This window comes from Chelonia mydas, chromosome 24 (genome assembly GCF_015237465.2).
Source record: "Chelonia mydas isolate rCheMyd1 chromosome 24, rCheMyd1.pri.v2, whole genome shotgun sequence".
NCBI lineage: Eukaryota > Metazoa > Chordata > Testudines > Cheloniidae > Chelonia > Chelonia mydas.
In genome coordinates, this window is record NC_051264.2 from 16868274 (window position 1) to 17000282 (window position 132009).

At 48.2% G+C, this 132009-nt stretch overlaps 13 protein-coding genes across 15 annotated transcripts in view; 1 reads left to right on the top strand and 12 right to left on the bottom strand.

The window, feature by feature from the left end:
• Window positions 1-2041: 2041 nt before the first annotated feature.
• Window positions 2042-6968, bottom strand: LOC119564195 (chemokine-like receptor 1). The gene is made up of 2 exons (XM_037883341.2): window positions 6857-6968; window positions 2042-6408 (listed from the first exon to the last, which is right to left on the bottom strand). The coding sequence occupies exon 2, from the start codon at window positions 6334-6336 to the stop codon at window positions 5476-5478; it is 861 nt and encodes a 286-aa protein (XP_037739269.1). The 5' UTR covers window positions 6337-6408; window positions 6857-6968; the 3' UTR covers window positions 2042-5475.
• Window positions 6969-10174: 3206 nt separating this feature from the next.
• Window positions 10175-11366, bottom strand: LOC119564196 (C3a anaphylatoxin chemotactic receptor-like). The gene has a single exon (XM_037883344.2). The coding sequence runs from the start codon at window positions 11320-11322 to the stop codon at window positions 10474-10476; it is 849 nt and encodes a 282-aa protein (XP_037739272.1). The 5' UTR covers window positions 11323-11366; the 3' UTR covers window positions 10175-10473.
• Window positions 11367-16749: 5383 nt separating this feature from the next.
• On the bottom strand, window positions 16750-21770 carry LOC102934457 (C3a anaphylatoxin chemotactic receptor). The gene is made up of 2 exons (XM_037883342.2): window positions 21564-21770; window positions 16750-21115 (listed from the first exon to the last, which is right to left on the bottom strand). The coding sequence occupies exon 2, from the start codon at window positions 21041-21043 to the stop codon at window positions 20177-20179; it is 867 nt and encodes a 288-aa protein (XP_037739270.1). The 5' UTR covers window positions 21044-21115; window positions 21564-21770; the 3' UTR covers window positions 16750-20176.
• A 4313-nt stretch (window positions 21771-26083) lies between these two features.
• On the bottom strand, window positions 26084-27713 carry LOC102934681 (chemokine-like receptor 1). Its single transcript, XM_037883343.2, has 2 exons — window positions 27595-27713; window positions 26084-27146 (listed from the first exon to the last, which is right to left on the bottom strand). Exon 2 carries the CDS (start codon window positions 27072-27074, stop codon window positions 26214-26216), a length of 861 nt encoding a protein of 286 aa, XP_037739271.1. The 5' UTR covers window positions 27075-27146; window positions 27595-27713; the 3' UTR covers window positions 26084-26213.
• A 3922-nt stretch (window positions 27714-31635) lies between these two features.
• Window positions 31636-36742, bottom strand: LOC119564173 (C3a anaphylatoxin chemotactic receptor-like). Its single transcript, XM_037883145.2, has 2 exons — window positions 36641-36742; window positions 31636-36192 (listed from the first exon to the last, which is right to left on the bottom strand). Exon 2 carries the CDS (start codon window positions 36118-36120, stop codon window positions 35254-35256), a length of 867 nt encoding a protein of 288 aa, XP_037739073.1. The 5' UTR covers window positions 36121-36192; window positions 36641-36742; the 3' UTR covers window positions 31636-35253.
• Window positions 36743-41374: 4632 nt separating this feature from the next.
• On the bottom strand, window positions 41375-45649 carry LOC102935129 (chemokine-like receptor 1). Its single transcript, XM_037883094.2, has 2 exons — window positions 45548-45649; window positions 41375-45099 (listed from the first exon to the last, which is right to left on the bottom strand). Exon 2 carries the CDS (start codon window positions 45025-45027, stop codon window positions 44167-44169), a length of 861 nt encoding a protein of 286 aa, XP_037739022.1. The 5' UTR covers window positions 45028-45099; window positions 45548-45649; the 3' UTR covers window positions 41375-44166.
• An 8308-nt stretch (window positions 45650-53957) lies between these two features.
• On the bottom strand, window positions 53958-55265 carry LOC102934233 (C3a anaphylatoxin chemotactic receptor). Its single transcript, XM_007053952.3, has one exon. It carries the CDS (start codon window positions 55209-55211, stop codon window positions 54345-54347), a length of 867 nt encoding a protein of 288 aa, XP_007054014.2. The 5' UTR covers window positions 55212-55265; the 3' UTR covers window positions 53958-54344.
• An 11852-nt stretch (window positions 55266-67117) lies between these two features.
• On the bottom strand, window positions 67118-68067 carry LOC102934000 (C3a anaphylatoxin chemotactic receptor). Its single transcript, XM_007053951.3, has one exon. The coding sequence runs from the start codon at window positions 68003-68005 to the stop codon at window positions 67118-67120; it is 888 nt and encodes a 295-aa protein (XP_007054013.3). The 5' UTR covers window positions 68006-68067.
• A 7505-nt stretch (window positions 68068-75572) lies between these two features.
• LOC102933768 (N-formyl peptide receptor 3) lies at window positions 75573-76985 on the bottom strand. The gene is given in 1 exon segment (XM_007053950.4): window positions 75573-76985. A coding segment is annotated over 1 exon segment (867 nt). The 5' UTR covers window positions 76440-76985.
• A 5168-nt stretch (window positions 76986-82153) lies between these two features.
• On the bottom strand, window positions 82154-83071 carry LOC102933536 (chemokine-like receptor 1). Its single transcript, XM_007053949.2, has one exon. It carries the CDS (start codon window positions 83069-83071, stop codon window positions 82154-82156), a length of 918 nt encoding a protein of 305 aa, XP_007054011.2.
• A 15725-nt stretch (window positions 83072-98796) lies between these two features.
• On the bottom strand, window positions 98797-101451 carry LOC102940236 (chemokine-like receptor 1). The gene is made up of 2 exons (XM_007062319.3): window positions 101370-101451; window positions 98797-99968 (listed from the first exon to the last, which is right to left on the bottom strand). Exon 2 carries the CDS (start codon window positions 99965-99967, stop codon window positions 98864-98866), a length of 1104 nt encoding a protein of 367 aa, XP_007062381.2. The 5' UTR covers window position 99968; window positions 101370-101451; the 3' UTR covers window positions 98797-98863.
• A 3910-nt stretch (window positions 101452-105361) lies between these two features.
• LOC122463798 (chemokine-like receptor 1) lies at window positions 105362-117334 on the top strand. Its single transcript, XM_043535604.1, has 2 exons — window positions 105362-105464; window positions 116430-117334. Exons 1-2 carry the CDS (start codon window positions 105362-105364, stop codon window positions 117332-117334), a joined length of 1008 nt encoding a protein of 335 aa, XP_043391539.1.
• A 5205-nt stretch (window positions 117335-122539) lies between these two features.
• LOC102946144 (chemokine-like receptor 1) overlaps window positions 122540-132009 on the bottom strand; it is an 11786-nt gene continuing 2316 nt past the window's right edge. The window contains exons 1-3 of one of the 3 annotated variants that reach the window (XM_037883418.2): window positions 130465-130590; window positions 126769-126996; window positions 122540-124328 (exon numbers count right to left, since the gene is read on the bottom strand). In XM_037883418.2, the coding sequence (XP_037739346.1) occupies window positions 123196-124287 (1092 nt within the window). In that variant the 5' untranslated portion in view covers window positions 124288-124328; window positions 126769-126996; window positions 130465-130590 and the 3' untranslated portion in view covers window positions 122540-123195. Of the gene's footprint in view, window positions 124329-126768; window positions 126997-130464; window positions 130591-132009 lie in introns of those variants that run through there. The other 2 variants (XM_037883417.2, XM_043535198.1) reach the window with 2 other exon arrangements.

The window sequence follows — 132009 nt, forward strand, 5'->3', positions numbered from 1 at the left end:
TCCATCTGTCAGTACTCGTGTGCTATCTGATTTTGTAAACAAGTAAACAGGGAGGAATTCAGGGGCTGCTGTGGGGAGTGGGGTGGGGTCAGGGTTGCTGGTACAATTTGCATATTGAGGGTGCTGAGAGCCACTGAATCAAACTGTAAACCCAGTATATGATGGAAACCACTTCAAGCCAGGAGGTACGGCACCAATAGAGGGACCGGGAGGGATCTGGGGAGGCTGCTATGGGGTGCAGGTCAGGCTATGGAGGGGCTGGTGTGGGAGGTGGGGAGGGGGCATGGAGGAACCTGGGGCGGGGAGGGCACAGACAGATCTGGGGGGACCATTTTGGATTTCACCTTAACAGTGAAGCTGGAAGCTTTATTCTCACTTTCTTACCTATGTCCTGGGGGTATCAGACATGGCATCTCATAAATGATTCCCTCAGCACACTCACACCACCTGCTGCTCCCCCCACCCCCCACTGACTCTGTCTGGGGGCAGGAAGCTGTCCTCTTGAGGGGGCTGGTTCAGCAGGGGTGGGAGATGAGAGGTGGGGGTGCTGAGAGCCACTGAATCAAACTTTAAACCCTGTACATGATGGGAACCACTTCAATCCAGGGGCTACAGCATCGATGGGTGGGGCGGGGAGGGATCTGGGGAGGCTCCTGTGGGGAGTGGGGTGGTTGCAGGGAGGTACCTGGGGTAGGAGGTGGGGGGACAGAGACAGATATGGCGGGGGGGGGGGGGAATTGTTGATATCACCCTAGCATTGAAGCTGGAAGGTTTAATCTCACTGTTTTATCTGTCCTGGGGGAATCAGACACGGCATCTCAGAATTGATTCCTCCAACACACACACACCATCTGCAGCTTCCCCTCCCCACGGACTCTGTCTGGGGGCAGAAAGCTGTCCTCTTGGGGAGGGAGAGAAGGGGGGGGTCTCATCAGGGGTGGGGGATGCTCACTAATCTGAGTCTGCAAAGCCTCTGAGGCAGCCAGCTCTGTGCAAGCCTCAAGCACCTCGGCTCAGCTCTGGGGCGTCTCCTGATGAAGGGTCTGAGATCCCGTCTGCAGAGACGGTCGCCCACATCTGGGGCAACCACAGCCCCAGAGCAGGAGCTGAGCTGCAGCTGCATCATTGCGGAAATTCAGCCCGTTCACACCTGGACACACACTAGTCTGCAAAGCCTCCGAGGTGGCCAGCTTGGTGCAAACCTCAAACAGCCCGGCTCAGCTCTGGGGTCTCTCATGAAGTAGGGCCGGAGATCCCATCTGCAGAGACGGTCGCCAGCATCCGGGGCAACCACAGCCGGGGCAGCAACAGCCCAAGAGCAGGAGCTGAGCTGCGGCCGCATCATTGGAAAAATTCAGCCAGCTCACACCTGGATATGCTGGGTTGGGAGTGATTTGTGGGTGGGCCGCCATTCACCTCTGGTCCTCCTCGAACATCCTGGAGAGAGCTTTGCTGGTGGTGGGTGGATCGTAAATCTCTCACTTCGTTGGCTGCGAGCCACACAACATTTTGTCTGTTCCACGACTGGCTGATGGATTTGTTGGACGCTGGAGAGCAGGCAGCGACATAGCGAAGGGCGAAAGCTGCATGAATTTTGGCCAGGAATAACAGGATTCATTGAGACACTGGTATAAAAAACCACTGTGACGAGGTTCCCAGCATGCAAGCTATACTGTGGGACCACTGCGCCCTCTGTCCCACCAACCTGTGGTATCCCTCTCACACTGTGATGCTGTGTCAAGTTAAAACCTCTGGCAGGCCCTGCACTTCCACGGCCATCCCCAAGCAGGGACACACCCAGCTGAGTTCCACGAATGACCTCCCAGCCACTCATGAACCATCAACAGGGAGGCTCCAGTCAATTCCTCCTGGCTCCCTGGCCTTGCAGCCCAGAAATGTACCATCCTGCATTGGTCAGAAGCCTGGCCACTGTAAGTTCATTGCCCAGTCTGTGCCTCCTTCAATGTGGAGAGTACAAACACCAGCCCCTCTGTCAACCGAGCTAAGATTTCCCAAGCACTTCAACCACACACACAGTTTTAGGTAGAATATAAAACAGGTTTATTAACTACAGACAGATTTAAAGTGATTATACGCCGCAATTATAAAGATCACAGTTGGTCACCCAAGAAGTAAAAGGAAATTCGCCATCTGAGTTCTACAAACTAAACAGGATTTGAATCAAGCCGTGTCTCACCCTGGCAGACGGTACAAGCAGGTGACACATCCTCAGTGAACAGGCTGGGCTTGTCTTCCAGCCAGATACCAAAGTTCAAAGTCTTTGTCCTCCAGACGTGTTTCCAGGTGTTGAGTTGTGGGGGGAATGAGACCAAATGGTGAATTCACTTCCCCTCTTCTGTTGTTTCTTCCACCTTGATGGAAATACATTTTGGGATGACTTGGGTCAAACAGTTTGCATTGTCTATGTCCTCTCTCTGAGAAATCTCCATTTTATACGGTTCCTGAGACAGTGGATTCTTTCATGGGTGCTGACGAGCCAGTAACGCTGTCTGGCTCCTCCACGGTCATACCTGAAAGGCTGGTTCTGGGTGTTCCCAACAACACAACTTATTTCAGTAACACACCCATTGCAAAACTTCATAACTCCCCATACAATGACAGCACATACAATTTAACGGTATATGAATAATCAACACACCAAGACTTTTTAATGATACCTCACAGGGCTGACTTTGTTCATATCGATATGACCGTGGTGAGTATGGGGGCTCCAGGGTGCTGTTTTGAGGTACAGAGTGCCACAGCCACCCACATTTTATTTAAAGTCCCCAGTATTTTGAACACCTCCTCACTCCATTGGCTTCAGTAATAGAGCTAGATATTTCTGGTTTGCTGAAACTTTTGGTGGAGTTTTGTAGCATCGCCGACTCTTACAATTTCATTGCGACGTTCGCCATGTTTGTTGTTTTCCTGCAAGCCCCAGATCCCGGAACCAGATGATTAGGTGGGAATTTCAGCTTTCGCTTCTTATTTTTTTTAGGTAAATTTCCAGCTTTTGTTTTTGCAGAGAAAAGTCTGACATGCCCTCCCCCCCGCCAAAAAAAAAACAAACATACAGCAAAAAAGAGGATCCCAAATGTCTTTCTTTCCAGACCAATCTCATTATGTGTTAGGGGGTGGCTCATGGGGTTTGAAGGCTCGGGTTTGACAATGAAGACACAGGGCTAGATTTTTAAAAGTGGCTAAGGGAGTTAGCTGCCAAATTCCCATTGAAGTTAGGAGTTAAGCACCTAACTCACACAGATGCTTTTGAAAATCTCACCAGTAGAAGCCTAAGTTGATTCAATTACATCATGTAATGGCAGACAGCTAAAAAGTGACATTTTAGTTCTTATATAAAAATGCTAGAAGTTTAAATAATAAGATGGGTGAACTTGAGTGCCACGTATTAAATGAGGACATCGACAAAACAGGCATTGCAGAAACTTGGTGGAATGAGGATAATCAATGGTGTAATGGTGTAATTGAGGATAATCAATGAGTAATACCAGGGTACAAAATATATTGGAAGGACAGAACAGGACGTGCTGGTGGGGGAGCGGCACTATATGTGAAAGAACGCGTAGAGTCGAAGTAAAAATCTGAAATGAACCAAACTCTATCATAGAACCTCAATGGAGAATAATTCCATGCCCAAATAATAAGAATACAGAGTAGGTATATATTACTGAATATAAGGGTGAATATAACTAAACCGCTTGGTAATAGTGACAATAATATAATGGACTTTAACATCCCTGTGGCAGGGGAAACATCACAACAGCCCACCACGGTAGCATTTAATTTCAGAAAAGAAAACTACGCAAAGATGAAGAAGTTAGTAAAAAAGAAATGAAAAGGTCCAGTGCCAAAAGTGAAATCCCTGTAAGCTGCATGGAAACTTTTAAAAGACACCATTATAGAGGCTCAACTTAAACGTATCCCCCAAATTAATAAACATAGTAAGAGAACCAAAGTAGTGCCACCGTGGGTAAACAGCAAACTAGAGAAGCTTTGAGAGGCAAAAAGGCATCCTTTAAAAAGTGGAAGTTAAATCCTATTGAGTAAAATAGAAAGGAGCATGAACTCTGGGAAATGAAGTGTAAAACTATAATTAGGAAGACCAAAAAAGAATTTGAAGAATAGCTAGCAAAGATGCAAAAAGTAATCTGAAATTTTTTTAAGGTCATCAGAAGCAAGAAGTTCCCTCACCAAAGACTCTTAAGCAAAGTAAGCTGTTGTGAGATTAGAGGGAAAGTCCTCTCCTGGATCAATAACTGGTTAAATGATAGGAAACAAGGGTAGGAACCAATGGACAGTTTTCAGAATGGAGAGAGGTAAATAGCGGTGTCCCCCAGGAGTCTATACTGGGACCAGTACTCTTCAATTATTCATAAATGGTCTGGAAAAAGGGGTAAACAGTGAGGCTGCATCATTTTCAGATGATACAGAACTACTCAAGATAGTTAAGTCCAAAGCTGACTGCGAAGAGCTACAAAGGGTTCTCAAACAACTGGGTAACTGGGCAACAAAATGGCAGGTGAAATTCAGTGTTGATAAATGCAAAGTAATGCACATTGGAAACCATAATCCCTACTATACATAGAATCATAGAATATCAGGGTTGGAAGGGACCTCAGGAGGTCATCTAGTCCAACCCCCTGCTCAAAGCAGGACCGATCCCCAATTAAATCATATACAATGATGGGGTCTAAATAGCTGTTACCACTCAAGAAAGAGATCTTGGAGTCATTGTGGAGAGTTCTCTGAAAACATCCACTCAATCTGCAGCTGCCGTCAAAAAAGCTAACAGAATGTTGGGAATCATTAAGAAAGGGACAGATAAGATTGAAAACATCATATTGCCTCTATATAAATCCATTGAAAAAAAGATATATTGGAATTGGAAAAGGTTCAGACAGCTTCCATAGGAGGAGAGATTAAGAAGACTGGGACTTTTCAGTTTAGAAAAGAGACAACTACGGGGCGATATGTTAGAGCTCTATAAAGTCCTGACTGGTGTGGAGAAAGTAAATAATGAAGTGTTATTTACTCCTTCCCATAACACAAGAGCTAGGGGTCACCAAATGAAATTAATAGCCAGAGGGTTTTAAAGAAATAAAAGAAAGTATATAAACTAATAAAATGATGTATTTCTTCACACAACGCACAGCCAGACTGCGAAACTCTTTGTCAGGGTTATATTGTGTTATATTCTCATTGACTCTCAGCGAGGTTCACCCCTTCACCTTCTCTTTGTTAAGCTAAATAGACTGCGCTAAATAGACTGCGCTCCTTGGGTCTTTCGCTGTAAGGCAGGTTTTCTAATCCAGTCATCATTCTCGTGGCTCTTCTAAGAATAAGGCCAAAAAATTCACTTGCTAAAAAAAAGAATTTGGGGATCAAGAGGAAGTTACATGTCCCAGCGAACAGAATTCTTTCTCCATGCAAATATCGACAATTCCATCCATTTCCCTATTCAGCCAGCTCTGGCCCCGAGTTGTCGGTCGTTTGGGAGTTGCGTCCACATTGCCGGTACCTCAGAAACTCTTCCTCCATGTTGAGGTAGAAGATGGGGTTCAGGCAACTGTTGAAATATGTCAGGATACAAGCAAAAGCACTTCCTATGTTCAGAATAGGCGGAAAGTACATAGCTGAGATCTGCAGGAAGAAGAAGACGTGATATGGCAGCCAGCAGAGGAAAAAGGCCGGGATCAAGCCAAGAAGGATCTTGAGTGGCTTGGTGGATTGGATCAGCCTGTTCCTTCTCATCTTGGCAGCTAGAACGATGTAGAATGTTGGGATCAAGATCAAGGCTAATGGGATCAGAAACCCAACCAGGAACTGGATCGTAACGGCGGCCTTCACCCTCCCTTCATCTAGATGGAAATTCATGCTGGTTCTGGCAGGTGAGAGGAGGAGTTTCAATAGATAACCGTACCGCAGGCTGAACCCAAGAGACAGGGCCCCCAGGCCCAAAACCATAAGGAAAGCCACGGGGGCCGTGCGGTGGTTCCAGGCCCACTTAGGGCGTGCCACGAGGATGCAGCGGTCGACACTAAGGGCTGTGAGGAGGAAGGCGCTGGAGAACATGTGGAAGGAGGAGACGGTGTTGCTCAGATTCTGGACCCAGTCGAAGTTGAGGATGGGAATGAATCGGAGAGGCAGGAAGACGATAAAGATTAAATCGGTCATGGCCCGGTTCCAGAACCACACGGTACTGGCCGTCCTCTCCACCCGGCAGCCAGCGATGAAGAGGACGTAGCCGTTCAACGGCACCCCAGCAAGGAAGACCACGGCACACAGCACCAGGACGAGATCTCGGAGAAACATCATTCTTGGAAGAGGTGGAGTCACAATATCCCCTCCTCCTCCTCAGGGATCAGATGGGACAGCGCAGACGTTGTACTGAGTAAAGGAAGGAAGAGCAATGAGAAAAGGGCTCATGGTCAGAGAGACTCAGCTGCAGAGTTTATAATTTCCTTAGAGTTTATAAACTCCCCAGATCCTGAGCTGAACTAAGATAGGATCAAATCCTTGTAGGCCAATGGCACCAATGGTCTGAAGATCTTTGGAGCATAGAGCCAGAGGCTTAGAAGGGAACTGCAAGGGTCATAACTTCTAACCCCCTGACAAGATACAGGACTTGCGTCTATTCTCTCCCCGAATGTTTTTTGTTTTGCACCTGACCTCTGACAACAAGCCCCGTAAATAATTTCAACTGGTTCTAACTGGAGCAGATGAGGGGATGGGATGCGGGCTGCTGGAAGGGGGGAGTTCCAGGGGGCAGCGGTGTCGGGGGTGGAACAGAAGGAGATCCAGCGAGGAAGCTGGAGGGTTTACCTCATTTCCTTACCCGTGTCTTGGGGGGATGCAACGTCTCAGAGTCGACCCCAGTCTAAGGTCCACAACGCGATGCCTGCAGCTCTTCCAGACTGGCTCAGCCCGGAGGAGGAAGCTGTTCATGTGGGGGTGTATCTGGGGTGGGGAGAACAATGAGTGGTGATCACAGGATGTGGCTGGGTCCGAATACTTCTGCAAAATCTGAAAGGCCTCTGGCACGCACAGCTACATGCAGATATCATGCGAACCATAAGGTCCTGTTAGAATATTCATATTCAGGCCTGCCTGTAAAGAAAACTTAGTTTGAGGGCATCCTGTCTGGCAAGAAACAACTTCTCAGTGGTTGTCGTTATGAAACTCTCATTTCTGCATGTTTTATCTTTATGGCCCCCACTTTTCTATTCTTAATCTGTCTGGTTCTCTAATTGTTTAAGTCTGCTGTATAATTAATTTTACTCGGTGTAAATTAAACAGGCTGGGCTTGTCTTCCAGCCGGATACCAAAGTTCAAAGTCTTTGTCCTCCAGACGTGTTTCCAGGTGTTGAGTTGTGGGGAGAGTGAGACCAAATGGTGACATCACTTCCCCTCTTCTGTTGTTTCTTCCACCCTGATGGAAATACATTTTGGGATGACTTGGGTCAAAGAGTCTCCATTGTCTATGTCCTCTCTCTGAGAAATCTCCATTTTATACGGTTCCTGAGATAGTGGATTCTTTCATGGGTGCTGACGAGCCAGTAACGCTGTCTGGCTCCTTCATGGTCATACCTGAAAGGCTGGTTCTGGGTGTTCCCAACAACACGACTTATTTCAGTAACACACCCATTGCAAAACTTCATAACTCCCCATACAATGACAGCACATACAATTTAACTGTATGTGAATAATCAACACACCAAGACTTTTTAATGATACCTCACAGGGCTGACTTTGTTCATATTGATATGACCGTGGTGAATATGGGGGCTCCAGGGTGCTGTTTTGAGGTACAGAGTGCCACAGCCACCCACATTTTATTTAAAGTCCCCAGTATTTTGAACACCTCCTCACTCCATTGGTTTCAGTAATAGAGCTAGATATTTCTGGTTTGCTGAAACTTTTGGTGGAGTTTTGTAGCATCGCCGACTCTTACAATTTCATTGCGACATTCGCCATTATTGTTGTTTTCCTGCAAGCCCCAGATCCCAGAACCAGATGATTAGGTGGGAATTTCAGCTTTCGCTTCTTCTTTTTTTTTTTTAGGTAAATTTCCAGCTTTCGTTTTTGCAGAGAAAAGTTTGACATGCCCTCCCCTCCCGGCAAAAAAAAAAAAAAATACAGCAAAAAAGAGAAACCCAAATGTCTTTCTTTCCAAACCAATCTCATTACGTGTTGGCTTATGGGGTTTGCAGGCTCGGGTTTGACAATGAAGACACAGGGCTAGATTTTTAAAAGTGGCTAAGGGAGTTAGCTGCCAAATTCCCATTGAAGTTAGGAGTTAAGCACCTAACTCACACAGATGCTTTTGAAAATCTCACCAGTAGAAGCCTAAGTTGATTCAATTACATCATGTAATGGCAGACAGCTAAAAAGTGACATTTTAGTTCTTATATAAAAATGCTAGAAGTTTAAATAATAAGATGGGTGAACTTGAGTGCCACGTATTAAATGAGGACATCGACAAAACAGGCATTGCAGAAACTTGGTGGAATGAGGATAATCAATGGTGTAATGGTGTAATTGAGGATAATCAATGAGTAATACCAGGGTACAAAATATATTGGAAGGAGAGAACAGGACGTGCTGGTGGGGGAGCGGCACTATATGTGAAAGAAAGCGTAGAGTCGAAGTAAAAATCTGAAATGAACCAAACTCTATCATAGAACCTCAATGGAGAATAATTCCATGCCCAAATAATAAGAATACAGAGTAGGTATATATTACTGAATATAAGGGTGAATATAACTAAACCGCTTGGTAATAGTGACAATAATATAATGGACTTTAACATCCCTGTGGCAGGGGAAACATCACAACAGCCCACCACGGTAGCATTTAATTTCAGAAAAGAAAACTACGCAAAGATGAAGAAGTTAGTAAAAAAGAAATGAAAAGGTCCAGTGCCAAAAGTGAAATCCCTGTAAGCTGCATGGAAACTTTTAAAAGACACCATTATAGAGGCTCAACTTAAACGTATCCCCCAAATTAATAAACATAGTAAGAGAACCAAAGTAGTGCCACCGTGGGTAAACAGCAAACTAGAGAAGCTTTGAGAGGCAAAAAGGCATCCTTTAAAAAGTGGAAGTTAAATCCTATTGAGTAAAATAGAAAGGAACATGAACTCTGGGAAATGAAGTGTAAAACTATAATTAGGAAGACCAAAAAAGAATTTGAAGAATAGCTAGCCAAAGATGCAAAAAGTAATCTGAATTTTTTTAAGGTCATCAGAAGCAAGAAGTTCCCTCACCAAAGACTCTTGAGCAAAGTAAGCTGTTGTGAGATTAGAGGGAAAGTCCTCTCCTGGATCAATAACTGCTTAAATGATAGGAAACAAGGGTAGGAATCAATGGTCAGTTTTCAGAATGGAGAGAGATAAATAGCAGTGTCCCCCGGGTGTCTGTACTGGGACCAGTACTCTTCAAATATTCATAAATGATCTGGAAAAAGGGGTAATCAGTGAGGTTGCATCATTTTCAGATGATACAGAACTGCTCAAGATATTTAAGTCCAAAGCTGACTGCGAAGAGCTACAAAGGTTCTCACACAACTGGGAAACTGGGCAACAAAATGGCAGGTGAAATTCCGTGTTGATAAATGCAAAGTAATGCATATTGGAAAGCATAATCCCAACTACACATATACAATGATGAGGGCTAAATTAGCTGTTACCACTCAGGAAAGAGATCTTGGAGTCATTGTGGAGAGTTCTCTGAAAACATCCACTCAATGTGCAGCGGCCGTCAAAAAAGCGAACAGAATGTTGGGAATCATTAAGAAAGGGATGGATAAGATTGAAAACATCATATTGCCTCTATATAAATCCATCTAAAAAAGAGATATTGGAATTGGAAAAGGTTCAGAAAAGGGCAACAAAAATGATTAGGGGTATGAGACGGCTTCCATTGGAGGAGAGATTAAGAAGACTGGGACTTTTCAGCTTAGAAAAGAGACAACTACGGGGCGATATGTTAGAGCTCTATAAAGTCCTGACTGGTGTGGAGAAAGTAAATAATGAAGTGTTATTTACTCCTTCCCATAACACAAGAGCTAGGGGTCACCAAATAAATTAATAGCCAGCAGGTTTTATAGAAATAAAAGGAAGTATATAAACTAATAAAAGGAAGTATTTCTTCACACAACGCACAGCCAGCCTGGGAAACTCTTTGTCAGGGTTATATTATGTTATATTCTCATTGACTCTCAGTGAGGTTCACCCCTTCACCTTCTCTTTGTTAAGCTAAATAGACTGCGCTCCTTGGGTCTCTCACTGTAAGGCAGGTTTTCTAATCCAGTTATCATTCTTGTGGCTCTTCTAAGAATAAGGCCAAAAAATTCGCTTGCTAAAAGAAAGAATTTTGGGATCAAGAGGAAGTTACATGTCCCAGCGAACAGAATTCTTTCTCCATGCAAATATCGACAATTCCATCCATTTCCCTATTCAGCCAGCTCCGTCCCCGAGTTGTAGGTCGTCTGGGAGTTGTGTCCACATTGCCAGTACCTCAGAACCTCTTCCTCCATGGTTAAGTAGAGGACGGGGTTGAAGCAGCTGCTGAAATATGTCAGGACACAAGCAAAAGCACTTTCTGTGTCCAGAATAGGCAGAGGGTGCTTAGCTAAGATCAGCAGAAAGGAGAAGACGTGATACGGCAGCCAGGAGAGGAAAAAGGTCGCGATCAAACCAAGAAGGATCTTGAGTGGCTTGGTGGATTGGATCAGCCTGTTCCTTCTCATCTTGGCAGCTAGAACGATGTAGAATGTTGGGATCAAGATCAAGGCTAATGGGATCAGAAACCCAACCAGGAACTGGATCGTAACGGCGGCCTTCACCCTCCCTTCATCTGGATGGAAATTCATGCTGGTTCTGGAACGTAAGAAGAGGAATTCCCATAGATAACCGTACCGCAGAGCCCGCATGCCCAAAACCATAAGGAAAGCCAGTTGGGGTGTGCGGTGGTTCCAGGCCCACTCAGGACGTGCCACGAGGATGCAGCGATCGACACTAAGGGCTGTGAGGAGGAAGGTGCTGGAGAACATGTGGAAGGAGGAGACGGTGTTGCTCAGACTCTTGGCCCAGTCTAAGTCCAGGATGAAAATGGAAATGAATCTGAGAGGCAGGAAGACAATAAAGATGAAATCGGTCATGGCCCGGTTCCAGAACCACACGGCACTGGCCGTCCTCTCCACACGGCAGCCAGCGATGAAGAGGACGTAGCCGTTCAATGGCACCCCAGCAAGGAAGGCCATGGCACACAGCACCAGGAAGAGAACTAAGAAGAACAGCATTCTTGGAAGAGGTGCAGTCACAATATCCCCTCCTCCTCCTCAGGGATCAGATGGGACAGCGCAGACGTTGTACTGAGTAAAGGAAGGAAGAGCAATGAGAAAAGCTCTCACGGACAGAGAGACTAAGCTGCAGAGTTTATAATTTCCTTAGAGTTTATAAACTCCCCAGATCCTGAGCTGAACTAAGATAGGCTCAAATCCTTGTAGGCCAATGGCACCAATGGTTTGAAGATCTTGGGCGCATAAAGCCAGAGGGTTAGAAGGGGACCGCAAGGGTCATATCTTCTAACCCCCTGACAAGATACAGGACTTGTGTCTATTCTCTCCCCGAATGTTTTTTGTTTTGCCCCGACCTCTGACAACAGTCCCCGTAAATAATTTCAACTGGTTCTAACCGGAGCAGATGAGGTGACGGGATGCGGGCTGCCGGAAGCGGGGAGATCCAGCGGGCAGCGGTGTGGAGGGTAGGACAGGAGATCCAGTGAGGAAGCTGGAGGGTTTACCTCATTTCCTTACCCGTGTCTTGGGGTGATGTAACGTCTCAGAGTCGACCCCCGTCCAAGGTCCCCAACGCGATGCCTGCAGCTCTCCCAGACTGGCTCAGCCCGGAGGAGGAAGGTGTTCATGTGGGCGTGTATCTGGGGTGGGGAGAACAATGAGTGGCGATCACAGGATGTGGCTGGGTCCGAATACTTCTGCAAAATCTGGAAGGCCTCTGGCACGCACAGCTACATGCAGATGTCATGCGAACCATAAGGTCCTGTTAGAATATTAATATTCAGGCCTGTCTGCAAAGGCCTATACTTTAAGAACTTAGGTGTATTTTTACCACTTAGCTAGTTACAGAGGTATAAAAACAAACAATCAAAATTACAGTATATGGGCCTTGTCTCTCTAGAATAATTCATTAATGATCTGGAGGATGGCGTGGTTTGCACCCTCAGCAAGTTTACAGATTACACTAAATTGGGAGGAGTGGTAGATACGCTGGAGGGTAGGGACAGGATACGGAGGGAGCTAGACAAATTAGAGGATTGGGCCAAAAGAAATCCGATGAGGTTTAACAAGGACAAAGTGCAGAGTCCTCTACTTAGGACGGAAGAATCCCATGCACCTCTATAGACTAGGGACCGACTGGCTCGGCAGCAGTTCTGCAGAAAAGGACCTAGGGGTTACAGTGGACGAGAAGCTGGATATGAGTCAGCAGTGTGCCCTTGTTGGCAAGAAGGCTAACGGCATTTTGGGATGTCTAAGTAGGGACATTGCCAGCAGATCGAGGGATGTGATCATACCCCTCTATTCGACATTGGTGAGGCCTCATCTGGAATACTGTGTCCAGTTTTGGGCCCCACACTACAAGAAGGATGTGGATAAATTGGAGAGAGTCCAGCGAAGGGCAACAAAAATAATTAGGGGGCTGGAGCACATGATTTATGAGGAGAGGCTGAGGGAACTGAGATTGTTTAGTCTGCAGAAGAGAAGAATGGGGGGGGATTTGATAGCTGCTTTCAACTACCTAAAGAGGAGTTCCAAAGAGGATGGATCTAGACTGTTCTCAGTGGTACCAGATGACTAAACAAGGATTAATGGTCTCAAGTTGCAGTGAGGGAGGTTTAGGTTGGATATTAGGAAAAACTTTTTAACTAGGAGGCTGGTGAAGCACTGAAATGCGGTACCTAGGGAGGTGGTGAAATCTTCCTTAAAGGTTTTTAAGGTCAGGCTTGACAAAGCCCTGGCTGGGATGATTTAGTTGGGGTTGGTCCTGCTTTGAGCAGGGGGTTGGACTAGATACCTCCTGAGGTCCCTTCCAACCCTGATATTCTATGATTCTGTGACAGTCTGTGACCTTGTTCTTAGGCTAAGGCCTTTAGCTAAGCAGCAGGGGCAGCCATAAGCTGGGAAGCAAATGGTCACGTCCTCAAATCCCAAACCAGTCACATTGAATTAAGGGTGTATTGGGCTGTTAGGAAGACAATCCTGTCCTGATAGTGCCCATCACCACCACATAAAGATGGTTAAAGAAAACTTAGTTTGATAGCATCCTGTCTGGCAAGAAATAACTTATCAGTGGCTGTTGTTATGAAACCCTCATTTCTGCATGTTTTACCTTTATGGCCCCCACTTTTCTATTCTTAATCTTTCTAGTTCTCTAATTGTTTCTGTCTGCTGTATAATTAATTTTGCTCGGTGTAAATTAATTAGGATAGTGGAATATAATTGGTTCGAGAGGATTTTACAATACGTTAGGATTGGTTAGTTAAATTTCAGTAAAATAATTGGTTAAGGTCTAGCTGTGAATATTACTATATAAACTGAGGTCAAACAGGAAGTGGGGGGAAGGGAAATTGGAATCATGCTTGCTGGACATTAACCCCAATAAACATCCCCTTGCCTGCACTATGGACTTCTGGTCTTTTGTGGCTTGCTGTCTGTGTGACAAGAACCAGGGAAGTGGGAGGGTGGAGGGAACGCCCTCTAACAGCTCCCCTCCACCCCCCACTGGGCCCTAGCAAGGTGTCTGCATTCAGCTGTCCACATCCGTGGGCTGGCGGGCGGGGCCCCCATCGGAGAGCAGGGGCTGAGGCAGCCACGCTCAGCTGACTCCACCGTGCAAGGTCCCAGGAGCAGAGACGCCAGCTGGGAATCTGCACTCGAGCCCCTCCTGGCTGGGGAAAGCAAACAGAGCCCCGCTGGGAGTGGGAGGCGTGAGATTCTCAGCCCTGCCTTTGCTACAGGGAACCCACCCCTCAGCCCCAGGCCACGTTACAGGCCAGCCATCGCTAAGGAAACCCTCGCTCTGTGCTAGAGACCACACAAACCACAGCCCGGCCTGCAACCTGCCTTCCTCTCTTGTCATTTGCCTGGAGGCCTCAGGCGTGGGGACACTTTTCAGCTCAACGTGAGCTCCCGGACCCAACAGGGCTCCAGCCATGCTGGGATGCCTCAACAGGGGAATCTTGATTAGGAGCAGGAAGGCGATTTTCTCTCTGGATCTGGCCCTGGTGCAACCACAGCTGGGATGCTGTGTCCGGTTCTGGCGCCCTCCCTTCAAGAAGGATGCTGAGCAGCTGGAGGGGGTCAGAGAAGAGCCACGAGAAGGATTAACGGACTGGCCCCCGGGCTTGGCACAGAGAGACTCCAGGAGCTCAGTCAGTTCAGTTGATCAGAGGACACGTCTACACGGGGAAGGCTGCACCGATGCAGCTGCGGCGCTGTCGCGGCTCGGTTAAGAGGCTGTCTGTGCTGACTCGAGAGCTTCTCCCATCGGCGTCGTTAGTCCACCCCCCCGAGAGGCGGGAGCGGTGCTGACGGGAGAAGCGTTGTCTACACCGGGCGTTAGGTCGGTGTAACAGCGTCACCCGGGGCGGTGGGGGGGGAGATTTCCACATCCCCGAGCGACGTAGTTGCACCATTATATGTTGCCTAGTGTAGACCCAGCGAAAGGGAAGGGGACGGGGTGACGCGATTACCAGTTTCTGACCCACACCTGACTTGCACGTGTGCTGCCATCTGCTGGCCTGGTGCTTTTACTGCCATCGTCAGCCCTGAGCCTTTGGATACCAGTCTGTAGCAGTGGGTCCCAACCAGGGGTACGTGTGCCACCGGGAGTACGCAGGGGTCTTCCGTGGGGTACATCAGCTCACCTAGATATTTGCCCAGTTTTACAACAGGCTACATAAAAAGCACTAGCGAAGTCAGTAGAAACTAAAATTTCAAACAATGACTTATTTATACTGCTCTACATACTGTCCACTGAAATGTAAGTACATTTATTATTCCAATTTATTTATTTTATAACTATATGCTAAAAAGGAGAAAGTAAACTATTTATCAGTACTCGTGTCCTGTGACACTGGTATTTTTATGTCTGATTTTGTACAGAAGTAGTTTTTAAATGAGGAGAAACTTGGGGGTACACAAGACAAATGAGAATCCTGAAAGGGGTACAGTAGTCTGGAAAGATTGAGAGCCACTGGTCTATTGGGTCTTTTCCCACTGAGATGTGGCCACCTCTGGTTTGGGACATGGGGGATGTTTATACAAGTGACAGGGAAGAATTTGGGATGGGGGTCTTTTGTAGGGAGCGGGGTGGGGGTCAGGGTTCCTGGAACAATCTGTATAGTGGGGGTGCTGAGAGTCACTGAATCAAACTTTAAACCCTCTATATGATGGGAACCACTTTAATCCAGGGGCTGCAGCACCGATGGGTGGGGTGGGGAGGGATATGGGGAGGCTCCTGTGGGGAGTGGGGTGGTCGCAGGGAGGTACCTGGTGTAGGAGGTGGGGAGACAGAGACAGATATGGGGGGGGCATTGTGGATATCACCCTAGCATTGAAGCTGGAAGGTTTAATCTCACTGTTTTATCTGTCCTGGGGGAATCAGACACGGCATCTCAGAATTGATTCCCCCAACACACACACACCATCTGCAGCTTCCCCTCCCCACGGGCTCTGTCTGGGGGCAGGAAGCTGTCCTCTCGGGGAGGAGGAGAAGGGGGGTCTCATCGGGGGTGGGGGATGCTCACTAATCTGAGTCTGCAAAGCCTCTGAGGCAGCCAGCTCCGTGCAAGCCTCAAACACCTCGGCTCAGCTCTGGGGTCTCAAGTGACGAAGGGTCTGAGATCCCGTCTGCAGAGATGGTCGCCCTCATCCGAGGCAACCACAGCCCCAGAGCAGGAGCTGAGCTGCAGCCGCATCACTGCGGAAATTCAGGGGGATGCTCACTAATCTGTGAAAAATTCAGCCCATTCACACCTGGATATGCTGGCTTGGGAGTGATTTGTGGGTGGGCCGCCATTCACCTCTGGTCCTCCTCGAACATCCTGGAGAGAGCTTTGCTGGTGGTGGGTGGATCGTGAATCTCTCACTTCGTTGGCTGAGAGCCACACAACATTTTGTCTGTTCCACGACTGGCTGATGGATTTGTTGGATGCTGGAGAGCAGGCAGCGACATAGCGAAGGGCGAAAGCTGCATGAATTTTGGCCAGGAATAACAGGATTCATTGAGACACTGGTATAAAAAACCACTGTGACGAGGTTCCCAGTGTGCAAGCTATACTGTGGGACCACTGAGCCCTCTGTCCCACCAACCTGCAGTATCCCTCTCACACTGTGATGCTGTGTCAAGTTAAAACCTCTGGCAGGCCCTGCACTTCCACAGCCATCCCCAAGCAGGGACACACCCAGCTGAGTTCCATGAATGACCTTCCAGCCACTCATGAACCATCAACAGGGAGGCTCCAGTCAATTCCTCCTGGCTCCCTGGCCTTGCAGCCCAGAAATGTACCATCCTGCATGGGTCAGAAGCCTGGCCACTGTAAGTTCATTGCCCAGTCTGTGCCTCCTTCAATGTGGAGAGCACAAACATCAGCCTCTGTCAACCGAGCTAAGATTTCCTAAGCACTTCAACCACACACACAGTTTTAGGCAGAATATAAAACAGGTTTATTAACTACAGACAGATTTAAAGTGATTATACGCCGTGATTATAAAGATCACAGTTGGTCACCCAAGAAGTAAAAGGAAATTCGCCATCTGAGTTCTACAAACTTAACAGGATTTGAATCAAGCCATGTCTCACCCTGGCAGACGGTACAAGCAGGTGACACATCCTCAGTGAACAGGCTGGGCTTGTCTTCCAGCCGGATACCAAAGTTCAAAGTCTTTGTCATCCAGACGTGTTTCCAGGTGTTGAGTTGTGGGGGGGAATGAGACCAAATGGTGACATCACTTCCCCTCTTCTGTTGTTTCTTCCACCCTGATGGAATTACATTTTGGGATGACTTGGGTCAAAGAGTCTCCATTGTCTATGTCCTCTCTCTGAGAAATCTCCATTTTATACGGTTCCTGAGACAGTGGATTCTTTCATGGGTGCTGACGAGCCAGTAACGCTGTCTGGCTCCTCCACGGTCATACCTGAAAGGCTGGTTCTGGGTGTTCCCAACAACACAACTTATTTCAGTAACACACCCATTGCAAAACTTCATAACTCCCCATACAATGACAGCACATACAATTTAACGGTATATGAATAATCAACACACCAAGACTTTTTAATGATACCTCACAAGGCTGACTTTGTTCATATTGATATGACCATGGTGAATATGGGGGCTCCAGGGTGCTGTTTTGAGGTACAGAGTGCCACAGCCACCCACATTTTATTTAAAGTCCCCAGTATTTTGAACACCTCCTCACTCCATTGGTTTCAGTAATAGAGCTAGATATTTCTGGTTTGCTGAAACTTTTGGTGGAGTTTTGTAGCATCACCGACTCTTACAATTTCATTGCGACATTCGCCATGTTTGTCGTTTTCCTGCAAGCCCCAGATCCCGGAACCAGATGATTAGGTGGGAATTTCAGCTTTCGCTTCTTATTATTTTTTAGGTAAATTTCCAGCTTTCATTTTTCCAGAGAAAAGTCTGACATGCCCTCCCCCCCAGCAAAAAAAAACATACAGCAAAAAAGAGGAACCCAAATGTCTTTCTTTCCAAACCAATCTCATTATGTGTTAGGGGGTGGCTCATGGGGTTTGAAGGCTCGGGTTTGACAATGAAGACACAGGGCTAGATTTTTAAAAGTGGCTAAGGGAGTTAGCTGCCAAATTCCCATTGAAGTTAGGAGTTAAGCACCTAACTCACATAGGTGCTTTTGAAAATCTCACCAGTAGAAGCCTAAGTTGATTCAATTACATCATGTAATGGCAGACAGCTAAAAAGTGACATTTTAGTTCTTATATAAAAATGCTAGAAGTTTAAATAATAAGATGGGTGAACTTGAGTGCCACGTATTAAGTGAGGACATCGACATAAAAGGCATCGCAGAAACTTGGTGGAATGAGGATAATCAATGGTGTAATGGTGTAATTGAGGATAATCAATGAGTATAACCAGGGTACAAAATATATTGGAAGGACAGAACAGGATGTGCTGGTGGGGGAGCGGCACTATATGTGAAAGAAAGCGTAGAGTCGAAGTAAAAATCTGAAATGAACCAAACTCTATCATAGAACCTCAATGGAGAATAATTCCATGCCCAAATAATAAGAATACAGAATAGGTATATATTACTGAATATAAGGGTGAATATAACTGAACCGCTTGGTAACAGTGAGAATAATATAATGGACTTCAACACCCCCGTGGCAGGGGAAACATCACAACAGCCCACCACGGTAGCATTTAATTTCAGAAAAGAAAACTACACAAAGATGAGGAAGTTAGTAAAAAAGAAATAAAAAGGTCCAGTGCCAAAAGTGAAATCCCTGTAAGCTGCATGGAAACTTTTAAAAGACACCATTATAGAGGCTCAACTTAAACGTATCCCCCAAATTAATAAACATAGTAAGAGAACCAAAGTAGTGCCACCGTGGGTAAACAGCAAACTAGAGAAGCTTTGAGAGGCAAAAAGGCATCCTTTAAAAAGTGGAAGTTAAATCCTATTGAGTAAAATAGAAAGGAACATGAACTCTGGGAAATGAAGTGTAAAACTATAATTAGGAAGACCAAAAAAGAATTTGAAGAATAGCTAGCCAAAGATGCAAAAAGTAATCTGAATTTTTTTAAGGTCATCAGAAGCAAGAAGTTCCCTCACCAAAGACTCTTGAGCAAAGTAAGCTGTTGTGAGATTAGAGGGAAAGTCCTCTCCTGGATCAATAACTGGTTAAATGATAGGAAACAAGGGTAGGAATCAATGGTCAGTTTTCAGAATGGAGAGAGGTAAATAGCGTGTCCCCCAGGGGTCTGTACTGGGACCAGTACTCTTCAAATATTCATAAATGATCTGGAAAAAGGGGTAAACAGTGAGGTTGCATCATTTTCAGATGATAGAAAACTACTCAAGATAGTTAAGTCCAAAGCTGACTGCGAAGAGCTACAAAGGGTTCTCACACAACTGGATAACTGGGCAACAAAATGGCAGGTGAAATTCCTTGTTGATAAATGCAAAGTAATGCACATTGGAAACCATAATCCCTACTATACATAGAATCATAGAATATCAGGGTTGGAAGGGACCTCAGGAGGTCATCTAGTCCAACCCCCTGCTCAAAGCAGGACCGATCCCCAATTAAATCATATACAATGATGGGGTCTAAATAGCTGTTACCACTCAAGAAAGAGATCTTGGAGTCATTGTGGAGAGTTCTCTGAAAACATCCACTCAATCTGCAGCTGCCGTCAAAAAAGCTAACAGAATGTTGGGAATCATTAAGAAAGGGACAGATAAGATTGAAAACATCATATTGCCTCTATATAAATCCATTGAAAAAAAGATATATTGGAATTGGAAAAGGTTCAGACAGCTTCCATAGGAGGAGAGATTAAGAAGACTGGGACTTTTCAGTTTAGAAAAGAGACAACTACGGGGCGATATGTTAGAGCTCTATAAAGTCCTGACTGGTGTGGAGAAAGTAAATAATGAAGTGTTATTTACTCCTTCCCATAACACAAGAGCTAGGGGTCACCAAATGAAATTAATAGCCAGAGGGTTTTAAAGAAATAAAAGAAAGTATATAAACTAATAAAATGATGTATTTCTTCACACAACGCACAGCCAGACTGCGAAACTCTTTGTCAGGGTTATATTGTGTTATATTCTCATTGACTCTCAGCGAGGTTCACCCCTTCACCTTCTCTTTGTTAAGCTAAATAGACTGCGCTAAATAGACTGCGCTCCTTGGGTCTTTCGCTGTAAGGCAGGTTTTCTAATCCAGTCATCATTCTCGTGGCTCTTCTATGAATAAGGCCAAAAAATTCACTTGCTAAAAAAAGAATTTTGGGATCAAGAGGAAGTTACATGTCCCAGTGTAAAGAATTCTTTCTCCATGCAAATATCGACAATTCCATCCATTTCCCTATTCAGCCAGCTCCGGCCCCAAGTTGTCGGTCGTTTGGGAGTTGCGTCCACATTGCCGGTACCTCAGAAACCCTTCCTCCATGGTTAAGTAGATGACGGGGTTCAGGCAACTGTTGACATATGTCAGGACACAAGCAAAAGCACTTCCCATGTCCAGAATAAGCAGACGGTGCTTAGCTAAGATCAGCAGAAAGGAGAAGACGTGATACGGCAGCCAGCAGAGGAAAAAGGCCGGGATCAAGCCAAAAAGGATCTTGAGTGGCTTGGTGGACTGGATCAGCCTGTTCCTTCTCATCTTGGCAGCTAGAACGATGTAGAATGTTGGGATCAAGATCAAGGCTAATGGGATCAGAAACCCAACCAGGAACTGGATGGTAACGGCGGCCTTCACCCTCCCTTCATCTGGATGGAAATTCATGCTGGTTCTGGAACGTGAGAAGAGGAATTCCAATAGATAACCGTACCGCAGGCTGAACCCAAGAGACAGAGCCCCCAGGCCCAAAACCATAATGAAAGCCAGTTGGGGTGTGCGGTGGTTCCAGGCCCACTCAGGACGTGCCACGAGGATGCAGCGATCGACACTAAGGGCTGTGAGGAGGAAGGCGCTGGAGAACATGTGGAAGGAGGAGACGGTGTTGCTCAGACTCTTGGCCCAGTCTAAGTCCAGGATGAAAATGGAAATGTATCTAAAAGGTAGGAAGACGATAAAGATGAAATCGGTCATGGCCCGGTTCCAGAACCACACGGCACTGGCCATCCTCTCCACACGGCAGCCAGTGATGAAGAGGACGTAGCCATTCGACAGCACCCCGGCAAGGAAGGCCATGGCACACATCACCACAAAGAGAACTAAGAAGAACAGCATTCTTGGAAGAGGTGCAGTCACAATATCCCCTCTTCCTTCTCAGGGATCAGATGGGACAGCGCAGACGTTGTACTGAGTAAAGGAAGGAAGAGAAATGAGAAAAGGGCTATAAGGACAGAGAGACTCAGCTGCAGAGTTTATAATTTCCTTAGAGTTTATAAACTCCCCAGATTCTGAGCTGAACTAAGATAGGCTCAAATCCTTGTAGGCCAAGGGCACCAATGGTCTGAAGATCTTTGGAGCATGGAGCCAGAGGGTTAGAAGGGGACTGCAAGGTTCATAACTTCTAACCCCCTGACAAGATACAGGACTTGCATCTATTCTCTCCCCGAATGTTTTTTGTTTTTCACCTGACCTCTGACAACAGTCCCCGTAAATAATTTCAACTGGTTCTAACCGGAGCAGATGAGGGGACGGGATGCGGACTGCTGGAAGGGGGGAGTTCCAGGGGTAGCGGTGTCGGGGGTGGAACAAAAGGAGATCCAGTGAGGAAGCCGGAGGGTTTACCTCATTTTCTTACCCGTGTCTTGGGGGGATGCAACGTCTCAGAGTCGACCACCGTCCAAGGTCCCCAACGCGATGCCTGCAGCTCTCCCAGACTGGCTCAGCCCGGAGGAGGAAGCTGTTCATGTGGGGGTGTATCTCGGGTGGGGGGAACAACGAGTGGTGATCACAGGATGTGGCTGGGTCCGAATACTTCTGCAAAATCTGAAAGGCCTCTGGAACCCACAGCTACATGAAGATGTTATGCGAACCATAAAGTCCTGTTCGAATATTCATATTCAGGCCTGCCTGTAAAGGGTAGTGGAATACAATTGGTTCAAGATGATTTTACAGTATGTTAGGATTGGTTAGTTAAATTTCAGTAAAATAATTGGTTAAGGTCTAGCTGTGAATATTACTATATAAACTGGGGTCAAACAGGAAGTGTGGGGAAGGGAAATTGGAATCATGCTTGCTGGACATTAACCCCAATAAACATCCCCTTGTCTGCACTATGGACTTCTGGTCTTTTGTGGCTTTCTGTCTGTGTGACAAGAACCAGGGAAGTGGGAGGGAGGAGGGAACGCCCTCTAACAGCTCCCCTCCACCCCGCACTGGGCCCTAGCAAGGTGTCTGCATTTGGCTGTCCACATCCGTGGGCTGGCGGGCGGGGCCCCCATCGGAGAGCAGGGGCTGAGGCTGCCACGTCCAGCTGACTCCACAGTGCAAGGTCCCAGGAGCAGAGACGCCAGCTGGGACTCTGCACTCGAGCCCCTCCTGGCTGGGGAAAGTGAACAGAGCCCCGCTGGGAGTGGGAGGCGTGAGATTCTCAGCCCTGCCTTTGCTGCAGGAAACCCACCCCTCAGCCCCAGGCCACGTTACAGGCCAGCCAACGCTACGGAAACCCTCGCTCTGTGCTAGAGACCACACAAACCACAGCCCGGCCTGCAACCTGCCTTCCTCTCTTGTCATTTGCCTGGAGGCCTCAGGCGTGGGGACACTTTTCAGCTCAACGTGAGCTCCCGGACCCAACAGGGCTCCAGCCATGCTGGGATGCCTCAACTGGGGAGTCTCGATTAGCAGCAGGAAGGTGATTTTCCCTCTGGCTCTGGCCCTGGTGCAACCACAGCTGGGATGCTGTGTCCGGTTCTGGCGCCCTCCCTTCAAGAAGGATGTTGAGCAGCTGGAGAGGGTCAGAGAAGAGCCACGAGAAGGATTAATGGACTGGCCCCCGGGCTTGGCAGAGAGAGACTCCAGGAGCTCAGTCAGTTCAGCTGATCAGAGGACACGTCTACACGGGGAAGGCTGCACCGATGCAGCTGCGGCGCTGTCGCGGCTCGGTGAAGACGCTGTCTGTGCTGACTCGAGAGCTTCTCCCATCGGCGTCGTTAATCCACCCCCCCCCGAGAGGCGGGAGCGGTGCTGACGGGAGAAGCGTTGTCTACACCGGGCGTTAGGTCGGTGTAACAGCGTCACCCGGGGCGGTGGGGGGGGGGGGTTTCCACATCCCCGAGCGATGTAGTTGCACCATTATATGTTGCCTAGTGTAGACCCAGCGAAAGGGAAGGGGACGGGGTGACGCGATTACCAGTTTCTGACCAGCACCTGACTTGCACGTGTGCTGCCACCTGCTGGCCTGGTGCTTTTACTGCCATCGTCAGCCCTGAGCCTTTGGATACCAGTCTGTAGCAGTGGGTCCCAACCAGGGGTACGTGTACCACCGGGAGTACGCAGGGGTCTTCCGTGGGGTACATCAGCTCACCTAGATATTTGCCCAGTTTTACAACAGGCTACATAAAAAGCACTAGCGAAGTCAGTAGAAACTAAAATTTCAAACAATGACTTATTTATACTGCTCTACATACTGTCCACTGAAATGTAAGTACATTTATGTTCCAATTTATTTATTTTATAACTATATGCTAAAAAGGAGAAAGTAAACTATTTATCAGTCCTCGTGTCCTGTGACACTGGTATTTTCATGTCTGATTTTGTACAGAAGTAGTTTTTAAGTGAGGAGAAACCTGGGAGTACACAAGACAAATGAGAATCCTGAAAGGGGTACAGTAGTCTGGAGAGATTGGAAGCCACTGGTCTATTGGGTCTTTTCCCACTGAGATGTGGCCACCTCTGGGTTGGGGCATGGGGGATGTTTATACAAGTGACAGGGAAGAATTTGGGATGCGGATCTTCTGTGGGGAGTGGGTGGGGGGGTCAGAGTTCCTGGAAAAATTTGTATAGTGGGGGTGCTGAGAGTCATTGAATCAAACTTTAAACCCTGTATATGATGGGAACCACTTCAATTCAGGGGCTGCAGCATAAAATCAAAGCTAGAAGTTTAAATAATAAGATGGATGAAAATGAGTGCCACGTATTAAATGAGGACATCGATATAACAGGCATCACAGAAACTTGGTGGAATGAGGATAATCGATGAGTAATACCAGGGTACAAAATATATTGGAAGGACAGAGCAGGACGTGCTGGTGGGGGAGCGGCACTATATGTGAAAGAAAGCATAAAATCAAATGAAGTAAAAATCTGAAATGAACCAAACTGTATCGCAGAATCTCAATACAGAATAATTCCATGCCCAAATAATAAGAATACAGAGTAGGGATATATTACTGACCACCTGACCAGAATGGTGATAGCGACTGTGAAATATTCTGGAAGATTAGAGAGGCTATTAAAATAAAAATAACTCAGTAATAATGGGGGATTTCAACTACCTCCATATTGGCTGGACACATGTCACTTCAGAACACGATGCAGAGACACAGTTTCTTGACACCTTAAATGACTGCTTCTTGGAGCAGCTAGTCCTGGAACCAACAAGAGGGGAGCCAATTCTTGATTTAGTCCTAAGTGGAGCACAGGTTCAGGTCCAAGGGTGAATATAACTGAACAGCTTGGGAATAGTGACAATAATATAACGGACTTTAACATCCCTGTGGCAGGGGAAACATCACAACAGCCCACCACGGTAGAATTTAATTTCAGAAAAGAAAACTACACAAAGATGAGGAAGTTAGTAAAAAAGAAATGAAAAGGTACAGCACCAAAAGTGAAATCCCTGCAAGCTGCAAAGAAACTTTTAAAAGACACCATTATAAAGGCTCAACTTAAATGTATCCCCCAAATTAATAAACATAGTAAGAGAACCAAAGAAGTGCCACCTTGGGTAAACAGCAAACTAGAGAAGCTCTGAGAGGCAAAAAGGCATCCTTTAAAAAGTGGAAGTTAAATCCTATTGAGTAAAATAGAAAGGAGCATGAACTCTGGGAAATGAAGTGTAAAACTATAAATAGGAAGACCAAAAAAGAATTTGAAGAATAGCTAGCCAAAGAGGCAAAAAGTAATCTGAATTTTTTTTAAGTTTATCAGAAGCAAGAAGTTCCCTCACCAAAGACTCTTAAGCAAAGTAAGCTGTTGTGAGATTAGAGGGAAAGTCCTCTCCTGGATCAATAACTGGTTAAATGATAGGAAACAAGGGTAGGAATCAATGGACAGTTTTCAGAATGGAGAGAGGTAAATAGCAGTGTCCCCCAGGGGTCTGTACTGGGACCAGTACTCTTCAATTATTCATAAATGATCTGGAAAAAGGGGTAAACAGTGAGGTTGCATCATTTTCAGATGATACAAAACTACTCAAGATAGTTAAGTCCAAAGCTGACTGCGAAGAGCTACAAAGCGTTCTCACACAACTGGGTAATTGGGCAACAAAATGGCAGGTGAAATTCCATGTTGATAAATGCAAAGTAATGCACATTGGAAACCATAATCCCTACTATACATAGAGTCATAGAATATCAGGGTTGGAAGGGACCTCAGGAGGTCATCTAGTCCAACCCCCTGCTCAAAGCAGGACCGATCCCCAGTTAAATCATATACAATGATGGGGTCTAAATAGCTGTTACCACTCAAGAAAGAGATCTTGGAGTCATTGTGGACAGTTCTCTGAAAACATCCACTCAATGTGCAGCATCCGTCAAAAAAGCAACCAGAATGTTGGGAATCTTTAAGAAAGGGACAGATAAGATTGAAAACATCATATTGCCTCTATATAAATCCATCTAAAAAAACAGATATTGGAATTGGAAAAGGTTCAGAAAAGGACAACAAAAATGATTAGGGGTATGGGACGGCTTCCATAGGAGGAGAGATTAAGAAGACTAGGACTTTTCATCTTAGAAAAGAGACAACTACGGGGCGATATGTTAGAGCTCTATAAAATCCTGACTGGTGTGGAGAAAGTAAATAAGGAAGTGTTATTTACTCCTTCCCATAACACAAGAGCTAGGGGTCACCAAATGAAATTAATAGCTAGCGGGTTTTATAGAAATAAAAGGAAGTATATAAACTAATAAAAGGAAATATTTGTTCACACAATGCACAGCCAGCCTGGGAAACTCTTTGTCAGGGTTATATTATATTATATTCTCATTGACTCTCAGCGAGGTTCACCCCTTCACCATCTCTTTGTTAAGCTAAATAGACTGCGCTCCTTCGGTCTTTCGCTGTAAGGCAGGTTTTCTAATCCAGTCATCATTCTCGTGGCTCTTCTATGAATAAGGCCAAAAAATTCACGTGCTAAAAAAAAGAATTTTGGGATCAAGAGGAAGTTACATGTCCCAGTGTAAAGAATTCTTTCTCCATGCAAATATCGACAATTCCATCCATTTCCCTATTCAGCCAGCTCCGGCCCCGAGTTGTCGGTCGTTTGGGAGTTGCGTCCACATTGCCGGTACCTCAGAAACTCTTCCTCCATGTTGAGGTAGAAGATGGGGTTCAGGCAACTGTTGAAATATGTCAGGATACAAGCAAAAGCACTTCCTATGTTCAGAATAGGCGGAAAGTACATAGCTGAGATCTGCAGGAAGAAGAAGACGTGATATGGCAGCCAGCAGAGGAAAAAGGCCGGGATCAAGCCAAGAAGGATCTTGAGTGGCTTGGTGGATTGGACCAGCCTGTTCCTTCTCATCTTGGCAGCTAGAACGATGTAGAATGTTGGGATCAAGATCAAGGCTAATGGGATCAGAAACCCAACCAGGAACTGGATCGTAACGGCGGCCTTCACCCTCCCTTCATCTGGATGGAAATTCATGCTGGTTCTGGAATGTGAGAAGAGGAATTCCAATAGATCACCGTACCGCAAGCTGAACCCAAGAGACAGGGCCCACATGCCCAAAACCATAATGAAAGCCAGTTGGGGTGTGCGGTGGTTCCAGGCCCACTTAGGGCGTGCCACGAGGATGCAGCGATCGACACTAAGGGCTGTGAGGAGGAAGGCGCTGGAGAACATGTGGAAGGAGGAGACGGTGTTGCTCAGATTCTGGACCCAGTCTAAGTTGAGGATGGGAATGAATCGGAGAGGCAGGAAGACGATAAAGATGAAATCGGTCATGGCCCGGTTCCAGAACCACACGGTACTGGCCGTCCTCTCCACCCGGCAGCCAGCGATGAAGAGGACGTAGCCGTTCAACGGTACCCCAGCAAGTAAGGCCACGGCACAGAGCACCAGGGCGAGATCTCGGAGAAACACCATTCTTGGAAGAGGTGCAGTCACAATATCCCCTCCTCCTCCTCAGGGATCAGATGGGACAGCGCAGACGTTGTACTGAGTAAAGGAAGGAAGAGCAATGAGAAAAGCTCTCACGGACAGAGAGACTCAGCTGCAGAGTTTATAATTTCCTTAGAGTTTATAAACTCCCCAGATCCTGAGCTGAACTAAGATAGGATCAAATCCTTGTAGGCCAATGGCACCAATGGTCTGAAGATCTTTGGAGCATAGAGCCAGAGGCTTAGAAGGGGACTGCAAGGGTCATATCTTCTAACCCCCTGACAAGATACAAGACTTGTGTCTATTCTCTCCCCGAATGTTTTTTGTTTTTCACCTGACCTCTGACAACAGTCCCCGTAAATAATTTCAACTGGTTCTAACTGGAGCAGATGAGGGGATGGGATGCGGGCTGCTGGAAGGGGGGAGTTCCAGGGGGCAGCGGTGTCAGGGGTGGAACAGAAGGAGATCCAGCGAGGAAGCTGGAGGGTTTACCTCATTTCCTTACCCGTGTCTTGGGGGGATGCAACGTCTCAGAGTCGACCCCCGTCCAAGGTCCCCAACGCGATGCCTGCAGCTCTCCCAGACTGGCTCAGCCCGAAGGAGGAAGCTGTTCATGTGGGGGTGTATCTGGGGTGGGGAGAACAATGAGTGGTGATCACAGGATGTGGCTGGGTCCGAATACTTCTACAAAATCTGAAAGGCCTCTGGCACGCACAGCTACATGCAGATATCATGCGAACCATAAGGTCCTGTTCGAATATTCATATCAGGCCTGCCTGTAAAGAAAACTTAGTTTGACGGCATCCTCTCTGGCAAGAAATAACTTCTCAGTGGTTGTCGTTAGGAAACCCTCATTTCTGCATGTTTTATCTTTATGGCCCCCACTTTTCTATTCTTAATCTGTCTGGTTCTCTTATTGTTTAAGTCTGCTGTGTAATTAATTTTGCTGGGTGTAAATTAATTAGGGTAGTGGAATATAATTGGTTTGAGATGATTTTACAATATGTTAGGATCGGTTAGTTAAACTTCAGTAAAATAATTGGTTAAGGTCTAGCTGTGAATATTACTATATAAACTGGGGTCAAACAGGAAGTGGGGGGAAGGGAAATTGGAATCATGCTTGCTGGACATTAACCCCAATAAACATCCCATTGTCTGCACTATGGACTTCTGGTCTTTTGCGGCTTGCTGTCTGTGTGACAAGAACCAGGGAAGTGGGAGGGTGGAGGGAACGCCCTCTAACAGCTCCCCTCGACCCCCCACTGGGCCCTAGCAAGGTGTCTGCATTCGGCTGTCCACATCCGTGGGCTGGCGGGCGGGGCCCCCATCGGAGAGCAGGGGCTGAGGCAGCCACGCTCAGCTGACTCCACCGTGCAAGGTCCCAGGAGCAGAGACGCCAGCTGGGAATCTGCACTCGAGCCCCTCCTGGCTGGGGAAAGCAAACAGAGCCCCGCTGGGAGTGGGAGGCGTGAGATTCTCAGCCCTGCCTTTGCTACAGGGAACCCACCCCTCAGCCCCAGGCCACGTTACAGGCCAGCCAACGCTACGGAAACCCTCGCTCTGTGCTAGAGACCACACAAACCACAGCCTGGCCTACAACCTGCCTTCCTCTCTTGTCATTTGCCTGGAGGCCTCAGGCGTGGGGACACTTTTCAGCTCAACGTGAGCTCCCAGAGCCAACAGGGCTCCAGCCATGCTGGGATGCCTCAACAGGGGAATCTTGATTAGGAGCAGGAAGGTGATTTTCCCTCTGGATCTGGCCCTGGTGCAACCACAGCTGGGATGCTGGCGCCCACCCTTCAAGAAGGATGTTGAGCAGCTGGAGGGGGTCAGAGAAGAGCCACGAGAAGGATTAATGGACTGGCCCCCGGGCTTGGCACAGAGAGACTCCAGGAGCTCAGTCAGTTCAGCTGATCAGAGGACACGTCTACACGGGGAAGGCTGCACCGATGCAGCTGCGGCGCTGTCGCGGCTCGGTGAAGACGCTGTCTGTGCTGACTCGAGAGCTTCTCCCATCGGCGTCGTTAATCCACCCCCCCAGAGGCGGGAGCGGTGCTGACGGGAGAAGCGTTGTCTACACCGGGCGTTAGGTCGGTGTAACAGCGTCACCCGGGGCGGTGGGGGGGGAGATTTCCACATCCCCGAGCGACGTAGTTGCACCATTATATGTTGCCTAGTGTAGACCCAGCGAAAGGGAAGGGGACGCGGTGACTCGATTACCAGTTTCTGACCAGCACCTGACTTGCACGTGTGCTGCCATCTGCTGGCCTGGTGCTTTTACTGCCATCGTCAGCCCTGAGCCTTTGGATACCAGTCTGTAGCAGTGGGTCCCAACCAGGGGTACGTGTGCCACCGGGAGTACGCAGGGGTCTTCCGTGGGGTACATCAGCTCACCTAGATATTTGCCTAGTTTTACAACAGGCTACATAAAAAGCACTAGCGAAGTCAGTAGAAACTAAAATTTCAAACAATGACTTGTTTATACTGCTCTACATACTGTCCACTGAAATGTAAGTACATTTATTATTCCAATTTATTTATTTTATAACTATATGCTAAAAAGGAGAAAGTAAACTATTTATCAGTACTCGTGTCCTGTGACACTGGTATTTTTATGTCTGATTTTGTACAGAAGTAGTTTTTAAATGAGGAGAAACTTGGGGGTACACAAGACAAATGAGAATCCTGAAAGGGGTACAGTAGTCTGGAAAGATTGAGAGCCACTGGTCTATTGGGTCTTTTCCCACTGAGATGTGGCCACCTCTGGTTTGGGACATGGGGGATGTTTATACAAGTGACAGGGAAGAATTTGGGATGGGGGTCTTTTGTAGGGAGCGGGGTGGGGGTCAGGGTTCCTGGAACAATCTGTATAGTGGGGGTGCTGAGAGTCACTGAATCAAACTTTAAACCCTGTATATGATGGGAACCACTTTAATCCAGGGGCTGCAGCACCGATGGGTGGGGTGGGGAGGGATATGGGGAGGCTCCTGTGGGGAGTGGGGTGGTCGCAGGGAGGTACCTGGTGTAGGAGGTGGGGAGACAGAGACAGATATGGGGGGGGCATTGTGGATATCACCCTAGCATTGAAGCTGGAAGGTTTAATCTCACTGTTTTATCTGTCCTGGGGGAATCAGACACAGCATCTCAGAATTGATTCCCCCAACACACACACACCATCTGCAGCTTCCCCTCCCCACGGGCTCTGTCTGGGGGCAGGAAGCTGTCCTCTCGGGGAGGAGGAGAAGGGGGGTCTCATCGGGGGTGGGGGATGCTCACTAATCTGAGTCTGCAAAGCCTCTGAGGCAGCCAGCTCCGTACAAGCCTCAAACACCTCGGCTCAGCTCTGGGGTCTCAAGTGACGAAGGGTCTGAGATCCCGTGTGCAGAGATGGTCGCCCTCATCCGGGGCAACCACAGCCCCAGAGCAGGAGCTGAGCTGCAGCCGCATCACTGCGGAAATTCAGGGGGATGCTCACTAATCTGAGTCTGCAAAGCCTCCGAGGCAGCCAGGTCCGTGCAAGCCTCAAGCACCTCAGCTCAGCTCTGGGGCCTCTCGTTATGAAGAGTCTGAGATCCCGTCTGCAGAGACGGTCGCCCACATCCGGAGCAGCCACAGCCCCAGATCAGGAGCTGAGCTGCAACCGCATCGTTGCAGAAATTCAGCCCGTTCACACCTGGACACACACTAGTCTGCAAAGCCTCCAAGGTGGCCAGCTTGGTGCAAGCCTCAAACAGCCCAACTCAGCTCTAGGGTTCTCATGAAGCAGAGCCGGAGATCCCATCTGCAGAGACGATCGCCCACATCCAGGGCTGCAACAGCCCAAGAGCAGGAGCTGAGCTGCGGCTGCATCATTGGAAAAATTCAGCCAGCTCACACCTGGATATGCTGGCTTGGGAGTGATTTGTGGGTGGGCCGCCATTCACCTCTGGTCCTCCTCGAACATCCTGGAGAGAGCTTTGCTGGTGATGGGTGGATCGTGAATCTCTCACTTCGTTGGCTGAGAGCCACACAACATTTTGTCTGTTCCACGACTGGCTGATGGATTTGTTGGATGCTGCAGAGCAGGCAGCGACATAGCGAAGGGCGAAAGCTGTGTGAATTTTGGCCAGGAATAACAGGATTCATTGAGACACTGGTATAAAAAACCATTGTGACGAGGTTCCCAGTGTGCAAGCTATACTGTGGGACCGCTGAGCCCTCTGTCCCACCAACCTGCAGTATCCCTCTCACACTGTGATGCTGTGTCAAGTTAAAACCTCTGGCAGGCCCTGCACTTCCACAGCCATCCCCAAGCAGGGACACACCCAGCTGAGTTCCATGAATGACCTTCCAGCCACTCATGAACCATCAACAGGGAGGCTCCAGTCAATTCCTCCTGGCTCCCTGGCCTTGCAGCCCAGAAATGTACCATCCTGCATGGGTCAGAAGCCTGGCCAGTGTAAGTTCATTGCCCAGTCTGTGCCTCCTTCAATGTGGAGAGCACAAACATCAGCCTCTGTCAACCGAGCTAAGATTTCCCAAGCACTTCAACCACACACACAGTTTTAGGCAGAATATAAAACAGGTTTATTAACTACAGACAGATTTAAAGTGATTATACGCCGCGATTATAAAGATCACAGTTGGTCACCCAAGAAGTAAAAGGAAATTCGCCATCTGAGTTCTACAAACTTAACAGGATTTGAATCAAGCCATGTCTCACCCTGGCAGACGGTACAAGCAGGTGACACATCCTCAGTGAACAGGCTGGGCTTGTCTTCCAGCCGGATACCAAAGTTCAAAGTCTTTGTCCTCCAGACGTGTTTCCAGGTGTTGAGTTGTGGGGGGAGTGAGACCAAATGGTGACATCACTTCCCCTCTTCTGTTGTTTCTTCCACCCTGATGGAAATACATTTTGGGATGACTTGGGTCAAAGAGTCTCCATTGTCTATGTCCTCTCTCTGAGAAATCTCCATTTTATACGGTTCCTGAGACAGTGGATTCTTTCATGGGTGCTGACGAGCCAGTAACGCTGTCTGGCTCCTCCGCGGTCATACCTGAAAGGCTGGTTCTGGGTGTTCCCAACAACACAACGTATTTCAGTAACACACCCATTGCAAAACTTCATAACTCCCCATACAATGACAGCACATACAATTTAACGGTATATGAATAATCAACACACCAAGACTTTTTAATGATACCTCACAAGGATGACTTTGTTCATATTGATATGACCGTGGTGAATATGGGGGCTCCAGGGTGCTGTTTTGAGGTACAGAGTGCCACAGCCACCCACATTTTATTTAAAGTCCCCAGTATTTTGAACACCTCCTCACTCCATTGGTTTCAGTAATAGAGCTAGATATTTCTGGTTTGCTGAAACTTTTGGTGGAGTTTTGTAGCATCGCCGACTCTTACAATTTCATTGCGACATTCGCCATGTTTGTCATTTTCCTGCAAGCCCCAGATCCTGGAACCAGATGATTAGGTGGGAATTTCAGCTTTCGCTTCTTATTTTTTTTAGGTAAATTTCCACCTTTCATTTTTCCAGAGAAAAGTCTGACATGCCCTCCCCCCCAGCAAAAAAAAAACATACAGCAAAAAAGAGGAACCCAAATGTCTTTCTTTCCAAACCAATCTCATTATGTGTTAGGGGGTGGCTCATGGGGTTTGAAGGCTCGGGTTTGACAATGAAGACACAGGGCTAGATTTTTAAAAGTGGCTAAGGGAGTTAGCTGCCAAATTCCCATTGAAGTTAGGAGTTAAGCACCTAACTGACATAGGTGCTTTTGAAAATCTCACCAGTAGAAGCCTAAGTTGATTCAATTACATCATGTAATGGCAGACAGCTAAAAAGTGACATTTTAGTTCTTATATAAAAATGCTAGAAGTTTAAATAATAAGATGGGTGAACTTGAGTGCCACGTATTAAATGAGGACATCGACAAAACAGGCATTGCAGAAACTTGGTGGAATGAGGATAATCAATGGTGTAATGGTGTAATTGAGGATAATCAATGAGTATAACCAGGGTACAAAATATATTGGAAGGACAGAACAGGACGTGCTGGTGGGGGAGCAGCACTATATGTGAAAGAAAGCATAAAATCAAATGAAGTAAAAATCTGAAATGAACCAAACTGTATCGCAGAATCTCAATACAGAATAATTCCATGCCCAAATAATAAGAATACAGAGTAGGGATATATTACTGACCACCTGACCAGAATGGTGATAGCGACTGTGAAATATTCTGGAAGATTAGAGAGGCTATTAAAATAAAAATAACTCAATAATAATGGGGGATTTCAACTACCTCCATATTGACTGGACACATGTCACTTCAGAACACGATGCAGAGACAAAGTTTCTTGACACCTTAAATGACTGCTTCTTGGAGCAGCTAGTCCTGGAACCCACAAGAGGAGAGCCAATTCTTGATTTAGTCCTAAGTGGAGCACAGGTTCTGGTCCAAGGGTGAATATAACTGAACCGCTTGGTAATAGTGACAATAATATAATGGACTTTAACACCCCCGGGGCAGGGGAAACATCACAACAGCCCACCACGGTAGAATTTAATTTCAGAAAAGAAAACTACACAAAGATGAGGAAGTTAGTAAAAAAGAAATGAAAAGGTCCAGTGCCAAAAGTGAAATCCCTGTAAGCTGCATGGAAACTTTTAAAAGACACCATTATAGAGGCTCAACTTAAATGTATCCCCCAAATTAATAAACATAGTAAGAGAACCAAAGAAGTGCCACCGTGGGTAAACAGCAAACTAGAGAAGCTTTGAGAGGCAAAAAGGCATCCTTTAAAAAGTGGAAGTTAAATCCTATTGAGTAAAATAGAAAGGAGCATGAACTCTGGGAAATGAAGTGTAAAACTATAATTAGGAAGACCAAAAAAGAATTTGAAGAATAGCTAGCCAAAGAGGCAAAAAGTAATCTGAAAATTTGTGTTAAGTTCATCAGAAGCAAGAAGCTCCCGCACCAAAGACTCTTGAGCAAAGTAAGCTGTTGTGAGATTAGAGGGAAAGTCCTCTCCTGGATCAATAACTGGTTAAATGATAGGAAACAAGGGTAGGAAGCAATGGACAGTTTTCAGAATGGAGAGAGGTAAATAGCAGTGTCCCCCAGGGGTCTGTACTGGGACCAGTACTCTTCAATTATTCATAAGTGATCTGGAAAAAGGGGTAAACAGTGAGGTTGCATCATTTTCAGATGATACAAAACTACTCAAGATAGTTAAGTCCAAAGCCAACTGTAAAGAGCTACCAAGGGTTCTCACACAACTGGGTAACTGGGCAACAAAATGGCAGGTGAAATTCAGTGTTGATAAATGGAAAGTAATGCACATTGGAAAGCATAATCCCTAATATACATATACAATGATGGGGGCTAAATTAACTGTTACCATTCAAGAAAGAGATCTTGGAGTCATTGTGGAGAGTTCTCTGAAAACATCCACTCAATCTGCAGTGGCCGTCAAAAAAGCGACCAGAATGTTGGGAATCATTAAGAAAGGGACAGATTAGATTGAAAACATCATATTGCCTCTATATAAATCCATCTAAAAAAACAGATATTGGAATTGGAAAAGGTTCAGAAAAGGGCAACAAAAATGATTAGGGGTATGGGACGGCTTCCATAGGAGAAGAGATTAAGAAGACTGGGACTTTTCATCTTAGAAAAGAGACAACTATGGGGAGATATGTTAGAGCTCTATAAAATCCTGACTGGTGTGGAGAAAGTAAATAAGGAAGTGTTATTTACTCCTTCCCATAACACAAGAGCTAGGGGTCACCAAATGAAATTAATAGCCCGCGGGTTTTATAGAAATAAAAGGAAGTATATAAACTAATAAAAGGACATATTTGTTCACACAATGCACAGCCAGCCTGGGAAACTCTTTGTCAGGGTTATATTATGTTATATTCTCATTGACTCTCAGCGAGGTTCACCCCTTCACCTTCTCTTTGTTAAGCTAAATAGACTGCGCTCCTTGGGTCTCTCATTGTAAGGCAGGTTTTCTAATCCAGTCATCATTCTCGTGGCTCTTCTAAGAATAAGGCCAAAAAATTCACTTGCTAAAAAAAAGAATTTGGGGATCAAGTGGAAGTTACATGTCCCAGCGAACAGAATTCTTTCTCCATGCAAATATCAAAAATTCCATCCATTTCCCTATTCAGCCAGCTCCAGCCCCGAGTTGTCGGTCGTCTGGGAGTTGTGTCCACGTTTCCAGTACCTCAGAAACTCTTCCTCCATGGTTAAGTAGAGGACGGGGTTGAAGCAGCTGCTGAAATATGTCAGGACACAAGCAAAAGCACTTTCTGTGTCCAGAATAGGCAGAGGGTGCTTAGCTAAGATCAGCAGGAAGGAGAAGACGTGATACGGCAGCCAGCAGAGGAAAAAGGTCGCGATCAAGCCAAGAAGGATCTTGAGTGGCTTGGTGGATTGGACCAGCCTGTTCCTTCTCATCTTGGCAGCTAGAACGATGTAGAATGTTGGGATCAAGATCAAGGCTAATGGGATCAGAAACCCAACCAGGAACTGGATCGTAACGGCGGCCTTCACCCTCCCTTCATCTGGATGGAAATTCATGCTGGTTCTGGAACGTGAGAAGAGGAATTCCAATAGATCACCGTACCGCAAGCTGAACCCAAGAGACAGGGCCCATATGCCCAAAACCATAAGGAAAGCCAGTTGGGGTGTGCGGTGGTTCCAGGCCCACTCAGGACGTGCCACGAGGATGCAGCGATCGACACTAAGGGCTGTTAGGAGGAAGGCGCTGGAGAACATGTGGAAGGAGGAGACGGTGTTGCTCAGACTCTTGGCCCAGTCTAAGTCCAGGATAAAAATGGAAATGAATCTGAGAGGCAGGAAAACGATAAAGATGAAATCGGTCATGGCCCGGTTCCAGAACCACACGGTACTGGCCGTCCTCTCCACCCGGCAGCCAGCGATGAAGAGGACGTAGCCGTTCAACGGCACCCCAGCAAGGAAGGCCATGGCACACATCACCACAAAGAGAACTAAGAAGAACACCATTCTTGGAAGAGGTGCAGTCACAATATCCCCTCCTCCTTCTCAGGGATCAGATGGGACAGCGCAGACGTTGTACTGAGTAAAGGAAGGAAGAGCAATGAGAAAAGCTCTCACGGACAGAGAGACTAAGCTGCAGAGTTTATAATTTCCTTAGAGTTTATAAACTCCCCAGATCCTGAGCTGAACTAAGATAGGATCAAATCCTTGTAGGCCAATGGCACCAATGGTCTGAAGATCTTTGGAGCATAGAGCCAGAGGCTTAGAAGGGGACTGCAAGGGTCATATCTTCTAACCCCCTGACAAGATACAAGACTTGTGTCTATTCTCTCCCCGAATGTTTTTTGTTTTTCACCTGACCTCTGACAACAGTCCCCGTAAATAATTTCAACTGGTTCTAACTGGAGCAGATGAGGGGATGGGATGCGGGCTGCTGGAAGGGGGGAGTTCCAGGGGGCAGCGGTGTCGGGGGTGGAACAGAAGGAGATCCAGCGAGGAAGCTGGAGGGTTTACCTCGTTTCCTTACCCGTGTCTTGGGGGGATGCAACGTCTCAGAGTCGACCCCAGTCCAAGGACCACAACGCGATGCCTGCAGCTCTCCCAGACTGGCTCAGCCCGAAGGAGGAAGCTGTTCATGTGGGGGTGTATCTGGGGTGGGGAGAACAATGAGTGGTGATCACAGGATGTGGCTGGGTCCGAATACTTCTGCAAAATCTGAAAGGCCTCTGGCACGCACAGCTACATGCAGATATCATGCGAACCATAAGGTCCTGTTAGAATATTCATATCAGGCCTGCCTCTAAAGAAAACTTAGTTTGACGGCATCCTGTCTGGCAAGAAATAACTTCTCAGTGGTTGTCGTTATGAAACCCTCATTTCTGCATGTTTTATCTTTATGGCCCCCACTTTTCTATTCTTAATCTGTCTGGTTCTCTTATTGTTTAAGTCTGCTGTGTAATTAATTTTGCTGGGTGTAAATTAATTAGGGTAGTGGAATATAATTGGTTTGAGATGATTTTACAATATGTTAGGATCGGTTAGTTAAACTTCAGTAAAATAATTGGTTAAGGTCTAGCTGTGAATATTACTATATAAACTGGGGTCAAACAGGAAGTGGGGGGAAGGGAAATTGGAATCATGCTTGCTGGACATTAACCCCAATAAACATCCCATTGTCTGCACTATGGACTTCTGGTCTTTTGCGGCTTGCTGTCTGTGTGACAAGAACCAGGGAAGTGGGAGGGTGGAGGGAACGCCCTCTAACAGCTCCCCTCGACCCCCCACTGGGCCCTAGCAAGGTGTCTGCATTCGGCTGTCCACATCCGTGGGCTGGCGGGCGGGGCCCCCATCGGAGAGCAGGGGCTGAGGCAGCCACGCCCAGCTGACTCCACCGTGCGAGGTCCCAGGAGCAGAGACGCCAGCTGGGACTCTGCCCTCCAGCCCCTCCTGGCTGGGGAAAGTGAACAGAGACCCGCTGGGAGTGGGAGGCGTGAGATTCTCAGCCCTGCCTTTGCTGCAGGAAACCCACCCCTCACTCCCAGGCCACGTTACAGGCCAGCCAACGCTACGGAAACCCTCGCTCTGTGCTAGAGACCACACAAACCACAGCCTGGCCTACAACCTGCCTTCCTCTCTTGTCATTTGCCTGGAGGCCTCAGGCATGGGGGCACTTTTCAGCTCAACGTGAGCTCCCGGACCCAACAGGGCTCCAGCCATGCTGGGATGCCTCAACAGGGGAATCTTGATTAGGAGCAGGAAGGTGATTTTCCCTCTGGATCTGGCCCTGGTGCAACCACAGCTGGGATGCTGTGTCCGGTTCTGGCACCCACCCTTCAAGAAGGATGTTAAGCAGCTGGAGAGGGGTCAGAGAAGAGCCACGAGAAGGATTAACGGACTGGCCCCCGGGTTTGGCAGAGAGAGACTCCAGGAGCTCAGTCAGTTCAGCTGATCAGAGGACACGTCTACACGGGGAAGGCTGCACCGATGCAGCTGCGGCGCTGTCGCGGCTCGGTGAAGACGCTGTCTGTGCTGACTCGAGAGCTTCTCCCATCGGCGTCGTTAATCCCCTCCCCCAGAGGCGGGAGCGGTGCTGACGGGAGAAGCGTTGTCTACACCGAGCGTTAGGTCGGTGTAACAGCATCACCCGGGGCGGTGGGGGGGGGAGATTTCCACATCCCCGAGCGACGTAGTTGCACCATTATATGTTGCCTAGTGTAGACCCAGCGAAAGGGAAGGGGACGGGGTGACGCGATTACCAGTTTCTGACCCACACCTGACTTGCACGTATGCTGCCACCTGCTGGCCTGGTGCTTTTACTGCCATCGTCAGCCCTGAGCCTTTGGATACCAGTCTGTAGCAGTGGGTCCCAACCAGGGGTACGTGTGCCACCGGGAGTACGCAGGGGTCTTCCGTGGGGTACATCAGCTCACCTAGATATTTGCCCAGTTTTACAACAGGCTACATAAAGAGCACTAGCGAAGTCAGTAGAAACTAAAATTTCAAACAATGACTTATTTATACTGCTCTACATACTGTCCACTGAAATGTAAGTACATTCATGCTCCAATTTATTTATTTTATAACTATATGCTAAAATGAGAAAGTAAACTATTTATCAGTACTCGTGTCCTGTGACACTGGTATTTTTATGTCTGATTTTGTACAGAAGTAGTTTTTAAGTGAGGAGAAACTTGGGGGTACACAAGACAAATGAGAATCCTGAAAGGGGTACAGTAGTCTGGAAAGATTGAGAGCCACTGGTCTGTTGGGTCTTTTCCCACTGAGATGTGGCCACCTCTGGGGTGGGGCATGTGGGATGTTTATACAAGTGACAGGGAGGAATTTGGGATGGGGGTCTTCTGTGGGGAGCGGGGTGGGGTCAGGGTTCCAGGAACATTTTGTATAGCGGGGGTGCTGAGAGCCAGTGAATCAAACTTTAAACCCTGTATATGATGGGAACCACTTTAATCCAGGGGCTGCAGCACCGATGGGTGGGGTGGGGAGGGATATGGGGAGGCTCCTGTGGGGAGTGGGGTGGTCGCAGGGAGGTACCTGGTGTAGGAGGTGGGGAGACAGAGACAGATATGGGGGGGGCATTGTGGATATCACCCTAGCATTGAAGCTGGAAGGTTTAATCTCACTGTTTTATCTGTCCTGGGGGAATCAGACACGGCATCTCAGAATTGATTCCCCCAACACACACACACCATCTGCAGCTTCCCCTCCCCACGGGCTCTGTCTGGGGGCAGGAAGCTGTCCTCTCGGGGAGGAGGAGAAGGGGGGTCTCATCGGGGGTGGGGGATGCTCACTAATCTGAGTCTGCAAAGCCTCTGAGGCAGCCAGCTCCGTGCAAGCCTCAAACACCTCGGCTCAGCTCTGGGGTCTCAAGTGACGAAGGGTCTGAGATCCCGTCTGCAGAGATGGTCGCCCTCATCCGAGGCAACCACAGCCCCAGAGCAGGAGCTGAGCTGCAGCCGCATCACTGCGGAAATTCAGGGGAATGCTCACTAATCTGAGTCTGCAAAGCCTCCGAGGCAGCCAGGTCCGTGCAAGCCTCAAGCAGCCCAACTCAGCTCTAGGGTTCTCATGAAGCAGGGCCGGAGATCCCGTCTGCAGAGACGGTCGCCCACATCCAGGACTGCAACAGCCCAAGAGCAGGAGCTGAGCTGCGGCCGCATCATTGGAAAAATTCAGCCCATTCACACCTGGATATGCTGGCTTGGGAATGATTTGTGGGTGGGCTGCCATTCACCTCTGGTCCTCCTCGAATATCCTGGAGAGAGCTTTGCTGGTGATGGGTGGATCGTGAATCTCTCACTTCGTTGGCTGAGAGCCACACAACATTTTGTCTGTTCCACGACTGGCCGATGGATTTGTTGGACGCTGGAGAGCAGGCAGCGACATAGCGAAGTGCGATAGCTGCATGAATTTTAGCCAGGAATAACAGGATTCATTGAGACACTGGTATAAAAAAACACTGTGACGAGGTTCCCAGTGTGCAAGCTATACTGTAGGACCGCTGAGCCCTCTGTCCCACCAACCTGCGGTATCCCTCTCACACTGTGATGCTGTGTCAAGTTAAAACCTCTTGGCAGGCCCTGCACTTCCACAGCCATCCCCAAGCAGGGACACACCCAGCTGAGTTCCATGAATGACCTTCCAGCCACTCATGAACCATCAACAGGGAGGCTCCAGTCAATTCCTCCTGGCTCCCTGGCCTTGCAGCCCAGAAATGTACCATCCTGCATGGGTCAGAAGCCTGGCCAGTGTAAGTTCATTGCCCAGTCTGTGCCTCCTTCAATGTGGAGAGCACAAACATCAGCCTCTGTCAACCGAGCTAAGATTTCCCAAGCACTTCAACCACACACACAGTTTTAGGCAGAATATAAAACAGGTTTATTAACTACAGACAGATTTAAAGTGATTATACGCCGCGATTATAAAGATCACAGTTGGTCACCCAAGAAGTAAAAGGAAATTCGCCATCTGAGTTCTACAAACTTAACAGGATTTGAATCAAGCCGTGTCTCACCCTGGCAGACGGTACAAGCAGGTGACACATCCTCAGTGAACAGGCTGGGCTTGTCTTCCAGCCGGATACCAAAGTTCAAAGTCTTTGTCCTCCAGACGTGTTTCCAGGTGTTGAGTTGTGGGGGGGAGTGAGACCAAATGGTGACATCACTTCCCCTCTTCTGTTGTTTCTTCCACCCTGATGGAATTACATTTTGGGATGACTTGGGTCAAAGAGTCTCCATTGTCTATGTCCTCTCTCTGAGAAATCTCCATTTTATACGGTTCCTGAGACAGTGGATTCTTTCATGGGTGCTGACGAGCCAGTAACGCTGTCTGGCTCCTCCACGGTCATACCTGAAAGGCTGGTTCTGGGTGTTCCCAATAACACAACGTATTTCAGTAACACACCCATTGCAAAACTTCATAACTCCCCATACAATGACAGCACATACATTTAAAGGTATATGAATAATCAACACACCAAGACTTTTTAATGATACCTCACAAGGATGACTTTGTTCATATTGATATGACCGTGGTGAATATGGGGGCTCCAGGGTGCTGTTTTGAGGTACAGAGTGCCACAGCCACCCACATTTTATTTAAAGTCCCCAGTATTTTGAACACCTCCTCACTCCATTGGTTTCAGTAATAGAGCTAGATATTTCTGGTTTGCTGAAACTTTTGGTGGAGTTTTGTAGCATCACCGACTCTTACAATTTCATTGCGACATTCGCCATGTTTGTCATTTTCCTGCAAGCCCCAGATCCCGGAACCAGATGATTAGGTGGGAATTTCAGCTTTCGCTTCTTTTTTTTTTTTTAGGTAAATTTCCACCTTTCGTTTTTGCAGAGAAAAGTTTGACATGCCCTCCCCTCCCGGCAAAAAAAAAAAAAAAATACAGCAAAAAAGAGGAACCCAAATGTCTTTCTTTCCAAACCAATCTCATTACGTGTTGGCTTATGGGGTTTGCAGGCTCGGGTTTGACAATGAAGACACAGGGCTAGATTTTTAAAAGTGGCTAAGGGAGTTAGCTGCCACATTCCCATTGAAGTTAGGAGTTAAGAACCTAACTCACATAGGTGCTTTTGAAAATCTCACCAGTAGAAGCCTAAGTTGATTCAATTACATCATGTAATGGCAGACAGCTAAAAAGTGACATTTTAGTTCTTATATAAAAATGCTAGAAGTTTAAATAATAAGATGGGTGAACTTGAGTGTCACGTATTAAATGAGGACATCGATATAACAGGCATCACAGAAACTTGGTGGAATGAGGATAATCGATGAGTAATACCAGGGTACAAAATACATTGGAAGGACAGAACAGGACGTGCTGGTGGGGGAGCAGCACTATATGTGAAAGAAAGCATAAAATCAAATGAAGTAAAAATCTGAAATGAACCAAACTGTATCGCAGAATCTCAATGGAGAATAATTCCATGCCCAAATAATAAGAATACAGAGTAGGGATATATTACTGACCACCTGACCAGAATGGTGATAGCGACTGTGAAATATTCTGGAAGATTAGAGAGGCTATTAAAATAAAAATAACTCAGTAATAATGGGGGATTTCAACTACCTCCATATTGACTGGACACATGTCACTTCAGAACACGATGCAGAGACACAGTTTCTTGACACTTTAAATGACTGCTTCTTGGAGCAGCTAGTCCTGGAACCCACAAGAGGGGAGCCAATTCTTGATTTAGTCCTAAGTGGAGCACAGGTTCAGGTCCAAGGGTGAATATAACTGAACCACTTGGTAACAGTGAGAATAATATAATGGACTTTAACATCCCTGTGGCAGGGGAAACATCACAACAGCCCACCACGGTAGCATTTAATTTCAGAAAAGAAAACTACACAAAGATGAAGAAGTTAGTAAAAAAGAAATGAAAAGGTCCAGTGCCAAAAGTGAAATCCCTGTAAGCTGCATGGAAACTTTTAAAAGACACCATAATAGAGGCTCAGCTTAAATATATCCCCCAAATTAATAAACATAGTAAGAGAACCAAAGAAGTGCCACCGTGGGTAAACAGCAAACTAGAGAAGCTTTGAGAGGCAAAAAGGCATCCTTTAAAAAGTGGAAGTTAAATCCTATTGAGTAAAATAGAAAGGAGCATGAACTCTGGGAAATGAAGTGTAAAACTATAAATAGGAAGACCAAAAAAGAATTTGAAGAATAGCTAGCCAAAGATGCAAAAAGTAATCTGAATTTTTTTTAAGTTTATCAGAATCAAGAAGTTCCCTCACCAAAGACTCTTAAGCAAAGTAAGCTGTTGTGAGATTAGAGGGAAAGACCTCTGCTGAATGAATAACTGGTTAAATGATAGGAAACAAGGGTAGGAAGCAATGGACAGTTTTCAGAATGGAGAGAGGTAAATAGCGGTGTCCCCCAGGGGTCTGTACTGGGACCAGTACTCTTCAATTATTCATAAATGATCTGGGAAAAGGGGTAAACAGTGAGGTTGCATCATTTTCAGATGATACAAAACTACTCAAGATAGTTAAGTCCAAAGCTGACTGCGAAGAGCTACAAAGCGTTCTCACACAACTGGGTAATTGGGCAACAAAATGGCAGGTGAAATTCCGTGTTGATAAATGCAAAGTAATGCACATTGGAAACCATAATCCCTACTATACATAGAATCATAGAATATCAGGGTTGGAAGGGACCTCAGGAGGTCATCTAGTCCAACCCCCTGCTCAAAGTAGGACCGATCCCCAATTAAATCATATACAATGATGGGGTCTAAATAGCTGTTACCACTCAAGAAAGAGATCTTGGAGTCATTGTGGACAGTTCTCTGAAAACATCCACTCAATGTGCAGCGTCCGTCAAAAAAGCGAACAGAATGTTGGGAATCATTAAGAAAGGGACAGATAAGATTGAAAACATCATATTGCCTCTCTATAAATCCATCTAAAAAAACAGATATTGGAATTGGAAAAGGTTCAGAAAAGGGCAACAAAAATGATTAGGGGTATGGGACAGCTTCCATAGGAGGAGAGATTAAGAAGACTGGGACTTTTCAGCTTAGAAAAGAGACAACTATGAGGCGATATGTTAGAGCTCTATAAAGTCCTGACTGGTGTGGAGAAAGTAAATAATGAAGTGTTATTTACTCCTTCCCATAACACAAGAGCTAGGGGTCACCAAATGAAATTAATAGCCAGCAGGTTTTATAGAAATAAAAGGAAGTATATAAACTAATAAAAGGATGTATTTGTTCACACAATGCACAGCCAGCCTGGGAAACTCTTTGTCAGGGTTATATTATGTTATATTCTCATTGACTCTCAGCAAGGTTCACCCCTTCACCTTCTCTTTGTTAAGCTAAATAGACTGCGTTCCGTGGGTCTCTCACTGTAAGGCAGGTTTTCAAATCCAGTCATCATTCTCATGGCTCTTCTAAGAATAAGGCCAAAAAATTCACGTGCTAAAAAAAAGAATTTTGGGATCAAGAGGAAGTTACATGTCCCAGTGTAAAGAATTCTTTCTCCATGCAAATATCGACAATTCCATCCATTTCCCTATTCAGCCAGCTCTGGCCCCGAGTTGTCGGTCGTTTGGGAGTTGCGTCCACATTGCCGGTACCTCAGAAACTCTTCCTCCATGTTGAGGTAGAAGATGGGGTTCAGGCAACTGTTGAAATATGTCAGGATACAAGCAAAAGCACTTCCTATGTTCAGAATAGGCGGAAAGTACATAGCTGAGATCTGCAGGAAGAAGAAGACGTGATATGGCAGCCAGCAGAGGAAAAAGGCCGGGATCAAGCCAAGAAGGATCTTGAGTGGCTTGGTGGATTGGATCAGCCTGTTCCTTCTCATCTTGGCAGCTAGAACGATGTAGAATGTTGGGATCAAGATCAAGGCTAATGGGATCAGAAACCCAACCAGGAACTGGATCGTAACGGCGGCCTTCACCCTCCCTTCATCTAGATGGAAATTCATGCTGGTTCTGGAACGTGAGAAGAGGAATTCCAATAGATCACCGTACCGCAGGCTGAACCCAAGAGACAGGGCCCACATGCCCAAAACCATAATGAAAGCCAGTTGGGGTGTGCGGTGGTTCCAGGCCCACTTAGGGCGTGCCACGAGGATGCAGCGATCGACACTAAGGGCTGTGAGGAGGAAGGCGCTGGAGAACATGTGGAAGGAGGAGACGGTGTTGCTCAGATTCTGGACCCAGTCTAAGTTGAGGATGGGAATGAATCGGAGAGGCAGGAAGACGATAAAGATTAAATCGGTCATGGCCCGGTTCCAGAACCACACGGTACTGGCCGTCCTCTCCACCCGGCAGCCAGCGATGAAGAGGACGTAGCCGTTCAACAGTACCCCAGCAAGTAAGGCCACGGCACAGAGCACCAGGGCGAGATCTCGGAGAAACACCATTCTTGGAAGAGGTGCAGTCACAATATCCCCTCCTCCTCCTCAGGGATCAGATGGGACAGAGCAGACGTTGTACTGAGTAAAGGAAGGAAGAGCAATGAGAAAAGGGCTCACGGTCAGAGAGACTCAGCTGCAGAGTTTATAATTTCCTTAGAGTTTATAAACTCCCCAGATCCTGAGCTGAACTAAGATAGGATCAAATCCTTGTAGGCCAATGGCACCAATGGTCTGAAGATCTTTGGAGCATAGAGCCAGAGGCTTAGAAGGGGACTGCAAGGGTCATATCTTCTAACCCCCTGACAAGATACAAGACTTGTGTCTATTCTCTCCCCGAATGTTTTTTGTTTTTCACCTGACCTCTGACAACAGTCCCCGTAAATAATTTCAACTGGTTCTAACTGGAGCAGATGAGGGGATGGGATGCGGGCTGCTGGAAGGGGGGAGTTCCAGGGGGCAGCGGTGTCGGGGGTGGAACAGAAGGAGATCCAGCGAGGAAGCTGGAGGGTTTACCTCGTTTCCTTACCCATGTCTTGGGGGGATGCAACGTCTCAGAGTCGACCCCCGTCCAAGGACCACAACGCGATGCCTGCAGCTCTCCCAGACTGGCTCAGCCCGAAGGAGGAAGCTGTTCATGTGGGGGTGTATCTGGGGTGGGGAGAACAATGAGTGGTGATCACAGGATGTGGCTGGGTCCGAATACTTCTGCAAAATCTGAAAGGCCTCTGGCACGCACAGCTACATGCAGATATCATGCGAACCATAAGGTCCTGTTAGAATATTCATATCAGGCCTGCCTGTAAAGAAAACTTAGTTTGACGGCATCCTCTCTGGCAAGAAATAACTTCTCAGTGGTTGTCATTATGAAACCCTCATTTCTGCATGTTTTTTCTTTATGGCCCCCACTTTTCTATTCTTAATCTGTCTGGTTCTCTTATTGTTTAAGTCTGCTGTGTAATTAATTTTACTCGGTGTAAATTAATTAGGGTAGTGGAATATAATTGGTTTGAGATGATTTTACAATATGTTAGGATTGGTTAGTTAAATTTCAGTAAAATAATTGGTTAAGGTCTAGCTGTGAATATTACTATATAAACTGGGGTCAAACAGGAAGTGGGGGGAAGAGAAAATGGAATCATGCTTGCTGGACATTAACCCCAATAAACATCCCATTGTCTGCACTATGGACTTCTGGTCTTTTGCTGCTTGCTGTCTGAACCAGGGAAGTGGGAGGGTGGAGGGAACGCCCTCTAACAGCTCCCCTTGACCCCCCACTGGGCCCTGGCAAGGTGTCTGCATTCGGCTGTCCACATCCGTGGGCTGGCGGGTGGGGCCCCCATCAGAGAGCAGGGGCTGAGGCAGCCACGTCCAGCTGACTCCACCGTGCGAGGTCCCAGGATCAGAGACGCCAGCTGGGACTCTGCACTCGAGCCCCTCCTGGCTGAGGTGCTGAGAGCCAGTGAATCAAACTTTAAATCCTGTATATGATGGGAACCACTTCAATCCAGGGGCTGCAGCACCGATGGGTGGGGCGGGGAGGGATATGGGGAGGCTCCTGTGGGGAGTGGGGTGGTCACAGGGAGGTACCTGGGGTAGGAGGTGGGGGGACAGAGAGAAGGGGGGCTCTCATCGGGGTGGGGGATGCTCACTAATCTGAGTCTGCAAAGCCTCCGAGGCAGCCAGCTCTATGCAAGCCTCAAGCACCTCAGCTCAGCTCTGGGGCCTCTCGTGATGAAGGGTCTGAGATCCCGTCTGCAGAGACGGTCGCCCACATCCGGGGCAGCCGCAGCCCCAGAGCAGGAGCTGAGCTGCAGCCGCACCGTTGCAGAAATTCAGCCTGTTCACACCTGGACACACACCAGACTCAGCTTGGGTCAGGAGTGATTCGTGCGTGGGTCCCACCGCCCTTCACCCCTGGTCAGCCCATGAACATCCTGGAGAGACCCTGCCTGGTGGCGAGTGGATCGTGAATCTCTCGCGTCATTGGCTGTGAGCCACACGACATAGAGTCTGCTCCACGACTGGCTGGGGGATTGGTTGGACGCTGGAGAACAGCCAGCGACATAGCGAAGGATGAAAGCTGCATGAATTTTGGCCTGGACTATCAGGATTCATTGAGACGCTGGTTTAAAAAGCCACGATGACAGGGTTCCTGGCGTGCAGTATGGAGTGTGGGACTTCTGAGTCCTCTGACCCACCTACCTGGCTTGTCCTTCTCACACTGTGGTGCTGTGTCAAGCTACAAACCTCTGGCAGGCCCTGCACTTCCACAGCCATCCCCAGACAGGGACACACCCAGCTGAGTTCCACGAATGACCTCCCAGCCACTCATGAACCCTCAATAGGGAGGCTCCAGTCAATTCCCCCTGGCTCCCTGGCTTTGCAGCCCAGAAATGTATCGTCCTGCCCTGGTCAGAAGCCTGGCCAGTATAAGTTCATTGCCCAGTTGGCACCTCCCCCAATGTGGAGAGCACAAACACCAGCCTCTGTCAACCGAGCTGAGATTTCCGAAGCACTTCAACCAAATACACAGTTCTAGGTGGAATATAAAACAGGTTTATTAACTACAGACGGATATTATGTGATTAAAAGCAGCGAGCGTAGAGACCACAGTTGGTTACCTAAGAAATAAAAGTAAATTCCCAATCTGAGATAATAAACTAGACAGGATTTGAATCAAGCCGTGTCTCACCCTGGCAGATGGCACGAGCAGGTGACAGTTCCTCAGGACTAGGGTAACCAGAGGTCCCATTTTTAAAGGGACAGTCCCATTTTTGAGGACTTTTTCTTATATAAGCGCCTATTACCTCCCCACCCCCTGTCCCATTTTTTTACCGTTGCTATCTGGTCACCCTACTCAATACACAGGCTGGGCTTGTCTTCCACCCCGATACCAAACCTTCCTCGGTCAAAGTCTTTGTCCTCTAGACGTGTGTCCAGGTGTTGAGTTGTGAGGGGAGTAAGGCCAAGTGGTGATGTCACTTTCCCTCTTTTGTAGTTTTTTCCACCTTGATGGAAAGATCTTTTTCGATGACATGGTTCAGACAGTCTCCACTGTCTATGTGTTCTCTCTGAGAAACCTCCATAGTGGATTCTTAGATGGGTGCTGACGAGCAATTAACACTGTCTGGCTCCTCCATTGTTGTATCTGAAAGGCTGGTTGTGGGTGTTCCCAACATCACAACTTATTTCAGTAACACACACATAGCAAAACTTTATAACTCCCCATACAGTGACAGCACGTACAATTCAAGAGGATATTAATAATAAACAGATCAAGACTTTTTTAATGATACCCCAACAAGGCAGACTTTGTTCATATATATATGACAGTGGTGAATATGGGGATTCCACAGTGCTGTTTTGAGGTACAGAATGCCACAGCCACCCACATTTTATTTAAAATCCTCAATATTTTAAACACCTCCTCACTCCATTGGTTTCCGAACAGAGTGAATATTTCTGGTTTTCCAAAACTTTCGGTGGAGTTTTGTAGTGTCACCGACTCTTACAATTTGGTTGCGGCATTTGCCATGCTTGTCCTTTTCCTCTAAGCCCCATATCCTGGAATCAGACGATTAGGCGGAAATTTCAGCGTTTTTTTTTTCTTTTTTTTAAGTTAAGTTTGCAGCCTTCGTTGTTACAGAGAAATGGCCCCCCGAAAAAACATAATGCAAAAAAAAACCCAATCCAAATGTCTTTCTTTTCAAACCAATCTCATGATGTTTCAGGGGGTGGCTCATGAGGTTTGAAGGCTTTGGCTTGGCAATGAAGAGGCAGGACTAGACTTTTAAAAGTGGTTAAGGGAGTTAGATGCCAAATTCCCTTTGAAGTTAGGAGTTAAGCACCTTTTCAAAACCTCACCTATAGAAGCCTAAGTCAATTTAATTACACCCTGTAATGGCAGACAGTTAAAAAGTGACATTTAAGTTCTTATATAAAAATGCTAGAAGTTTAAATAATAAGATGGGTGAACTAGACCTTGTATTAAATGAGGATATCGATGTAACAGGCATGACAAAAACTTGGTGGAATGAGGATAATCAATGGGACACAGTAATACCAGGGTACAAAATATATTGGAAGGACAGAACAGGTCATGCTCATGGGGGACTGGCCCTATATGTGAAAGAAAGCGTAGAGTCAAATGAAGTAAAAATCTGAAATGACACAAACTGTACCACAGAATCTCGATGGATAGTAATTCCATGCCCGAATAATAAGAATATAGCAGTAGGGGTATGTGACCGACCACCTGAGGAGGACAGTGATAGTGACTGTGAAATGTTCTGGGAGACTAGAGAGGCTATTAAAATAAAAACAACTCAGTAATAATGGGAGATTTCAACTGTACTCATATTGACTGGGTACAGGTCACTTCAGGACGGGATGCAGAGATAAAGTTTCTTGACACCTTAAGTGACTACTTCTTGGAACAGCTGGTCCGGGAACCCACAAGGGAAGAAGCAATGCTTGATTTAGTTCTAAGTAGATCACAGGATCTGGTCCAAAGGGGGAATATAACTGAACTGCTTGGTAATAGTGACCATAATATAATTAAATTTAACATCCCTGTGGCGGAGGAAACATGACAGCAGCCCACCATGGTAGCATTTAATTTCAGAAAAGAGAACTACACAAAAATGAGAAATTTCAGAGTAACAGCCGTGTTAGTCTGTATTCGCAAAAAGAAAAGGAGGACTTGTGGCACCTTAGAGACTAACCAATTTATTTGAGCATAAGCTTTCGTGAGCTACAGCTCACTTCATCGGATGCATACTGTGGAAAATACAGAAGATGTTTGTTTTTATGCACACAAATCATGAAAAAATGGGTGTTTGTCACTACAAAAGGTTTTCTCTCCCCCCACCCCACTCTCCTGCTGGTAATAGCTTATGTAAAGTGATCACTCTCCTTACAATGTGTATGATAATCAAGGTGGGCCATTTCCAGCACAAATCCAGGTTTTCTACCCCCTCCCACCCCCAAACCACACACACAAACCCACTCTCCTGTTGGTAATAGCTTATCTAAAGTGATCACTCTCCTTACAATGTGTATGATAATCAAGGTGGGCCATTTCCAGCACAAATCCAGGTTTTCTCCCCCCAAAAAAAACTTTAGATAAGCTATTACCAACAGGAGAGTGGGGTTTTTTTTCAAAAAGTAAAAGCAAAAAAATGTGTAAGTACATCAGAAGCAGGAAGCTGCTAAACAACCCTTGGGGCTACTGCATGATCGAGATGTTAAAGGAGCACTCAAGGAGGATAAGGCCATTTCAGAGAAACAGAATGAATTCTTTGCATCGATCATCACGGCTGAGGATGTGAGGGAGATTCCCAAACCTGAGCCATTCTTTTTAGGTGACAAATCCAAGGAACTGTCCCAGATTGAGGTGTCAATAGAGAAGGTTTTGGAACAAATTGATAAATTAAACAGTAATAAGTCACCAGCACCAGATGGGATTAACCCAAGAGTTCTGAAGGAATTCAAATGTGAAATTTCGAACTGCTAACTGTGCTATATAACCTAGCATTTCAATCAGCTTCTGTCCCAGAGGACTGGAGGATCGCTAATGTGACACCAATTTTTAAAAACGGCTCCAGAGGTGATCCCGGCGATTACAGGCTGGTAAGCCTGATTTCAATACCGGGCAAACTGGTTGAAACTATAGTAAAGAACAAAATTGTCACACACATTGATGAACATGATTTGTTGCGGAGAATCAACACGGTTTTTGTAGAGAGAAATCATGCCTCACCAATCGACTAGAATTCTTTGAAGGCATCAAAAATCTAATGGCCAAGGGTGATCCAGTAGATGTAATGTACTTGGAGTTTCAGAAGGCCTTTGACAAGGTCCCTCACCGAAGGCTCTTAAGGAGAGTAAGCTGTTGTGAGATAAGGGGGAAGGTCCTCTCATGCATCAGTAACAGGTTCACAGATAGGAAACAAAGGTAGGAATAAATGGTCAGTTTTCAGAATGGAGAGAGGTAAATAGCGGTATCTCCTAGGGGTCTGTATTGGAACCAGTGCTGTTCAACATATTCATAACTGATCTGGAAAATGGGATAAACAGTGAGATGGCAAAATGTTCAGATGATACAAAACTACTCAAGATAGTCCAAAGCAGACTGCGAGGAGTTACAACGGGTTCTCACACAACTGGGTGACTGGGCAACAAAATGGCAGATGAAATTCAGTGTTGATAAATGCAAAGTAATGCACATTGGAAAGCATAATCCCAACTATACATACACAATGATGGGGGCTAAATTAGCTGCTACCACTCAAAAAAGAGATCTTGGAATCACTGTGGATAGTTCTCTGAAAACATCCACTCAATGGACAGTAGCAGGCAAAAAAGTGAACAGAATGTTGGGAATCATTAAGAAAGGGACAGATAATAAGACAGAAAATATCACATTGCCTGTATATAAATCCATGGTACGCCCACAGCTTGAATACTATGTGCAGATGTGGTCGCCCCATCTCAAAAAAATAAATTGGAATTGGAAAAGGCACAGAAAAGGGCTACAAAAATGATTAGGGGTATGGGACAGCTTCCTTATGAGGCGAGATGAATAAGACTGGGACTTTTCAGCTTGGAAAAGAGATGACTAAGAGGGGATATGATTGAGGTCTATAAAATCCTGACTGGTGTAGAGAAAGTAAATAGGGAAGTGTTATTTATTCTTCTCATAACACAAGAACAAAGGGTCACCCAATGAAATTAATAGGCGGCTGGTGTAAAAGAAACAAATGGAAGTATTTCTTCATGCAATGTACAGTCAGCCTGTGGAACTCCTTGCCAGAGGATGTTGTGAAGGCCAAGACGATAACAGGGTTCAAAAAAGAACTGGATAAATTCATGGAGGATAGGTCCATTAATGGCTATTAGCCAAGATGGACAAATATGGTGTCCCTACGCTCTGTTTGTCAGAAGTTGGGAATGGGGGACAGGGGATGGATCACTTGATGATTACCTGTTCTGTTCATTCCCTCTCGGGCACTGGCAAAGGCCACTGTCAGAAGACACGGAGTACTTGTGGCACCTTAGAGACTAACAAATTTATTTGAGCATAAGCTTTCGTGAGCTACAGCTCACTTCACTGGATGCATTCACTGGAAAATACAGTGGGGAGATTTATATACATAGAGAACATGAAACAATGGGTGTTACAGTACACACTGTAACGAGAGTGATCACTTAAGGTGAGCTATTATCAGCAGGAGAGCGGCGGAGGGGGGGGGGGGAGGAAACCTTTTGTAGTGATAATCAAGGTGGGCCATTTCCAGCAGTTGACAAGAACGTCTGAGGAACAGTGGAGGGTGGGGGAGGGGGGAATAACATGGGGAAATAGTTTTACTTTGTGTAATGACCCATCCATTCCCAGTCTCTATTCAAGCCTAAGTTAATTGTATCCAGTTTGCAAATTAATTCCAATTCAGCAGTCTCTCATTGGAGTTTGTTTTTGAAATTTTTTTTATGAAGAATTGCAACTTTTAGGTCTGTAATCGAGTGACCAAAGAGATTGAAGTGTTCTCTGACTCGTTTTTGAATGTTATAATTATTGACGTCTGCTTTGTGTCCATTTATTCTTTTACATAGAGACTGTCCAGTTTGGCCAATGTACATGGCAGAGGGGCATTGCTGGCACATGATGGCATATATCACATTGGTAGATGTGCAGGTGAATGAGCCCCTGATGGTGTGGCTGATGTGATTAAGTCCTATGATGGTGTCCCTTGAATAGATATGTGGACAGAGTTGGCAACGGGCTTTGTTGAAAGGATAGGTTCCTGGGTTAGTGGTTCTGTTGTGTGGTGTGTGGTTGCTGGTGAGTATTTGCTTCAGGTTGGGGGGCTGTCTGTAGGCAAGGACTGGCCTGTTTCCCAAGATCTGTGAGAGTGATGGGTTGTCCTTCAGGATAGGTTGTAGATCCTTGATGATGCGTTGGAGAGGTTTTAGTTGGGGGCTGAAGGTGATGGCTAGTGGCATTCTGTTATTTTCTTTATTGGGCCTGTCCTGTAGTTGGTGACTTCTGGGTACTTTTCTGGCTCTGTCAATCTGTTTCTTCACTTCAGCAGGTGGGTATTGTAGTTCCTCAGACATTCTTGTCAACTGCTGGAAATGGCCCACCCCGATTATCACTACAAAAGGTCCCCCCTGACCCCACTCTCTGCTGGTAATATCTCACCTTAAGTGATCACGCTTCTTACAGTGTGTATGGTAACATCCATTGTTTCATGTTCTCTATGTATATAAATCTCCCCACTGTATTTTCCACTGAATGCATCCGATGAAGTGAGCTGTAGCTGACGAAAGCTCATGCTCAAATAAATTTGTTAGTCTCTAAGGTGCCACAAGTACTCCTTTTCTTTTTGCGAATACAGACTAACACGGTTGCTACTCTGAAACCTGTCAGAAGACAGGATTCTGGGCTAGATGGACCTTTGGTGTGACTCAGTATGGCCATTCTTATGATCTTCTGTATGGTCTCATTGACTCTCAGCTAGGTTCCTATGGCCTAAACACTTGTAAAAATAGAACTTAGACCCTTTTGAAAATGTTACCCTTTGTTTAATAGACCCCTTGGTCTTCAACAAACACAGGAAAGAAGAAGAGCTGGAGACGCATTGGGAGCCAAACATGACATGATGAGAAGAATAATGACACGAAGATGTAGAAAAGGACAGACCATAAAGAACCAAATGCCCCAAAATGATCTAAAAATGAACAAAATCAAGACTCTATTATACTTCATTAAAATGATAGATTCATAGATTCCAAAGCTGTGATCATCTCGTCTGACCTTCCAGGTCACACGGGTCAGAGAACTGCCCCAAAATAATTCCTAGAGCAGAACTTTTCCAAAAATATCCCAGCTTGATTTAAAATTACCAAGTGATGGAGGATCCACCACAACCCTTGGGAAATTGCTCCAATGGTCAGTTACTCTGATCATTACAAATTTACACCTCCTTTCCAGTCTGAATTTGTCTAGGTTCAAATTCTGTTCACTGGATCATGTTACACCTTCCTCTGCTAGATTGAAGCACCCTTTATTAAATATTTGTTCCCCACGTAGGTACTTACAGACTATGATCAGGTCACCCCTTCACCGCCTCTTTGTTAAGCTAAATAGATTGAGATCCTTGTGTCTCTCACTCCAAGGCAGGTTTTCGAATCCTGTAATCATTCTTGTGGCTCTTCTCTGAATAAGGCCAAAAAATTCACAATTTGGGGATCAAGAGGATGTTACAGGTCCCAGTGAAAATAATTCTTTCTCCATGCAAATATTGAAAATTCCATCCATTCCCCTATTCAGCCAGCTCCAGCTCTGAGTTGTCAGTGGTTTGGGGGCTTAATGTATGTTGCTGGTACCTCAGAAACTCTTCCTCCATGGTGAGGTAGAAGATGGGGTTGAGGCAGCTGCTGAAATATGTCAGGACACAAGCAAAAGTGCTTCCTATGTCCAGAAGATTTAGAGGGTAAGTTGCCGAGATCTGCAGAAAGGAGAAGACATGATACGGCAGCCAGCAGAGGAAAAAGGTCGGGATCAAGCCAAGAAGGATCTTTAGTGGCTTGGTGGACTGGATCAGCCTGTTCCTTCTCAGCTCGGCAGCTAGAACGATGTAGATGGTTGGGATCAGGATCAAGGCGAATGGGATCAGAAACCCAACCAGGAACTGGATCGCAATGGCAGCCTTCACCCTCCCTTCATCCAGTTGGAAATTCATGCGGATGTTGGCAGGTGAGAGCACGGACTCCCAGAGATCACCGTACCGCAAGCTGAAACCAGCAGACAGGACCCACATGCCCATAATCAATCTGAAAACCAGGATGGGTGTGCGGTGGTTCTGGGTCCACTCAGGGCATGTCACAAGGATGTAGCGATCGAAGCTGAGGGCCGTGAGGAGAAAGGCGTTGGAGAACATATGGAAGGAAGTGACAGTGCTGCTCAGCATCTTGGCCCAGTTTAAGTCCAGGATGAAGATGGAGGTGAATCTGAGGGGCAGGAAGATGATGAAGATGAAATCTGTCATGGCCCGGCTCCAGAACCACACGGCGCTGGCCGTCCTCTCCACATGGCAGGCGGTGAAGAAGAGGATGTAGCCATTCAATGGCACCCCGGCAAGGAAGGCCACGCCACTCAGGACCAGGAAGAGAATTTGGATGAACTCCATTCTGGAAGAATTGCAGTCACAATATTGCCCCCTTGGCGTCAGGGCTCAGCGAGGGCAGCGCAGACGTTGCACTGAGCAAAGGAAAGCAGAGCAATGAAACGGGCACCAGGAGGGGACACAGACAGAGTTTGCTTTCTACTAAACCAAATGTTTAAAAAACACACCCCTTTGCTTCTTGCTGAAAAGTTGGATTTCTAGCCAAGGGAAGGTTGACAATGGGGGTGTCCAGGATGCAGAGACAGAGATATGAGAGACCCCCGACCAATACTCACTAAAATTCCCAAATAATTTTCTTGCTCTTAGTTTCCCAGAGGAGCTGGTTATTCCTGTCTTGGTTTACCTTCTTTTTTTTAAAAAAATAATGGTCTTCTCCACTGTATGCATCCGATGAAGTGAGCTGTAGCTCACGAAAGCTTATGCTCTAATAAATTGTTTATCTCTAAGGTGCCACAAGTCCTCCTGTTCTTTTTATGGATACAGACTAACACGGCTGCTACTCCAAAACTTCTCCACCCCCTTCATTTTCAAGTGGAGTTTTTGTATGGTTTGGGCCATTTTGGGGAGTGGGGGGGGGGTGAGATAGTGGAGCCCGGCGGGCAAAATACCCACCAAAAGAACCCAGCTATAGAAATCTCCAGTGACGGACAGCAACTCCCCAAGAGGAGAAAATAAGATTGAAAAGATAACAATGACAAAAAAGCCATCTGGCAAAACACCAGAGGAAGAAAAGACTCGTAACAAGTCAAAAGATTTTTTTTTAATTGCAAGAGTCTATTTTAGTGAGCAGAAAGGGAGTCCAGACTCCTGGGTTCCATCCCACACTCTGTCACTGAACTGTCTGGGGAGCCTGGACAAGTCACGTCATGGCCCTGTGCCTCAGTTTCCCCTCCAAACATTTGTCTGTTTAGAGAGTGAGCTCGCTGTGGCCAGGCCTGTTTCTCCCTGTGGGTCTGTGCAGCACCTGGCACAATGGGATGCCCGAACTCGGTCAGGGTCTGTGCAATACCCTGTGTGACAGGGGTCCCTGACCTCTGACAAGAAGACCCACAAATAATTTCAACCAGCTCTATCCAGAGCAGATGAGGGGAGGGGATGGGGGCAGCTCGGAGGGGGAGATCCAGGGGGCAGAGGTGGGGGGGTGAGAATGAGATCAAGTGGAGCAGCTGGAGGGTTTACCTCATTTCCTTACCTGTGTCTTTGGGGGATGCAGCGTCTCAGAGTCGCCCCCCGTCCCAGGTCCCCAACACAATGCTTGCCCAGATTTGGCTCATTCAGGGAACATGGAGCCGTTCATGTGGGGGTATATCGGGGGGGGGACAATAGGGGCAGATCACAGGACGTGGTTGGGTCCAATCATGTCTGCAAAGCCTGGAAGGTCTTCGTCACCCATAGCTACATGCAGATGTCACACGAACCACAAGCTCCCCCCCCCCCCCGTGCTGGGGCCTAGCAAGGTGTCTGCATTTGGCTGCCCACATCCTGGGGCAGGTGGGTGGGGCCCCCACAGACAACAGGGGCTGAGACAGCCATGTCCAGCCGACTCCAGTGGGTAAGGTCCCAGGAGCGGAGACACCAGCTGGGTCTCTGCCCTCGAGTCCCTCCTGGCTGGGGAAAGGGAAAAGAGCCCCGCTGGGAGTGGGACGTGTGAGATTCTCAGCCTTTGCTGCAGGGAACCCACCCCTTGGCCCCGGGCCATGTAACAGGCCAGCCAACGCGAAGGAAACCCTCGTTCTGTGCTAGAGACCACACAAACCACACCCCGGCCTGCAACTTGCCTTTGTCTCTCATCATTTGCCTGGAGGCCTCAGGCGTGGGGACACTTTTCTCAATTAGGAGCAGGGAGGTGATTTTCCATCTGGATACGGCCCTGGTGCGACTGCCGCTGGGATCCTGTGTCCGGTTCTGGTGCCCACCCTTCGAGAAGGATGTTGAGCAACTGGAGAGGGGTCAGAGAAGAGCCATGAGAAGGATTAATGGACTGGACTCCAGGCTTGACAGACAAAGACTCCAGGAGCTCAGTCAGTTCAGTTGATCAGAGGACACGTCTACACGGGGAAGGCTGCACCGATGCAGCTGCGGCGCTGTCGCGGCTCGGTGAAGACACTGTCTGTGCTGACTCGAGAGCTTCTCCCATCGGCGTCGTTAATCCACCCCCCCGAGAGGCGGTAGCTGTCCTGATGGGAGAAGCGTTGTCTACACCGGGCGTTAGGTCAGTATAACAGAGTCACCCGGGGGTGGTGGGTTTCCACACCCATGAGTGACATAGTTACACCAAAATCAGTTGCTAGTGGGGTGGGGGAAGGGAGGAACCGGGGTAGGGGTTCGGGGGCAGAGACAGATCTCAGAATTGATTCCCCCAACACACACACACCACATGCAGCTCCCCCCGACCCCATGGACTCTGGGGGCAGGAAGCTGTCCTCTTGGGGGGGAGAGAGCACGGGGGGGGTGGCTTAGCGGGGGTGGGAGATGCTCACAAAGCTGAGTCTGCAAAGCCTCCAAGGTGGCCAGCTCCGTGCAAGCCTCAAACAGCTTAGCTCAGCTCTGGGGCCTCTCATGATAAAGGGTCTGAGATCCCATCTGCAGAGACGGTCGCCCACATCCGGGGCAGCCACAGCCCCAGAGCAGGAGCTAAGCTGCGAATGCATCGTTGCAAAAATTCAGCCCGTTCACACCTGGAAACACACCAGACCCAGCTTGGGCCCCTGAAGTGCCGCTGGGTCGGGAGTAATTCATGGGTGGGCCCTGCCGCCCTTTACCCCCAGGTCACCCCACGAACGTCCGGGAGAGACCCTGCCAGGTGGCGAGTGGATTGTTAATCTCTCGCTTCTTTGCCTGTGAGGGAGACAACATTGTGTCTGCTCCTTGACTGGCTGATGGATGGGTTGGATGTTGGAGAATGGCCAGCGACAGAGCGAAGGGCGAAAGCTTCGTGAATTTTGGCCAGGAATATCAGGATTTATTGAGATACTGGTTTAAAAAGCCACTGTGATGGGATTCCCGGTGTGCAACCTGGAATGTGGGACGTCTGAGCCTTTTGTAACACCAACCTGTGGTATCCCTCTCAGACTGTGATACTCTGTCAAGCTGCAAACTTCTGGCAGGTCCTGCACTTCCACAGCCATCCCCAGGCAGGGACACAACCAGCTGAGTTCCATAAATGGCCTCCCAGCCACTCATGAACCATCAATAGGGAGGCTCCAGTGAATTCCCCCCGGCTCCCTGGCCTTGCAGCCAAGAAATGTATCGTCCTGCATTGATCAGAATCCAAGCAAGTGTAATTTCATTACCTATTCTGCGCCTCCCCCCATGTGGAGAGCACAAACACCAGCCTTTGTAAACTGAGCTGAGATTTCCCAAGGACTTCCATCAAAACACACAGTTTTAGGTAGAATATAAAACAGGTTTATTAACTACAGACAGATGGATTTTAAGTGATTATAAGCAGCTAGTGTAGAGATCACAGTTGGTTACAAAATAAGTAAAATTAAATTCCCAATCCGAGTTAAACAAACTAGACCGGATTTGAATCAAACCATGTCTCAACCTGGCAGATGGTAAAAGCAGGTGACAGCTCTTCAATACACAGGCTGAGCTTGTCTTTCGGACCGATACTGAACTTCTGCAGTTCAAAGTCTTTGTCCTGCAGATGTTTTTCCATGTGTTGAGTTGTGGGGGGAGTGAGGCCAAGTGGTGATGTCATTTCACCTCATTTGTAGTTTCTTCCAGCTTGATGGAAATATATTTTGCTATGATGTGGGTCAAACAGTCTCCATTGTCTATGTTCTCTCTCTGAGAAATCTCCATTTTATACAGTTCCTTAGATAGTGGATTCTTGGATGTGTGCTGATGAGACATTAACGCTGTCTGGCTCCTCCACTGTCATACCTGAAAGGCTGTTTGTGGGTGTTCCCAACATCGGAACTTATTTCAGTAACACACACATAGCAAAACTTTATAACTCCCCATACAGTGACAGCACGTACAATTCAAGAGGATATTAATAATAAACAGATCAAGACTTTTTTAATGATACCCCAACAAGGCAGACTTTGTTCATATATATATGACAGTGGTGAATATGGGGATTCCACAGTGCTGTTTTGAGGTACAGAATGCCACAGCCACCCACATTTTATTTAAAGTCTCCAATATTTTAAACACCTCCTCACTTCATTGCCTTCCAAAATAGAGCTGGATATTTCTGGTTTTCTGAAACTTTTGGTGGAGTTTTGTAGCCTTGCCGACTCTTACAATTTAGTTGCAGCATTCGCCATGCTTATCCTTTTCCTCCAAGCCCCAGATCCTGGAATCAGATGATTAGGTGGGAATTTCAGCTTTTGTTTCTTCTCTTTTTTTTAGGTAAGCTTCCAGCCTTCATTGTTACAGAGAAAAGCTTGAAATGGCCCCCTGGAAAAAATCAGGAGGCAAAAAAGAAGAACCCAGATGTCTTTCATTTCAAACCAATCTCATGAGGTTTTATGGGGTGTCTCATGAGGTTTGAAGGCTCGGGCTCGGCAATGAAGAGGCAGGACTAGAGTTTTAAAAATGGCTGTGACAAAGTTCCTGCTCTACCTTGGTGGGTCTTGCGCTCATTGGCGGATTGGCTCACCTTGGAGCTTCATGGCAGCCCTCAACTTAGCCGTTTTCATGAACCCACAGTCCAGGTCAACTCCTCCTGTGTCTGACCAGGAGTTGAAAGGTTTGGGGGGAACTCGGGCCCACCCTCTACTCCGGGTTCCAGCCCAGGGCCCTGTGGAATGCAGCTGTCTAGAGTGCCTCCTGGAACAGCTGTGCGACAGCTACAACTCCCTGGGCTACCTTCCCATGGCCTCCTCCCAACACCTTCTTTATCCTCACCATAGGACCTTTCTCCTGGTGACTGATAACGCTTGTACTCCTCAGTCCTCCAACAGTCCGCGTTCTCACTCTCAGCTCCTAGTGCCTCTTGCTCCCAGCTCCTCACACGCACACCACAAACTGAAGTGAGCTCCTTTTAAACCCAGGTGCCCTGATTAGCCTGCCTTAATTGATTCTCTAGCAGCTTCTTGATTGGCTGCAGGTGTTCTAATCAGCCTGTCTGTCTTAATTGTCTCCAGAAGGTTTCTGATTGTTCTGGAACCTTCCCTGTTACCTTACCAGGGAAAAGGGACCTACTTAACCTGGGGCTAATATATCTGCCTTCTATCACTCTCCTGTAGCGATCTGGCCTGACCCTGTCACACGGCTAAGAGAGTTAGGTGCCAAATTCCCATTGAAGTTAGGAGTTAAGCACCTAACTCACATAGGTGCTTTTGAAAATCTCACCACTAGACGCCTAAGTCAATTCAATTACAACACATAATGGCAGACAGCTAAAAAGTGACATGTAAGTTCTTATATCTAATATATATATTCTGCGGAAAAGGACCTAGGGGTTTCTGCGGAAAAGGACCTAGGGGTGACAGTGGACGAGAAGCTGGATATGAGTCAGCAGTGTGCCCTTGTTGCCAAGAAGGCCAATGGCATTTTGGGATGTATAAGTAGGGGCATAGCGAGCAGATCGAGGGACGTGATCGTTCCCCTCTATTCGACACTGGTGAGGCCTCATCTGGAGTACTGTGTCCAGTTTTGGGCCCCACACTACAAGAAGGATGTGGATAAATTGGAAAGAGTCCAGCGAAGGGCAACAAAAATGATTAGGGGTCTAGAGCACATGACTTATGAAGAGAGGCTGAGGGAGCTGGGATTGTTTAGTCTGCAGAAGAGAAGAATGAGGGGGGATTTGATAGCTGCTTTCAACTACCTGAAAGGGGGTTCCAAAGAGGATGGCTCTAGACTGTTCTCAATGGTAGCAGATGACAGAACGAGGAGTAATGGTCTCAAGTTGCAATGGGGGAGGTTTAGATTGGATATTAGGAAAAACTTTTTCACTAAGAGGGTGGTGAAACACTGGAATGCGTTACCTAGGGAGGTGGTAGAATCTCCTTCCTTACAGGTTTTTAAGGTCAGGCTTGACAAAGCCCTGGCTGGGATGATTTAACTGGGACTTGGTCCTGCTTTGAGCAGGGGGTTGGACTAGATGACCTTCTGGGGTCCCTTCCAACCCTGATATTCTATGATTCTATGATTCTATGATTCTATATACAAATGCTAGAAGTCTAAATAATAAGATGGGTGAACTTGAGTGCCTCGTATTAAATGAGGATATTGATACAACAGGCATCACAGAAGCTTGGTGGAATGAGGATAATCTACGGGAGACAGTAATACCAGGTTACAAAATATATCACAGAACAAGTCATGCTGCTCGGGGAGCGGCACTATATGTGAAAGAAAGTGTAGCATCAAATGAAGTAAAATTCTTAAATGAACCAAACTGTACCACAGAATTTCGATGGATAGTAATTACATGCCTGAATAATAAAAATGTAGTGGCAGGGATATATTACCGACCACCTGACCAGGATGGTGATAGCGACTGTGAAATGCTCAGGGAGATTAGAGAGGCTATTAAAATAAAAAACTCAGTAATAATGGGGGATTTAAATGGTCCCCATATTGACTGGGTACATATTACCTCAGAACTGGACGCAAAGATAAAGTTTCTTGGCACATGGTGATGACTGCCTCTGTTAGAGGGCTTTCCCGTCACCCTCTCCCCTGGTTCTTGTCATGCAGACAGCAAGCAGGAAAAGACCAGAAGTCCGAAGTGCAGACAGTGCAATGTTTCTTGGGGTTAATTTCCAAGCAAGCATATTTCGAAGCCCTTCGCACCAGTTGGGCTTATCTCTATACACCAATAGAGTCCGTTCCCGAGTGTCTCCCTTCCCAGCTTTGACACCTCGGAGCATTTACCCCTTGCCCTCTTCCCAGGTCTGACACCGCAGAGCCTTGCCTGTGTCCCTGTTCCCCCTTCCCTATTCCCGTTTCCCTCCCTTAGCAAAAATGATTCCAATTTCCCTTTTTTCCACTTCCTGTTTGACCCCAGTTTATATAGTAATATTCTCAGCTATACCTTAACCAATCATTTTACTGAAATTTAACTAACCAATCCTAACATACTGTAACATAATTCTCTAACCAATAATATTTCACTAACCTAATTTACTTACAGCTAGCGAAATTAATTATACATCAGACAGAAACAATTAGAGAACCAGACAGATTAACAATAGAAAAGTGGGGGCCATAAAGATAAAACATACAGAAATGAGGGTTTCACAACCCCAACTATTAATAAGTAATTTCTTGCCAGACAGGATGCTATCAAACTAAGTTTTCTTTAACCATCTTTATCCGATGGTGATGGGCACTATCAGGATAGGATTGTATTCGTAACAGCCCAATAGCACCTTATTTCAATGTGACTGGCTTGGGATGCGAGGACGTGACCGTTCACTTCCCAGCTTATGGCTGCCCCTTCTGCTTAGTCAAAGGCCTTCGCCTAAGAACAAGGCCTCAGACTATCCTAGTGAGAGAAGGCCCAGACAGAGGCAGACTGTGATTTTGATTCTTTGTTTTATAGCCATGTAACTAGTTAAGTGATAAAAAGACACCTAAGTTCTTAAAGTATAGGGTTTACAGGAAGGCCTGAATATCGATATTCTAACAGCTTCTTGGAGCAGCTAGTCCTGAAACCCACAAGGGGAGAGGCAATTCTTGATTTAGTCCTAAGTAAAGCACAGGATCTCGTCCAAGGGGAACCGCTTGGTAATAGTGACCATAATATAATTTAAGTTAACATCCCTGTGGCGAGGGAAACAGCACAGCAGCCCAAAACTGTAGCATTTAATTTCAGAAAAGAGAACTACACAAAGATGAGGAAGTTAGTAAAAAAGAAATGAAAAGGTCTAGCGCCAAAAGTGAAATCCCTGAAAGCTGCAATAAGAGAACCAAAAAAGAGCCACCGTGGGTGTAAGGGACTGCGGAAGACTTTGTTACGGCCTAGCTAGGGAACTTCTGCTTTCTCGGAGCCGACAGGTCACTGTAGGACATGAAAATCCGGCCATAACCAGCTTTAGATGGGTTCTGTCTGCCCTGCATGGCCCTGTGTCAGGTAGCGGAAAGCCCCTTTGGAAAGTACCTAATTATATATTCATGAGCTGTTTAAGCGTACCGCTTATTAAGGCTCGCTGTGAACCCCTTCGTCGGACTCCGTCCCAGGCAGAGCTCCGGTGCGCTGGGTTCCCCGCCTCCGTGACAGCAACGCTTGGAGTCCCCGTTGCGGGTGTGTCACTTACCTTCAATAAAGCCAATAACTCGCCGCTTTGCTGCGTGTAGGCCTCGTTCTTTCGGAGCACTCCCGATAGACCTGCGGCCTAGCACGGAACAATGGGTAAACAACTGCGTAAGGAAGCTTTGAGAGGCAAAAAGACATCCTTTAAAAGTGGAAGTTAAATCCTATTGAGGAAAATAGAAAGTAGCATAAAAGCCAGCAAATAAAGTGTAAAAATGTAATTAGGAAAGCCAAAGACTCAAAAAGTAATAGCAAAAATATTTTGAGGTACATCAGAAGTAGGAAGCCTGCAAAACAACCAGAGTGGCCACTGCATGATTGAGATGTTAAAGGAGTACTCAAGGACGATAAGACCATTGCGGAGAAACAAAATGAATTATTTTCATCGGTCTTCATGGCTGAGCATGTGAGGGCAATTCCCAAACCTGAGCCATTCTTTTTAGGTAACAAATCTGAGGAAATGTCCTAGATTGAGGTGTCATTAGGGGAGGTTTTGGAACAAATTGATAAACTAAACAATAATAAGTCACCGGGACCAGATGGCATTCACCCAAGTGTTCTGAAGGAGTTCAAATGTGAAATTGCAGGACTACTAACTAACAAAGGGTAGGGATAAAATGTCAGTTTTCAGAAAGGAGACAGATAAATAGCGAAGTCTGTACTGGGACCAGTACTGTTCAACATATTCATAAACGATCTGGGGAAAGGGATTAAGAGTGCGGTGGCAAAATTTGCAGATGATACAAAACTACTCAAGATAGTTAAGTCCAAAGCAGACTGCGAGGAGCTACAAAAGGGTCTCACAAAACAACAACAAAATGGCAGATGAAATTTAGTGTTGATAAATGCAAAGTAATGCGCATTGGAAACCATAATCCCAACTATACATATAAAATGATGGGGTCTAAATTAGCTGTTACCACTCAAGAAAGATCTTGGAGTCATTGTGGATAGTTCTCTGAAAACATGCACTCAATGTGCTGCGGCAGTCAAAAAAGCGAACAGAATGTTGGAAATCATTAAGAAAGGGATAGATAATAAGACAGAAAATATCATATTGCCTCTATATAAATCCATGGTACGCCCACATCTTGAACACTGAGTGCAGATGTGGTCGCCCCATCTCAAAAAACATATACTGGAACTGGAAAAGATACAGAAAAGGGCTACAAAAATTATTAGGGTATGGGACAGCTTCCGCATGAGGAGAGATTAATGAGACTGGGACTTTTCAGCTTTGAAAAGAGATGACTAAGGAGGGTTTTGGTAGAGCTCTATAAAATCCTAACTGGTGTGGAGAAAGTAAATAAGGAAGTGTTATTTAATCCTTCCCATAACACAAGAACTAGGGGTCACCAAATAAAATTAATAGTCAGCAGGTTTAACACAAACGAAAGGAAGTATTTCTTCCCACAACACACAGACAACCTGTGGAACTCCTTGCCAAAGGATGCTGTGAAGGCCAAGACTATAACAGGGTTATGTTATGTTATATTCTGTTTGACTCTTAGCGAGGTTCCTACAGGCCTAAACTCTTTTAAAAATAGGACATAGACACTTTTGAAAATTTTATTATTTGTTGCATAGACCCCTTGATCTTCAAGAAACACAGGAGAGAAAGCTCCACTGGGAGCAAAGATGACATGATGAGAAGAATAAGGACACAAGACGCAGAAAAGGACATATCATAAAGAACCAAACATCCCAAAATGATTTAAAAATTAACAAAACCAAGACTCTAATATATTTTGTTAAAATGACAGATTCACAGATTCCGAGGCTGGAAGGGACCATTGTGATCATCGCGTCTGACCTCCCCAATCACACGGACCAGAGAACTGCCCCAAAATAATTCCTAGAGCAGAGTTTTTAGAAAAACATCTCAGCTTGATTAAAAATTGCCAGTGATGGAGGATCCACCACGACCCTTGGGAAATTGCTCCAATGGTCAGTTACTCTGATTGTTACAAATTTACACCTCCTTTCCAGTCTGAATTTGTCTAGGTTCAACTTCTGTTCACTGAATCATGTTAGACCTTCCTATGCTAGATTGAACAGCCCATTATGAAATATATATTCCCCACGTAGGTACTTACAGACTGTGATCAAGTCACCCCTTCAGCTTCTCTTTGTTAAGCTTATGAGGAGAGGCTGAGGGAACTGGGATTGTTTAGTCTGCGGAAGAGAAGAATGAGGGGGGATTTGATAGCTGCTTTCAACTACCTAAAGGGGGTTCCAAAGAGGATGGATCTAGACTGTTCTCAGTGGTAGCAGATGACATAACAAGGAGTAATGGTCTCAAGTTGCAGTGGGGGAGATTTAGGTTGGATATCAGGAAAAACTTTTTCACTAGGAGGGTGGTGAAACACTGGAATGCGTTACCTAGGGAGGTGGTGGAATCTCCTTCCCTAGAGGTTTTTAAGGTCAGGCTTGACAAATCCCTGGCTGGGATGATTTAGTTGGGGATTGCTCCTGCTTTGAGCAGGGGGTTGGACTAGATGACCTCCTGAGGTCCCTTCCAACCCTGATATTCTATGATTCTATGATTCTAAATAGATTGAGCTCCTTGAGACTCTCACTCTAAGGCAGGTTTCAGAGTGATAGCCGTGTTAGTCTGTATCAGCAAAAAGAACAAGGAGTACTTGTGGCACCTTAGAGACTAACAAATTGATTTGGGCATAAGTTGTCATGGGCTAAAACCCACTTCTTCAGATGCATGCAGTGGAAAATACAGTAGGAAGATATATATATATATATATATATATATATATATATATATATATATACACAAAGAACATAAAAAAGGGGGTTGCCATACCAAATCTAACAAGACTAATCAATTAAGGTGGGCTATTATCAGTAGGAGAAAAAGAAGTTTGTAATGATAATCAGGATGGCCCATTTCAAACAGCTGACAAGAAGGTGAGAGTAACAGTAGGGGAAAAATTAACATGGAGAAATAGTTTTTTGTTTGTGTAATGACCCATCCACTCCCAACCTGAAGCGAATACTCACCAACAAACAAACAAACAAACAAAGCCCCCCAACCTGAAGCAAATACTCACCAGCAACCACACACCACACAACAAAAACACTAACCCAGGAACCTATCCTTGCAACAAAGCCCGTTGCCAACTCTGTCCACATATCTATTCAGGGGACACCATCACAGGACTTAATCACATCAGCCACACCAGCAGGGGCTCATTCACCTGCACATCTACCAATGTGATATATGCCATCATGTGCCAGCAATGCCCCTCTGCCATGTACATTGGCCAAACCAGTCAGTCTCTATGCAAAAGAATAAATGGACACAAATCAGATGTAAAGAATTATAACTTTCAAAAACCAGTAGGAGAACACTTCCATCTCCCTGGACACTCAATTGCAGACCTAAAAGTCGCAATTCTTCAACAAAAAAACTTCAAAAACAGACTTCAATGAGAAACTGCAGAACTGGAATTAATTTGCAAACTGGACAACATTAAATTAGGCTTGAATAAAGTCTGGGAGTGGATGGGTCATTACACAAACTAAAAACTATTTCCCCATGCTAATTTCTAATCCTGTAATCATTCTTGTGGCTCTTCTTTGAATCAGGCCAAAAATTAACTTTCCAAAAAAGACAATTTAGGGGTCAAGAGGAAGTTACAGGTCTAGTGAATAGAATTATTTTTCCATGCAATTAACCACAATTCCATCCATTCCCCTGGTCATCTGGCTCTGGCCCTGAGTTGTCGGTGGTCTGGGTGTTTCGTGCACATTGCCGGTACCTCAGAAACTCTTCCTCCACGGTGAGGTAGAAGATGGGGTTGAGGCAGCTGCTGAAATATGTCAGGACACAAGCAAAAGCACTTCCCATGTCCAGAAGAGGCAGAGGGTACTTAGCTGAGATCAGCAGGAAGGAGAAGACGTGATACGGCAGCCAGCAGAGGAAAAAGGTCGGGATCAAGCCAAGAAGGATCTTGAGTGGCTTGGTGGATTGGATCAGTTTGTTCCTTCTCAGCTTGGCAGCTAGAACGATGTAGAAGTTTGGGATCAAGATCAAGGCTAATGGGATCAGAAACCCGACCAGGAACTGGATCACAACGGTAGCCTTCACCCTCTCTTCCTCCAGTCGGAAATTCATGCTGGTGCTGGCAGGTGAGAGCAGGAATTCCCAGAGATCACCGTACCGCAAACTGAACCCAAGAGACAGGGCCCATGTGCCCAGAACCACCCCAAAAGCCAGTTGGGGCGTGCGGTGGTTCCAGGCCCACTCAGGGCGTGCCACGAGGATGCAGCGATCGACACTGAGGGCTGTGAGGAAGAAGGTGCTGGAGAACATGTGTAGGGAGGTGACGGTGCTGCTCATACTCTTGGCCCAGTTTAAGTCCAGGATGAAGTTGGAGGTGAATCTGAGGGGCAGGAAGATGATGAAGATTAAATCGGCCACGGCCTGGTTCAGGAACCACATGGTGCTGGCCGTCCTCTCCACACGGCAGCCAGCGATGAAGAGGATGTAGCTGTTCAACGACACCCCGGCGAGGAAGGCCATGCCACTAAGTACCAGACAGACAATTAGGAACTCCATTCTCGGAAGAGTTGCAGTCACAATATCCCCTTCTTTTCCTCTGGGCTCAGTAGAGGCAGACGCTGGACTGAGCAAAGGAAGGAAGAGCAATGAAATGGGCTCCCAGAGAGGACACGGACAGAAAGAGACAGCAGCAGAGTTTATAATTTCCTTAGAGTTTATAAACTCCCCAGATCCTGAGCTGAAGTCAAATAGGATCAAATCCTTGAAGGCCAGTGGCACCAATGGTTCAAAGACCTTAGAAGCATAGAGCCAGAGGGTTAGAAGGGACCGCAAGGGTCATCCAGTCTAACCCCCTGCCAATATGCAGGATTTGTTCTGTCTATTCTCTGGCCGAACATTTTTTGTTTTTACATAATATCGTTTTTTTTACCAAACCAAATATTTAAAGAAACCCACGTTTGCTTCTTGCTGAAAAGTTAGATTTCCTGGCAAGGGGATGTGGACTGTGGGGTGTCCCAGATGCAGAGACAGAGATATGACAGACACCGCCGTCCCCCATAGCCTCACTAAAATTCCCAAATAATCTTCTTCCTGTTAGTTTCCTGAAGGAGCTCGTTATTCCCGTTTTTGTTAAAAAACGAAAAAGTTAATCAATCATTGTTTCCCCTTTTCTTTTCTTTTTTTTCAAATAATGGAATTTTGGAAAGTGATTCTTCTCCCCCTGCGCCCGTCATTTTGAAGTGCAGTTTTTGTGTGGTTTAGTCCATTTTGGGGGGGATGAGTTAGTGGAACAGACAAAATCCCCACCGAAAGAACCCACCTATGGAAACGAGGACGACAACAAAAAAGTTTAAAGGAAGGATATTGCCAGAGTCTATTGTAGTGGACAGACGTGGAGTCAGGACTCCTGGGTTGCATCCCAAACTCTGCCACTGAACTGCTTGGATAGATTTGACAAGTCACGTCATCGCCCCGTGACTCAGTTTCCCCTCCAAACATTTCTTTGTTTAACTTTACAGTGTGAGCTGGCTGTGGCCAGTCCTGTTTCTCCCGGTGGGGCTGTGCACTACCTGGTGTGATGGGACCCCCGAGCTTGGTTGGGGTCTGTGTAGCACTCAGTGTGACGGGGCCCCTGACCTCTGACAACAGGATCCACATATAATTTCAACCAGCTCTATCCAGAGCAGATGAGGGGAGGGGATGGGGGCAATAGGAAGGGGGGAGATCCAGGGGGCAGCAGTGAGGGGGTGAGAATGAGATCCAGTGGGGCAGCTGGAGGGTTTACCTCATTTCCTTACCTGTGTCTTGGGGGACGCAGCGTTGCAGAGTCAATCCCCGTCCCAGGTCCCCAACGTGATGACTGCAGCTCGCCCAGACTGGCTCATCCCGGAGCAGGGAGCCATTCATGTGGGGGTATATCTGAGGTGGGGGGGACAATGTGAGGAGATCACAGGATGTGGCTGGGTCTGATCACGTCTGCAAAGCCTGGAAGGTCATCTGCTACATGCAGATGTCACACAAACCACAAGCTCCCACCACCTCCGCGCAGGGGCCTAGCAAGGTGTCTGCATTCGGCTGCCCACATCTGGGGGCAGGTGGGCAGGGTCCCCAGTGGAGCGCAGGGGCTGAGAAAGCCATGTCCAGATGACTCCACTGGGCGAGGTCCCAGGATCAGGGACCCCAGCTGGGACTCTGCTGAAGTCAGTACAAACTAAAATGTAAGTACAATATCTATACTCCAACTGACTTATTTTATAATTATATGGTAAAATTAAATAGTTAGCCATTTGTCAGTACTAGTGTGCTGTCACACTTGTATATTTGTGTCTGATTTTGTAATCAAATAGGTTTTAAGTGAGGTTAAACTTGGGGGTACACAAGACATGAGAATCCTGAAAGGGGTACAGTAGGCTGGAAAGGTTGAGAGCCACTGGGCTATAGGGTCTTTTCCCACTGAGATGTGGCCACCTCTGGGGTGGGGTATGGGGGCTATTTATACAGGTGACAGGGAGGAATAGGGGAGGGGCTGCTGTGGGGAGTGGGATGGGGTCAGGGTTGCTGGAAAAATGTGTACAGTGAGGGGGCTGAGAGCCACTGAATCAAATTCTAAACCCTGTATATGATGGGAACCACTTCAATCCAGGGGGTCCAGCACCTATGCGGGGGGCAGGGAGAAATCTGGGGAGGCTGCTTTGGGGAGTGGGGAGGGGGGGTGCAGGGAAGGATCTGGGGAGGCTGCTGGGGGAGCGGGTCAGGATCGGGGAGCTGCTGTAGGCAGTGGGGTGGGGGAAGGGAGGAACCAGGGTAGGGTGGTGCGGGGGCAGAGACAGATCTGGGAGGGGTGGGCATTGTGGATTTTAACTTAGCATTGAAGCTGGAAGGTTTAATCTCACTTTCTTACCTATCTCCTGGGGGAATCAGACACGGCATCTCAGAATTGATTCCCCCAACACACACACACATGCCACCTGCAGCTCCCCCCACCCCCACGAACTCTGGGGACAGGAAGCTGTCCTTGCCGGGCAGGGGCGGGGGGAGCACTGAAGGGACAGCTCAGTGGGGATGGGAGATGCTCAGAAAGCTGAGTATGCCAAGCAAGTTTCAAACAGCTCGGCTCAGCTCTGCGGTCTCTTGTGACGAAGGGTTTGAGATCCCGTCTGCAGAGATGGTCGCCCACATCCGAGGAAGCCACAGCCCCAGAGCAGGAGCGGAGCTGCGGCCGCATCGTTGCAAAAATTCAGCCCGTTCACACCTGGAGACACACCAGACCCAGCTTGGGCCCCTGAAATACTGCTGGATCAGGTGGGATTCGTGGGTGGGCCCTGCTGCCCTTCACTCCCGGTCCTCCTCGAACATCCTGGAGAGACCTTGCCAGGTGGCAGGTGGATGGTGAATCTCTCGCTTGATGGATGTGAGCCACACGACATTGTGTCTGCTCCACGACTGGCTTGTGAATTGGTTGGATGCTGGAGAAAGGCCAGGTACGTAGCAAAAGGTGAAACCTGCGTGAATTTTGGCCAGGAATATCAGGCTTCATTGAGACACTGGTTTAAAAAGCCACTGTGACAGGGTTCCCGGCATGCAACCTGGACTGTGGGACTTCTGAGTCCTCTGTCCCACCAACTGCAGTATCCCTCTCACACTGTGATACTCTGGCAGGTCCTGCACTTACACAGCCATCCCCCGGCAGGGACATACCCAGCTGAGTTCCATGAATGACCTCCCAGCCACTCATGAACCATCAATAGGGAGGCTCCAGTGAATTCCCCCCGGCTCCCTGGCCTTGCAGCCCAGAAATGAACCATCCTGCATTGGTCAGAAGCCTGGCAAGTGAAAGATCATTACCCAATCAGCACCTCCCCGACGTGGAGAGCACAAACACCAGCCTTTGTAAACTGAGCTGAGATTTCCCAAGCACTTCAACCACACACACAGTTTTAGGTAGAATATAAAACAGGTTTATTATCTACAGACTGATTTTAAGTGTTTATATGCAGCGAGCTTAGAGATCACATTTGATTACCCAGAAATAAAAGGAAATTCGCAATCTGAGTTCTACAAACTAAATCGGATTTGAATCAAGCCGTGTCTCACCCTGGCAGATGGTACAAATGGTGACAGTTCCTCAATACACAGGCTGGGGTTGCATTCCAGTCCGATAACAAAGTTCAAAGTCTTTGTCCTCCAGATGTGTTTCCAGGTGTTAAGTGAGGCCAAATGGTGACGTCACTTCCCCTCTTTTGTTGTTTCTTCCATCTTGCTGGAAATATATTTTGTTATGACTTGGGTCAAACAATCTCCATTGTCTATGTGTTCTCTCTGAGAAATGTCCATTTTATATGGTTCCTGAGATAATGTGTGCTGATGAGCCATGAATGCCGCCTGGCTCCTTCATTGCCGTACCTGAAAGGCCGGTTGTGGGTGTTCCCAACATCACAATTTATTTAAATAACACACACATAGCAAAACATCCTAACTCTGCATACAATGACAGCACATACAATTTAACGGTATGTGAATAATAAACAGATCAAGACTTTTTTAATGATACCTCACAAGGCAGACTTTGTTCATATGGATATGACAGTGGTGAATATGGGGGTTCCAGGGTGCTGTTTTGAGGTACAGCGTGCCACAGCCACACATTTTATTTAAAATCCCCAATATTTTAAACACATCCTGAACTCCCTTGGTTTCCAAACAGAGCTGAATATTTCTGGTTTTCCAAAACTTTCGGTGGAGTCTTGTAGCGTTGCCGACTCTTACCATTTGGTTGTAGCATTCATCATGCTTCTCCTTTTCCTCCAAGCCTCAGATCCTGGAATCAGATGATTAGGTGGAAATTTCAGTTTTCTTTTCTTTTCTTTTTTAAGGTACGTTTGCAGCCTTCATTGTTACAGAGAAAAGCTTGAAATGCCCCCCCCAAAAAATCATAAGCCAAAAAAGAAGAATCCAAATGTCTTTCTTTTCAACCAATCTCAAGATGTGTTAGGGGCTGGCTCATGAGGTTTGAAGGTTTGGGCTTGGCAATGAAGAGCCAGGACTAGATTTTTAAAAGTGGCTAAGGGAGTTAGGTGCCAAATTCCCATTGAAGTTAGGAGTTAAGCACCTTTTGAAAACCTCCATAGAAGCCTAAGTCAATTCAATTACATCATGTAATGGCAGACACTAAAAAGTGGCATTTAAGTTCTTATATACAAATACTAGGAATCTAAATAATAAGATAAGTGAACTAGAGTGCCTTGTATTAAATGAGGATATCGATGTAAGAGGCTTCACAAAAACTTGGTGGAATGAGGATAATCAATGGGACACAGTAACACCAGGGGACAAAATATATCGGAAGGACAGAACAGGTCATGCTGCTGGGGGAGTGGCACTCTATGTGAAAGAAAGCGTAGAGTCAAATGAAGTAAAAATCTGAAATGACCCAAACTGTACCACAGAATCTCGATGGATAGTAATTCCATGCCCAAATAATAAGAATAAAGCAGTAGGGATATGTGACCGATCACCTGAGCAGGACAGTGATAGCGACTGTGAAATGTTCTGGGAGATTAGAGAGGCTATTAAAATAAAAACAACTCAGTAATAATGGGGGATTTCAATTGTACCCATATTGACTGGGTACAGGTCACTTCAGGATGGGAAGCAGAGATAAAGTTTCTTGACACCTTAAATGACTACTTCTTGGAACAGCTAGTCCTGGAACCCACAAGAGGAGAGCCAATTCTTGATTTAGTCCTAAGTAGAGCACAGGATCTGGTCCAAAGGGGGAATATAACCGAACCACATGGTAATAGTGACCATAATATAATTAAATTTAACATCCCTGTGTTGGGGGAAACATGACAGCAGCCCACCATGATAGCATTTAATTTCAGAAAAGAGAACTACACAAAAATGAGGAAGTTAGTAAAATAGAAATTAAAAGGTACAGCGCCAAAAGTGAAATCCCTGCAAGCTGCAAAGAAACTTTTAAAAGACACCATAATAGAGGCTCAACTTAAATGTATCCCCCAAATTTAAAAACATAGTAAGAGAACCAAAAAAGTGCCACTGTGGGTAAGCAACTAAGTAAAGAATGTTTGAGAGACAAAAAGGCATCCTTTAAAAAGTGGAACTTAAACCCTATTGAAATGAGCACAAGCTCTGGCAAATGAAGTATAAAACTACAATTAGGAAGGCCAAAAAAAAAATTTGAAGACCAGCTAGCCAAAGACTCTAAAAGTAATAGCAAAAAAATGTGTAAGCACTTCAGAAGCAGGAAGCTGCTAAACAACCCATGGGGCGAAAGGAGCACTCAAGGAGAAAGAACATGAATTCTTTGCATCAGTCTTCATGGCTGAGGATGTGAGGGAGATTCCCAAACTAGAGCCATTCTTTTTAGGTGAGAAATCCAAGGAACTGTCCCAGATTGAGGTGTCATTAGAGAAGGTTTTGGAACAAACTGATAAACTCAATTGTTATAAATGACCAGGACCAGATGGGATTCACCCAAGAGTTCTGAAGGAACTCAAATGTGAAATTCAGAACTACTAACTGTGGTATGTAACCTATCACTTAAATCAGCTTCTGTACCAGATGACTGGAGGGTAGCTAATGTGACGCCAATTTTTAAAAACGGCTCCAGAAGTGACCCCAACAATAACAGGGCTCGTAACCCTGACTTCAGTACCGGGCAAACTGGTTGAATCGACAGTAAAGAACAAAATTGTCAGATGTAATGATGAACATGATTTGTTGGGGATAATCAACATGGTTTTTGTAGAGGGAAATCATGCCTCACCAATTGACTAGAATTCTTGGAGGGCATCAAAAAGCATATGGACAAGGGTGATCCAGTGGATACAGCGTACTTGGAGTTTCAGAAGGCCTTTGACAAGGTCCCTCACCAAAGGCTCTTAAGCAAAGTAAACTTGTGAGATAAGGGGGAAAGTCCTCCAATGGCTCAGTAACCGGTTAAAAGATAGGAAACAAAGGTAGGAATAAATGGTCAGTTTTCAGAATGGAGACAGGTAAATAGTGGTGTCGCCTTGGAGTCTGTACTGGGACCAGTACTGTTCAACATAAATGATCTGGAAAAAGGGGTGAACAGTGAGGTGGCAAAATTTTCAGACGGTACAAAACTACCCAAGATAGTTAAGTCCAAAGAGGACTGTGAGGAGCTACAAAGGGATCTCACAAAACTGTGTGACTGGGCAACAAAATGGCAGATGAAATTCAGTGTTGACAAATGCAAAGTAATGCACATTGGAAACCATAATCCCAGCTATACCTATACAATGATGGGGTCTAAATTAGCTGTTACCACTCAAGAAAGAGACCTTGGAGTGATTGTGGATAGTTCTCTGAGAACATCCACTCGATGTGCAGCGGCCGTCAAAAAAGCTAACAATCTCTTGGGAATCATTAAGAAAAGGATGACATGATGAGAAGAATAATGACACAAAGATGCAGAAAAGGACAGACCATAAAGCACCAACCATTCCAAAATGATCTAAAAATGAACAAAACCAAACAATTATATATTTCGTTAAAATGGTAGATTCACAGATTCCAAGGCTGGAAGGGACCACTGTGATCATCTCTTCAGACCGCACCAATCACATGGGCCAGAGAACTGCCACAAAATAATTCCTAGAGCAGAGCTTTTAGAAAAACATCCCAGCTTGATTAAAAATTGCCAGTGATGGAGGACCCACCATGACCCTTGGGAAATTGCTCCAATGGTCAGTTACTCTGATTGTTACAAATTTAGACCCCATTTCCAGTCTGAATTTGTCTAGGTTCAACTTCTGTTCGCTGGATCATGTTAGACCTTCCTCTGATAGATTGAAGAGCCCTTTATTAAATATTAGTTCTCCATGTAGGTACTTACAGACTATGATCAAGTCACCCCTTCAGCTTCTCTTTGTTAAGGTAAATATATTGGGCTCCTTGTGACTCTCACTCTGAGGCAGGTTTTCTAATCCCAGAATCATTCTCGTGGCTCTTCTTTGAATAAGGTAAAAAAAAAAATTCACTTGCTGAAAAAAGACAGTTTGGGGATCAAGAGGAAGTTAAGGGTCCCAGCTGACAGAATTCTTTCTCCATGCAAATATCAAAAATTCCATCCATTCCCCTATTCAGCCAGCTCTGGCCCCGAATTGTCAGTGGTTTGGGGGTTGCGTGCACGTTGCCACTACCTCAGAAACTCTTCCTCCATGGTGAGGTAGAAGATGGGGTTGAGGCAGCTGCTGAAATATGTCAGGACCCAAGCAAAAGTGCTTCCTATGTTCAGAAGAGGCAGAAGGTACTTAGCTGAGATCTGCAGGAAGGAGAAGACGTGATACGGCAGCCAGCAGAGGAAAAAGGTCGGGATCAAGCCAAGAAGGATCCTGAGTGGCGTGGTGGACTGGATCAGCCTGTTCCTTCTCAGCTTGGCAGCTAGAACAATGTAGAATTTTGGGATCAGGATCAAGGCTAATGGGATCAGAAACCCGACCAGGAACTGGATCGTAACGGCGGCCTTCACCCTCTCTTTCTCCAGTCAGAAATACATGCTGGTGTTGGCAGGTGAGAGCAGGGATTCCCAGAGATCACCATACCTCAAGCTGAAACCAACAGACAGGGCCCACAAGCCCACAACCATCCTGAAAGATAGTGGGGGTGTGCAGTGGTTCCGGGCCCATGCAGGGCGTGCCACGAGGATGCAGCGATCGACACTAAGGGCTGTGAGGAGGAAGGCGCTGGAGAACATGTGGAAGGAGGAGACGGTGTTGCTCAGACTCTTGGCCCAGTCTAAGTCGAGGATGAAAATGGAAATGAATCGGAGAGGCAGGAAGACGATAAAGATGAAATCGGTCATGGCCCGGTTCCAGAACCACACGGTACTGGCCGTCCTCTCCACATGGCAGCCAGCGATGAGAAGGACGTAGCCATTCAACGGCACCCTGGCAAGGAAGGCCACGCCACACAGCACCAGGAAGAGGGTTGGGAATAACACCATTCTTGGAAGAGTTTCAGTCACAATCTTCCCCTCCTCCTCCTCAGGGCTTGGCGGGAGCCGTGCAGATTTTGTACTGAGCAAAGGAAGGAAAAGCAATGAAACGGGCACCAGGAGGGGACATGGACAGAGTTTGGTTTCTACTCAACCAAATGTTTAAAAAACACACCCCTTTGCTTCTTGCTGAAAAGTTGGATTTCTAGGCAAGGGGAGGTGGACAATGGGGGTGACCAGGATGCAGAGACAGAGACATGAGAGACCCCTGACGAATACTCACTAAAATTGCCTAATAATATTCTTGCTGTTAGTTTCCCAAAGGAGCTGGTTATTCCCGTCTTGGTTTAAAAAAAAAAAAAAAGATCATTTCCCCCCACCCGCATTTATTTTTTAGGTAATGGAATTTTTGAAAGTGATTCTTCTCCTGCCCACGTTCATTTTGAAGTGGAGTTTTTGTGTGGTTTAGGCCATTTTTGGAGTGGGGGGGGCATGAGTTATTGGAGCCGGGCAGTTAAAATCCCCACTGAACACCCCCCCACCCCTGCATGGAAACCTCCAGTGACAGATAGCAACTCACCAAGTGGAGAAAGGTAAGATGGCAAAACACCAGGGGAAGAAAAGATCAGTAATAAGTCAAAAGATTTTTTTTTTAATTGCAAGAGTCTATTTTAGTCTATTTCAGACAGAGAGTCCGGACTCCTGAGTTCCATCCCAGACTCTGTCACTGAACTGTTCGGGGAGCCTGGACAAGTCACGTCATGCTCCCGTGCCTCTGTTTCCCCTCAAACATTTGTCTGTTTGGAGTGTGAGCTCGCTGTGGCCAGGCCTGTTTCTCCCTGTGGGTCTGTGTAGCACCTGGCACAACGGGGGCCCCTGAACTCAGTCATGGTCTGTGCAGCACCCCGTGTGACTGGGGCCCCTGACCTCTGACAAGAGGACCCACAAATAATTTCATCCGGCTCCATCCAGAGCAGATGAGGGGAGGGGATGGGAGTAGCTGGAAGGGGGAAGATCCAGGGAGCAGTGATCGGAGGGTGGGGGCAGAATGAGATCCAGTGAGGCACCTTTTGGGGTTTACCTCATATCCTTACCCGTGTCTTGGGGGGATGCAGCGTCTCAGAGTCAACCCCCGTCCCCAGTGCAATACCTGCAGCTCTCCCAGCCTGGCTTAGCCCAGATAATGAAGCTGTTCATGTGGGGGTGTATCTGGGGGGCGGGGGGGGGGGAACAACGTGGAGAGATCACAGGACGTGGTTGGGTCCGATCACGTCTGCAAAGCCTGGAAGGTCTTCGTCAACCACTGCTACATGCAAACATCACACCAAATACAAGTTCCCCCCACCCTGCCACTGGGCCTTAGCAAGGTGTCTGCATTTCGCTGCCGACCTCCAGGGGCAGGCAGGCGGGGCACCCACAGAGAGCAGGGGCTGAGACAGTCACATCCAGCCAACTCCCCGGGGTGATGTGCCAGGAGCAGAGACACCAGCTGGGACTTTGTCCTCCAGCCCCTCCTGGCTGGGGAAAGCGAACAGAGCCCCCCTGGGAGTCAGACACGTGACATACTCAGCCCTGCCTTTGCTGCAAGGAACCCACCTCTTGGCCCCAGGCCACGTTACAGGCCAGCCAACGCTACGGAAACCCTCGCTCTGTGCTAGAGACCACACAAACCACAGCACAGCCTCCAACCTGCCTTCCTCTCTTGTCATTTGCCTGGAGGCCTCAGGCGTGGGGACACTTTTCAGCTCAACGTGAGCTCCCAGAGCCAACAGGGCTCCAGCCACCCTGGGATGCATCAACAAGGGAGTCTCAATTTGGAGCAGGGAGGTGATTTTCCCTCTGGATCCGTCCCTGGTGCGACTGCCACTGAGATCCTGTGTCTGGTTCTGGTGCCCACCCTTCAAGAAGGATGTTGAGCAACTGGAGAGGGGTCAGAGAAGAGCCACGAGAAGGATTAATGGACTGGACCCCAGGTTTGACAGAGAGAGACTCCAGGAGCTCAGTCAGTTCAGTTTATCAAAGGGCACGTCTACACCGGGAAGGCTGCACCGATGCAGGGACAGGAGAGCTTCTCCCACCAGCGTAGTTAATCCACCTCCCCGAGAGGCAATAGCTGTGTTGATGGAGGAAGCATTGTCTATACCGGGCGTTAGGTCGGTATAACAGTGTCACCCAGGGGGTGTCACCCAGTGTCACCTAGTGTAGACCAAGCCAAAGGGAAGGTGACGGAGTGACTTGATTACCAGCAGTAAATACCTACAGGGGGAACCAAGATTTGATAATGGGCTCTTTGATCTAGCACACTGTCATAAATATAAAGGGAAGGGTAACCACCTTGCTGTATACTGTGCTATAAAATCCCTCCTGGCCAGGGGCAACATCCTGTTACCTGTAAAGGGTTAAGAAGCTCAGCTAACCTGGCTGGCACCTGACCTAAAGGACCAATAAGGGGACAAGATACTTTCAAATCTGGGGGGGCGGGGGAGGCTTTTGTTTGTGCTCTTTGTTTATGTGGTAGTTCTCTCTTGGGACGGATAGAGGCCAGACAGAAATCCATCTTCTCCAACCCATCCTAATCCAAGTCTCCAACATTGCAACCAGTATAGGTAAACCAGGCAAGGCGGATTAGTTTATCTTTTGTTTTATGTGAATTTTCCCTGTGTTCAGAGGGAGGTTTATTCCTGTTTTCTGTAACTTTAAGGTTTTGCCCAGAGGGGGATCCTCTGTGTTTCGAATACGAATACCCTGTAAAGTATTTTCCATCCTGATTTTACAGACGTGATTCTTTCACCTTTTCTTTAATTAAAATTCTTCTTTTAAGAGCCTGATTGATTTTTCATTGTTTTTAAGATCCAAGAGTTTGGGTCTGTGTTCACCTGTACAAATTGGTGAGGATTCTTATCAAGCCTTCCCCAGGAAAGGGGGGTTAGAGCTTGGGGGGATATTTTGGGGGAAGATGTCTCCAAGTGGGCTCTTTCCCTGTTCTTTGTTTAAAATGCTTGGTGGTGGCAGCATACGGTTCAAGGCCAAGGCAAAGTTTGTACCTTGGGGAAGTTTTTAACCTAAGCTGGTAAGAATAAGGTTAGGGGGTCTTTCATGTGGGTTCCCACATCTGTACCCCAGATTTCAGAGAGGGGAAGGAACCCTGACACACACAAAGGTCTAACAGATCCACTGGCTGACAAAGACAGTGGATCTGTTGAAGCTAGACAAAGACACAGATTCACAGTTGACAAGCCCAGAAGGTGCCATTGTGATTGTGACAAGCTCCCCCTGGGGTGCCACTTGGAACTGGGGTACCATGGAGCCCGTGTGACCCACCAGCCTTGGTTCCCTTTACACTGTACTGCTGTGCAGCCTTTCAAATCCTTCCCCAGGCTTCAGACTGCACTTGCAGGTAGGGACACACCCAGCTGCAACTATACACACAGATGCTGAGATCAGCTATTCATGGGAAGGCTCAGCTAAGGAATTGCCCAGTACTCAAGTGCCCACCTCCCTTTAGAGGGTAAACCCAAAATTGTACCATCTTCTGCTGCACAGAGAACTGTACAGTATAAGCTCATGAAATGCGCCCCCTCCCTCAATGTGGAGAGAGAGAGATACGCAGCTTTCTGCCCCAAGTTATAATTTCCACACACTTTTTTTAGACAAAACAAAATGAGTTTATTGACTACAAAAGGTTATAAGTGATAGCAAACAGATCAAAGCAGATTACCCAAATAAACAAAAACCACAAACTGAGCTTAACACACTAGATAGGTAGGATATGAATTAGCAAATTCTCACCCTGAGTGATAAACAGGCTGGCAGATTCTTAAGGCACAAGCCGCCTTGGTTTTCATACACAGGCTAAAAATCCCTCTAGCCTGGGACCATCACTTCCCACAGTTCAGTCCTTGTTCCTCAGGTGTTTCCAGGTGTGTTGTTGTACGGAGAATGAGGTACCATCATGATGTCATTGTCCCCCTTTTATATCTTCTTCCCACTTGCTGGAAAGCTCTTTTCCTGTGACCTGGGTCAAACAGTTCCCATTGCGTAGTGCTATCTCTGGGAGGTTTCTATTGTACTCAGTTCCTGGGATAATCCTTGTCCTTGTGTGCATTTCCTCAGTAAGCCACTCACATTGTTTGGCCTTTTTACTGTTGTACCTGAAAGGCTGCTTTTGGGAGTTTTCAACCTCACAACATGTTTCAGTAACACACACAGAGCCAAACTTCATAACTTCACGTACAACGATAGCACACACAATCCAATGAGATATTACTGTCTAACAGATCAAGACTTTTAGAACAATACCGCACCTGACATACTTTGTACAAAACATATCCTAATTACATTCAGTGGTGACTATTGGGGTGCTAAGTTGTCACAGTGATCATCTCCTCTGACCTTCTCTGCAGTATGGTCCCTACAGCTTCCCCAAGCTAATTCCTAGAGCAGATCTTTTAGGAAAACATCCAGTCTTGCTTTAAAATAGTCAGTGATGGAGAATCCCCTGCACCCATTGGTAAATTGTTCTGATAGTTAATTATGCTCACCATTAAAAATTGACACCTTATTTCCAGTCTGAATTTGTCTAGCTTCAACTTCCAGCCATTGGACACATTAGACCTTCCTCTGCTGGATTAAAGAAACTGTTCTTGAATATTTGTTCCCCGTGTAGATACTTATTGACTGTGATTAAACTTCTCTTTGTGAAACTAAATAGATTGAGTGACTCACTATAAGCCATATTTTCTAGTGCTTTAATCATGCTCATGGCTCTTCTCTGAATAAGTCATCAATTTTTAACAGTGAGGGGAATCAATCATTGGAACAACTTCTCAAGAGTCGTGATAGATTGGCAATTTAAAAATTAGGGTGGGATTTTTTTCCTGAAAGATCTGCTGTCATTCAAAGAGGAATTAATTCAGAGACGTTCTCTGGGCTGGGCTATACAGGTCAGACTACAGGATCACAATGGTCCCTTCTAGCCTGAGAAGCTATGAATATGTGAACATGAAAAAGATCCTGGAAGGAAATACTGACTCACTGAAGTCAATGGGCTGTTGGCATCAATGGGGCTGGCTTTCATCTTTTGGTTTTGACTGATGTCTAAATATTGTATTCAAGAGATCTTAGAGAAAAATATCAAAGACGAATGCTGGAAAGTTGCAGTATAACATGACTTTATTTCTGATAATCCAGAACCCACATAAGACCACCAAATAACAGAGAGACAAAACAGGCTGCTCCCTTAGGCAGAGAGACACCAGTCACCTCACCATAGCTGACTTTCTGCAGACTGACTTTGATTGTGCATGCTCCCCTACTGAGCTTGCCCGCAGAACCAGGAAACCGCTCAGGATTTAAAGTGACAGCTTGTCAGTTTGACACAGTTTTCAGCACAACACGGAAGACAGGGGAGAGTTGAGTGCTGGCTGAAAATGACAATGAAGATGCTACCAAAAGAAGAGGAAGACCCACCATGGAAGAAAAAACGCCAAAAATGCAGACACCGAGAGACGCAATTTTTTAAGCATAATTTCTTTTGAACATCTTAAAAAATGCTGCTGAAACAAACTCTAAATTAATTTCACCCAAAAAAGAAAATCAAGTTCTGAAAATAGGGTGTTCTGACAAAAAAGAATTGGGCCTGTACAAAAATTGGTTGTCACAAGTAACCAATAATACGACCCCAAGGAGTCAAAATCACTCTTCTCCTCTAGGAAAGTGGTCATCTATCTATTTGCCCCCAAATCGACCAGCTCTGATCCCACATTGACTGGGGTTGGACAGATCCGCCTTTGTCCCCGGCAGCTAACAAAATGCTGTCGTGTGATGAGGTAGAAGAAGGGGTAGAAGCAGCTGTTGAAACAGAGCAGGCCATGAGCAAAGATGGTCCCAGTCTCCAGGGACTCTGTTGTCTCTGGAGATGATGCCTTGGGTGAGGTCTGCAGGAAGGCAATGATGTGATACGGGGACCAGCAGAGGAAGAAAATGATGTGCAAGATAAGGAGGGTCCGGAGGGGCTTCTTGGACCAAGCCGCCCGTTTCTGGCCCCGTCTGGCAGCCAGGGTGACCAAGCAGATGCTGATCAAGGCTAGTGGGATCAGAAACCCAACCAGGAACTGTATAGCGATGTTGGCTGCTTCTCCACTCTCTCTCAACAAGAGGCTCTGATCGGAGCAGAGGCCATGGTAGCGCCAGCTGACCAAGACAGCCAGAATCCAGATGCTCAGTGTGACCAGGGAGGGCAGATGGACTGTGCAGTGGTTCTGGGCCCACACGGGGCAAACTGTGGTGACGCAGTGGTCGGCACTGATGGCCGTGAGGTGGAAGCTGCTAGAGAACATGCTGAGGGAGGTGATGATGTTGGTTATCTTGCACAGGACGCTTCTCAAATACCAGTTGAAGCCCAGGGCCACCTGGGCCACCATGAGAGGCAGGAAGACAGTGAAGATAAATCCAGCAATGGCCATGTTCAGGTGCCACATGGCGTTTACTGTTTTCTTCTTCTGGCACCTGGTGATGAAGATGATGAATCCATTCCCCGTCACACCGAGGATGAAGGTCAGGGTGCAGAGCACCATGAAAACTAGGTGCGTTGTCTCCAAAGGAGCTATGGCGTGAAGATGGGCAGCTGCTTCGTAGGCCATCGTCTGGGGATAAGCAGAGGCCGTGCAGTTCTGGGACAGAGCAAACAAAGAAGGAACAAATGTGAAGTCTTAATAACGGAGAGAGAGACAGGACAGAAGTGGATCAGAGGCAGCCTAAGCACAGCAGCTCTGGTAGTGCAGAAGGAAAAAGAAAGCAAATGAGGCTGGTCGAAAAGCAAGAGAAAGCGGGGAGGGGGAAGGAGGAGGGGAAAAAACCAAAATGATTTTTTTCTCCACTATCTCTTTTCTACTTTTCTTCTTTTCCAATGGCCACCAAGAATCCTGCAGCTGGAAGTCAAAAGCCAAAGTCATTGGGTGTTTTAAAACACAAACAAGATGAAAGTAGCCATTTGAAAGGAGGAGGAAATGTTTCAATGTGGCTAAAAATTTTCAATCAACATTTTCAGTTAAAAAAATAATGCTGTTGAAATGGAACATTTTTTTGCGAAATCCCCAACCTGGAAAGCAAGATTCGTTCCACTTTCAAGAAACTAACTTGAAACGAAAACTGCAATTTGAGACAAAATGAAAAAAAATTCATTTCCCCCTTTGAATTTCATCCTTGAAAAATGTCACCAGACTTGAATGCTTTGGGGAAACACTTTGAGTTCGACGAGATTGTATTTTCCAACGGAAAAAAAATTCGGTCACAACCTGTCAGTCAGTTCTGGTGCTAAGGCCACTCTCTACTGAACAAGAAAACACAAAACCCAGAGTGCAAATACAACATTATGACAAAAGATAATGTTATACTTTCAAAGAGATGGTTAGGGGGTGAGCTTACTCCAGTCTATAAGTACCCACCTACCTAGAGGAACAAGATCCAATGGCGACTAGAACACGATCCAATGGCTGGAAGTTTAAAGCTAGAGAAATTCAAACTAGGTGCAATTTAACAGCAAAGAGAATTAACCATTGGGACAATGTACCGAGGGCTGTCGTGGGTTCTACATCAATGGCTATTTTTAAATCAAGGCAGGATATTTTTCTAGAGGATCTACTCTAGTTCAAACAGGAACTATTCTGGGGAAGTTCTCTGGCCTGTGTTAAACAGGAGGTCAGACTAGAGCAGTGGTTCGCAATCTTTCCAGATTACTGCACCCCTTACAGAAGTCACTAAACTGGGAGGAGTGGTAGATACGCTGGAGGGTAGGGTTAGGATACAGAGGGACCTAGACAAATTAGAGGATTGGGCCAAAAGAAATCTGATGAGGACAAGTGCAGAGTCCTGCACTTAGGATGAAAAAATCCCATGCACCACTACAGAATAGGGACCAAATGGCTAGGCAGCAGTTCTGCAGAAAAGGACCTAGGGGTGACAGTGGACGAGAAGCTGGATATGAGTCAGCAGTGTGCCCTTGTTGCCAAGAAGGCCAATGGCATTTTGGGATGTATATGTAGGGGCATTGCCAGCAGATCGAGGGACGTGATCGTTCCCCTCTATTCGACATTGGTGAGGCCCCGTCTGGAGTACTGTGTCCAGTTTTGGGCCCCACACTACAAGAAGGATGTGGGAAAATTAGAAAGAGTCCAGCGGAGGGCAACAAAAATGATTAGGGGACTGGAGCACATAACTTATGAGGAGAGGCTGAGGGAACTGGGATTGTTTAGTCTGCGGAAGAGAAGAGTGAGGGGGGATTTGATAGCTGCTTTCAAACTACCTGAAAGAGGGTTCCAAAGAGGATGGATCTAGACTGTTTTCAGTGGTAGCAGATGACAGAACAAGGAGTAATGGTCTCAGGTTGCAGTGGGGGAGGTTTAGGTTGGATATTAGGAAAAACTTTTTCTCTAGGAGGGTGGTGAAGCACTGGAATGCGTTACCTAGGGAGGTGGTGGAATCTCCTTCCTTAGAAATTTTTAAGGTCAGGCTTGACAAAGCCCTGGCTGGGATGATTTAGTTGGGGATTGGTCCTGCTTTGAGCAGGGGGTTGGACTAGATGACCTCCTGAGGTCCCTTCTAACCCTGATAGTCTATGAAGTCTGATTTGTCTTGCGTAGCCCCAGGTTTCACCTCACTTAAAAACGACTTGCTTACAAAATCAGGCATAAAAATACAAAATCATCACAGCACACGACTACTGAACAATTGCTGACTTTCTCATCTCTTCTGTGTGAAATTTCAGTTTGTATTGACTTCGCTAGTGCTTTTTGTGTAGCCAGTTGTAAACCTCGGCAAATCTTTGATACATTGATGTACCCCCTGGAAGACCTCTGCGTACTCCCAGGGGTGCATGAACCCCTGGATTAGATTATCCCAGTAGTCCCTTTGGGGCTTAGAATCAATGACTCAGTTATGGGGCTTTAAACAGAGAAGTGGTCTCTTTTGTCTCAATGGGCAGGCAAGCTGTGATAAATAAAGGTGGAGATTAGCTCTCTTTGATGGACACCCAGCCAGCCAGTTAGCTCTTGGTAGCTGTTCTTTACTTGCTTTACCTGTAAAGGGTTAAAGAGTTCTACCTTCCCACCAGCTCTTTTGATCAGGTGCCCACTTTTCTTTTTTCTTTTTTAAACCTGGGGGACTTTTTAACCCATTACAGTTAAAGCAATTAGAGAACAGCTACCAAGAGGGCTTTTACAGCTAACTGGCTGGCTGGGTGTCTATCAAAGGGAGCTCCCCCCCCACCTTTATTTATCACACAAGCTTTGTAAGGCTCTTGCCTATTGCAGAGCAGTTGCATAAAAGGAGGCTTAATAGAGCTGGACAAAACATTTTTTCAGCGGGAAACTGGGTTTCGAGGAAAGGAAAATTTTCATGGGAGGTGTCAGAAAGTGTGAAAAAACAACGATTATTTTTAGTGGGGAAGCTGAAAATCAACATATTTCATCCAAAAATAGTTTGGCTTTTTGCGGTTTTCAGCTTTTCTCTTTAGTTTGTTTTCTGTAGTTCTTGGCCTAAATATTTTAGCCAGAAATGTTCAGTTTTCCATCTCCCCCTCCCTCCATACACACACACACACACACAGTTCAGCTTTCGGTTCCTACTCTCTCTCTCTCTCTGTTTTTCCAACCAACCATCACTTTTTTCTGCAGAAAATGGTTGATGAAAGCAATTCCCCCCTCCCCCTTTTCATTGAAATCTTCCCTGGAGAAACCCCCCATTTCCCAATAAGCTCTGTTAATGAATACTCCTGCTGTCTTTCCACATCAGGTCTTACAAGAGGAATTCAGGGTAGATGAAGAGTCCAGGAGATGAGTCAGAAACAAAGAACAGTGTCTTTTAGGAGCTTATGCTCAAATAAATTGGTTAGTCTCTAAGGTGCCACAAGTACTCCTTTTCTTTTAGGAGCTAGATTCCAGCAGCGACAGAGAGAGAGATCTAGACCTGACAGAGCCGCTCCGCGGGCATGGGGCAGTGGTAACTTTGGCTGATGCCTCTCTAGAAAAGCATTGCATTTGTGAATTAAGGACGTCTGTTCATGCTGTAAATCAACAAACGGCACTAAGGAACGGTCCAGATTTTGCATCACTGGTGCTGCATCCTCCTGGGAAACCAACCTAGCTCAGCACCAAATCTGCCTTTGTTTAACAAAGGGATACAAGAGAACGTCTCCTGTGCCAGGTTGAACATACCTGTCCCTCCTCACCCATACCACTCCACACCATCGATTGCTGATCCATGCTGACAGACAGAGGGAGACGGAGCACGGAGTGTCTGCAGAGACTACAAACTCCACCAATCCTAAAAAGAAATTAACTGACCTGCCTCGACTCAAAATTGGCTTCTGCTTCGCAAAGGACCATTGACAAAGCATCCAAAGCAAGGGATGAGAGAGGAAGAGATCATAACCACAGCAGCAGGACAGTGGAAAGTGGAATAGGAAGGGTCTTTGGAGATCACTAACTCTGCACAGTCTGGGATGAAATTAACTGAACCTCACACATCAAAATTGGTATCTGTTTGGTCAAGGGATGTCAATTCAAGTCTCTGAGGCAGGGAGTGATAAAGAGAGGGAAATGCCCCCACTGGGTGCAGAAAGCCAGAGGGAGACGTGGCCGGGAAGAAATTAATCAACCACTTTTGCTAAGACTGAGAGGTTCCCAAAGACAACCAAGGATTGAAGCAGGGGAAGGGACGCAAGGGGGGGTGCAATCCAGATGATGGAAGGGGGGTTCTCCTTCAAAACGGGGTGGGGAAGAGAAAGAGATGGCAAGGAGGATCATTTTCTTACCCGTGCCTCAGGCGGCCGTGGCATCGTAGAGTCAATCCTGCGTGCTCGACGTGGCTCCCAGAGATGGTCTCTGTCTGCGGACAGGAAGCTGTTCTGATGTGGGTTTTGCTGGGTGGGGGGAAGGTGCAGATGGGGGTTGGGTCCAACAGCCTCTGCAAAGCCTCAGAGGCTTCGGGCATTTCTTGCTGTGATCTGAAAGTCATGTGGTCCCCCCCACCCCCGGCTCTTGCTGTGCAGAATCAGCACCATGGTTCTAAGAGACAAAGACTGACATCCAGGGCTGTTTTGAGGGGCCCTGCTGGGACACAGCCACGTTCTGGCATGGCCCCGGCCCCTTCTCACCAAGGGAAACAGAGATGGAGGTCATCTTGATTAAGTATTGTGCTGTGGCCCCTGGGAAAACTCCACTGAGGATGACTAGTTTTCTGGGGATTGCCGAGAGCAGACTGTGAAGGAGCCAGGGCTGGCAGTCAGGACTCCTGGGTTCCATGCCTGGTTCTGGGAGGGGAGTGGGGTCTAGTGGGTTAGAGCAGGAAGACTGGGAGTCAGAACTCTGGGGTTCTATCCCTGTCTCCATGAAGAGGTGAGAACATAGGCACGGAAATGGACAGGTTTTACACTGCTCAAACCCACTAGACCCCACTCCCCTTTGTTTTCTGCAACTACAATGGCTAGAAACAATTTTTTTTCAAACGAAAGCTGAGGTTGTTTCCAGGAGCTGGAGGTTATATGAAATATGGTGCGAATCGTGATAAAATCATGAAAGGTACCAACACTGCGAATGGCTTATTTGGGAAGAGGGGGAGTGATTGGTTTCACAAAATTATGAATTTCTTAGAAAAGGCAGATTTCCTTTGGAAAACACATTCATCAAAAATATATTAGCATGCGGGTCAAATTCTCCATTTTTTTTCTAGTGACTCATCCTCACCAGAACATGGAAAGAGAGAGGCAACCAGCTTAACCATGGAAGTTATTTGCCAGGTAATAACCATAGGGGAGCCAAACAAACAAAACAGGGATAATATTAAATCTAACTTAAATTTGATTGCAAAAGTCAGGTTTAGAAAACTATAACTGATCACACAGGTCAGGGTCAGAAGGTTGTACCTAAAAGAGAGAGAGAGAGAGAGAGAGAGAGAGAGAGAGAGAGAGAGAGAGAGAGAGAGCGCGCGCACGCGCGCGCTGGGTTCTTACCATTCTGCGAAGCTGGAATCGATCGGGGGACCCAGGTGTGTGGTAGCTGAGGGTCCGGAGTGCTGGAGACAGGCAGAGCCCCCAGCACGATCAGTCAGGAGAAGATGAAGTCCCAATGGAAGTGATGCAGATGTTGGATCCAGGCATCAGAACACTTACTTGAGTGTGGGTCGGGGTTTTTGTAGAGAAACAACAATGGTTCAAGGGAGAACTCGAGATTTGTTGATGTGTAAACAAGGGAGGACACCAAAGCTGTTTTGATCAGGCTAGACCATGGGAGCTGATCATTCCTGGCTACGGGCGGTGTTCCTTGGAGGGAACTCACATTGCAATTAGGGAGCTGCACTATTTTGGATACCAATGAAGGATTTATTACTAGAATTGGTCTGATAACTAATGAGCTGGGGGTGTGCAGGCGTGGGTTCATTAACATCTGGAGCAGAGATCCCCCATCATGCAGTGCTTCCCTGCTGTTCTGGTCCCAGAGTTCCCTGCGGTTCTTGCCTTGGAATCTCTGTTCTCCATTCTGTCTGCTAATGGAGACGCCTCCTTGTCCCCTCTTCAATGCAAATGAGGCTAGGGGAGTTTCCTTAATTCTGTCAACCTTCTCTGGAGGGGTTTAGGTGGGTCTCCCACCGCCTTTTGACTGCTTTTTGTAAGTCTTTCTTCTGATCAGTTTTGGTTCAAGCAGAGACTGAGCGGGGAAGGTCTTTTGTGAATCAGACAGGCTGGGTTCTGTGCCCTGGTTCCCCAAGAACACAGAGCTGTTAGGTAACAAGTCCACCCGTTGCTGGGGTGCTTGCACTGAGTGAGTATCCCCATCACATCTTTACTCCGTGGTACCAGGTCTGATCTTCCATCCATTGCAGCTGCCCCATCATTTGCTGGATCCAGCAAACCAGTAGAACCAGACCAATTGCTAGTATAATTTGGAAACCGATGATCACCACAATGGGGTGAAGCAGGACATTCAAAAGACCTGTTGCCCTGAGGCTCCACCCAAGCAAAGTCTCCCACCAGGAGTGAAGGCCTGTGTTGTAGCTGCTAGCCTAGAGATCTCCTGGTTGTGGTGTTGAATCTCGAGTTTGCCATTCTCCCCCAAAGTTCGGAGCTTCAGCAGCTCAGTTTGTAAGGAGGGATGAGTTAATAGTCCCTTTAATGGCAGTGAGACCCATGCTCAGTGAAATGGGGGAAAACCTCCTTGTAGAGCTCAGGATTGGCTTTCAATTGTTGTACACCCCATATAGGCACAGTAAACTTAACATCACAACTAACAACGGTGGTTGCATTACCGACACAGCGATTAACGTACGGCACCATGGGTGGAATCCAATGTCCATTAATCAATACAATATAACATCTCATTCTTACACACACACGCGCGTTACCAACATAGACAATAACACACGGATAACATCGAAGCAACAGTAAGACTTATTCCCAGGCTGTGGGAAGAAGCATTCATCGTGTTCCTCCAATGCTTGGTCTTCACAGGTTTAGCCCAAACCTTCTTTTCTCCGACACCTTTACATTTACTGTGTTTCACACATTATCTTTTTGCCAGGCCCATGTGTTAGGATCTCTGGAGTACATTACTGAGTTACCACTAACATGTAATCCCAGTGGGACTACTGGGTGGATTACTCTGATTTCTTTGCCTGCCACAGTTATCAGGAATAACTGCAAGCTTTGCTGGCGGTGATTGTACGAATGTTAACTAGTCTCCACCAGGGCCGGAGGACTAATTCTGTCTCCGTTACATGGGGCCGAATCAAGTTGATTGCTTCCATGGGAATTTGTCCTGCTATGGCTTGCTGAATCATTCCCATGATTACGTTCTGGGTGAGAGCCTGAGCTTGCTCACACACTGAAGTCAATGAGACATTATTCTGGAAGGACTGTGCACCAGACATCATTAACTATTCATCTTTTTCTATGAGTCTTTCCCACCCAGGTAATACCTTACTTATTAACTGCTGTTCCGCACTTAACTGTTTCAAAGATGCTGTTAACGGGGTTCCCATCTTTTCTATGTTTTCGGTGGCATATGATAGTTTATTAGCCAGAACTTCTACGTTTGTGGCATCAACTAAAGAGATTCCTGTTCCTACAGGTGAAATCCAAACACTTAATTCCCTTTTAACTCTATTTACATGGTCGGCCCCTTGCCACATTCTTACCCATTCATCCCAGCCCTTATGGCTAGTTCCAATCAAGGGAGCGCATGCAGGTGCAATGTGAGAGATATTCAGGCCTTCTACGTGGATGCGAACTTCCTTCAGAGAAGTCTGAGGTTGAAGGACCAAATGTTCTTGTTGTTGTTGATCGAATTTTAACATGTGGGGTCCTGAAACTGGGGCTCTTAAACATGGGAGGGGAGTGAGGTTTGTGATCAGAGGGTCAACATTTAAAACTGGTTTTTGTTTTTGGCCCAATTCCATTCTGTACAATCCAGGGGCATGGGATCCCTCTGAAATGGCAGTGTGTCCATAGAATTTAAACCGAATTGTTGGCATGAGCTTGTCACAACGTGTGCCCTATAATGGAACTACCCAGTCTTGCTGAGTCTGGTCATTCCAGCTAAAGTCCAATTCAGCGGTTCCCAGTTTACAAGGAACCGTGTGATATTTTTCCTGCTGGCGTGATCAGAGACAGCTGCAGTTCATCTCCGGGTAACGGAGGTGTCTGTGTTCCAATGACAATGATGACACATAGGGGCATAGTTGATCCCCAAACAGCAGAGGAAACCAGGACTATCCTGCACCTTCCGCTACCCGGGAGGCTGTCACTGCGTGTGTTTGATGGTGTACGTCCCTTTCGAGACCACAACGGCTTACAGAAGAATGGGACAGAGCCTGGCGTGGTATCAAAACTTGAGTGACTCCCCGGTGGCACTCTGCGTGCAATTGGCAATGCTTTCCATGGGGCAACCCAAGGAGTTGCCGACAGTGTAGAACTGGTAGCGATGTTGCAGGGCCAGGGGGCTGCTCCCCTTCCCATAGAATCCAGGCATGTGGCAGAGCAATTTTCTTCCTGGGCTCCAGCTGGCCAGCACCTCCAGAGGCTCAGAGGATCACAGGTTCAGCATAGAGCCTGGACAGCATCAGACCCCAGACACTTATGAACAGCAGGGTGCTGGTGCACCATTGGGATGTCATGGCTCGTGTTCGGGACCTGTGAGAACAGAGAAGAGAGAACAAATTTCCACACTCCCCCCATATATACTGGGGGAGTCTGGGATCAATAGTGCAGAGTGACCATGAAGCAGTCACCTACTTGAGGGTGGCCATAATAAGTCGAGGACTTCTCTGGCCTTTTCCTGACTCAACATCGGGGTAGGCACTGACAAGCTCACCCGACACGTATTTTCCAATGGCCCCGAGCCGTTCCTTCTTGCCGGCAGGATGGAGAAGACAGTTCTACTATTCCTTGGGGGTCAGCTGGTTTACCCGTCCACTCTTTGAGCTGTGAGGAATGAAACCATTTCCGCCAGCGTTTCCCGTTTTTTCCATTCAGGATTTCTACCTGATAAACGCTGGGGCTGGCCTGATTCACAGTAAAGCAGGGGCCATCCCATGTGTGTGTCACAGAGTGCTCCTTTGCTGAAAACCTTCTGTCCATCACTGGTTGGCCTAATTCCCATATCAAAGGAGGTTTTCCCCAGTCTAGTTTTTTGTCCAGGTTTTGCTGTATGATGCCTGTCTGTGCTGCCACTCACTTGTGCAACGCAGCGATCGTCTCTGCTCAGGGTCGTACCCGTTCATCTGTTCCCACCTTCCCTTCCCAGGCACTAGGCAGCTCCACTCCCAATGACCAACTTCCAGGCATGCGCACTTGCCTTCCAGTCATAACTTCAAAGGGAGTGTACCCATGGATCGCTGTGGAGCATCTTTGAGCCATTCAGACGATTGGTAGCTTTTCATCCCCATCCCTCCCTGAGCACTTTACTTGTTTTTTCAAAGCTTCCTTTAGCGTGCGATTGGTTCATTCAACTTGTGCAGAGGACTCGGGGTGCCCAGCTATGTGGAAACGGTGCTTAATGCCGAAAGCCTTACGTAGCTCTGGCAGAACATCTCCCACAAAATGGGATCCCAAGTCTGAATCAATTACTCTGGGAATTCCTGTTCTTGAGAAAACCATATTAAAGAGCTGCTTGGCCGTGACCGAGGCAGGGTTGGTTTTAGTAGGGATGGCGTCCACGCATTTGGAGAAGGGATCTGCTATTACCTGGCAGTATTTAATCCCCCTGCTGGTGGTGGGTAAAGGGCCTATGTAATCCATCTGAATCTACCCTCTATGCCCCAACCCATGTTTCTGAACCTGGCCATCAGCATTAACCATGGCACACTGCAGACAATTATCACACCACGGATCGATATCCGCTCCCATGCCTGGCCACCACCCTGTATCTTTAACCCTGTTTAAAGTACCCCCTTTTCCTCTATGCCCTTGCTCATGCACAAACGGAATCAGGTCCCCCCCGTACCTGGCTGGCGACTATCCAGTGCCTTTGACCACCTGTGTCCACTGCCCACCAGACATTTACAACCTGCTCAACCCTGTATTTTTCTGTGGGATCTTTCCCTATCCTGGCTAAGGACCAGATTTCTGCATCCCCATCTTGATGGGGACTTAAGCCCAAGGTATCTATTCTTTGCCTAAAGTTTTTCCCCGGGTAGTTACTGCCTCTGTTTGTTCTACCTGGTCTGTGTCTCTAGCGTGGTCACTAGCAGCAGCAGCTTTGGCTAAGGCACCAGCTCGGTTGTTCCAATGTGCCTCTTTGGAGTGATTTTTCTGATGTCCCTTTGTGTGAGTCACCCGGGTGTCTCCAGTTCTTTCCTTGATAACCTGTTTATCAGTGGGTCTCCCTCCGGAGATCCACTGGGGACTTAGAATGTTTACTGATGCTCCGGTGTCCACTGGCAATTGGGCGAATATCTCTGGGTTCCCCACTGTAGCCCTCCCAGTGGGTCTCCCCCATACGTCGCACTGAAGTCTTGCGATCAGCTGGGGAGGCCCGCGGGGACCTGGGCATCCCTACTGCTTGGCCGACTCCCTCGAGAGCCTCCACTCAGAGGAGGGGGCAGGGATCTGGTTTTGACAGGGAGTGAGCGTGGGGAACGCACTCCGTACTGGGACAGCGGGAGGAGGGGGGGGCTCCCTGCATTCAGTCTGTTCTCTGCATCACCTGAGACAAAGCCTGAATCAGGATGCTGAGGAGCTGACTATCGTATTTTCCCATATCCTCCCCTAACTTCACCAGCTCCATCCAAATCATGTTCCTACGGGTCTCCTTGGGGCGGCGCAGGCCAGAGTTGTGGGAGGTAGGGGGTCATCATTGGGAGGGCAACTGGCAGGGTGAGGACCATTATTCACAAATGCGATAGCCTGCACTGGCTCTGAGCTAGTCTTTTTGCTGATTTGCCTTTTTAAGACACCCGTCTCTCGCAGCAAATCCCCTGCCCGTTTGAGTTTTGCCTCTAGGTCATTCCAGGTGAGGTGTTCTATATCCACAGATCCCAGGGTCCGTTTTGTCTGAGAATTTAGTCCTGCATAAGTGCTCTGTACTAATCCGGGTCCCTGATAACGGGCAGTGATAATCCCATTCTCTTCTGTCTGGGGTAATGAATCAGAGAGAGCTGCCAGCCTCTTTCTTTGAATTAGGTAAGCTTCGGGGGCCTCTTCTGGTTTTTGCTCTTCCATTATATACAGTTTCTTAAGGGAAGACGCAGGCAGGAATATTTTAAGAGCACTGACCATCCACTTCCGAGGTCCAGGGGCAGTCCGCCCCCAAGAACCTAAGCCTATGTCCAGAGCATCTGCGTCACAAGGAGAGGCGCATGACTGAGCCAATTGGGTTAAGTCCATGCCATCAGCAGAGGGGTGCATTTGCCAAACACGGGGCAGCCATGCCACGGCTGTGTCACGGTTCCGTGGCCCCAGTCTCTCGGCAATAGCCTTGGCCTGACTAGGAGACCACCTTACTACGTCCGTGACCAGCTCCCTTGTGGAAACAGGGGCAACATTATGCATGTGTGGCCAGTCGGGCTTCAATGGGTTTTTGGGGTCAGCATCGGGGGGTCTCTCTTTTTTCCCCCCAGAGGGCTCAAAATCGCAATTCTCTCTCAACCTTACAGCTGCTACCCCCCACCCCCCATGGGCACTGAATTGGGCACACAATTTACTAATCTCTGCCTCACACTCCTGATGGCCTGCTGCTTCCCTATTCTCATCTGCCAGGAAGTGATTTCCTGCTTTCGCTTCTTCTAACAACATTTGTGTGTGTGTGTGTGTTAACTCTTTCCTGTACTGTTCTGCATCCCTGCCGGCCTGGTCTCTCTCCTCTTGTCCACCTATAAGCACAGCCACCAGTCTGAGCTTTTCTGCTATCAGTTCACACCCGTCGGCCTCACATTTCTTCAAACACTGTTGTAACTGCTTGTTCTCCAGCTCCAGTTCCTGCCTTCTCGTTACCATTTCAACCCTGTCCAGACATGCATAAAACAATGCCCATGCAGCAGCCGCATCCTTTGCGCTACCCCGTGGCTTAAAGGTTGTGCAATGTTGTTCAAAGCTCAGACTCGCTCCAATCAGGGGATTCTCACCCTTAAAGCACCCCCTTTCCCAGGGGCATTTCCTCTTCTTCATTACCCGTCTCTCTAACCTGTTGGTTTTCTCCTGTCTCAAGCGAACAGCCAAGGGTTTTTCCCCCAAGCCATCTCTACTTCCCTTATCTCAGTAATGATCTCGACCAAAAGCTCTTTCATGCAGTCACAGTATTGCTCTAAAATCTTTACTTTTACAGTACAACCCTTTAACAGGGCTGGCTCTAGGCTTTTTGCCACCCGAAGTGCCAGAATGCCACCCCTTGAAAAGTGGTGTCCCAAGCACGTGCTTGGTTTGCTGGTGCCTAGAGCCTGCCCTCCTCTTTAACTCCTTACTGCATGGTCCTACAGTTATTCTAGGCACGATTCTTAACTTAAAAGTTACAGGACGTTACCAAATATCCGAAGAGAGAGAGAGAGAGACCTCACTAAAGGAGCTTAGTCTGAAAAAGGAAGAGACAGTTTGCTCAGGTCAGTGCCTCAGTTTCCCCATTCCACAGCAACCACTCAACAAATACCATGTGATTAGGGTCACATGCTGCCCACGTTCCTCCATCAATTTGTTACCAGATTTGCCCATTACTTTGGGGTACGCTCATTTATTAGAGTACTTGTGGCACCTTAGAGACTAACAAATTGATTTCATAGAATATCAGGGTTGGAAGGGACCTCAGGAGGTCATCTAGTCCAACCCCCTGCTCAAAGCAGGACCAATCCCCAACTAAATCATCCCAGCCAGGGCTTTGTCAAGTCTGACCTTAAAAACTTCCAAGGAAGGAGATTCTACCACCTCCCTAGGTAACGCATTCCAGTGTTTCACCACCCTCCTAGTGAAAAAGTTTTTCCTAATATCCAACCTAAATCTCCCCCTCTGCAACTTGAGACCATTACTCCTTGTCCTGTCCTCTTCTACCACTGAGAATAGTCTAGAACCATCCTCTCTGGAACCACCTCTAAGGTAGTTGAAAGCAGCTATCAAATCCCCCCTCATTCTTCTCTTCTGCAGACTAAGCAATCCCAGTTCCCTCAGCCTCTCCTCATAAGTCATGTGCTCTAGACCCCTAATCATTTTTGTTGCCCTTCGCTGGACTCTCTCCAATTTATCCACGTCCTTCTTGTAGTGTGGGGCCCAAAACTGGACACAGTACTCCAGATGAGGCCTCACCAATGTCAAATAGAGAGGAACGATCACGTCCCTCGATCTGCTCGCTATGCCCCTACTTATACATCCCAAAATGCCATTGGCCTTCTTGCCAACAAGGGCACACTGTTGACTCATATCCAGCTTCTCGTCCACTGTCACCCCTAGGTCCTTTTCCGCAGCTTTCGCTTTCGCTTACGCTCAAATCAATTTGTTAGTCTCTAAGGTGCCACAAGTCCTCCTTTTCTTTTTGCGGATACAGACTAACGTGCCTGCTACTCTGAAACCTGAGGGGGGGGGGTCTGTAATGCTATCCACGTACTGCTTGTGTCACTTGTGTTCTCATACGGAGCTCTGCTTCTCCCTGCTGCTCGGCCCTCCCAATGGCGCTATCCTGCCGGACCTCGGTTCTCCAGGGGTGGGTTCTTGCAGCCCCCAGAATCAGAGGCGCACACACACATTAACAGAGCCCATCTGAGAGGACCGGGTTAATCAGCGCTCCCAAGCTGACCCCTTAGATGTCCCTGGACTCAGCAGGCCGGGTCGAGCAGCATTTCCAAACTGTCAGCCTCATATGCCCCTGGACTCAGCACATCTCTATCCCCACTTTCATGTACAATTGTTCTGGTCGTAACCCACTTGATGAGCAAACCCCACAGGATTTTTGGGCGCTGCAGGGTTCTTAAGCTTAGGTACGAGGAGCGTTGCTGCAGAGCAAATGAAGAAACCAAAAACCACCCACGAGGGGGAGCGAGAGAGAGAGAGAGAGGGGCAACCAGCTTAATCATGAAAGTTATTTATTGCCAGGTAATAATCATAGGGGAGCCAAAACAAACAAAACTGTGATACTATTAAATCTAACTTAAATTTATTGCAAAAGTCAGGTTTAGAAAACTATAACTGATCACACAAGTCAGGGTCAGAAGGCTATACCTAAAAGAGAGAGAGAGCGAGAGCTGGGTTCTTACCACTCTGTGAAGCTTGAATCGATCAGGGGACCCAGGTGTTGGTGGTAGCTGAGGGTCTGGAGTGCTGGAGACAGGCAGAGCCCCCAGCACGATCAGTCAGGAGAAGATGAAGTCTCAATGGAAGTGATGCAGATGTTGGACCCAGGCATCAGAACACTTACTTGAGTGTGGGTCGGGGTTTTTGTAGAGAAACAACAATGGTTCAAGGGAGAACTCGAGATTTGTTGATGTGTAAACAAGTGAGGACACTAAAGTTGTTTTGATCAGGCTAGACCATGGGAGGTGATCATTCCTGGCTATGGGCGGTGTTCCTTGGAGGGAGCTCACATTGCAGTTAGGGAGCTGCAGTATTTTGGATACCAATGAAGGATTTATTACTAGAATTGGTCTGATAACTAATGAGCTGGGGGTGTGAAGGCGTGGGTTCATTGACATCCGGAGCAGAGATCCCCCATCATGCCGTGCTTCCCTGCTGTTCTGGTCCCAGAGTTCCCTGCGGTTCTTGCCTTGGAATCTCTGTTCTCCATTCTGTCTGCTAATGGAGATGCCTCCTTGTCCCCTCTTCAATGCAAATGAGGCTAGGGGAGTTGCCTTAATTCTGTCAACCTTCTCTGGAAGGGTTTAGGTGGGTCTCCCACCGCCTTTTCATTGCTTTTTGTAAGTCTTTCTTCTGATCGGTTTTGGTTCAAGCAGAGGTTGCGGGGGGGGGCGGGGGGGGTCTTTCATGAATCAGAGAGGCTGGGTACTGCCCCCTGGTTCCCCAAGAACACAGAGCTGATGTGTACATTATCATGTTACATCTTTCTGATGCTCTTTGGCCTGACCTTCCTCGCCGGGATGTTTTTGAATGACTACATCATCTTCCTCCCTGGCTTCTTCATGGAGAGGATGGTCAACATCTTCTGGTTCCTCAGCTTGGCCATGCACCTGCTTCTCAGGGCTTAATAGACAGACTGTGGCAGGCAATGCTTAACAGTGAGGGTAATTAATCACTGGAGAAATCTACCAAGGATTGCAATGGATTCTCCATCACTGGCAAATTATAGATCAAGATTGGATGCTTTTCTGAAAGATAAACACTAGACATAATTTTTTAGAAAATTCTATGGCCTGCGTTATCCAGGAGGTCAGACTATATGAGCACAATGATCCTTTCTGGCCTTGGACTCCTGGGTTCTTTCCTGGATCTGGAAAAGAGGGGGGCTAGTGGGTCAGAGCAGGGGCACTGGGCATCAGTCCCAAAGATTTTATCATCTAAACAGGCAAATGCATGATTTTTTTACAGCATCGGAAACTCCTGATCTGAAGTCCTGGCTTACAGGCTGGGAACTGAACTCCTGACCCCAGCTGGCTGACTCTCCTTAATCCTGTGGACAAATGTAAATTGGGGGAAGTGGCAGGTTCTGCTTCTCTTTCCCTGCTGTTTCCTCTTTTAGGAAAAACAGAGCCAGAATCAATGTTAAAACTGAGGCCTTTATTGTTTGCCTCAAGCAGGATTCCATCCAAGCTAGGTGATAGCTCCAGGAGGGGAGTGGGGTCTGGTGAATGGAGCAGGGGGGTCTGGGAGCCAGGACTCCTGGGTTCTATCCCCAGCTCAGGGGAGGGGAGTGGGGTCTAGTAGGTTAGATTTGGGGCGGGGGGGAGGGGAGAATAGGAGCCAGGACTCCTGGGTTCTATCCTCAGCTTGGGGAAGGGAGAGGTGAGTAGCCTGATCATAATGGGGGCAATTCCACCTCTGACCTACTGCTGTCCTGGTTCTTGCTGGGGAGGGTGGCCCTGACCTCAGCCTCACTGAAGGCCCTCTGGAAGGCCAAGACCATGGAGAGCCACAGCGTGTCCTTGCAGCCCCAGCCCATGAAGGCGTACAGGGCAGGGTTGAGGCAGCTATTCAGGTAGGCCAAGGGAAGTGCGACATCATGGAGAATCTGTATTGCTGGAGTCACCCCCTTTGCCAACATGGCCAATAGGGTGGAGAGGTGGTAGGGGAACCAGCAGAGGAAGAAGGCCGTCACGACGGCCACCATGATCTTGTAGGGCCTGGCAGAGCGGACTACATGGTTCCTCATCAGTTTGGCAGTGATGACTCCGTAGCAGGTCAGGATGATGGCAAATGGCACCAGGAACCCAGTCACAAAGCAGGTGAGCACCATGGCCCGGTGTCGATGCTCCCATAATGTGGCCACCTCCTCCCTAGTGAAGTTCCCCACTGGGATGTAGTTGTTGTAGCAGATGGTGATGTCCCCCTCAAGCGGGAAGCTCCTAATGTCCCGGAAAACTATATAAGGTGTGCTGAGAGCCAGAGCTGCAAGCCAAACAGCTGCAGCCACCCAGAAAGCCAGCCGGGGCGAGCGGTGGTTGTGGGCCCAGACTGGCCAGGCCATGGAGATGCAGCGGTCGGCGCTGATGACAGTGAGGAGGAAGACACTGGCGAAGAGGTTGAGGAAGGACACTGCGCTGTGGATCTTACACAGTGTCTGGCCAAAGGGCCAGTGGAAGTTCAGCGCTGCATAGGCCACCTCCATGGAGAGGAAGGACGTGAAGATGAAGTCGGCCACGGCCAGGTTGAGATACCAGATAGAGACCACCGTCTTCGTCATCCAGAAGCTAGCGATGCAGATAACCAGGCCATTGCCCACTACTCCGAGTAGGAATCCCAGACTGAAGAGGACGGCAAAGAGAACTCCTGTCCACTCACGCTGGGCTCCACCCTCTTCTCCATGCTGGTAGGGATTCCCGAAGAAGGGGTGTAAGGTGCTGTTCACATATGGAAAGGCAGGGTGGGCCCAGCGGGGCTGGAAGGGCGTGGTCTCCTCCATCCTACAACAACCAAACCCAGATCCACTGTCACCGTTTGCGCCGGTGAGGCGAGAGAGCAGGGAGTTAACAGAGCTGGGCAGAAAACGTTTTTCCCAATGCCACTTTTTTCAACTTTTGAAAAATTGTTCCATCCTGAATTGGAGCCAAATCTTGAAATCTCAATATTTTCATGGACCAAAAACCAAAAATCAGTTCAGGACAACCATAGATTCCAAGGCCAGAAGGCACCATTGTGATAATCTAGTCTGACCTTTACGACACAGGCCAGAGAACGTCCCCAAATTAATTCCTGTTTGAACTAGAGCAGATATCTTAAAAACAATCCCACCCTGCTACCAAAATTGCCCATGGTGGAGAATCCACCCTCATCAAAACCCTCTCTTCCGACCATTTCTAAATGTGGCATTTTCAATTCCACCCGCTTTTTATTTCTTTTAAATTGTTTTTACAAATAATAATTAGCTTAATTTTTCCCAAACAAAAAAGCGGTTTTGGAATAATTGGATTTTTTCATCTGCCCTGTCACAACTTTTTTTCCCAAAAAACTTTTTTGGGGTCAGGAAATTGGTGAAATTCCCAGAAAAACTTTGATGTCAATGAATCAGCTGTTTTAGACATGAAACCATCCTGTCAAAAGTTTCCTGACCAGCTCTGGAGATAAGTAGAGTGAGACAAGGTGAAAAACCCTCCCCTTTCTTCCCCTTGCAGAGGGAATGGGGCATTCCCTTTCCTGGGGCGTCAGGATTTCCCCTTTTGTCTCCTGGAGGGGTGGAGCTGCTTCCTTCCCCTCTCCTCTCACCACACTGCCTGCTAATTGGCAACCACTTCCCCACGCCCTCCGCTGATTGGCCACACGTCAATGACACTCAATAACTGGCTGCAGGATACTGAGAGATAAAAGTGGGGGGAGTTTCTGGGGCAGGGGCTGGTCCAATCCAGTTCTGACCAGACCAATCAGTGGGGGGGGGGGGGGTAGGAGAGGGAGGAGCCAACCCAGGCCACACCCCCACAGACTGGAGTGGGGTGCAGCCGTGCTGATGTGGGAATAGGGTTGGGGTGGTTATGTGGGGTGGGAATAGGATATCTCCCATCCAGGGCTGGAGCAGCTGGATGTGGGGGTGGCACCTCCACATTGGTGGGTATCAGGGGCCAGCAGGCTCCATCCACAGCCACCCCCCAGGGTCTGCTGGTCCGTTCCCAAATCTTCCCGGATTCAGCCCAGCTGTCGCCCTGACCGCACCCTCTGCGGAGCCACAGCCCCATCAGCTTCCTGGGGGATCCACCGTCTCCGTCGGGGGCAGGCTGGGGTATTGGGGGACTCCTCACAAGAGGGACCCTGCCTGGGGAGGGGAGGTGGGAGGGACCCAGGGCTGAGCTGGAGGGATCCGAGCCTTTCCTTACCCCGGTCTCAGAGGGACGCCTCTCTACGGATCTCCAGAGCTGGTCTCCTCCCGTGGCCCCGGCAGGTTGCACTCTGGCCAGGCTGGGAAGCTTGGAGGAGTCATGGGAAGGGGAAGGAGGAGAAAGGGGTTGGGCCTGGGGCTGTCTCAGTACTTTCATTTCCTCTGGTGACTTGTTGCTAGCAAAGGGATCAGACAGCTTCTCAGGACTGCCCTGCACTCCCAACCTCTGGTATTATTCTCAGCTCCCTGTTTGCTTTTTATCATGCTCCCCCTCCTTATCCCATGTAGACCTCACTCCCCTCCCAGAATGGGGGAGAGAACCCAGAAGTCCCGGCTCCCACCCTCACCTCTGTTCTAACTCATTAGACCGCATTCCCCTCCTACACCATGGGAGAGACCCCAGGAGTCCTGACTCTCTCGTTCCATCCCTGCTCCCTTTAGCAAGAAGCAACCCCCTCTGCTTCTCCCACCCCACTTGGACCATCCCCATTGTCTCTCTGCTCTTCCTCTACCTACCAGTCCTTCAGGAACTCAGTTCTCTGGCTTAGGCTCATGGTGGAGGCCGGGATACCAAGCTCTAGGGCAGCGCAAAGGGGCATTAAATGAGGGAGCAGGATACCAGTCTATATAGACCCATGGGTCTGATCTGCTATAGTGGAGTTGGGGGAGACACCAGGTTACATGGGCCCCTGGGTCTGTTCCAATGATGCCCCCCATCCCTGCACTCTAACCTATTAGATCGCACTCCCTTCCCAGAGCTGGAATAGAACCCAGGAGTCCTGGGTCCCAGCACCCCCTGCTCTAACCCACTTGACCCCACTCCCCTCCCAGATCTAGGGTTGCCAACTTTCTACTCAAACAAAACTGAACACCCTCGCCCCACTCCTTGCCCCACCTCTTCTCCGAGGCCCCGCCCCCCACTCACTCCATCCTCCCTCCCTCTGTCGCTCTCTCTCTCTCCCACCCTCATTCACTCACTCGCTAATTTTCACCAGGTTGGCTCAGGGGGTTGGGGTGTGGGCTCTGGCTGGGGGTGCGGCCTCCGGGGTGGGGCCAGAAATGGGTAATTCAGGGTGTAGAAGAAGGCTCCAGGCTGAGGCAGTGGGTTGGGATGCAGGAAGGGGTGCGGGCTCTGGCTGAGGGTGTGGGCTCTTGGGTGGGGCAGGGGATGAGGGGTTTGGGGTTCCCGCCCAATGGGAGCTAAGGAGCTGGCACTTGGGGCAGGGGCCGCGCACGGAGCCTCCTGGCTGCCCCTACACCTAGGAGCCGGAGGTGGGACATGCCGCTGCTTCCATGAGCCAAGCAGAGCCATGTAGGGAGCCTGTCTTAGCCCTGCTGCATCACCAACTGGACTTTTGATGGCCCAAACAGCAGTGCTGTCTGGAGTCACCAGGGTCCTTTTTTGACCAGGCATTCTGGTCAAAAACTGGACACCTGGCAACCCTACCCAGAGCTGGGATAGAACCTGAGCATCCCGACTCCCAGCTCCCCCTGCTCAAACCCACTGCACCCCACTCCTAAAGTTCTATTTTCAAATGAGTCGCCGTTTACTACAGTGACAAGTATCGGGGGGTAGCCGTGTTAGTCTGTATCCACAAAAACAACAAGGAATCTGGTGGCCCCTTAAAGGCTAACAGATTTATTTGAGCATAAGCTTTCATGGGTGTCACGGGGCACAGACTCACCCAGCAGCGCCTCCTGCTGGTTGTCTCAGGGAATTAGCGTCCAGCCTCTGGAGCGCCTCTGTCAGGCTGGTGCCTCACCGCCTCTGGCCCCCGTGTCCCTCCCGGACCCCGGTGCCCTTGTCTTGGGTGCTGTCCCCTGGCAGTACCCCCACAGTTCTGGGTCTCCCCCTCCCAGGGGAAACTCCATCCACTATCCCCACCTCGCCTCAGTCGTAGGCTCCTGCCAGTCACCACCAAGCCCCCGCTCCCTGGGGCAGACTGCAGGATAAGCCACTCAACACAGGTGAGGGGGTTTCAAGCTGCTGCCTCTGCCTACCCGTGGCTGCCCTTGCAGCCCCCGTACCTAATAGGCCTTTCCAGGCTAGAGCTCCCAGCTCCTCTGGCCCTTCCCCAGCCCTGTTCCAATCTAGGTGTCCTACTCAGCACCTTGCAGCCAGGCCCTTCTCCCTCTACAGGCAGAGAGAGACTCTCCTGGAACTTCTGGCTCAAAGCCTTTATAGAGCCAGCTGGGCCCTGATTGGGGCATGGCCCTCAGCTGCCGCCACTTCCCCCAATCAGCCAGGATTTCACTCCCTTCCCCAGCCCTCTGCAGGGCTTTTCAAACCCCTTCAGTGCTGGAGCGGGTGCTCACCCCCCTACAGTGGGTAAAAACCCCACTTCTTCAGATGCATGGAGTGAAAATTACAGATGAAGACATAAATATACTGACATATGAAGAGAAGGGAGTTACCTCACAAATGGAGAACCAGTGTTGATATCTGCTTATAATCACTCTTTATATTAACCTTTGATATATTTGAGGATGCTTACTCCCCTTCTCTGCTCTAGACTAAACATGCCCTTTGAGAGACTCCGGCTTTAATCAACTAAACTCCCCTTACAGAGAATCCCCCTTATAGTGAATAATTTATTGAGAATGTTTTATTTTTTTACGAAGAAATCAGAATTCTTCTATAACTCAGATCTATTGTCTTCATTAGCTTGGCTGCTCTGTCCCCCATTCAGACACAATTTGCATCTCCAAAGAGCTGTAAGCACCGGTGTTTTATTTCATACATCCTCCACTTTTAGCAAACCTCTGCTAATTAAGAAACGGAGAGACACGGTGCTAAAGAGGAAAGAAGAAAAGTCAAAGTTTTAGTGACCATTTTGAGCGGCCAACTGGAGATCCTCTAAAGAGACTTAATTTCCACATAGTCCCGCTGAAAACCAGCTCTCTCCAGTTGGTTCCCCCCAAAATTGCTCATTGCTAGAGAACACCTTGCCCAAGTTATCCACACCGAACATATTTGATACAGACAAATTAATGAAGGATCTACCACCTGGCAATGGCATTTCACTCTTCCTTGGCTTCTATCCATCCACATGGAAGCATCTGATCAGAGAAAAGGTGGGATGGAAGGAACTTGGAGAGGTCCTGTAGCACATCCCCTGCTCTGAGGCAGCACCAAGTAAATCTAGACCGTACCTGACAGGGGGTTGTCTGACCTCTTCTTAAAAACCTCCCAGGACAGGGATTCCACAACATCCCTTGGAAACCCATTCCAAGGCTTAACTGCCCTTGGAGTTAGAAAGTTTTTCCAAATAGCTAACCTAAATCTCCCTTGCAGCAGGAGATTCTTTTTTTTTACCCTCAGTAGACATGGAGAACAATTAATCACTGTCCTCTTTATATTAACCTTTGATATATTTGAGGACGCTTACGTCCCTTCTCTGCTCTAGGCTAAACATGCCTAATACTTTCAGCCTTGCCTCATATGTCATATTGATTGTTTTTCAGTTGGAAAATCATGTTTGGTGGACATCAAAAGATGTTGCAGAAACAAGCCAATTTCGACTTAATTTCATTTGGGAAAAAAATCAGAGTGGAACATTCAGAGATACATATTCCAATTTTTCTGAACTTTTTGGAACAGAACATTTTGATTTTCTAAATGACTCCATACATTTAATTTTTTTACATCATAAAATGAGTATTTTTTAAAAGGCAGGATCAGAATGAAACATTTTGATTAACCCAAAGTGACTTTTTTTTAATTTCATTTCAGAGGGAAATTTTGCATTTTTTTGGTTTTCATTCCACTTTGGAATGGGAAAAAAATTAAAATCATTTGAAATTTCCCACAAAATGGAAACTCCAGTTCTTGCACAGAACTGCTCATAATCATTTATTAATATTCACAAAGCCCCTGTGTGGAAGAGAATTGTAAAACCCATTTTGCTAAGATATACAAGGCCATTATAAAGTCTATTGTGGAAGCCCAGGGCTGTGTAGGCCACACTGAGGGGGAGGAAGAAGGTGAAGATGAAGTCGGCCATGGCCAGCTTGAGGAATCAGATGGCATTGACTGTCCTCTTCGTCCAGAACCTGGTGATGAAGACGACCAGCCCATTGCCCATCACCCCCAGTCTGAAGGAGATGCAATAGATCACCATGGAGACCATATGCATGCTATTGAGGAGAGATTGCTTCTGGGTCACTGTGTCATGGTCATAGACATAGTCATAGTCTGCATCATATTAGGACATGGTGGGGATACCCAAGGGAGTTGCGGGGAGAGAGGTGCCCTTCACAACCACGGGGATGTCTTCAACTCTCTTTGTCTTACCTCTTTCTGTACCTGTAACACACCAACACAACTTGTCCATTAATTATCTCCCCTGGCAACCTCTCAACCAGCCAGTGCTGTAGATGGGATACCAGCCTTCAAATATCTGGAGAGCAAAGGGAACAAGGGACACCGGTGTTTTGTTGCCCATTGCAAACAGCAGATCATTTGCACCCCGTGAGAAAGCTGGACAAAAAGGATAGAGAAACAGGGAAAATCTACTCTCCTGGCCCCTAAACAGGACATTTAACTTACATGTGTCCTGTTCACTGGGTTAAATCAAAGTCCAGTTTTGGTCACTAATGTATAGAAAGGATGTGGAGAAACTGGAAAGGATTCAGAGGTGAGCAACAAAGATGGTCAAAGGGATGGAACACAAGCCACATAAGCAAAGGCTGAAGGAACTGGGTATGCTTAGTTTGGAAAAGAGGAAATTAAGGGGAAACATGATCACAGTCTTCAAATAAGTGGAAGGCTGCCATAAAAAAGATGGAGGAAAGTTGTTCTCTCTCGCCCCAGACGGTAGGACAAGAGGGAACTACAGCAGAGCAGATTGAGATTAAATCTTAGGGGAAACTTCCTAACGGTAGGAACAGTAGAACAATGGAACAGACATCTCGGGAGGTTGTGGAAGCTCCTTCACTGAAGGTTTTCCAAAGAAAGCTGGATAGCCATCTGTCTTGGATGGATTAGACAAAACAAATCCTGCATCTTGGCAGGGGGTTGGACTAGATGACCCTTGCAGTCCCTTCTCATCCTACGGTGTGATGGTTCTGTGATTCCTTAAGGTCAAGGATGTTGATCAAATGGAGAGGGTTCAGAGAAGAGCCATGAGAATGATTAAACAATTGAGAAATATGTGTTAGAGAGCTCAATCTATTTAGTTTAAAGAGATGGTTAATGGTCACCTGATCCCAATTTGTAACTACCTACTTGGGGAACGAATATGTGATAATGGGTTCTTTGATATAGCAGGCAAAGATCTACGAACATAAGAACTTGGTCAGGCCAATGGTCCATGTAGGCCAGTATCCTGTCTTCCAACAGTGGCCAATGCCACTAACACAGCCCAATGTCTAGAAGTTGAAGCTAGACAAATTCAGACTGGAAATAAGGTGTAAATTTTTAACAGGGAGGGGAAATTAATCTTTGGAACATGTTACCAAGGGTTGTGGTGGATTCTCCACCACTGACAACTTTAAAATCAAAATGAGATTTTTTTTCTAAAAGATCTGCTCTAGGAATTATTGTGGGGAAAGTTCTCTGGCCAGGGTGATACAAGAGATCAGGTATCATGATCACAGTGGTCCTGTCTGGCTTGGAAATGTGTGACAAAATCTACTAGGGATGGTTTTATGATTCAACACAGGCAGCCCATTTGAGGCCCCTCACAACTGGAGCAGGGCAAAAGTGGATTTTTCAGTTCAATGGCATGACTGAAAAATCCGGGGAAAAGATTTGTTTCAGGTGGTTTTAGAATTTCTGGCAGCTCAAATAGTCAAAAGAATTTTCATTTCAAGGCAAACAAATCATTCTTTTCCCCCCAACATGAAATGTTTCGTTTCAGTATCAAGCATTTTGTAATTTTTTTTTACTTTTTTTTAAATTAAAGTCCATTTTGAAACAAAAAGTCATTTCAAATAGAAAAATCAAAAGATATCAATTTTTTTTTCAGAATCTTGGTTTGTTTTTTTCTAAATCAACCATATGGAGAAACAGATGCAAATTTACCAGATGTTTGGTGTCACCTACTGTGCGGTTTTTGCCCCCCCCTCCAGAAAAGAGACAAAGGTTTGGTTTAGATATTCCACCCAGTTCTACTAAGAACCCTCAGGGATACTAGTGGGACTCACCAGCCAATGTGATGTCTGAAGGAAGAACAAAAAGTGGGGCACCCATGTTTTGTGATGCGTCGCACCATGTTTGGTGGGTTAATTATTATTTCATTGGTGTTTCAATTATTATCCAGTTACCGCACCACTGATATTCCTCACAACCTTCAGCCCACCCAGTGGCAGAAACCACCCATCGAAATGTCTGATGAATGACCGAAATGAGGAAAACCTGGGTTTTGGTGTGTACAGTGCAGTGATCTATGGATTATTAATTATTGCCATGCTTATAATTAAGAGGGGTGGTTTTGGTTATGCACCCACCATGCAACTTTTGGGGGCTGGGAGCAGGACACCTGGGTTCTATCTCTGGCTTTGGGAGGGGAGTGAGGTCTAGTAGGTTAAAGTAGGTGGGGCTGGGAGTCTGGACTCCTGGGTTTGATTCCTGGTTATGGGATCGTCATTGGCCAGGCTAGCGAAGTCCATCGATTTGGCACGTTCCTTCTAAGGGCAACATGCTCAAGTGAATAAGATTCTCCTGCTTAAGACAACTGTTTCCTAACCCAAACTCTGCCTCGGTTAATTGATCTGTGCGGGAAGAGCAGGGGCTGCCCCGGGAGCTTTTAGGGGGCAAAGACCTGGAGGCCTTGAAGTAAATTACACACAGGCCTCAGGGTCCATCCCCCCAGATGTCCCAACCCAGGGGAAGTTGTTACACAGGGGAAGAGGAAAGACAGACTCCATGCCACCCCCGTCCCTTCCTCTTCTGCATGGGTTGGGAGCTCTGGTTACTTTAGTTATTATGTTGTACCCCCCGGACCCAAGAATACCACCCACGAGTCCTGACTGTCAGGGCCCACGACACCCCACTCCTGTTCCAGAGCCAGGGATAGAACCCATGAGTCCTAGCACCCACCCCTCCCTCCTTCTGTCACCACTAGACCCCACTCCCCTTCCATAGCCTGGGATAGAACCCAGCAGTCCTGACTCCCAGCCTTCTCTGCTCTAACCCACTAAACCCCTCTGCCCTCCCAAAGCTGGGTATAGAACCATGAGTCCCGGCTCTCAGGCCCCCTCTTCCCCCCCTGCTCTAACCACAAATGTTTGTGCATCTAACACACTAGATCCTGCTCACTGATTTTCCTTCCCCAAATTTGCATTTGCCAGAAATTTACAAACTTTTGTTTTCGTTCCTTTTCAGAACAATTTTTTCCCCAAATCCTGACATTTCCCATGAAATGAAAACTCTGGTACCTGATGAGTTCTATGTATAAGCTCCTCAGAACCCATGAAGAGGTTAATTAATTTCATCCACCAAGGAATTTTTGACAAGATCTAATCTTCACAGGCAAGTACTGTGAGACTGATTGATCCAATCTCATGCCTGTGCATCCGGTCAGAGGATTTCCCAGCTGCTTCTTAGCAAACACTATAAACTATGAGAGAAATTGGCTCGCCGATGGCCAGACCCTGCGCCATTCCTCAGGATCTTCATCACCCAAAGAGAGACACAAATCCTAGAATCATAGACATGTTGGACTGGAAGGGACTTCACTAGGTCATCTAGTCCAGTCCCCTGCACTGAGACAGGACTAAGGGTATGTCTACACTTACAGGGGATCGATGCTGCAGCGATCAATCCACCAGGGGTCGATTTAGCAGGTCTAGTGAAATTGCCTGCAGATCGCTCTCCCGTTGACTCCGGTATTCCACCGGAACAAGAAGCGTAATGTAAGTCGACGGGAGAGTTTCTCGTAGAATTATTCACTTAACTGGAATTGCGGAACTTAGGTTGACTCAACCCCATAGTGTAGACCAGGCCTAAGTATTATCTAGATCATCCCTGCCAAGTGTTTGTCTAACCTGCTCTTAAAAATCTCCAGTGATGGAGATTCCACAACCTCCCTAGGCAATTTATTCCCGTGCTTAACCATCCTGACAGTTAGGAAATTTTTCCTAATGTCCAACCTAAACCGCCCTTGCTGCAATTTAAACCCATTGCTTCTTGTCCTATCCTCAGTGGTGAAGCAGAACAATTTATCACCTTCCTCTTTTTAACAATGTTTTACCTAATTGAAGCCTGTTATCATGTCCCCCCTCAGTTATCTCTTCTCCAGACTAAACAAACCCAGTTTTTTCAATCTTCCCTCACAGGTCATGTTTTCTAGACCTTTAATCATTTTTGTTGCTGTCTGGACCTTCTCCAATTTGTCCTCATCTTTCACAAAATGTGGCACCCAGAACTGGATATAATCCTCCAGTTGAGGCCTAATCAGCGCAGAGTAGAGCAGAAGAATCATTTCTCGTGTCTTGCTTACAACACTCCTGCTAATACATCCCAGAACGATGTTTGCTTATTTTGCAACAGTGTAATGTATTTAGTAACTCATATTTCATTTGTGATCCACTATGACCCCCTGATCCCTTTCCTCAGTAATCCTTCCTAGGCAGTCATTTCCCATTTTGAATTTGTGCAATCATTTATTCCTTCCTAAGTGGAGTATTTTGCATTTGTCCTTCCTGATTTGCACCCTCTTTATTTCAGACCATTTCTCCAACTTGCCAAGCTCATTTTGAATTATAATCCTATCCTCCAAAGCACTCGCAACCTCTCCCAGCTTGGTATCATCCGCAAATTTTAGGAGTGTGCTCTCTATACCATTAGCCAAATGATTTATGAAGTGTGACAAAGCTCTGTCCTTGCCTCCGTGCGTCCCGCATTTCCTGGTGGATTTCGCTAGCCTCAGAGGCTCGCTGTGACCCTCCACGTAACCCTTCTCTCTCTAGAGACAAGGGTCACAGTCTACTGAGCCATTTTCATCATAAGCCAGCGAGGGAAGTGAGGAGAAGTTATCCTTCCTTGCACAGTCTCTGTTGTCTCCCAGTCTCAGTGATTAATCAGGGGGCAAAAGTAGAGGGGGGGAGCCCGGGCCCACCCTCTACTCCGGGCTCCAGCCCAGGGACCCTAATAGTATCAGCTATGGTAGCTGACCTTTTAGAAACAGGACATGTACAATTCCCTGGGCTACTTCCCCCACAGCAGCCCTCACTTCCTCAAGCTCCACTTCACCCTTACCTCAGGGCCTCCTTCCTTGTGCCTGATATGGTGTGTACTGCTCAGCCTCTCCAACAGCACAACTTCCTCCCACAGCTCCTGACATGCACCCCCACCTGACTAACTGGGAGGCTTTTAACTAGTTTCAGCCAGCCCCTGATTGGCTTCAGGTGTCCCGATCAACCTAGCCTTCTCCCTGCCCTCTGGAAAGTTCTTAATTGGCCCCAGGTGTCTTAAGTGACCTGGAGCAGCTGCCATTTCACTTATCCTGGTACCAGGGATTTGTTTAGCCTGGAGCTAATATATCTATCTCCCACTACTTTTCTATAGCCATCTGGCCTTGCCCCGTCACAGAAGATATTGAACAGAACCGGACCCAGGCCAGATCCCTGCGGGACCCCACTCGATATGCCCTTCAGCTGAACTGTGAACCACTGATAACAACTGTCTGACTCTACAACATCTAGAGCTCATCAAAAAGGACCCAATGAAGATCAATCAATATGTAGAAATTGTTTCCCTTCCATTTGTTTTTGATGAAGACACGTCAATCCTTTCTGGGAAACTCCCCACTGTTTTCTGTTATGGAATCCACCCCTCTGTTTTCAGAAGAAGCAATTTCTGATACCAAGCTGTTTTTCCATTTGGAAAGCCAGTGTTTGCTGCTTTGGAAACTGTCAGGTGAGGGGGAAAATCCCACTGGGCACTAAATTAAAATTGTCCCGGAAGCCCACCCCTAACAACCATCAGCTCCCCTCCTCCACCGAACTAGTGACCAGATACACTGAAAAGGAAGCAAGAAAGTTAAGATGAGTAAAACACCAGAAGAAAAAGAAGAACCAATGAGACAGAGGGCACCACCTGGCATGATGGGGCCCCCAGTCTTGGGCAGGGGATCTATACAATGCCTGGCACAAGGGAGCCCCAGCTGGCACCTTGAACAATGAGGGGCTCTGATCTCGGTTGGGGTCCATGCAGCGCTAGTTTAGATCTTACCCAGACATTCATTAGTTTCTGTTTCTTTCTCACCTGTGTCTTGGGGCTGTGGTGTCTCAGCATCGATCCCTGATGTGGCGGCTGCAGCTCACATAGGTTGACTCTGTCTGGGGCCAGGAAGCTGGTTTTCTGTGGGTTTCTCTGGGGGGAGGCTCTGTGGGGCTTAGAGGAGGAGAAGGCGCAGAGGAGGCTGGGGCTGCTAGCATCTGCAAACCTCAGAGGCGTCCAGCTCTGGCTGCTACCTGCTGAATGTCACGTCATCCCCCCCACATACACCCCGTACTCACCCCTGGACCTCAGCACCTCTCACTGCATGGAATCAGCCTCGCAGTTCTCAGAGACAGATGTTCCCATCTGGGGCAGCCACGAGTCGAGAGCAGGTGTGGAGACACACCCACATCCCAGCACGGCCTGGGGCCGGTTCGCACCAGGAGGAATGGAGGGAGCAGAGGAAGTAGAGAGGGGTGGCTGAGGGTAGAGAATGAAGTCAGGCCTGTTCATATCAGACCATCCATCTGAGAAATGATTTGTAAAGCTGGGGATGGAACCCAGGAGTCTGACCCCTCAGCCCTGCCTGCTTCTCTAACCACTAGACCCCGCTCCCCTCCTGGATCTGTAGATAGAACCCAGGAGACCTGGCTCCCAGCCCCCCCTGCTCTAACCACTAGACCCCGCTCCCCTCCTGGATCTGTAGATAGAACCCAGGAGACCTGGCTCCCAGCCCCCCCTGCTCTAACCACTAGACCCCACTCCCCTCCTAGAACTGGGGTGAGACCCCAGGAACCCCTGGGTCTTCCTGTGTCCTGCCCTCCCTGCTCTCCTTAAAAAGCCCCAGGGGCAAGAACCAAACCCCTCTACAGCCCCCCATCAGAGCCAGACAACGCCCCCCATATCCCCCGTCTCTCTGCTCCTCCTCCAATTTTCAGAGCCACTTGCTAGGAAATCAGGGTGCTGTCCAGTGCTGAGACACTTCCCAAGAAGGCAGAGCCGGGCCCTTCTCCAGAAACTCCAGCCCTGTCTGGGGTGGCGGAGAGGGGGGCGGGGGGATACCAGGATTGGTGTGACCCTGGGCTCCCCAGCATTTACCCCCTCCACATGACGGCACCAATGTATAGTCAAAATACACCTTGAGAGTTGTCCTTTGAAAACTACCAGCAGCAGGTGGCTCAGGCCTATCTGCACACGCCGTTCGGGTCGGCATGAGACGTGACATGAAGAATTCCCTCACTGCCGTTCTGCTCCACCGTGGAGAAACCCCGGCAGCCTCGCTGAGGTGGGGCTGCCCAGCCAGCCTGGCCTCCGCAAAGCATGGTCGGTTTGCCTGCTTTTTCATATCAGCCCCGTCAAGCCAACCCAGCAGGGGCTGCCCCGCTCCTGGACTGGAGAGATCAAGAATTAACACTGCTCCGGAGGGACCCAGGAGGCTCCACCCTCCGGAGACCATCCTGGCTTTAAGGCTGAATCCATTTGGGTTTATAAGGAGCAGCAAGAGGCTCCATTTTAATCCTTCAGGACACAAAGAAACTAAGCGATCGGATCCCTGCGCTGGGTTCCGGCCAGCAAAAAAAAAAGCGAGGAGACTGGGGGTGTGAGAAACTGTCTTGAACAAAGCCTGGATCGCGCTAGAGGACATTCTAGACTCTCACAGGTGTGTTTTCCCTTTGATGTCCTTGTTGCCATCTCCTCTGGTCTCCTTGGCATCACATATGCCAGGTGGTTAAAACACTTGTACGGCATCAGAGCTGGGTCAGCACAGGAACGTGGGCATCTCTGGTCCATTGACGAGAGGCAGCAAACCCAACGCCTTTGCTGAGACGGTCCAGTGAGAGGAACTGGGCCCGGCAGAAGGAGGGTTTGTGGGGAAAATTCGGGGCTTGAAGGGTACTAATGTTGGCCTGCTAGGAGTATCCAAGTTGGGGGAAGCAGGCGGTTGGGGTTTGAGCTCTGGATCAAAGTTGTGCAGTTTTGAGACCACCCCAGATTACAAGGCAGGTACTGACTGGACCCCTTGTTACCCCAGAATTTCACATTCCTGCATGTACCCCAGAGCTTGCCAGAACGGCAGTCAGCCATTTCGTATGTGCCTTCCCTGCCAGCTGAAAACCCAGTATCCCATAGCTAGGAATTATCTGAGGCCTTTGGGAGACAAGATAGACAGCTGCTCGCTTGCAATTTGCTAATTAGAATGGGCGGGTGGGACAGAAAGTGATGGAAGAGAGGAGAGTGAGTGGATAGCGGCCTGGGTTTTACGTGCCCGTGACATAATGTTGTTATGTCTGGAAATACTAGAAATGTTTTGAGACGCGTAGTTGCTGATATTAGGAGAACTGGTGACCTGGTAGAGGTGGTTAAGCTGACCCACTGGGAGCCACTGTAAGTTATGTGCTTCGTTAGCGTTAGGTGTAAAATATTGGGTCAAAGTGAACGCCTTGGAGCAGCCCGAGGGAGCTTCTCTTGGGGCAAGGAGCTGACAGCTAAACTCCCCGCCAGCTGGATGGAAACAGGCCCCTGGAAGCCCGGCTTGTGATTACTCAAAACCAGCCTGTGGGTGACTGTATCTGGGATGTCCCAAACCTACGGCATGGGTGTGTGTGCTAGCTAACAAATTGTAGTTTTAGATAATGGGACAAAGCTCTGCCCTTGTCTCCGTGGGTCCCGCGTTTCCTGGCGGATTTCGCTCGCCTCAGAGGCTCACTGTGACCCTCCACGTCGCCCTTCTCTCTCTAGAGACAAGGGTCGCAGCCTCCTGAGCCATTTTCATCAGCAGCCAGTGAGGGAGGTGAGGAGAAGCCACCCTCCCTTGCACAGTCTCTGTTCTCTGCCAGTCTCAGTGATTAATCTGGGGGTAAAGGGGGGAGCCCGGGCCTGCCCTCTACTCTGGGCTCCAGCCCAGGGACCCTAATAGTATCAGCTGTGGTAGCTGACCTTTCAGAAACAGGACGCGTACAATTCCCTGGGCCATTTCCCCACAGCGGCCCCCACTTCCTCAGTATCTACTTCACCCTTACCTGGATTCCTGGGTTCTATCCCCAACTCTGGGGGGGGAATGGGGACCACGCAGTGGGGGCTGGGAGCCAGGACTCCTGGGTTCTATCTCCAGATCTGGGAGGGGAGTGGTGCCTAGTGATTAGAGTGGTGGGGCTGGGGCTCAGGACTTCTGGGTTCCATCCCCGGCTTTACAAGTCATTTCTCAGATGGATGGTCTGATATGACCCGGCCTCCACTTCTGGTGGTGTGAACGGGCCCAGGGCCGTGCAGGGACTTGGCTGTGTCTCCGCACCTGTTCTCGGCTCGTGGCTGCCCCGGATGGGAACATCTGCCTCTGAGACCACGAGGCTGGTTCCGGGCAGTGAGAAATGCTGGGGTGTCAGGGGGACGACGTGACATTCAGCAGGTAGCAGCCAGAGCCGGATGCTTCTGAGGTTTGCAGATGCTGTTAGCCCCAGCCCCCCTCTGCACCTTCCCCTCTGCTGAGCCCCACAGAGAAACCCACAGAAGAGCAGCCTCCCAGCACCAGACACGGTCAGGTTGCATGAGCTGTAGCTGCCACATCAGGGCCTGACTCTGAGACACCACAACCCCGAGAGACACAAGTCAAGAAAGAACAGAAAGCCAATGAAAATTGGGCTAGATCTGACCTAGCACTGCACAGACCCCCCAGCCGAGATCAGGGCCCCCCATTGTGCCAGGCGCTGCACAGACCCCAGCCGAGATCAGGCCCCACTGTCATGGGTGCTGCACAAATGCACCATGAGAGACAGTCGCCGCCCCAAGAAGCTGTCAGCCTAAAGAGACAAGACAGTCAAAGGGGACATGGAAGGAAAGTTCTGTTCACAAGGTCACCCAACAGGTTGGTGACGTAATGGCGATTAAAATCCAGCTCTCCCAGCTCCCAGAGCCCTGTCCCTGTCAACAGAACAGACAGTCAATGTATCTTGCCTCTGTTATCCCTGTGGTTTGTTGCTCCCTTTTGCACTGCTTCTTCTTCCTCTTCCTGTATTTGTGTCCTCTTCCCTTTCTTCCTTCCTTCTGTGCCTGGCAGCTCACCATTCCTAGGGAACAACGGGAGGGGGTTGCTTGTCAGTGGGGGAGGAGCACATTGGTGATTTTAACTTAGTGGGAGTTTTCCAGTCCCCAAATTTCACAATGAAAAGATGCTGGATTCCCAGGCCCTTCTACTTTCCAAATGGGTTACTTCAGAACTGGAGGAAAACGTCCTTCAGAAAACCCATCGGGAAACCTTTCAAAAAGGAAGGTCAGGTCCTCACCAAGCCCTGATGGGAGGAGAATGATTCCAGCATTTTGTTGATCTTTATTGGGTGGTTTCACCAACTCCAGCTGTTCACTCCCTCTGAGTTCTGGGGAACGTGAGAGAAGGCAGGGGGGCGAAGGGAGGTGGTGGAATCTCCTTCCTTAGAAGTTTTTAAGGTCAGGCTTGACAAAGCCCTGGCTGGGATGATTTAGTTGGGGATTGGTCCTGCTTTGAGCAGGGGGTTGGACTAGATGACCTCCTGAGGTCCCTTCCAACCCTGATATTCTATGATTCTATGATTCTATGACGAGCCGTAGGGGAAGCGATTAGAGATCTCCATGAGACAATTGCACTCAGTGGACCTGACCTTGCTAGGAAAGAGCTGGCGAACCCACTGGCCCAATGCCCGGTCCTGGGATTGGATCAAACGCGGCATTGTTTGCCCGTGAAGACTGGATCCTGTCTGAGCTATGTAGGTGGAACGGATCAACATCTTCATGGCTTCGGAGGAGCACAAGCTAGATGCAGGATTTCTCTCCGCCCCTTCCCCCTGCTCCATTTAGCGCTTTATCTGTTTCTCTCTCCCTTTGTGCTTCGGCCTCTATTAGTTCTTTCCTCTGTCTTCCCAGCACTGGGAGCTGCCCTCAAGACACTGATCGCCATTGTGTTCATCACTGGCCTGCCCATCCTCCTCGGCATGGTGTTGAACGGCTACATCAACTTCCATGCCGGCATCCGCATGAAGAGGAAGGCCAACTCCATCTGGTTCCTCAACCTGGCCATGACTAATGTGATCTTCCCCTGCATCCTGTCCTTCTGGTTGGGCTGCACGTGGCCAGGCACCCACGACCTCTTCAGCAGGTGGCGATGTGAGCTGAGCAACATCGTCACCTCCCTCCACATGTTCTCCAGCACCTTCCTCCTGACAGTCATCAACACCGACCACTGCCTCTCCCTGGCCTGCCCCAGATGGGCCAGAAATCACCTCATGTCCCACCTGGCTTCCTGTTCTGGGCATCTTCCCTTGGGGTACAGCTTGAGACACCCAGATCTCTGGCATGCCCTGATGCACTACTCTGGTGTGGTAAACCCAGGTTCATTTAGTTACTTCTATTATGAAAGCCGGCTCTTGGTGGGGGGAAAGGTGATGCCAAGCACTGTTATTTATCAATTCCTGGTTGGGTTCCTGGTCCCATTAGCTTTCATCATCACCAGCTATATCGTTCTAGCTGCCAAATTGAGGGGATTAAGCCGGCTTGCTTATGCCAGCAAGCTCCACCTTGCCTTGGTCTTGACTTTTTTCCTTAGCTGGACCCTGTGCCATGTCTTCTACTTCCTTCAGCTCTTTGTTCAAGCATCACCTCTAAAGAACCAATGGTCCTTAGCCAGAGGCAGTGTCTTTGCTTATAGCCTGGTCTCTTTGAAGACCTGTCTGAATCCATTGTTTTGCCTCTGCTTGGGCCAGGAATTCGGGGCACAACAGAGATGCCCCAACCAAATGGACGTCGGATTAGAATTGGAACCAGTGCAATAGGGGAGCAAATGAATTCCCGGGGGAAATGGAGAATTTGTTTCGTTGCTTGACGCTTTTGGTATGAACGGATTTGCTGCAGGAAAACGGTCTTTTTGCAGAAATGAAAAAATTCATTTTCCCCCTACATTAACCATTTGCTGTGTTGCAAGCTTTCATGATTTTTTTTGTGACTCTCATGGTATTTGACTTAGAGCCCCAGCTCCTAGAAATATTATAAGAGAATTTTAGCAGCTTTCATTAAGAAAATAAGGACGTTTCTAGTCCTTTTGGAGAAAAGATCAAAAATGTAACTCAGAACGGAGCAGGACCAGAAGATACATAAAAAGAGCTCTGATTTATTACTATTTTTCTTAACTTCAAGATTTTTAAGCAAATTCAATTCCTTTTGGGGCCTGTCCCATGGCTTTTGAACATTTGGTGTTGGCTGTACTGCCCTTGTCAAATACTTGGAGGGAAACTGTAAACCAGAATGTCTGATTTACCAGGGGATCTTTGTCTTTAGTTTTTTGGTCTCTCTTTGGTCTTTTGTCTCCACTAGAGCAGTTTGGAAAGTAGAATTTTTATTTTTATTCCACCGGGGGGCGGTCAGCTCCATAAAGTAGTGAAGGGCACAAAGAAAGCCAACTAGACCACACTCCCTTCACAGAGCTGGGGATAGACACGGGAGTCCTGGCTTCCAGCCCCTCCTGCTCTAACCCACTAGACACCACGCCCCTCCCAGAGCTGGGGATAGAACCCAGGAGTCCTGGCTTCCAGCCCCTCACCCACTCTCACCACTATACCCCACTCCACTTCCGGAGCTGGAGATAGAACCCAGGAGTCACTATGGAGGGTTTGGGTGATTGATTGGCATTTTGGAATGAATGAGATTTCCATCGGGTAATGGCCTTTTAACGGAAATGCAATGTTTTGGATCACTAATTAGGCTGCTTTTCTAAATGTCCCATGTGGTGTGAGGCCAACGCTGACAATTTCATTGAGTCTCAAAATTTTGAATGTTTCCCTTAAAGCCCCTCAATGGAGCCGGTGGATCCCCTCAGTGGCTGATGGGGCTGTGGCTCTGCAGAGGGTACGGTCAGGGTGGCACCTGGGCTGAGTCAGGGAAGATTCAGAACGGACCAATGGGGCATGGGGGAGTAGCTGCAGAGGGAACCTCGTGGCCCCTTATCCCCACTACTACCCCCTATCCTGTCCCCACCAGTGTGAAGACACCACCCCACATCCAGCTGCCCCAACCCTAGAAGGGAGATTTCCCACACAACCCATCGCCCCATCCCTATTCACACGGCTGCACCCCACTTCGGCCTATGGGGGTGTGGCTTTTGGCCTATTGGGGTGTGGCCTGGGTTGGCTCCTCCCTCTTCTGCCCCCCCACTGGTCTAGTTAGAACTGGATTGGACCAGCTCCTGCCCATTCGTCTCTCAATATCCTGCAGCCAATTATTGAGTGGCACTGACTTGTGGCCAATCAGTGCGTGGCATGGCATGGGGAGGCAGCTGCCAATCAACAGGCAGAGTGAGAGGGGAGGGGGAAGAAGAAGCCCCGCCCTTCTGAGAGAAAAGTGGGGAAGCCCCGGCTCCAGGGAAGAGAAGGATCTGCCCACTCTGCACGGGGAGGAAGGGGGTGGGGTTTCCAGCCCATCTCTCTACTTATCTGAAAAGTCGACATTTTCGGCAAGACTTTTTGGCCTGTCCAAAAACGCCGATTTACTTGAAGTTGGAACTTTTCACGGGAATTCCGCGGATTTCCCGACTCAAAAAGGGGTGTTGGGGGGGGGGGAGTTTTGAAATTCCAGATGAAAGAGTCTGATTCTTCCAAAATAACCTTTTTTTCCTGGCAAATATAAGCTAAAAAAATGTAAAAAGGGGTGGGATTGAAACACACCATTTCGAAGCGGTCGGAACGGAGCGTTTCGATGGGGGTGGAGTCTCTGCCACTGGCACTTTTTAAAGCAAGTTGGGATATTTTTTTAAGAGATCTGCTCCTGTTCAAACAGGAATTAAGTCACGGGAGTGGTAGGAGTTGTGTTATCCAGGTGGTCAAACTGGATCAGAGGTCCCCAGTCTGGGAGGGGCGCCCCCTAGGTGGGCGGCGAGGAAGGTTCGGGGGGCACATCTGGCTCAGTTCCAGCTGCTGGCCCTGTCCCTGGGGCTGTTCTCAGCCCTGGCTGCCATCCCCGCACCCGAGGCTCCATGCCCACCCCCAGCTGTGGCCCCAGCCTTGGCCCCCTTACCTCTGTCCACACCCCTCCCTCTCCCAGAGCTCTGCTCCCACCCCTAGCGCCAGGGGGTGGTGGGAGGGATGCGGACAGGGGTAAGCAGGGGGTACGAGGTAAAAAGTTTGGGGACCAGTGGACTAGATGGTCACAATGGTCCCTTCTGGCCTTGGAATCTCTGATTGTCCCGAATTGATTTCCCCCCCACAAGGTTTTTGGTTCATGAAAATGTTGGAATTTCAAGGTTTGGCTCCGGTTTGGGATGGGAACATTTTTCCAAAATGTGTGGTGTCAAGGTTCCTCCCCCACTCTGAACTCTAGGGTACAGATGTGGGGACCTGCGTGAAAAACCTCCTAAGCTTATCTTTACCAGCTTAGGTCAAAACTTCCCCAAGGTACAAAATATTCCACCCTTTGTCCTTGGATTAGCCACTACCACCACCAAACTAATACTGGTTACTGGGAAAGAGCTGTTTGGACACGTCTTTCCCCCAAAAATACTTCCCAAAACCTTGCACCCCACTTCCTGGACAAGGTTTGGTAAAAAGCCTCACCAATTTGCCTAGGTGATTACAGACCCAGACCCTTGGATCTTAAGAACAATGAACAATCCTCCCAACACTTGCACCCCCCCTTTCCTGGGAAATGTTGGATAAAAAGCCTCACCAATTTGCATAGGTGACCACAGACCCAAACCCTTGGATCTGAGAACAATGAAAAAGCATTCAGTTTTCTTACAAGAAGACTTTTAATAAAAATAGAAGTAAATAGAAATAAAGAAATCCCCCCTGTAAAATCAGGATGGTAGATACCTTACAGGGTAATTAGATTCAAAACATAGAGAACCCCTCTAGGCAAAACCTTAAGTTACAGAAAAGATACACAGACAGAAATAGTTATTCTATTCAGCACAATTCTTTTCTCAGCCATTTAAAGAAATCATAATCTAACACATACCTAGCTAGATTACTTACTAAGTTCTAAGACTCCATTCCTGGTCTATCCCCGGCAAAGACAGAATATAGACAGACACACAGACCCTTTGTTTCTCTCCCTCCTCCCAGCTTTTGAAAGTATCTTGTCTCCTCATTGGTCATTTTGGTCAGGTGCCAGCGAGGTTACCTTTAGCTTCTTAACCCTTTACAGGTGAGAGGAGCTTTCCCCTGGCCAGGAGGGATTTCAAAGGGGTTTACCCTTCCCTTTATATTTATGACATGTGGTATGAGGAAACCCTTTTCTGCCCAGCTCTGCCAACCCCCTGCACTCTTGGCCCGCCGGCACTAACGGTGATGGTGGATGTGGGTTTGGATGGTGTAGGACAGAGGAGATCACACCCTTCCAGCCCCCCTGGGCCCACCCCGCCTTTCCGTATGTGAACAGCACCTTACACCCCTTCTTCGGGAATCCCTACCAGCACGGAGAAGAGGATGGAGCCCAGTGTGAATGGACAGGAGTTCTCTTTGCCATCCTCTTCAGTCTGGATTCCTACTCAGCGTGACAGACAACAGCCCGGTCATCTTCATCGCCAGCTGGTGGCCGCTGTCTGGAACCTCAACTCAGCCATGGCCGACTTCATCTTCACCTCCTTCCTCTCCACAGAGGTGGCCTTCATAATCCTCTTGGGGGCAAGAACCAGCCCCCTCTGCTGCTCCCACCCCACCTGGACCAGCCCCTCTGTCTCTCTGCTCCTCCTGTAACTTTTAGTGCCATGTGCTCTGAGATGGTGGAGCTGTCCAGTGCTGAGAAACCTACCAGGCCTTCAGGAACCCGGGATGGCCATTTTGGCATCTCGTTACCAAGCTCTAGGGCTGCACAAAGGGGAATTAAATAAGGGGGCGGGAAATCAGGTTGGCTGAGCCCATGGGCCTGATCTAGGTAGGCAGGGAGGGGACAGGATACCGGGCTAGATGGGCCCATAGGGTGGATCCAGTGATGGTAGTTCTCTGTCCTGGCCCCTGTCTGGGCCAGGCTGACACAGGGAGGGGCAGGCAGCTGGCAGGGAGTCGAGCTGCCATGGGAAGGTGGGAACATTGACAGGGAAGGAGTCGGGGTGTTGGTCCAGCTGCTCTGCGGTCTGTCAGTCTGTGCAGCCCCGAGCAGGAGGAGGATGGGTCTTGTGCTCTCTTGCAGCCAGAGACGGGCCCTTCTGACTATCACTGGGACCCGGGACTCCTGGGTTCTCTCCCCAGCTCTGGGAAGGGAGTAGCATCTAGTGGGTACAGCAGGGGGGCTGGGAGCCAGGACTCCTGGGTTCTCTCCCCAGCTCTGGGAAGGGAGTAGCATCTAGTGGGTAGAGCAGGGGGGCTGGGAGCCAGGACTCTTGGGTTCTCTCCCCAGCTCTGGGAGGGGAGTGGGGTCCAGTGAGTTAGACGTGGGTGTCCCTTGTGCATTAACTCCATTTGTCCAGGAGTTAGCGCCTGTCAGATCCCCGCTCCCACCCGGGTTTTAAATCCCGCCGATGAAGGCTCACTGCATCCGGCGGACCAGAGGCGACAGAGGGGGATCTGGTTCACCCTATCCTGGCATCTGGCCACTAAGTGGCAGCAAGTTGGAGCCATCAGACAGGACGGTGACACTGACCAACCCCAGGGCCCTGCCCTTGGACCATCGTGTGTCGCAGGTGTTTTTTCCTCCCCTGGGTCCCTTCTGTCCCGTGCCCAGCTGTTCGCGATCCTTCACCCCCTCCCTGCCCCCCTCAAAAAAGTGACCTGCCCCGTAATCACACACAGGACTCCTGCCTCCAAGTCGTCGTCCCCTCCCATGCCCTGCTGTAACCCTTGACGCCACTCCCCTCCCAGAGCTCTAGTTCAAAACAAGTCATCTTTTACCATAGTGATAACTTCTTATAATGAGCTCATAACCCCTTTAAGTGACCCCCCCATAATGAACTGAACCCCCCTACAGAGAATCCCCCCTTACAGTGAACAATTCACCCCTGATTGAGAAGGTGTCTTTCTTCTTTTTTAAATGAAGAAACCAGAATCTTTCTGCAACGCAGCTCTATTGTCTCTATTATCTTGGCTGTGTGCCCCGTTCAGATCCAATTCCCAGCTCCCAGGATCAGCAAGGGCACCCGCATTTTATTTCGTACAGCCTCAGCTTTCAATAGAACTCTGCTCATTAAGAAACCGAGCGACCCGCTATTAAGGAGGAAAGGAGAAAAGCGAAGGTTTTGGGGTCTGTTCTCAGAGACCAAATGGAGACGTCATTTCAACAAAGTTCCTCTGAACACCAGATCTCTCCAGTTGGATGCCCCCACAATCACTCTTGGGTATAGAAAACGCTGCTCAAGTTATGCTCACTGAATGCATTTACTACAGAGAAATCAGTGAAGGATCCCACCACCAGGTGATGGCATTTTGTTCTTCGTTGGCTTCTATCCATCTACACTGAAGCATCTGTTCACAGAAATGTAGGGTTAGAAGGAACCTCAAGAGGCCTTCAAGCATCTTCTCCCATGGTGAGACAGGACCAAGCGAACCTAGACCATCCCTGGCAGGGGTATATCAACACAAGCAGAGCCAAGCAGGTAATCATATCTGTGGAAGGGTGGAGTTCACTGGGTCAGTTTTGCCCCTGTTGATGTTGGGGAGAGGTTCTGGCTGAACACAGCTGAGGTTCCCAACTCTCAGCAGATGCATGGTGCCTAGAAGACCTGGGAATCCATGTCTGTGGACTTGCTCTTCGTGTTCGCAGTGATGCTGGCAGCCTCCTCACTGAAGGCAGTTTCGAAGGCTGAGAAGAGGGAGCGGCGCAGCTTCTCCTTGAAGTCCTGACCCATGAAGACGTAGAGGATGGGATTGAGGCAGCTGTTGATGAAGGCCAGGCTGGCGGTCAAGGGGAGGCCGACAATGAGGGTGGTGTCCATGCTGGGTGTCCGGTTCATCTCCAGGAAAGAGAAGATGTGGTAGGGGAGCCAGCAGAGGAAGAAAGCCACGATCACGGCAGCAATGACCTTGAAGGGCTTCCCAGATCGGGCCAGTTGGTTCCTCCTTAGCTTGACCAAGATGGCACCGTAGCAGCACACGATGACAGTGAAAGGGATAAGGAAGCCTAAGATAAAGCGGCTGATGATCATGGCCCGGTGGTTTGTGTTTTGCCTCCTGTATCTCTGCTCCTCGGTGGCCCCTTCCCCCGCCGTGTCGAAATTGTTGTAGCAGTTGGTGATATTCTTGTTGTATGGGGAGGGTGCCGTGTGGCGGAAGTATAGGTTCGGAGAACACAAGGCCAAGGCCACGACCCACACACCCAAGGTTACCAGGAAAGCCAGGCGGGGTGTGCGGTGGTTCTGGGCCCACACAGGGCGCACTACGGAGATGCAGCGGTCTATGCTGATGACCATGAGGAGGTAGACGCTGGCGTAGAGATTGAGGAAGGCCAAAGTGCTGTTGATCTTACACAATGCCCTCCCAAATGGCCAGTGGAAGCCCAGGGCTGTGTAGGCCACACTGAAGGGGAGGAAGAAGGTGAAGATGAAGTCGGCCACGGCCAGGTTGAGAAACCAGATGGTGTTGACTGTCCTCTTCATCCGGAAGCCAGTGATGAAGATGACCAGCCCGTTGCCCGTCACTCCCAGTCCGAAGGCAATGGAATAGATGACCATAGTGACCACATGCATGCTATTGTAGAGCGCTTGCTTACGGACTCTATCTTCATCATTGTACATAGGGTCATCATAATAGAAGGTGGAGGAGACATCCAACAGAGTTGTGGGAAGAGAGGTGCCCTCCACAGCCATGGAGATGTCTTCAATTCTCTCTGCCTTACTTCTTTATCCACCTGTCACACACCAACACAACTCATCCATTAGTTATCTCCCCTGGCAACCTCCCAACCAGCCAGTGACTTGGAGGGAACACCACCCTTCAGAAGGACCAAGGGAATGTGGGACTCCTGTATTCTGTTGCACGACATTTACACTCAGTGAGAAACTTGGACAAAGATGATAGAGAAAGGGGACCAAGATACTCTCCTGGCCCCTAACTGGTAAATTAATTTACTTATTTCCCGGTCACTGTGTTAGGTCAAAGTCTTCAAACTCAAGGATGGTAATAAATTGGAGAGGACTCAGAGAAGAGCAATGGGAATGATTCAAATATTGGAACTCCTGCTTTATAGTGAGAAATTTCAGGAAATCCATCTATCTGGCTTAACAAAGAGAAGTTGAAGGGGTCCCAGTCTATAGATACCTACATGGAGAACAAATATTTGACCATGGACTCTTCAGTCTAGCAACCAAAAGCCTAACAAGACCCAATGGCTGGAAGTTGAAGCAAGACAAATTTAGACTGGAAATAAGGGGCAACTTTTTAATGGTGACAGAATTCACCATCGGAATAACTTCCTAACGGCTCTAGTGGATTCTCCATCACTGGCAGTTTCAAAATCAAGACTGGAGGTGTTTCTAAAAGATTTGACTTTAGTTCAAGTACGAATTACTGGGGGGAGGTCTATGATCTGTGTTGGATACCATTGCGTGGCCCTCCAATAATGGACTTTTTGGTTTGCTGGTGATTCCAAACAATTGAGGAGGAAAAATTGTTTCAGATCGAACCACAATGAAATTTTTTCGCAATTTTCGGAAAAATCAGTTTGTGGAAGCATTTCCTTCTACCCGAACGGAACCATTTCGTTTGGATCTCGAGTGTTTTTCATGGCTTCAAATCATTTAAACGTGGATAAAATTCAAGGATATTTCAAAATGAGAAGTCATTGAGAATAGACACTTTTGGTTTCCAAAAATGCCCAGTGGAAATATTTCAATGAGGGGGGTGAGCTTTGTTTTTTGGCAGGCCGAGGGGGGGCGGGATCCTGAAATGGGCGATTTAGTGAAACCGGCCTGGATTCATTAAATGTTTCAGTGTCACCAAATCTGCATTTTTCACTGAAAAAAAAAAAACAATTCAATCAAAAATATTTCACCAGGTGATACTCAAAAATCTGTAGGCTGCCACTGGGGGGCCCCCGGACACTGAGAAATTCAGATGGAAAAACAAAATGCTTGTGGTTAGTTGTGTGTTGCAGCCCAATCAGTGAATTATTTATTGCTATTTCAGTGGGGTTTAAATTATTATTCAGCTTAGACCCTCCCTTAGTTACCCCGCCATGACCTTCAGACCTTGCAGTAGGGGATGAATGACCCAATTGTGGGAAACCTGGGGGAGGGAGGTGTTCTGTGCCCCACAGTGATTAGCAGGCTGTTCTTTAATAGCTCCCCTCCCACCCGGGATACGCCTTGCAAACTTTCAGACAAAAGTTGGGGATGATCAGCACGCCTGGGTTCTACCTCCACCCCTGGGTCGGGAGAGGGGACCAGGGGGTTAGAGCAGGGTGGCTGGGGTCAGGACTCCTGGGTTCTATTACTGGTACGAGAAGGGGAGTGGGGACCAGTGGTTTATAGCAGGGAGGGCTGGCTTTTAGGATTCCTGGCTTTGGGCTCTAGTGGTTACAGTGGTGGGTACAGCCCGGCTAGCCAAGTCCATAAATCTGGCACATTTCTTCTGAGAGGCAGCATCTCCACGTGGGAAAAACTTCCCACGGTCAGACCACCCCTACCCCAAACTCTGCCCCCAGTTAACTGATCTGTGCAGGGAGAGTTGGGGCTGCCTCCCCAGATTTTGGGGGGCAAAGACCTGGAGGCCTTGAGTTAAACGAAGGGCTGGGAAGTGCACGGAAAGATTTGTAAAAACTGTAGCAACTGATTCCAGTAAAGGCTAGTAACCGGGCAGCTGGAAGGCTCTCTGCCCCCCTCTCGTGGCTGCCAGCCCACTCCTGCAGCTATTTCTTCAGCACACCCTGTTCAAACACCAGCTTCTCGACACGCAGGCCTCAGGATCCGTCCCCCACACCCCGATGTCCCAACCCAGGGGTGGTTGTTAAACAGGGGAAGAGGAAAGGCAGACTCCATGCCACCCCTGTACCAGCACCACTTCCTCTTCTGAACGGGATGGGAGCTCCAGTTACTTTAGTTATTAGATTTTACCCCTCCAGAACCAAGAATACAGCCCAGCAGTCCTGGCTCCCAGCCCCCCCACAGGTGGGGAGAGGACCCAGGAGTCCTGGCTCCAAGCCTCCACCCCCACTCTAATCCACCAGACCCCACTCCCCTCCCAGAACCAGGGTAGAACCCAGGAGTCCTGGCTCCCAGCCCCCCTGCTCTAACCCCTAGACCCCAGGCCCCTCCCCAGAGCCACATAGAGAACCCGGGAGTCCTGGTCACCTTCTTATACCTCTGGGTGCTCACGGTGCATGTGATGTCTCCTTTCCCGTCTGTGGGGCTCTCTAAGGGCAGCCTCTCCCTGGCTGATCCTCTCCTCTGAAGCCAGCCCCGTCTGCTCCTCTCGGGTAGTGGATCTCAAACCCTCCAGAGGCCCGGGATGCCTTTGTATGTGCTGCTAGCAAGGCGTGGTCCACAGCACTTGACCAACACAGGAAGAACACTGAGCTTCTGCCCCAACAGAGAGAACAACGGAAGAGTGATGTAACCCTTGACATCTGCACAGGCGTGGAACAGGATTCCTGGGTTCTATCCCTGGCTCTGGCTGAGGAGTGGGGTCGAGTGGGTGATAGCAGGGGGGCTGGGAGCCAGGATTCCTGGGTTCTATCCCTGGCTCTGGCTGAGGAGTGGGGTCGAGTGGGTGACAGCAGGGGGATTGGGAGCCAGGATTCCTGGGTTCTATCCATGGTTCTGGCTGAGGAGTGGGGTCTAGTGGGTGATAGCAGGGGGATTGGGAGCCAGGATTCCTGGGTTCTATCCATGGTTCTGGCTGAGGAGTGGGGTCGAGTGGGTGATAGCAGGGGGGCTGGGAGCCAGGATTCCTGGGTTCTATCCGTGGCTCTGGCTGAGGAGTGGGGTCGAGTGGGTGATAGCAGGGGCATTGGGAGCCAGGATTCCTGGGTTCTATCCCTGGCTCTCGCTGAGGAGTGGGGTCTAGTGGGTGATAGCAGGGGGGGCTGGGAGCCAGGATTCCTGGGTTCTATCCCTGGCTTTGGCTGAGGAGTGGGGTCGAGTGGGTGATAGCAGGGGGGCTGGGAGCCAGGATTCCTGGGTTCTATCCATGGCTCTGGCTGAGGAGTGGGGTCGAGTGGGTGATAACAAGGGGGCTGGGAGCCAGGATTCCTGGGTTGTATCCATGGCTCTGGCTGAGGAGTGGGGTCGAGTGGGTGATAGCAGGGGGGCTGGGAGCCAGGATTCCTGGGTTCTATCCCTGGCTTTGGCTGAGGAGTGGGGTCGAGTGGGTGATAGCAGGGGGGCTGGGAGCCAGGATTCCTGGGTTCTATCCCTGGCTTTGGCTGAGGAGTGGGGTCGAGTGGGTGATAGCAGGGGGGCTGGGAGCCAGGATTCCTGGGTTCTATCCCTGGCTCTGGCTGAGGAGTGGGGTCAAGTGGGTGACAGCAGGGGGATTGGGAGCCAGAATTCCTGGGTTCTATCCGTGGCTCTGGCTGAGGAGTGAGGTCGAGTGGGTGATAGCAGGGGGGCTGGGAGCCAGGATTCCTGGGTTCTATCCATGGTTCTGGCTGAGGAGTGGGGTCGAGTGGGTGACAGCAGGGGGATTGGGAGCCAGGATTCCTGGGTTCTATCCCTGGCTCTGGCTGAGGAGTGGGGTCTAGTGGGTGATAGCAGGGGGGCTGGGAGCCAGGATTCCTGGGTTCTATCCATGGTTCTGGCTGAGGAGTGGGGTCGAGTGGGTGATAGCAGGGGGATTGGGAGCCAGGATTCCTGGGTTCTATCCGTGGCTCTGGCTGAGGAGTGGGGTCGAGTGGGTGACAGCAGGGGGATTGGGAGCCAGGATTCCTGGGTTCTATCCATGGCTCTGGCTGAGGAGTGGGGTCTAGTGGGTGATAGCAGGGGGGCTGGGAGCCAGGATTCCTGGGTTCTATCCATGGTTCTGGCTGAGGAGTGGGGTCGAGTGGGTGATAGCAGGGGGATTGGGAGCCAGGATTCCTGGGTTCTATCCGTGGCTCTGGCTGAGGAGTGGGGTCGAGTGGGTGACAGCAGGGGGATTGGGAGCCAGGATTCCTGGGTTCTATCCGTGGCTCTGGCTGAGGAGTGGGGTCTAGTGGGTGATAGCAGGGGGGTTGGGAGCCAGGATTCCTGGGTTCTATCCCTGGCTCTGGCTGAGGAGTGGGGTCGAGTGGGTGATAGCAGGGAGATTGGGAGCCAGGATTCCTGGGTTCTATCCGTGGCTCTGGCTGAGGAGTGGGGTCTAGTGGGTGATAGCAGGGGGGCTGGGAGCCAGGATTCCTGGGTTCTATCTGTGGCTCTGGCTGAGGAGTGGGGTCGAGTGGGTGATAGCAGGGGCATTGGGAGCGAGGATTCCTGGGTTCTATCCCTGGCTCTCGCTGAGGAGTGGGGTCTAGTGGGTGATAGCAGGGGGGGGCTGGGAGCCAGGATTCCTGGGTTCTATCCCTGGCTTTGGCTGAGGAGTGGGGTCGAGTGGGTGATAGCAGGGGGGCTGGGAGCCAGGATTCCTGGGTTCTATCCACAGCTCTGGCTGAGGAGTGGGGTCGAGTGGGTGATAGCAGGGGGGCTGGGAGCCAGGATTCCTGGGTTCTATCCATGGTTCTGGCTGAGGAGTGGGGTCAAGTGGGTGATAGCAGGGGGATTGGGAGCTAGGATTCCTGGGTTCTATCCGTGGCTCTGGCTGAGGAGTGGGGTCGAGTGGGTGATAGCAGGGGGATTGGGAGCCAGGATTCCTGGGTTCTATCCGTGGCTCTGGCTGAGGAGTGGGGTCGAGTGGGTGATAGCAGGGAGATTGGGAGCCAGGATTCCTGAGTTCTATCCCTGGCTCTGGCTGAGGAGTGGGGTCTAGTGGGTAATAGCAGGGAGATTGGGAGCCAGGATTCCTGGGTTTTATCCGTGGCTCTGGCTGAGGAGTGGGGTCTAGTGGGTGATAGCAGGGGGGCTGGGACCCAGGATTCCTGGGTTCTATCCACGGCTCTGGCTGAGGAGTGGGGTCGAGTGGGTGATAGCAGGGGGGCTGGGAGCCAGGATTTCTGGGTTCTATCCATGGTTCTGGCTGAGGAGTGGGGTCGAGTGGGTGACAGCAGGGGGATTGGGAGCCAGGATTCCTGGGTTCTATCCGTGGCTCTGGCTGAGGAGTGGGGTCTAGTGGGTGATAGCAGGGGGATTGGGAGCCAGGATTCCTGGGTTCTATCCGTGGCTCTGGCTGAGGAGTGGGGTCGAGTGGGTGACAGCAGGGGGATTGGGAGCCAGGATTCCTGGGTTCTATCCGTGGCTCTGGCTGAGGAGTGGGGTCTAGTGGGTGATAGCAGGGGGATTGGGAGCCAGAATTCCTGGGTTCTATCCGTGGCTCTGGCTGAGGAGTGGGGTCGAGTGGGTGATAGCAGGGGGATTGGGAGCCAGGATTCCTGGGTTCTATCCGTGGCTCTGGCTGAGGAGTGGGGTCTAGTGGGTGATAGCAGGGGGGTTGGGAGCCAGGATTCCTGGGTTCTATCCCTGGCTCTGGCTGAGGAGTGGGGTCGAGTGGGTGATAGCAGGGGGGCTGGGAGCCAGGATTCCTGGGTTCTATCCCTGGCTCTGGCTGAGGAGTGGGGTCGAGTGGGTTAGAACATGGGGGTCTGTGAGTCAGAACTCCTGGTTTCTGTCCCACAGCTGAGTGGGGTCCAGCGGTAAGAGTAGGGAGCTGTTGTATTAATTTATACTAAAGGAGCCCAAAAGTCAAAAGTTGTGACCACGAATCTGAAACTGTACAACATTAAACAAGGTTCAGGGTTTGCGCCACAGAATCTGCAGCCTGTTTATGACCCCAGCAAACACCCTTTTATTAAGGAAACGGGGCGGGGGGGGAGAGAGTGAATTCCTTTGCCATGTAAAGTATTAAGTCAGGCTTTCACTTGAACCGTAACCCTTGTGCCCTTGGGTGCGGAGAGATTTTGGGAAGGGAAAACCCACCTGGTCCAACAGGCTTTTAGCTGGTGCCCGAGATGATCCCTGTCCTTTGGGGAAAGGAGGAGAAGTCAGCTGAGCTGGGCTGGAGCCCTCGTCCTTGCCGCTGTTGTTAAAGTCTGATGCTGTTTCCTGGAAGACAAAATAGCACAAAACCGCAGAGAAAAGGTGAGGAAAAACCCAGCAGGGCAAGAAAACTTCGCTTCTGTCTCCCGGCGTGACTCTTGTTTGCAACTTCTTGGCTGAAAAAACACCACCCTGAGACCTGGCAGACTCGTACCAGCTTCAGGCTGTTCCGGGCGTCGCTTTTAGCCACCTCTCTGGGTGCAGAGGGGCTGCAGGGGATGCAAAATACACAGGCCTGGCTGGCCAAGCTCGGCTCTTTTTAGCCAGGTGGCAAAAGAGAGGGATGGGAGAGAGACGGGGGGGAAGAAAAGGACTCACAAAGTGAGGTGTCTGCCTTCACTGGCGGTGGTTACGGCATCCATCAGTTACGCCCAGAATCCGACACCCCAACTGTGGTTCTCTGATCTCCGCTCCCGCACGTCTCACATTTCCCTGGCCTCAGCTTTGCACCCACTGGGCTTTGGGGTCCGTCTCTTCAGTTCCCTCTGGCACCTTTTCCCGTCGACGTCATTTGTTCAACAGGGGGTGTGACAGATGTGGAATTTTCACTCACTTCTCACAGCTGAGCTCACAATTACAATTAGTTTGCAGGCCCAGTTATGACAACAGGGCTGGAAGCCAGGACTCCTGGTTTCTATCCCCAGCTCTGGGACAGGAGGGGGGTCTAGTGGTTAGAGGGGGGGGTGCCTCAGAAAGTAGGGTACTCAGGTCTTGGGGACTCGCTGAGGCGGGCGGGAAGGGTAACTCAGATCAGGAGCTTTACAAAGCCAGGGCAGATCCCCTGGAACTTCCGCTACTTCCGTGTGTTGCGACGGAAACGTTTCCCTGTCCACCAGGGGACCTGAAGTCCCCACAAGTTCCTGTGCCGCCCCCTCCCCCTCGTCTGTGTTCTCAGCAACAGGAGCTCTCTTGCGGTTCGTGTAGCTCGGACGCCCCCGTGGAGCCGGACTCCCGACTGGTGTCCATGGCATAGATCCATTGGCTGAAACAGTGCCACATCACTTTGCTGCAGCTGGGGATCGAGCCCTATTGATCCCAGTGGGGCTATGGCCGATTGACCCCAGCTGGGATCTGGCCCCATAGATTCCAATGGAGCTACGGCCGATTGACCCCAGCTGGGATCTGGCCCCATTGATTCCAATGGAGCTACGGCCGATTGACCCCAGCTGGGATCTGGCCCCATTGATTCCAATGGAGCTACGGCCGATTGACCCCAGCTGGGATCTGGCCCCATTGATTCCAATGGAGCTACGGCCGATTGACCCCAGCTGGGATCTGGCCCCATTGACTCCAATGGAGCTATGGCCGATTGACCCCTGTTGGGGGGCTGGCTGATTTGCTTTGTCTTTCTCCCACAATCTATGCTGAAGTTCAAAGTGAGTTTAATACATCAGCTATAATGAGAGACTTGGCTAAAGTAGATAG

Coding starts and splice junctions, on each gene's coding strand:
- LOC119564195 (XM_037883341.2), bottom strand. CDS start 6,336: ATGATGTTTCTCCGAGATCTCGTCCTGGTGCTGTGTGCCGTGGTCTTC.
- LOC119564196 (XM_037883344.2), bottom strand. CDS start 11,322: ATGCTGTTCTTCTTAGTTCTCTTCCTGGTGCTGTGTGCCATGGCCTTC.
- LOC102934457 (XM_037883342.2), bottom strand. CDS start 21,043: ATGCTGTTCTTCTTAGTTCTCTTTGTGGTGATGTGTGCCATGGCCTTC.
- LOC102934681 (XM_037883343.2), bottom strand. CDS start 27,074: ATGGTGTTTCTCCGAGATCTCGCCCTGGTGCTCTGTGCCGTGGCCTTA.
- LOC119564173 (XM_037883145.2), bottom strand. CDS start 36,120: ATGGTGTTCTTCTTAGTTCTCTTTGTGGTGATGTGTGCCATGGCCTTC.
- LOC102935129 (XM_037883094.2), bottom strand. CDS start 45,027: ATGGTGTTTCTCCGAGATCTCGCCCTGGTGCTCTGTGCCGTGGCCTTA.
- LOC102934233 (XM_007053952.3), bottom strand. CDS start 55,211: ATGGAGTTCATCCAAATTCTCTTCCTGGTCCTGAGTGGCGTGGCCTTC.
- LOC102934000 (XM_007053951.3), bottom strand. CDS start 68,005: ATGGAGTTCCTAATTGTCTGTCTGGTACTTAGTGGCATGGCCTTCCTC.
- LOC102933536 (XM_007053949.2), bottom strand. CDS start 83,071: ATGGCCTACGAAGCAGCTGCCCATCTTCACGCCATAGCTCCTTTGGAG.
- LOC102940236 (XM_007062319.3), bottom strand. CDS start 99,967: ATGGAGGAGACCACGCCCTTCCAGCCCCGCTGGGCCCACCCTGCCTTT.
- LOC122463798 (XM_043535604.1), top strand. CDS start 105,362: ATGAAGTCGGCCATGGCCAGCTTGAGGAATCAGATGGCATTGACTGTC. Junction 105,465..116,429: donor CCCATTGCCCATCACCCCCA/GTCTGAAGGAGA, acceptor CTGTCTTCCCAG/CACTGGGAGCTGCCCTCAAG.